This window comes from Abramis brama (genome assembly GCF_963993115.1).
Source record: "Abramis brama genome assembly, chromosome: 18".
Classification (NCBI taxonomy): Eukaryota; Metazoa; Chordata; class Actinopteri; order Cypriniformes; family Leuciscidae; genus Abramis; species Abramis brama.
This window is the reverse complement of record NC_139980.1, coordinates 20081532-20200533: the sequence shown is the minus strand read 5'-3', so window position 1 is coordinate 20200533 and position 119002 is coordinate 20081532. Positions and strand designations below refer to the sequence as shown.

Below are 119002 nucleotides of genomic sequence, written 5' to 3'. Positions count from 1 at the left end.
CATGTCTTCTAATATCCTCAGTTGTTGTGTATACCGAGCTGCACATAGACAGTGGAGCTGCATCAAACAAATTTGTAAATTACTTTCCAACCCATTGTGCGAGTTCACTTTAATACCACGTGCTTTATATACATGTTGCTGCTGATTGGACTGCAATTCTGACACACCCACCAAACAAGAGAAAACGTATCTCAAACCCCGTTGCACACCGGTGCACGCCGTTTCCAGGAAACATGACGTTCAACCCGGAAACCGTAGCAAAACGTTGCGCACCGTTTTGAACATAGATATCATATATAAACACTAGATGTCTCGTGCGCGCTGCTGGCCAATGGAGGTCGACGTCAGCACATTGGCGGCCATCATGCCACAGGCAGCTCGCTCACTTGTTTAATGGTGCATGTACTTTTAAATAACCATAACTTGCTCAATTTTCAACCGATTTTCAAACGGTTTGGTTTATTATAAACGTCAGAGATGTAGCTATGACACTGCATACATACACTGCATACATATGAAAAATTATAACTTACATGTTCAAGCATTCGGAATTATAGCCACGTTAATAACGTTTGTAAGAAACCAAACCGTTTGTAAATCCGTCCAGATTTCAGCGAGATAAGAGGATTTGTGTGCGTGCTGATCATTCACTTTACATTAAGCCTGCCTGTGACAAGATGGCCGAACGGTGATGCCGGAAGTGACTGCGCCATAAGACATCTGGGGCATGTTCAAGTTCAAAACGGTGCGCAACGTTTTGCTACGGTTTCCGGGTTGAACGTCATGTTTCCTGGAAACGGCGTGCACCGGTGTGCAACGGGGTTTGAGATACGTTTTCTCTTGTTTGGTGGGTGTGTCAGAATTGCAGTCCAATCAGCAGCAACATATATATAAAGCACGTGGTATTAAAGTGAACTTGCACAATGGGTTGGAAAGTAATTTACAAATTTGTTTGATGCAGCTCCACTGTCTATGTGCAGCTCGGTATACACAACAACTGAGGATATTAGAAGACATGTTTGTCGAAAGTTTTATTGTAAAAAATATAGGATATCAACATAATGATGTAGTTGTTTATATTTTTAGCTTCATTGCAAGTATAGAAATAAACAATGGTAATTAAGTGTTTTTCCTAAAAATGAGAAAGAAAATACAGGGTATTAAAACAGTATGAACTACAAATAAAGTCAGTGAGGCTAAATAGATGTGTTTTAGTCTGAATTAGGTGTGTGCTTCCATTTCAGTTACAGCAATCCCTTCACTCGATTGGGATGTTCTCTTTTGTTCTGGGCGGCAAGTGCAGTAACTGTAACATCGGGCATATTTTGTAGTATTAAACACATATTTATACCGACTTCATCAGGCTCCGAAAATTCTTCACAAAGAACACAAAGAATGGCCTTCTCAGCTGCCATAGTTGCAACTCTTGCGTCATCAGAACAGTGTGTTCAACGCATCACCGTTTCTGTTTAAAAAACGTTGTGCAACGTTTTGTCGGGGCTGAACGCAGCCCTAGTGTTTATATATGATATCTATGGTTTTGAACTTGAACATGCCCCAGTTTTCCAGCGGCCTTCGGACGGCCGGGCCAATCAACGAACAGAGGGCGGGCTGAGAGCCGTGACGTAGATGCTGATTGTACCGTGGATGCGTAGATTTACTTCACATAATCTGCAAAAATCGTTCACAGCCATGTTTACTCCGGTATTTCGCTCGATAGTTTTGTTTTCGCATCATACATGTGTTTGAAGTGGAAGTTAGATGCGGCTGAGCATGCGCATAACACACGCCATAACCAAACGTCATGTGATTGGCTTACGGGTAACCAATGATTTTAAACTTCCGACAAGCGCCCCCCCGCGAGAAAGAAAACGCTTTTCAATTGTGCCATGCCAGACTCTGTCTACAAAGCAAAGCGAAGTAGCAGAGTTTGGTATTACCAGGCTAGGGTTGTGTGCCATTCAGAGTTGAACTGAGAATTACTGAATTTGAATTGGATTTAAATTGGAGTGGCAAACACAATGTAGAATTTGAATTTGAATTTGACAACATAAATACATATGCAGAAGATGTAAATAATCAACCGTGTCGTCACATCCAGTGTTTGGGGTAACACATTACAAGTAAAGTAAGTTACGTAATCAGATTACTTAGTAAAGTAACTAATAAACTAATGGCAAAAACAATTATGAGTTACTTTTTCAAAAAAGTACCTCAAGTTACTTTGTTTTTCAGTTTATTGACTGACAGCTCTCCTGTCCTCCTGTTGAGAAATCATGAATAATGCAGAGGCGTTGTGCGCTGTGATGGTTATTGTAGTTCTATCGAGACTAAATGTGAGCACACATTTACTCATCTCACACAAAAACAGATTAAGTATTCCTCAAAATGAATAAAAACAATGCAATGCAAACTCAGAGTATTACACAACCCTGCAATAATTAAATATGTTAAATTACACAAATATACTTCATGTATTTAATCTCACTTTATTAACTTTGCTGCTGATCCAGTTTAACAGTACCGATAAGCAGATATAACTTTAGATAAGCATCACATTTGTTTCATTTTTTATTTATTTTTTATTGCTGAATTAAGAGTGTTGAACTTTCTTTTTCTGCATCCCATTCTTCGGCAATCCAGAAGGTTTGTTTTAGCTACTGTACAAGCGTGAATTTGCATTTCCTTTCGCATTTGCACTTACATTTGCCAAAAATATAACTTTTTTTGTTTTTAAAAATAAACAAGCAAGCCCAGCACAGTTGAGAAAGAGTAATGCAAAAGTAACATAATGTTACTGTATTACATAATACAGTACAGTAATACATTAATGTTAATGTATTACTTTCCATAAAAAGTAACGCAAATAGTTACTTTTTTAGGGAGTTACACAAGTGTGGGGGAAAGTTTCTTTTAAAAGTATACAGCCCTTGCTCTCTGGTTGATAGATAGATAGATAGATAGATAGATAGATAGATAGATAGATAGATAGATAGATAGATAGATAGATAGATAGATAGATAGATAGATAGATAGATAGATAGAGGCTTTTTTGCATGTTGTCATGTCTGTCAGTATGTTCTTAGGCAGGGATTAGGGGGTCAAAGAGCAAGGTAACAAAAATCCATAGGATTAAGATTGCAGAGAAATCTCAAGGATCTTGTTCTTCAATACAGATCTTAGAAATCCATTGACTTATCCAATCATTTGCAAATGGGTCACCATAAGATATTATACTGGAGGTCTGCTACAACATTACTTGGGCCTTAAGATGTTGTCTGTCGAAAAAGGTCTGTAAAAGTTCCTGTTATTTCAGGATGAAAAGATAAAATAATGTACATAAATGTCCATTTTTCGAAAGGCTACTTTCAAAATCCACCAGTATTTTACAATTACCAGTATTACCAGTGTGAAAAATGCTGGCATAATGCAACACAATGACAAAGTAACAAATGGTTGATCCACATCAGAAGTGCGGGCTCAGGCACCCTGCCAGCACTGATGTCTGCAGTGCTGTTTGCTCTCTCAGGGCCACAGGGATCTAAAACACACTCTGTGTGTGTGTCTGTGGAGCCCCTTCAGTACTCCTGTGCAGTCTGCCACCCACCGAGACCACAGATGGAAGTGATACAAGCCACACATGCTTTAAACCCGATTATAGCATTCAACCGCCTTTTTTTCAGCTTTCTTTTCAATTAACTGGCTGTTTGAAGACTGAGAACTGTGGTGATTCTTTCTAGCACAGATAGAGGATGTGTTCAACTCATTGGAGTATATCCCCTGTGTAGGATAAATCTGTAGGATAAATTGAACCAAAAATCCAGGTTAAAAACCAGTTCATTAGATCTTTCATTTCATACCAGTACATTATCATTTGATTCTGATATTTGCTGCTGCAGATATGTAAAATTGATTTAAATGACTAATGATTAGGCTTTAGGTCAAAAATCTCATTACACAAATGTTTTCTTGAGCAGTGGTTTTGAAATCTAGTTTCAAACACCTAGCTCATAACTTAGCTAGGTTTTGATCCTATAAAGCCTACTGTCTTATTTGATACACAAATTATGGTCAACATGATCAAAACATTTCTGAAAAAGCTGTTAGCTACGCAATCTACCAGAAGCCTTCTGATGTCGGATTGACAGTTTATCATTTTTAACAGGTACAAAGCCTTTTAGTTTGCTTCATTTTATAATATAGCTTTTGTTAGTATAGCCTATATTTCAAGATGAACATTTACTTGACTGGACTGGACTGGACTGAACCTATGTAGGTTTACTTGAGCCATACATGCGTTATTTTTTAGTCAAGTACATAACACTTTGAGCTTTTTGAGGAAAGTTTATTTGTACATTATCTGTTTTGTCCCTCACAATAAAAACTACAGAGCTCTGATCATAAATATATGCATTTGAATATCATCTTACATAGCCTATTATCGGGATATATGGTGATATTTATTTGCATTTTATTTTAGTGATCTGGCTCATTGATTTACATTGCCAGCCATCAGAATTTCATCTTTTTGGGCTTAAAAATAATTTACAATTGCATATTTTTGCTCAGTTTGGGTCTTTAAATAAAATTGTAGACGTTTTTACCCTCGCCTCAACCTTACATTGTGTATGTGTGTGTACTGCCCTCTATTGTCCACAACCGTTCAGAACAAGTTCCAGAGACCCGGAAATTAAATCATTTGTAGGTTTTTTTTTTTTTTAAGCATTTGTAGGTAAGCAGACGCACATTATACACTGAGCTACTGTACTGAACCATCATGATCTCAGAATGGGTCTCCTTTATGATGTTTTACCTGCTCGCTGCTGTTTTCAGTGCATTTATTGCATATTGTCTGTATGTAAGACATGTTCATCAGAAATATGATCATATACCTGGACCTCCAAGAGATAAGTAAGAAACTTTATGAATGTGTTCTCTATATAAATGTTTGATACAACTATATAACGGTACTGCAGTAAGTCAGTATTTGTCAGTATATGATCAAAGCTGAGATAAATTAACATGAAAACTGATATTCTGACAGTTTTCTGCTGGGGCATATACCATCTTTCAGAAGAGCAATGAAATCGAAAAGTCTTGTGCACGACCATTTTCTTCAATGGTAAGAACAAAACTCTTGTATAAACACAGATTATTAGCAATTTTTATTTTTTTGCCAGAGTAATATCTTGTTGTTTTGACCTTGCAACTACAAAACGTGTCAGTTGTTACGTAATATCACATAGGTAGTGACATCGCATATCTCTCTCTCTCTCTCTCTCTCTCTCTCTCTCTCTCTCTCTCTCTCTCTCTCTCTCTCTCTCTCTCTCTCTGTGTGTGTGTGTGTGTGTGTGATTTGTTTAATATTTGTACTCTAAGTCAAATGATTTAATGTAATTTTATATATTTTTTCAGAAGAAAACTTCTGAACGTTATTGAAATATAGAGAAATATTAAGCCATCTTCTAGCATGTAAGCTTCTGAAAAACTATATGGATATAGTGTTTATTAATCCTCTAGGGGAAATTTGGTAAAAATTTCTTCTCGCCAATGTGACCATGTTCTTGTTTTTAAGGGGAGAGAAATATGGCCCTGTCTACAGGATGTACAGTTTTCATTATGTCATGATCATGGTTTATTGTCCTGAGGCTACAAAGGTAAATATTTAATCTTTTATTTCTTTATTAAAAAAGAAAAGAAAAAATTGTATCAGAATAAGCCACAAAATCTAATAATAAAAAAATCTCTGCCCTGTTATTGTAGACAATCCTGATGTCACCTAAATATCTCAAAGATCCTTTTGTCTACAAACGCCTCTTTAACTTGTTTGGAAAAAGGTTTGTTCCTTGTTTTTTCTGGATATGTCATAGCATTGCTAGGTGAAGTCTAGTGTCAGTATCTCTATATTGATAGCAGTGTGCTACACTAAGGCACATTACTACTATCATCTAGAAGTTTTTATGGTAGAGGCCCCATGAAATCAAAATCTGAGCTATGCTGTATTTAGTCCGATAGCTTTAAAATCATCTACAGTAGTGGCAAAAAGTGATGTCTGGAGGGGATGTTTGTTTTTAATGACAATACAAGTTTGATAAAAACATCTAAATATGAAGGGATTTAAATATGAGGGAAGAACAAAATGCTATATTCAGTTATTCATATATTGTTGTTTTTCTTGTTATTGCATGTGTTCATAATTTCTTTGTATGACAGCTTGGGCAAAATTATGGCTGCACAATTTGGCATGTTTCATTGCACAACTCGACAATATGTTTACAAAATCTTTAACAATTTGTAGTAATTTTTGAACAAAGGGTGAAGAATTTTCCTCAGCCGAACATCACTTTTGGCTAATACTAGATGCTTTCCCTGGTGAAAAAAAAAAACCTAAGTATACTTGCAGCCAGACTAATTCAGTATATTTCAAGTGTGTTAATGATTAATTAACTTGAATGTGCTATTTTGGAACAACTCATTTTGTATTAAGTATATTTTAGTTGTAATTAAATTGTAGTAAAGCATACATTTTTAGTGTACTTTTGTGTGCTAAATTGGAACAACTTCAAGTATTCTTAGTATATTTTAAGTATATGCCTGTGTAGGGACTAATTACATGCTTGATTAGTGATATTAAAGTGTGCTTTATATGTGTTACAATTACAAATTCATTGCAAGTGTCTTAGAAACATACAAGCAATATACCATAAGTGTATTATATTTGAGTAAAAAGTATATGCTCAGTAATACCTTTGGCTTATTTCAAAGGTATTCAGAGAACTCACACTTTAAAGCTGCAGGTTTGCAGTTTTGAGGGGAGGTGGAGTAGACTGTAGACTATTTTTACATTTTGTATTTATTATTATTTGTTATATGTTGAATGTATGTTTTAAAAAATATGTATAGAATAAATTTTGCATCCTCAAAAGTCTAGTGTGACTGCGGCTTAATTCATATTCGCATTTGAATATTTTATGGGATTTGCTTTGCCAGTGGTGACTTTACAGTTGAATAAGTCACATGACTCAATCTTCTCAGGTTCCTGGGGAACGGGCTAATTACGGCTGCGGACCATGACACCTGGTACAGGCAGCGTCGCATCATGGATCCTGCCTTTAGCAGCTTGTGAGTCAAATACAGACAATCTCTGATATACTGAAATCTGTGATACAGATGCACCTCAGCTGATGCAGTCTCATTCGTTAGATACTTACGAGGCTCGATGGGCACTTTTAACGAGATGTCGGAGCGCCTAATGGAAAAGCTGGAGGAAATGGCTGAGACAAAAACTCCTGCCGTCATGCACGACCTGGTCAACTGTGTCACACTCGATGTCATTTGCAAGGTTTCACTTTCCTTTCTGCTAATCCGAGGGAAAGCCTAATACAAGGAAAGTCAAATCAGCTGTTGATCAATGCTTAGTAGTCATGTTTTCATCCACAGGTGGCTTTCGGTGTTGATTTGAATTTCTTGATGCAAACTGACAGCCCCTTCCAGAATGCAGTAGAGCTGTGTTTAAAAGGCATGGTGTTGGATCTCAGGGACCCATTTTTTAGAGTAAGAATCTAACCAAATTGCCTATGTCACCCTAAAGTAGTATGGTTAATGTAATATAATCTGTTTTTATTTTTTAAATGTGGGACCTCAGCTTTTTCCCAAAAATTGGAAGATTATACAGCAAGTTAAAGATGCAGCTGAACTCCTGCGTAAAACAGGACAAAAATGGATACAAAACAGGAAGACAGCAGTAGAAAATGGAGAAGATGTACCCCAAGACATTCTCACACAAATCCTCAGAACGGCAGGTATGTGGGTCTCAAGTGTATTTTCCTTCTTCCATTTGTTGTACAGGTAACTTTTAAATGGGCTGCATATTATAAAAATTGTAATTAATTATTTTAAAATGTGCTTAAATTAACCATTTAATCATACCATACCACGGTTAAACCTAACAAGTGTGAAAATTTGATAAGTAATTTAACATTTGAACAATAAAAAAAAAAAGTTCAAATACAATGCCAAAAAGTGAAAAAATGCAACCAAAAGGAACAGGAACCAGACACATTTAAAAAAGTTAAACTAAATCTGTAAAAATTGGTAAATAATTTACCATTGGAGCAGTTCAAGTTCAAATACAAGTTGGCCAAAGATCACAGAAAGGACACATTTAAAAAAAAAAAAAAAAAAATTAAACTGCATGTACTTTAACTTGACACATTGTATTAAAAACGTAGCTTTCATGGTGCAATATGCAACTTAACGACTAAAGATGTCCATGTCCATCTAAAATGTTTACATAGATCAACACGGGCCAGAGTGGGGGCCATTTTCAGCGCGGGATGTTTTTTTCAACAAAATTTTTTTCAACAAAAATATACAGATAAATAACAATTAGCATACTAAACTTTCAAACATTCTACAATCAAACTAAAAAATAAATAAAATACTGCACATAAAAAAATTCTGCACATACAAATTAAAAAGGTAAATAAATTCAAATGAATATCATACAGCAGTATACACACCTGTTTGTTCTTCGATTTTGCCTTAAGTATATCAGGGAATTAAAGTGGTTAATCAGCATATCATGTAATTAATTTCATTCCAAATTTGAATCAGTTAATAGCCCTAATAATAACATATTCAACACAACACTGGTAGAGTTACTTCAAGGAGAACTCCGGTCAATTTTAACATTGAGCTAATTTTTTTGTAAATTTGGAGTGCTGTCAATACAGAGAACAACGACAAAAATCGGTGTCCTCTTTTTAAAATTTGCACCCTGTTGACTTCAATGGGGCAAGTTTTAAACAAATTTGCAAATTTTAAAAAGAGGATAACATGGTGTAGGCAACACCGATTTTTGTCGTTGTTCTCTGTATTGACAGCACTCCAAATTTACGCAAAAATGAGCTCAATGTTAAAATTGACCGGAGTTCTCCTTTAACTATTTAACACTTTCCATTTTTGCTGCAGAGGAGGAAAATGTTACTAACGCTAAAGATGATGAGCTGATGTTGGACAATTTCGTGACTTTCTTCATTGCTGGTGAGTTACAGCTTTGTTTGATATTTGCTCATAAAAACCCCTGCCAATATTAACAGTGCTTGATTATTTTGCAGGGCAAGAGACAACAGCAAATCAGCTCTCGTTTGCAGTCATGGAATTAGGGAGACATCCTGAGATATATAAACGGTAAACAATAAAATATGGAAATATGGACCTATTCCACATTGAATTGTATTACAATGCTCCAGTTTGAATTTCTTTTCATTCCCAGGGCTAAAGCAGAAGTGGATGAAGTTCTTGGGATAAAGAGAGACATTTCATATGAAGACCTTGGAAAATTCACTTACTTGTCTCAGGTTGGTCTACAGCTGGGATGCCCAATCCTGTTCCCTTTCAAAAGCTACAATCGATGCTGCGCTGCTTAGCGCATTGGGAACGTCTTTAATTGTGACCAGCTGTGAATATTGTGTGTAACACGTCAATAGAATTGACCCGGAGGTAATATAGCCTCGGTCGATGACATCATCAACACACACCTGCAACACAAGGCTATAAATAAATGAGCCACAGGTGCATCGTCAGGTCTTTTGTCTTCAGAGGCCATTTTGTGCATGTGTGCACAAACTCTCTCTCTCTCTTTATATCTGACTACAGATCTTTGTAAGGAATTAGTTTCCAACTGGCAGTGTGCAGAAATTCTCATTTTCTCTGAACGTCTATAAAAGAGTTTATACAAGTAAAAAATTAGTCAACAAAAGAGTAAGCGTTGTGTCCCTCCATGTTCTCATCTGAAGGATTCAAATTTAAGAATCTATTTCAAATATGCTTCCTTACATAACATCACAGTAAAGAATATTGTATTTAGTGTTTAAGGGTAAGATAATGATTCTGCTCAGCAAAGTTGCCTTTCCTGTTTTCTCCTCATTGTCTTTAATGGCTCTTTGAGTCCCAGTATCACTCAGAACTGATGGGATTAGCACACGAATGATTCACTGAGAATCTCACCTTTTGTTCTGCAAATGGCTTTCGGACCCAAATGGCCCTTGGAGCCTTATGCTGATTGAATTAGGATTGGCTAGACCCTCAGTCTAGGGTGTTACCTTAACCTGTATACTCATTTACATGTTTTGTTTGAATTTGTCTCCACCCCCAAAAGTCCCTCCTCCTAAAATGCCTATAAGATACCATGTAAAGTTATGTTAGTCAGATTATGTTGGACGAATCCTCAGCCGCGCTCAATAAAGAATACTTCTGTTTGAACGTGATCCCAACTGTCTCACTGGTCTCTGCTTCGATCAAAGAAAACTTTACAACAGATGGTGCCGTGACCCGGATGGAGAAGAAGGAAACTCAAAGAACTGAATCTTAAAACTTCAAGCTTCCTCCAGATTGAAAACTTCAAGCTCAAAGATCTCAACAAAGCTGACTGAGTTCCAGACGAATGTTTTCTGTACAACCAAAGACTCGGTGAGTTTCACTCCATTCAAAGAACCAATGCAGACCAGTACAAATGTTTTCCTCTGCGCCGTTCAGAGAAGTAGTTAACGAACAGCTGTAGAGTTTGGTTAACTAAAGATAAGCCTCTAAAAAGTTTTCTTTTAGAGATGAAATTGATCCTCTGTTGATGGCAGGGAAGATTAACAGTTACATGTTAATATTGTGTGTATGCTCTTGCTAGAGAAGACGTATCTGTAAGCTAGAGAATTAGCTTTAGAATTAGATTTAGCCTCATGTGCTAATAAGATTGTACCCTCTGTTTGCAAGACAGTAGAGAGAAGTTTTTTTTAGTGTTTGTTTGTGGTAACAGAAATTCACAAAATGTTTAGGAAAAGTACTAGACAGATTACACCTTTTTGGACAGATAGTGAATTCAAGTCTTTGTTATCAGAGCACATGGACTCAATCGTGACTGAGGAAGTCAGATTGAATTTAACAAAGAAATTTGGCATTGATCCAGGCAAAGTTTGGTCAATTGAAGATTGTAAGAAGGTACTAGGAGAAAGTATTCGCAAGAACAGTGTGAAAAGTTTTATCTGTTGTCACAGAGAATTTGGTTTAACCCTAGCTACAGAACAGTCTAAGTGCAACTCCGAGCTAGAGAAACAGATCAAAGAGCTCCGTGCTAGAATATCTTCGTTGACTAAGAAAGTAAACCGCAACAAAGATGCAGAAAAAACTGATGTGGAAGAAGTTAGTCAGCCTGATAACAATTATCCTGACTTAAAAGCTTTCTTTGAAACAAATGTAGCCATCCAATCAGTAACTGATCAGCCTGTAGATTCAGTGCAGGTTTGTGGGGCTAGGAGAAGATCTCAGGGAACTAAAAGTGTTACTCCGAACTCTTCTGTTGTCCAAATACAAACGGTTGCCAAAACATCTTTAGGTCCTAAGGATATAGATAGACTCTCCCAGAGTTTACCCTCAGCACGCACAAATTTTTCTGAATTTAGAAGAGCATTGTTCAGTAAAATGCATCTTTACGACATGTCGTTGCCGGAAGTCACACAGCTGATGTCACAAATTCTAACTGAATCTGAATTCAACAATTTTGAGTCTGCTGTTACTTCCGAACTGCAACATGTCAGTAAAGGCGATTTGAGAGAAGGTGTTTTGAAAATTCTAAAGAATATCTTAGGACCCAAAATCGATTGGTCGAGAGTTACTAGCTGTGTACAAGAGAAAGAAGAAACTGTGAGTGAATATACTGAGAGGTTCTGTCAGACCGCTGCCGCTTACAGCGGAATTGCTGACACTTCAGAGAAGGTGCTAGGTGATAATGGTCCCCTAGTTCGCGCATGGTTTCAGGGTCTTCTGTCAGAACATAAAAAGGCCTTGCCTTACTTAGAACTAACATGGTCCAGTAGAACCCTGCAAAGCAACTTGGACAAGTTAGCTACTTGGGAAAGAGACTCTGATGTCAAGGCAAGAGTAAAAATTGCAGCAGCATCCTTTAAGGTCAATTCAGAGAAACAGAAACGCAAAAGTCCTAGAGAAGCCAGTTGTTCTTACTGTGGCAAGCACAGACATTTTGGAAAAGAATGTAGAAAAAACAAAAATAACTTAAGACAAGTTAACAAGGTTAACCAGCTTCTGCTTAGCCTGCTTGATATTCTGAAGCAGCCCCTCCCCTCCTCGTTAAACTCGTGGGGCAACTTGATACGGTGTTAACCATTTAGGCTGTGAGTGCTTAATTTCCCCAGTAACTCACAACAAAGATGAAAGACTTATTTTTGTTTAATAGAACAAAAGGAAAGTGACTGTCTCAGCTTTTGTTTGGGGGACATTCAGTATACTCACAGCCTTAAATGTTACTGCAGAACACTACAATCAGACACCATCCTCTGTTAATGATGTTTATTAGGACTGATGTTTCACTGGAGAATGGAAATGTGCCAATTTTCTCACACACTGTACAGTGTGTACACAACACAGGGACAGAATAGGACACGGACAGTGAGGAGCCCAGGAAGAACTGGAAGCAACAGGCTTTCGGGGGCCAACCCTGTGGTGAAGATTCCCTTATAGGCCCTTCCCAACCATTAGTCCATCCTTACCTCACTGGTCCATAGGTGTCAAATAAATTAAGAAATAGGGAAAGAATGAAACGACAACAGTAGACTCTGAAAACGATAGAACCATAGTGTTTAAACTGCTACAACCGTAGTGTTTTGAAGAAATACTGCTCTCTGTTTTTCTGTTTTCTGTCTTACAGTGTGCAGATAAAACTTGATGGCTTTTCCGAGATCCATATGCAACGACCGTCTCATCTGCGTATAAAGCCCCAACCTCAAGAAGACAACCAGACCCACTGCTGAACGAACTATCACAAAAGAAAATGAAAAATACACAACGCAGAAAATTCACGGACCCTAAATTGCATGTTTTGTTTCTGTGTCAGCATGCAATTACAGATGAACAACACAGAGCAAGTTATATGTGCCTGTAACTTACACCAGTTACAAGAATGAACTTTATGTGTCTAAATTTGTATTTTTGTGAGAGTTTTTAAGAACTCTCAAAGAGGGGACTGAAGGATTCAAATTTAAGAATCTATTTCAAATATGCTTCCTTACATAACATCACAGTAAAGAATATTGTATTTAGTGTTTAAGGGTAAGATAATGATTCTGCTCAGCAAAGTTGCCTTTCCTGTTTTCTCCTCATTGTCTTTAATGGCTCTTTGAGTCCCAGTATCACTCAGAACTGATGGGATTAGCACACAAATGATTCACTGAGAATCTCAGCTTTTGTTCTGCAAATGGCTTTCGGACCCAAATGGCCCTTGGAGCCTTATGCTGATTGAATTAGGATTGGCTAGACCCTCAGTCTAGGGTGTTACCTTAACCTGTATACTCATTTACATGTTTTGTTTGAATTTGTCTCCACCCCCAAAAGTCCCTCCTCCTAAAATGCCTATAAGATACCATGTAAAGTTATGTTAGATTAGATCATGTTGGAAGTTTCTACAGCCGCGTACAGTGGAGTTCTCAATAAAGAACAACTTCTGTTGAACGCGATCCCGACTGTCTCACTGGTCTCTGCTTCGAACAAAGAAAACTTTACAACACATCCTATGTCAGACTTGGATACACACAATTACTGTTTTGTTTGTTTGGGGGAGGAGCATGCGGCTTTGGTTTTGGAGAATGGCGAGTGCGAGCATTGTGAACTATTTACTGTTAAGATGCTGCATGCTCGCCTAAATTATTTACAAACCGCACCCACATTACCATCGTAGAGCTCCCCCATGGATCTGAATGATGAGCAAGAGACGGATCCTTCCCTATCGCTTGCTGTATCACCAGATCCAGACGTCCCCTCTCGTGATCCCGAAGCGCGCTCCGGTGCTTCTTCGGTTCACGAGGCGGGTGACTATATATCTCTTGGGTCTGTGGACTTCGAGCAGCCTACCTCTGAGCGTTCCTCTCGCGAAAGTAAATCTGTCGAGGAATTGCTCGAGGTGGTTACTCATGCGGTGGCCAGGTTACAGCTTGACTGGCCACGCGAACAAGAGACCCCCAAACATAGTAAGCTAGAGCAGGGGTTCCCAAACTTTTTCATTCTAGGACCCACCTAGACAAGTATAATCAATCTCAAGACCCACTTGCACTGGTGCTACCAACTTTCTCAGTTGGTCGCACCAGCATGATTTGGTCGCACCTTTTTTTTTTTTTTTGCTACATGCCATGGGATTAATCAATGCATGCTGATGGTCTTAATCTGCATAACCTAGTTTTGCACTGATGTAAAAAGACTGACAGTGACAAGACCTCATGTTAGCAAAATATTTTAAACTTTTAACTCTTATAAAAACTTTTAAAAACATGTATGTTCTTTAATGTTTGATTATAATTTTACCGTCTTCACATAGGGATGGGAAATGATAAGATTTTATCAATAATAATAATGCCACTGACGATTCTGATCCACTGAGCTAGAGGATAGGTTTCTGTCCAGTGGCAGGGGGGAGGGACCACAACATCAGTCTCTCCCCTTCTTCGAGGACCTCCATGACGAGCTGTCTAAGTCGCGGGGGTATACGGAGATGCCAAAGGTTGAACCAAAGGTTCTTTAACGATTCTCTTATCGATTCTTGATAGCACTGTGTGGAAAAATGTAGTCATATGCTTTTCAAAAAAAACAAGGGGTTTTATTTATTTTAAAGCTTAAGCTTGAGTAAGCAAACTGTACTTTTTATGTAATTTATGTAATAAATAGAACCTTATTGTAAAGTGTTACTGATTATACACCGATTCAGACGTCTCCTGAGTTCACTGTTGGAAAGATCAGTTGTTTTAACCATTCATTAAAATTAATCGTTCAAAGGAGTCATTAGTTCGCGAATTGGACGTGTGTGCGTTGTGTGATTATCCCAGCAGTTAGGACATGGACATCCAAGATTTGTGTCAACACAGAAAACATTTCATCACTGGATAGTTTTTTTCGTTTAATTAAAGTGTTGTTTTATGTCAGCTGAATGTCTGGGACGCTTTTCAGAGAAGATAAGGCAACAACTTATTTAGCACAATTCACACCCAGCGGTAATTAAGGGGGAAAAAAAATCTCAGAATGCTCTACATGAAACTTTGGTCTTCCGACCTTTTACCACCGCGTCGATTTATTTTGATTAATATGTGCGAGGGAGAGAGAGCAAGACAGCGCTTAGTTTGGAGACGGTGAAGTCTTGTTTACACTTTCGCCTGGCTCCGAAGAGAGAGAGAGAGCGCGCGACCTAGTCTCTCTCTCTGCTCGTTCTTTCAGTTAAACATGCACTGTGACTCTGTCACAAGCGCAGCAGTTCATCTACATTACTCACCGGACAAATAAGATTTTTCTCTGGGCCCAGGACAAGTTCCTGTCACTCAGGGCAGTCTACATTCCAGGACATCACAGCAGATTTACTGTCCAGACAGAAACTACCGATGGGGGAATGGAAACTCTACCCAGAAGTAGTGAAACAGATTTGGACCAGATTTTACGAAGCGGAGGTGGATCTCTTCGCCTCCCATCAGACAGCACAATGTCCCCTCTACTTCTCTCTGAGTCACACAGCCCCACTTGGTCTGGCCCAAGATGTGCCTGAATGTGTTTCCTCCTGTTTCTCTGCTCCCAGGAGTTCTAGCCAGAGTTCGCCAACAAGGGTCTTGCCTCTTACTGATAGCGCCGTGTTGGCCGAACAGATTATGGTTCTCGGAGATAATATCTCGTCTCGACGGCTTGATTCCGGAGAGGAGGGACCTTCTATCTCAGGTGGAGGGCGCGATATTCCATCCCAGGCCCAACCTGTGGAACCTTCATGTTTGGCCCCTGATGGGTACCAATTGAGAGACACTGGGCCTGACGTTATTGAGACCATTCTAAGTGCTAGGGCTTCCTCCACTAGAAAGAGTTATTTTAGCAAATGGGGTGTATTTGAAAGGTGGTGTGTTTTACATAATGCAGATCTGGTCAACTGCCAGATTGCTTCAGTTCTGGACTTCCTGCAGGAAAAATTATCAACAGGCACATGCCCCACCACTCTCAGGGTTTACCTACACAACCGTAAGGGGTCCAGACACCTTCAAGCACGGTGGCGTGGGTATTCTCGTTCCCAATGCACTAAGCAGCGCAGCATCGATTGTAGCTTTTGAAAGGGAACGATCCAGGTTACTTGACTGTAACCCTGTTCCCTGAAAACGTTATCCTGACGATGCACCTGTGGCACATCTATTTATAGCCTTGTGTCGCGGGTGCGTGCCAATGACGTCATCGACCAAAGCTATATTTCCTCCGGGTCAATTCTATTGACGTGTTAAACACAATATTCACAGCTGTTCACGATTAAAGACGTTCCCAATGCGCTAAGCAGCGCAGCATCTCGTTCTGGTTTTTCAGGGAACAGGGTTACAGTCAAGTAACCAGGATCGTTCCTGGAGATCTGTCTTCCTGCAAAGTTCAGCTCTAACCCTGATCCAACACAACGGAACTGGCTAATTGAGATCTTCAGGAGCACTTGTTAATTACAGACAGGTGTGCTGGATCACGGTTGGATAATGAACTCTGCTGGTAGGTACATCTCCAAGAACAGGATTGGACACCCCTGGTCTTCAGAGATGGTATTTTATGCCACAAACACAAATGGTTCTGTATCCATTTCTCTACAATGGTCTTTGTATTGTTGACTCAATGTATTAGGTCTTAAAGGAAACACTGCGACTGTACCCCACTGCTCCAGGAACCAATCGCTGGTTGCATGAGGACATGGTTATAGATGGGCTGAAAGTCCCAGGCGGCTGCTCTATTGCTGTGAGTATTGCCAGATTCCCAGTAATGCTGGTCTGTTCACTCTGTGGCCAGTGTGATACCTGGCTGGGGAAGCTATTTCTAGCTATATAAGTACAGCTCCTGTCTACTTGAATGGAGATAGAAAGAAATCTTCAACATTGTTTGGAAATATAATATTTTAGTTAAAGTCCCCCTGTAGTCAATAATTGTATCCCTTAAAACTCATCTTTGATCACCAAAATTACTAATGTAAATGTTTTTTCCTTGAAAAAAATGTCTTCATGCCTTATAATAGCTTGAATGTAACTCTACACCCTTGACTCATTTAGTATACGCGGTTCTATCATCATCATCATCTTCCGCTTATCCAGGGCCGGGTCGTGGGGGCAGCAGTCTAAGCAGAGATGCCCAGACTTCCCTCTCCCCAGACACTTCCTCCAGCTCTTCCGGGGGGACACCGAGGCATTCCCAGGCCAGCCGGGAGACATAATCCCTCCAGCGTGTCCTAGGTCTTCCCCAGGGTTTCCTGCCGGTGGGACAAGCCCGGAACACCTTCCCGGGAAGGCCTCCAGGAGGCATCTGGAACAGATTCCCAAGCCACCTCAGCTGGCCCCTCTCAATGTGGAGAAGCGGCGGCTCTACTCGGAGCTCCTCCAGAGTGACCGAGCTCCTCACCCTATCTCTAAGGGATTCCCAGCTACCCTGCGGAGAAAGCTCATTTCGGCCGCCTGTATCTGTGATCTTGTCCTTTCGGTCATGACCCACAGCTCATGACCATAGGTGAGAGTAGGAACGTAGATTGACCAGTAAATCGAGAGCTTCGCCTTGCAGCTCAGCTCTTTCTTCACCACGACAGACCGGTACATTGACTGTATTACTGCAGAAGCTGCACCGATCCGTCTGTCAATCTCCCAGTCCATCCTTCCCTCACTCATGAACAAGACCCCGAGATACTTGAACTCCTCCACTTGAGGCAGGAACTCTCCACCAACCTGAAGTGGGCCAGCCACCCTTTTCCGACTGAGAACCATGGCCTCGGATTTGGAGGTGCTGATTCTCATCCCAGCTGCTTCACACTCGGCTTCAAACCATCCCAGTGCATGTTGAAGTTCCTGGTTTGATGAGGCCAACACGACAACATCATCCACAAAAAGCAGAGACGAAATCGCGTGGTACCTCTCCAGTACCCTGGCATAGACTTTCCCAGGTAGGGGTGTAACGATACGCGTATTCGTATTGAACCGTTCGGTACGAGGCTTTCGGTTCGGTTTTCGGTACGCATTTTCAAACCGAACGGTTCGTTGGACCATTTTTCCTGCCGACCAAAATTTCGTTATTTCAAATGTAGGCGCGTTGCGCGTGGCAAGCACGCTCATAATGTGACGCCGGCGTGACCACAACATTGCCCAACATAAAATGGCAAACGTAATGCAAGCGGACGTGTGGTTGAAGGACCGTTTGGACCAGTGCAGCGTGAGCCGATCGTGATCATGCGACACTGTTACTACACAGCGTTAAGAGATCCAGTAAAGAAAGCATTTGAATTCGCCACAGAAGTAATAACATCGCTGCGAGATCTAGTGAGAAACATTCACATTTCTCCGTTATTAACGGATCAAACAGCACTGACGTGGAAACCAGGAAGAAACATTGTGCCATTAACAAGCTATCCAGTGTCCACAGATCAGCAACATTCACCATGGATTTACTGTAGTAACACTAACTGCAACCATGGAAGTTTGGCAGGAATAGTAGGCTATAATACCTTCAAGTAACATTACGTCGGTTTTATTTTGACATTATGAATACAATTGCTGCCCTCAAATGTAAATCTGAAATAAATTAAACCTTTGAAATAACTACTACAATATTACATTTCATTTTTTCCAAGGAGCTGTTTTGTTTTATATGCTCCTAAGGAGAGTCAATTATAGCTCTAGAATTGCTCAAAGTAAAAAAAAATTATCATACTTGTTGGTTTTAATAAAAAAAGAATAATAAAATTTAATCAAGGAAATTTCTCTTTCTTTTTGCTGTATCAAAAACGTACCGAACCGTACCGAACCGAACCATGACACAAGTGTATCGTATCGAACCGAACCGTGAATTTTGTGAACCGTTACACCCCTATTCCCAGGGAGGCTGAGAAGTGTGATCCCCCTGTAGTTGGAACACACCCTCTGGTCCCCCTTCTTAAAAAGAGAGACCACGACCCCGGTCTGCCAGCCCAAAGGTACTGTCCCCGACCGCCACGCGATGTTGCAGAGGCGTGTCAGCCAAGACAGCCCCACAACATCCAGAAACTTGAGGTACTCAGGGCGGATCTCATCCACCCCCGGTGCCTTGCCACCGAGGAGCTTCGTGACTACCTTGGTGACTTCAGCTTGGGTGATGGACGAGTCCACCTCCGAGCCCTCAGCCTCTGCTTCCTCAATGGAAGACGTGTCGGTGGGATTGAGGAGATCCTCAAAGTATTCCTTCCACCATCCGACGACATCCCTAGTTGAGGTCAACAGCTGCCCACCTCCACTGTAAACAGTGTTGGTAGGGCACTGCTTCCCCCTCCTGAGGCGCCGGACGGTTTGCCAGAATCTCTTCGCGGCCAACCGGTAGTCCTTCTCCATGGCCTCACCAAACTCATTCCAGGCCCGATTTTTTGCCTCCACAACCACCCGGGGTGCAGTCTGCTTGGCGTTCTGGTACCCGTCAGCTGCCTCAGTCCCACAAGCCAGCCAGGCCTGATAGGACTCCTTCTTCAGCTTGACGGCATCCCTTACTTCCAGTGTCCACCACCGGGTTCGGGGATTGCCGCCTCGACAGGCACCGGAGACCTTACGGCCACAGCTCCGAGCGGCCTTGTCGACAATGGAGGTGGAGAACATGGTCCACTCGGACTCAGTATCTCCAGACACCCTCGGGATTCGGTCGAAGCTCCGCCAGAGGTGGAAGTTGAAGATCTCTGTGACAGGGGACTCGGCCAAACGTTCCCAACAGACCCTCACAGTACGTTTGGTTCTGCCGAGTCTGTCCAGCTTCCTCCCCCGCCATCGGATCCAACTAACCACCAGGTAGTGATCAGTTGACAGCTCTGCCCCTCTCTTCACCCGAGTGTCCAAGACATACGGCCAGAGGTCGGATGAAACGACCATAAAGTCGATCATCGACCTCCGGCCTAGGGTGTCCTGGTGCCACGTGCACTGATGGACACCCTTATGCTTGAACATGGTGTTTGTTATGGACAAGCTATAATTAGCACAGAAGTCCAAGAACAGAACACCGCTCGGGTTCAGATCGGGGGGCCGTTCCTCCCAATCACACCCCTCCAGGTGTCACTGTCGCTGGCCACGTGGGCGTTGAAGTCCCCCAGTAGAACGACAGAGTCCCCAGTCGGAGCACTTTCCAGCACCCCACTCCAAGAGGGCCAGATACTCTGCACTGCCGTTCGGCCCGTAGGCGCACACGACAGTGAGAGACCTATCCCTGACCCGAAGGGAAGCGACCCTCTCGTTCACCGGGGTGAACTCCAACACATGGCGATTGAGCTGGGGGGCTATAAGCAAACCCACACCAGCCCGCCGCCTCTCACCACGGGCAACTCCAGAGTGGTAAAGAGTCCATCCTCTCTCAAGGAGTGTGCGTGGAGGTGATCCCGACTATCTCTAGTCGGTACCTCTCAACCTCATGCACAATCTCAGGCTCCTTCCCCGCCAGCGAGGTGACGTTCCACGTCCCTAGAGCTAGTTTCCTTGTCCAGGGATCGGGTTGTCGAGGCCCTGCCTTTGACTGCCGCCCGATCCACTTTGCACCGGCCCCTTACGGTCCCTCCTGCAGGTGGTAAGCCCACGGGAGGGCGGCCCCAAGTCGCAAGGGTGGAGGCCCGGCCACCAGGCGCTCGCATACGAGCCCCAACCCCAGGCCTGGCTCCAGGGTGGGGCCCCGGCTGCGCCATGCTGGGCAACCTCACAGTCCTCGTTTTTAATACTATCATAAAGGGTTTATGAACCGCTCTTAGTCTGACCCGTCACCTAGGACCTGACCCTACCCGGGGCATATAGCCCCGGACAACATAGCTCCTAGGATCATTCGGGTACTCAAACCCCACCACCACGGTAAGATGGCAGTTCAAGGAGGGGATTCTGTGAATAGGCGGTTCTTTGAATATGCAAATTAGCCACGCCTCCACTCACTCACACCAGCTCAGAGATCCACTTGTTGACGATCACACGTTGATCTGATTGGTTACAAGGTAGTTTGTGACGTCAGAAACACCAGCGATTTCAAACCGTGCTTTTGAGACTGTCTTTGGTTCACTGCAGTTTTAATGAGAAAATACTCAGCAATGGTGTTGACTTATGAATTTACACATGGTTTGTCTTAAATCATATTAAAAACACCACATAGACATATAAACAACATTAAAAGCTTGATTTTGACCACAGGGGGTCTTAAAAGGGTTAGTTCACCCTCATTTACTCACACGTGTGTTGTTCTAATGCCATATGCCCTTCTTTCTCTTTCGGACCACAAAAGGAGAATTTGTAAAAAAGTCCCGCTCACGTTCATCCATATAATGGCATTGAATAGTGAATATATTTAAATGCAGAAGTACGCGCACGCCAGGAGTGGTTCACAGCCGAAGAGATTGACGTTCTCGTCAGGGCCGACACTTCTCAAAAGACAGAGAAGTGACTTTGTATGGGGATGGGAGAAACCCACCCAAATAAGCTTAGGTTAAACAGGCATATAATAATTTTGGTAAATGTGTAAGCTAGATTTATGCCTATTTTTTCACATCTTCATGGACACCACAATGATTTCCCTCATGTGGAATATTTTTCCTTGTAATTATGTATGGTTTGCAAAAATTGCAACTGCTGCGTCTATGTGTAGATGAGAGAAGCAAAGTGTATGCGCGTTGTGCACACGCTACATTATGGCCAAGCATGCGCCCTTAAAATAGCATATGAACGCGCCACTGAAAACGCACCACTGACTTTAGACTAGGTTTTTCCTGGTCTGTGGCGGAATTGTTTTCTGGAACTACAAAATAGCACCAAGGAACTTTTGCGCCGGAACACGCCTCCTCTTTTCACTGAACCGCCCCCGGGAGCGCAAGTTCATTCCCTAATTTACTGATGTGCATCTGTCGAGGGAAAAGTGCGCTGTGCGTCGGGTGCAAAATAGGAATGATACATGCGTCATTGTACAAAGTCAATTGCGCTGGGTGCAAGATAGGGCCCAAGTTGTGAGAAATCAAGACTAGGAAAAAATGCTAAATGAAATACAATCCATGTACCTTCTTCTCTGAGGTGAATATTTCCGTTATTTATAACATAAGTTAATAAGTTATCACATTCACATGTTCACATTCACATCTGTCAACTGTCCTTCTGACTGTCATCAACTCAGTGTAGAAAGTACACTGATACTTTTATTGAGATTTCTAGGCGTTGTGTGCTTTTTCTGGGCGAGTCAGAGTGAACTGTGGCACTAATAGAGTCTCATGAACATGCAGTCGTGCACAGAGGTCAGGATTTTCTTTAAATAATACATTAAATTTTGGTTGGATTTTTACCAAACCCTATCATAAACCCTTCAGAACACGTGGGATACACGACACGTTGCATGGGATCATTCTGTAATATTTTCGCGTCTTTGCTTGATGCTGGTCGCTTTTCACTTCCATTATGTGGATGATGCAGAGCAGGACTTTTTTTCTTAAATTTCTCCTTTTGTGGTCTGAAAAAGAAAGAACAGCATACTGGATTAGAACAACACCAGGGTGAGTAAATTATGACTTATTTCTATTTTAATAATTCCAATAAATTTGAGCAATGGCATCATCAATTTTACTTGTTTAATTGTATTTGAATACATGACTATTTTGAACCATTTTGACCTTTTTCCATACAGTTCAGTTCTTATGTCTCTCAAAGACTGGAAAAGTTTTTCAAAGATCCGTTGAAGTTTGATCCTGAGAGATTTGATGTGAATGCCCCCAAGTAAGTCATTATGAGGACAAGCTGTAAATGAGTTTTATGAGGATGTTATAAACATTATAGCATGAAATCTGCTGATATCAAATTGTGTTCTTGTCTGAAAGGCCTTATTACTGCTACTACCCATTTGCACTTGGTCCACGAACCTGTCTAGGGCAAGTCTTCTCACAGGTAACAAACATACATTTGCGCAATTTGTTTTTCCAAGTGCCAAATTTGCTGTGATCATAACAACTTGGCGTATTTCTACATTCAGATGGAGGCTAAAGTTGTGCTTGCCAAACTGCTTCAGAGATTTGAGTTCAGTCTGGTTCCAGGACAGTCTTTCAGCATTAAAGACACTGGAACTCTACGGCCCATGAGTGGAGTGATCTGCAACATTAAACCATGCTCATAGGACATGTTTATGGCACTTGTTTTGTGTCAGCTCTTGTGTACTTGTGTCTACTTGGCAAACATGGTCTTGTATTATTCAAACATTAACCTAAGCACAGAAGTTGTAACAGGCTATTCATCTATGATACTTTATCCGCACTTTTAAAATGATTTGGTTTTATATCATCTCGTAATACATTATGTGGAGTATATACAGTGCTGGGTAGCAACTGATTACATGCAATCTGGATTATGTAATCAGATTCCAAAATGAATTAGGCTACTTGTAATTGGATTATTTTACTTTTTAAAATACTCATAATCAGACTAGTTACTTTTCTATTGATTTTATGATTCATGATTACAGATTAGTAACACAATGGCAGTAAATTATTCATAATTTATTGATTCTCGCTAATTATTTTTAAATATAAAAAATGTAATCAAATACAGTACCAGTCAAAAGTTTGGAAACATTACTATTTTTAATGTTTTTGAAAGAAGTCTCTTATGCTCATCAAGCCTGCAGTTAAAAAAAAAAAAAAAAAAAAAAAAATATTGTAATATTATGAAATATTATTACAATTTAAAATAATGGTTCTCTTTTTTAATATATTTTAAAATGTAATTTATTTTTGTGATGCAAAGCTGAATTTTCATCAGCAAGTACTCCAGTCTTTGGTGTCTTATGATCCTTCAGAAATCATTCTAATATGATGATTTGATACTCAGTTATTATCAATGATGGAAACAGTTGTGCTGTTTAATATATTTTTTTGGAATACTTTTTTCAGGATTCATTGATGAGTAAAATGTTAACAGCATTTATTCATAAAAACAGCATTTATTCAAAATAAAAACATTTCTAACAATATAAATCGTTACCATCACCTTTTATCAATTTAACGCATCCTTGTTGAATTAAAGTACTAATTTCTTTTTTTAAAAATAGTTATTGTTCCCAAACTTTTGAACGGTAGTGTATATTGTTACAAAAGATTTCTATTCTAAATAAATACAGTTCTTTTTAACTTTTTATTCATCAAATAATCCTGAAAAAAGAATCTCAGGTTATAAAAAAAATATTAAGCAGCACAACTGTTTCCAACATTGATCATAAATCAGCATATTAGAATGATTTCTGAAGGATCATAAGACACCAAAGACTGGAGTACTTGCAGATGAAAATTCAGCTTTGCATCACAAAAATAAATTACATTTTAAAGTATATTAAAAAAGAGAACCATTATTTTAAATTGTAATAATATTTCATAATATTACTGTTTTTTTTGGGGGTTTTTTTTTTTTTAACTGCAGGCTTGATGAGCATAAGAGACTTCTTTCAAAAACATTAAAAATAGTAATGTTTCCAAACTTTTGATTGGTACTGTATATATTTATATTAGTTTAACAACAGATTTGCATGTTCTCCGTTCTCTGATAAAATTTAATTATGGTCACATGACTTGCAGGTAAACGCGGTATTTCAGTCTTTTTAGTGTTTTATTTTGAATGCTTTAATTTTTCCTTCAGAAACCTAATTTTGGGAAACCCTGATGTAATGTAATGTTTAATGCACTTCATTTTGTTAATAACAAACTTTCTGTTTGTATTTTTATATCAATATGGTACTAAATTATCATATTCAAATCAATGTGATAAATGAGTTGGGTCAAAAGTAATCTAAAAGTTTCAATATATTTTTTAGATGTAATACATTTTTGTCATGTAATTTGTAATCAGTAACAGACTACAATTTGTAAATAATCGACCCAGCACTGATTATATAAATATGAACATTTTATAAACACAATAGGAACTAATGAAACCACTGGTGAAAATGCTTGTTTTGCTAATTTAATACTTTTTTCATTAAAAATTATATTATCAGCAAAATCTTAAAACATTTTTTTTATCAGATTTTAAAAAGGTCTCTTTACATAATATATTTTCCTACCACTTTGCCAAACAGATTAAACACAGTGAATAAAAAAAAAACATAAAAGCTGATTTACGTGGGGTTCTTTTTCTTTTGAAGAACAGTATTTCTTATTTGTATTATGTGACACTTAAATAACACTTGTTCTTGAAGTACGACAATCATGTATTATGAACGTGTCGTAAGAAAAAGCATCGCCTTTCCAGGCCCCAGCGAGGATCGAACTCGCGACCCCTGGTTTACAAGACCAGTGCTCTAACCACTGAGCTATGGAGCCAGCTGTGGTAATCAAGCGGAAAAAACTCTATTTGATCATACAATTGTCAAGGACCTTCTTATTTTTTAGCTAAATGATGTGCCAAAATATAACTTAATAAAACTACCACATTTGCCGATTTACCACCTTTTTATAGAAAAGATACGAATTAAATGAGATTGAGATTAATTATTAAGGTATAGGCTACAAGTATTTTTTATTTATTTATTTAAAAGAGGAAGGATAAAGAGGAAAAAATGTGTGTGACTTACCAACCGACCAAAAATACTTTTTACGGATTGTTCGTCGTGCGTTGGTTTCGTGGCCTGTAACAGCCTGTAAATAGTACCCGGATGGAAATATAATGTGTGGCCACTAGAGGGCGAAATTCACCAACAAAACTCTCCACAATCACTTCTGCAGTAACATATGAACCATTCTCAATTTAGTCATTCATTGAAGTGAATGCTAGATGTGCCAACACTAATAGGCCTAATAATAAATATTTGTTGAAAAGATGGTGTGATAAGGTAGGAAAACATATTTTGTGAGAAAATGAAAGTTTGACCCAAACAGAAATGTGAATAGCCTAGATAAAAATCACAAATGTCCTAAAATAAAGATCTGATAACCAAGTGGATCTGATTTTATGTGATATCAGTTTTGTTTTGTAGTGTGTGATTGTAATGCCATATTTCTATACCTGACAGACACTTTTATCCAAATCACATTTAAGTATACATTTTTATCGGTTTGTCTGTTCAATTTACATTTTAGAGGAAAAGTAAGTCATATCTGACTTTCTTTGAATGATAGCCTACATAGGCTATATCTGGCAGCCACGAGACATCTGCTAACCAAATATAAAATGGTCTTTAAAATGAGTGGTTTGAAAGTAATGACACGGTCGATCGACGTTCCATCATTTATTCTTTCCCTTTAATTATACCTAATAAATAGAATAATCATCCCGCTTGTGTTTCTTTATAAGTGGTTGGGAAATGTAGGCTCTGTCTCTTTAAGAGGGCAGATCCTGCTTTTTGACTCTCATCCCTGAACCTGCTCCGATCCGCTCGGATCATTTCTTCACACACCAGTTCAGAGGAAGAGCAGAACCCGAGAAAGACCCTGAACGTCGACACACACGAGGAGCTAAACTACAAACCCATTCTGATCTGAGCTCTGAAGCTTCCGATCCATCTGAACGTGAATGCAGGCATGTTTTTTTAAAAATGAAGGCTGTGTTTATAGTTATTATTATTTTTCTTAATATTGCTCTTGAAACCTCTAAGATCTTTCGTGCCTAAAGGATTTTTTTCTTGAGAAAAAACGCGTTTTATTTAAAACGATGCCCGTGGATTCATATATCGTGCACATTTTAGGATATTTAAAAACATGCATGATTACAAAGTTAGTGGTGGTGAGTGAGGCGTTAATAAAGGTGATAGTTTGAAAATACATTTCTCTGGAATACAATCAGTTTATGCACAGTCTTGCAATTTTTCAAAGGGATTCCCGTGAACATTATATGAATCCTTTTGGTTTTTAATGCGTTTTTACATTGTGCTTTTCTGGTGGGATTGAAACAGCATTATGTTAGATCTATGTTGAATATTTCACCCTGAGACTGTTCCTCTGTAAGAGTCATGATGGCAAAACACTGTCCTAACGATGACCTGAGTAAGATCTCTGATGATGAACTGATCCGATGGAGCAAAGAGGACTTGATTAAGAGACTGAGAAGGGTTGATGGCGAGAAGATGAGCCTGATGCTGGAACATGGGAACATGATGAAGGACATCAACCGCAGACTGCAGGTGCACCTCCATGAGATCCGTAATCTGAAGGATATCAACCAGAAACTGCAAGATGATAACCAGGAGCTCAGGGAACTCTGCTGCTTTCTCGACGACGATCGGCAGAAAGGTAAGAAGCTGTCCCGGGAATGGCAGAGGTTTGGCAGGTATACGGCGAGCTCCGTGTGGAAGGAGATGAGCACCTATCAGCAGAAACTCAAGGACCTGGAGGTCAACCAGGAGAACATTCTTCGGGAGAATGCAGAACTAAAGGAAATCATTCTCATGTTGGATGAAGAAAGGAATGGAGCGGGATCAAGGAGTTCTATTGACAGCCAGTCCAGTCTGAGCAACCTAAATGGAGGTTCGGGAACCGTCAGAGATGTTGGTGACGGGAGCAGTACCTCCAGCGGTGGAAGTGCTGGAAGCCCAGACCATCATCTTAATCATATACACAAGACTGTAGAAACCAAGGTTGGCACCATAAGACGATCGATGGATGATCTCTCCGTTCCACATCATCACAGGAGCATCCCCAACGGACTCAATGGTGAGTAAACGTCTTTGCCACCATTACTGTTTAAACACCACAATGAAATTTTTGTGAGTTTGAGTTTTATGTCTTTCATTGCATATCTTTTAGCTTTGAGGCCATGCATATATTAGTACTCTCTTAATAAGTACACATTTAATTCTTTAGGTCCTTGCACACTGAGTCCTAAATTTTCTAATTGATTTTTTCGTATTCGCCATCCTAAAAATTTGTCAAGGACAGAAACCTTGCACACTGAGTCCGATGCGTATTAATTAGGCTAATCCGTTGCGAAAACATTCGCAAAACAATAGAAAATGGAGTCTTCAAGCAGTGAGGATGATTTTGTTGTCCTCTCTCTTCTTAAAAAGAGAAAAATAAAGAGGAAATATTAGGTCCATCATCCAATCCTGAGATTGCTTAGAGAGGAAGGAGAGTTCCACTTCCTCATCAAGGAAGGAGCTGCGGGATTATCCCGAGCGATTCAAAGTTTACTTTTACGTTGCGAACATTTCGGACTCAATGTGCAAGAGCCTTTTATCTTACAGAAAAACAAAGCAACAATTCTAATGTCTCATCTTGCACTAGTGTGTCCATTTTTTTTCTTCAATCAAATTCTGTCTAGAACGAGAATGTCCCACTTATTTAATAAAGAGCTGGAGGGCTCATGACATCACTGCGCCACCATATTGGGATTCCCACACTATCTTAATTAGCAACATCTGATTTAAATGTGTGAACATTACCCAACCGGTTTTCTATATGAAGTTTCAGTGGAATGCCCCTCCCCCTAAATTATAAATGCCACATGCCTCTGATTGTCAATTGCAAGCAATAAATCATGGCTCATGACTGCAGCATAAACGAAAGTGTATTAGCTATTCAAAACAATATTTCCTGTCAACTTACTGTTTCAATTTGAAATATGTAAACAGGAGAAAACTGCATTTCATGTGGGTCTTAACAGTATTGCTCATTAATCTGAGGTATGAAGTTTGATTAGGCTTGATTTCAAAGAGCTATTTAACTAATACTAGCATTAGCATTATTGGAATCAATCATTTCCTGACGCTTTAGTTTTAAGTTCTGTAAGTAATATGAAACTAGAGGAGCAAACTTGCAAAATAGCTTGGGTGAACTAATGTGAACGATTATATTAACAGTTAACTGTAAGCTAGTGTTTAGATCTCACACTAGATGAAGATGTAACTAATTACCCCTGTGGTAATTACTTGAATCACCTCAGATCAATAAAACAACAGTATCACATGTGAGTGTGGCCTTGAGTGAACGTCTGGTGTTAATTGCTTTTACAGTAGGTCAGTTGTATGGATTTTGGATTTGCTGATGGTCTTTGTTTTCTCATGTTGTGAAAGGGCTTACAAAAAGAAATCAATGTGATCACCACCCTAAACACCCACATGAGCTGACTGTTTGATAGCTGTAATGAAATGGCGTGTTAAGCCTGGCTTTAGTTGCACTCCCAACAATGCCATGATTTCAGATGACAAGACAGTATTGTGCTTTTGAAGCAACATCTGAAAATGCTTCCTGCTGAGTTGGCTAGCTTTTGACTTTTGAGTCTGCGTTTAACATAAATGCCAATTGACAATGTTTAGAAAGCTTGTAATGTGTGAGCATAGATTGACCAAATATGATGTTGACTTCTGATACATTTAAAACATCAGTGTTTGACAATGTATAATTTTTCGGTCTCACTTCTGCTGTCTTATGCTTATGAAGCCTCTCAAGTCATATTTCACCCCAAATCAAAATGAATAAATTATATTGTGCTTAAAAAAAATTATGCCTATTTTTAGGACCATTGAGTTTTTTTTATTGTGGCAATTAAGCACAAATATCATTACGATATTAATAAAAATCTTATTCTCATTACTAGGGGTGTAACGGTACGCAAAAATCACGGTTCGTACCTCGGTTTTAAAGTCACGGTTCGGTTTATTTTCGGTACAGTAAGGGAAAGAAATGCAAACATTAAACTGCAGGTTGTTTATTACTATAAACTTTTTTTAACAATTTGTTTACACTTTTTTAAACACTTTTTAATAAAATATAATAAAATATATATAAAATAAAAAAAAGAATAAGAAATAAAATACTGCTGCAAAGTTCTCCACTAAATAAAATACTCTCAGTCTCAAACCAATATCACATAATAAATTTAATGAAAAATATAAATAAATAACTATGATTACAGTGCAGAATTACCAATCCCAGCTTGTAGGCCTGCTCATATTTAAAAATTAAGGCTGGGAATCGATTAAAAAAAATGAACTAATTAATTGCACAATTTGCTGTAATTAATTGCAATTCCTCCAAGCTTGTAATCATCAATAATTCAACTTAGAATCACCTAATTAAATGAAACACCGGGGGAAAAAGGAACAGAAAATAGCCATATATTAAAATAATATTAAACATAAATATATCAATGTATTATTATTTTTCAATAATCAATCAACATAATCAATTTAAGATTTTTTTTTTTCCATTTTTTTACTAATTATCAAAATAAAATATAGTCCTACAAAGCTATTATTACCAGAGCATGTGATCAGAGCAGGTCATTTTACCATTGTTGCCAGCATGACTATACCAGCTCAGCAAACAGAAGTCTACTACTGAGAAATTTCACCTTATTTGAGCGGACTTTGCTTTTCCAGTGCGTGATCGGTACATGATTGGAGTGTTTGGGCCGTTAACGACAGAGCAGAACGCGCAGCGCAAACACGGAGTCGAACATTGAACATTGAGCAGAGAGCGCAGCGCGCAGACACACACACACACACACGGAACGGAGAGTGCGGCGGCGCACACGGAGCGGAAAAGCTTTTTTTCGCCCTGCAGTCGATTTCATTGGTTTAGGCAGAGCCTGTCTTATTAGACATTCTCTGGTTTAGGTTACAGTGACGACGGGTAAAACTTTAGAATCAGCTGCAGGGCGGGATTTGCGCTGAACGCGGAGACTTCCGCCACTTAATATGTTCGTGTGGAAACACGAAAATGTACCTATGTTCCGCACACAAAATATTGCATTCGGTCATTCGGTACACACGTGCACCGAACCGAAAGCCCTGTACCGAAACGGTCCGGTACGAATACACGTACCGTTACACCCCTACTCATTACTGAAATGCAAAAACGATAATATTTTATTTAAAGGGGCTATATGTAGAATTCAGAAACCCTAGTTATTAGCGACACCGGTGGCCATTAAGTGAACTGCGTCCACGCTGCTGAGAGCGACGTTGAATATGTAAATATGTGCTGCATGCTTTTCTCTCAATAACCAAATAAACACAACAAAAATGACAGTGATGAAAAAACAGAAGTTAAGAAAGCATCTGATTATTGCGATGTGGATGTTTGCACAAGGTCTATCATTCACCGGCATCATGTCGACAGATGAGGTAATTAAAATTACACAGTTATGATAGTTTGATTATAATTAGAGACTATAGACCTGGCTCTTTGAGTCTATAGTTTGAATCAATCCCTTTTCTTTGCATGACACATTGACGTTACTGTAGAGAATAGCTCTTTCTGCGTTATCCTGAACATTGTATAAGCATTCCTTTCATGTGTCATTGAACAGAAGAGAGGATCTCTGGAGTGTGTGTAAAAGTCACATCCTTTGAATTATCTCAGCAAAAATGATTCGGGTCACAGAAAAATCAGTCTACAGACTTTCATAGACAACTAAGTCAGGGAAGGTCTTTTATTTTAAGTTTCGTTATGAGCTGTTCACACATTTTTGTCATTACAATGTAACTGTGCAAAAGTCTTTCATCAGATTCACCCATTTCCACCCTGATAAACTCTCCATGGCTTGTGCGCAACATGGTGGTCTACTTTGATCTTAAAGAGGCCTGTCGCTATGCCATCTTTTCCAATCGATGAAATCAATTTTATCATGGTTAAGCCCCTGGGGGTCAATGTGTGTGGCCTGGATTCAATGTGTGGCGCAGTGTCATTTAATACGATGTCAGGTAGAGTGCATACAGTATATGTTCGGACGGAGTGTGTATCTTGATTCCACAGGGATCCTCAGACTCGCTAACAGCCGTAGGAAGGTGATAAATGTGTGAAGTGGGACCTGTGGAGGTATTTGCCAGAGATATTGGCTAGTGTAAGGAAAATAGAGAGTGGATGGATTTGAGAGTGTGTGTGTGTGTGTGTGTGTGTGTGTGTGTGTGTGTGTGTGTGTATGAGGTCCCCTGCTCTCTTTCCTCCTTAAGGGGTCTCATCAATCAGTCGAGCCGTTGGCCGTCCCAATGCACAGATGGTGCTGCGGTGATCTTCAGAGACAGGTTCATATTTCATTGCAGTGTTCGATCCCAAGCTGTGTTGCACAACTGCTCACAACTCTATGGTTTCAAGAGTTGAAGCCTTCACACACACAGGAAGGAGTGCTACATTGCTAGCATATTCTAACACTGGTTTCTGTGGGCAACATTTTTGCAATTCAGATTTCGAAAGTAAATCAAGATCCTGTGAATCACTCTCTAACAAGTGTCCTGATGATTGTCATGCATGTAAAGCATGTTAATGGATTTAGTCGTAGCTATTTTGTCTCAATCATACAAAAAAACTGAAATGAGATTCATATGATTTTGTTCACCAGTTTGCCCAAATGTAAAATTAAGAATTACCATGAGATTGTGTTGAAATAGCAAAAGAAGTTTATGTACTTGACAAATCAGACAAATCAAAGTTATATGTCCGTTTCAGGTACCAAACATAAACGGACTGGCAAAAAACAAAACAGTAAAGCAAAGCGGGAAAATCACTTAAAGTAATATTAACCAGACCTTATTTTACTGCATGTATCTATACTGTATAATTCGAAAACCGCTGTTACAAAACCCCACTGGAAAATGATAAATGAGCCTGCTGGGTTGATCAGAAAAATTAACATCATGACTTGAGCTCTATTGAAAACTCTTGGATAATAGTCTCAGTAATGTAAAGACGAAGGGGATTACATTTTATGAAAAATTAGGAACTATGAGATTATACATTTTGGACCTTAAGACCTGGAACATAAATTCAGTGTTGATTTCATATTGATGTTTGTGTTTAAAAGTCATGAACTCCAGCCAAACAAACTGTTTAACCAAAAACAATCTGTTTATTAGCTTGATTATTTCTAATTATTTTTGTCCACTTTTACTTTACCTATAATTGTATAGGCATACTTGGTTATTGTGTTTTTTATTTTTATTATTTGTTATTGTGAATTATCTATTTCAGGTAATTTACAATGCTAAAAAATCAGTTATTAGAAGCAGAGGGGAAAACTTTGGCTATATATGTTGATAAGGGCATGAAGCAAGAAGACAGACATATAAAATGGCAATGTGATGATAAACAGAGGGAGTATTATCAGACCAGTGAGGGGTCCATTTGTTATTACACTTTGGTGAGGTAAATGTTGTGAATTACTGAGTAACTTCTGAATGGATGTGGTAATCTGGATATCATTGATTTATGCAGAGGTTCTCAAAGCTAAGTGCTGCATGTAATTTGAAATGACCCTGCTGCAGAATCTCAACCAATCTCAACAAAAGTGTCAAAAGTATCTTGCTCAGTATCCCTATACTAACATGTAGTAATATTGGTCTCAAATCAGATTTCAGTAAAAAGTAATTTGGTGCATCCCTATTAAAAAGTGCCACATTTTTAAAAGGTGTTTATTTCATCTCATCAATCCCCCATAAAATAATCTCTTGACAGCCCGCACAATCTTTTTCACTTATGTTGCTTTTGCATTAAGATAGCTTATGAGGTCTTTTTCACCTTGTATCAATGTTAAATCACTGAACCCATTTTAAGAATGAGGGCAGTGACCCAATGAGGGTTAAAGTGAACCTGTGAAACTAGCTTAGCCAGGTCTTTACAACTCAATCATTTGCCAAGCCCGCAGATTGCATCTTGGTGTGGTGACCCTGCATAACATTCATGGAATTTCAGTCTGTAAACTTTTATCAAATGGTGACCAGATAATTTTCATCTTTGATTTTTTTTTCTATTATTTTAAAGCAGGGGTATCCAATCCTGTTCATGGGGGGCCACATTCCTGCAGAATTTAGCTTTAACCCTAATTAAACACTCTTGAACCAGCTAATCAAAGTCTTCAGGATCACTAGAAACTTCCAGCCTGGTTTGTTTGAGCTAAACTCTGCAGGAAGGTGGATCTCCAGGAGCAGGATTGGACACTCTAAAGGATTTATAAAAATGTAAATAGTATGTTTCCCTATAACTTGGCAGAGTTCTTTATCCAGGCTTGTTTCTTTTCTTAATTATATTCTAGGAGTTTAAAGGGTGTGCCACTCAGCTGGCCAGCGTCAGAAGTGTTGCTCTTTAAAAACTCGCTTTTCCAGTATACGCAAGACAGATAAATCACAACATGGTATTCTTAAACAAAACTTCTTATCTGTGCTGTCACAGCATGTAGGATAGTTACTGAATCCATGGCAGAATTAAATGGAAAACCAAATACAGCAAGAGTTTATTTTTTTACTTTGTGTGTGGCTCTGCAATAGTGGAAGGTCTTTCTTGGTCGTTTGGTCTAGGAGTGCAGGCATGAGATGGCCCACGCAGGCTCTTTCAGCTGGCTTTATTCAGACAGAAAGGCTGCCTTTCACAAATTCCCACATTCCTTATTAAACAAAACTTTCTCAATAACCTGAATAAAGAGACATAAGTGAGACTCATACAGTGAACCTCACATAAGACGACAAGTATTGAGATGTAGAATTTCCACTTATATAGTGTATAGTTTAAATAACCTTTGATCTTAGAAAATGGTTAAGTAAAATGTCTGTAGATGTTCTGTGTGAAACTCTTGAGCTGGACAGCTGTTGGCACTGTTGCTTTTAAATAGCTTCTCTTTTTTGTATTACTGGCAGCTTTAATTAACCACAGCTATTGTACAGTTATAAACATACAGATAGACATCTTTTGATGTTGCATCACAACTTGCGCTGTATTTGGAGCATTTTGTGTCATTACCATTGTGTTTTTTTTATGGGATACTCCTTAATTTATCAACTGGGGTCATATGGCTTCCTGTCATATTTACTTTGTGTGGTTTTTGAAGCTTCAACTTTGGGCGATCCTTACACTTGCATTATATGGACTCACAGAGATGAATTGTTTTTCTTAACTTTTTTTGTGTGTGAAGAAAGAAAGTCATACATCTGGCATAAAGTGAATAAATGATTAAAGAATTTGTGTAAAAGTAAAAATAAATAAAAAGGGTAACTTTTTCAGAACTCATCTCGGGACCCCTAAGAACATGTCCTAAGCTACTGTCCCTATGTGTCTGAACGTGGGCCAGTTGAACCCCAAGTTGGTCTACTCACACTAGTTGATTAAATGTTTTGCACATTACCAACTCCACAGTCAGTGTTTATAACTAGAGCTTGTTGAGCAATTTCATGGGCTTGTAGCATCCATCTACAGTAGGTCCAGGTGGGAATCCATTGATTGTCTGTTTATTTATTGCTGCCTAATGAAATGCAGCATAATGAGGTTGTTAATGAAGAGACCAGGTGGCACATTGGCAGGGCACTAGCTGCTCCAAAGCACACATTTAGCAATCCAATTCTGTTGACGCAAACGGTGACCTTCATTTCGTGTCAGGCAAAAGTTAACCAAAGTGTCCCCAATGTCATCAGAGGCCAATTTGGATGGAGCCTGTGAGCGTCAGCCATTTCTGCAATCTGCCAGGAGAATAGCGTATTCTCTAAGCAAATTCACAGAGTGTGTCTCTGTCTTTCACCTCTGACATTTTGTCCTTGTGTCCCAGATGTCATTGTGATGACTTTGTCCAATTTGTGGGATGCAACTGCTGGACTTTCTTTATTAATCTGTATTATTTTGTTGATAGATTTTTGCCATCATTCATCCCCATTAAGTGTTCTTTTTGGTATTCATAAAATCGGTCATAGTGTCTTGCTTTCAACTTCATTCATTCCTCCCACGTTGATGATTCCCACGACATATATCACCTAAATATAAAGCAGGGACATGGTGATGGGGGGAAAAAAATAGATGGGAGGAAAATTTATATTTCAATGCTTTTGCATTCTCTCAATACTTTTGTGGGGGAAATAATTAAAGATCCACTGATATATCGGCCAATATTCGGTATCGGCTGGTAAAAGCAATTATTTTCACTATCAGCCATTGGCCGATTTTTTAAAAACAGCCGATGATCAGGGCCGATTATATCTTGTCAATCAAAAGGTAGTGAAAACATGAAAAGCAAGTCAACACCAACCTCAGTTCAAGCTGCAGCGTGGAGCGCGAGGCATCTATTCCACTTTAATACAAGTTACAGCACGAAAAAACATGCATGAACATCAGAAGGTATACATGCATGAACATATGAAGGTATGTAAAAAAAATTTTTTACAACTAACTGAAATGTATCATGTTATGTAATTGCTCAATCAACCGCAGAAACACGCCAATAAAACAGCATGTGAACAATGTCACTTAACATTGCATTTACCGCTGGAAAGTTATCCAGTGTTCACAGTTTGTTAGTAAGCAATAAAAACACTTGAGAGGAGCTTTTTTTTACTGTTAGTTATATATGTATGCTTGCATAAATTTGTCATGAAGACAAGTGTTTATGAAAACTACCTTATGTGCAAGTGAGTATACAAACATATAATATATAACAAAGTATAATAAATGTGAAAATAAATAGCATTTGAATATAATACGGGGATCTGTTATGGATTTTAACCTCCAATATTATAGTATAGGTAGTACCAAATGAGAGGGTTCCCTAAATAGTTTGTAGCATTAGTTGATAGAAACTTTTGTTCCTTAAGAAAATCAAACTATCAGTATCAGTATCGGCAGATATCATTCTGAATAATCAGCTATTGGTATAGGCAGAGAAATTTTGTATTGGTGCATCTCTAGAAATATGAGGTAAATGGAAAAAACTACATTTCAGCGCTTTTACAAGTGAATGCAAGGATTTCCTACCATTTCAAATTTTTCATTTCTCAAATCATCATGTCCCCTTAGGTGCTCCGTACCAAAAATCCCAAAACTGGATCTTCATATTTCTTCTTGCTTTTAGAAGAATTGAGGGTCTGCCTCTCCATGTTCTGAGCTTATGTTTTTTGCCTAAAGAAGTGGGCCATCTGTCCATTGCTTTTGTCTAAAAAAACACAAAGCTGAGGCCTTCCAAAACTGTTGAATGGTCCTCTGGAAGCATGAACGCACTAGACATGTCTGCAGGCAAGAGGGAAACCTGCTGAGCTGGGGAAAAATGCCCATCCTGTAAACCTTTAGTCCTGGGAGGGGGATTTACACCTTTTCTATTACACCATTTGAGCAGGACTGTCTAACCCTGTTGGCGTCTCAGTTCTCATGTGAGAACAGGATTGGAGGGGTGTGTGTCTTCACTGGAACAACTGTGGCCTTATTTTACCCAATCATGGGATGAAGGACTTTTGAATATATTTGAAATTTGCAGCGTTTCTGCAGAATTGTGCAACCACTGAATTATTGAAAATTAATGCCCACCTTGTGGTGGCAAATGTGGTCATGCAGCATTTTTTTAGGTTTTCATCTCAAAAATATTTCCTTACCTCATTGATTAAACAGCCTGCTTAGAAACAGCCCAAGCCACTGTTAGTAGTTTGGAAAATCTCTAAATAGCTTGTCATCAAATTTTCTTGACCACTGTTTTGTCTTTTTTTTTGTGGTTCTTTTGCTCTGGTGTTTGCTGTATTCAGTCTCCAGCAGTCTAAAGGGATAAACTAAAAGCCAAGTAGTTTTAAAAAAGTGTAGGATTCGTGAAATGACAGCATCTCTGAATGATTATGCCTTTAAGTTACCTTACAGTGTTTGCTTCAGCTCTTAGGTGAGCTATTCTCTCTAGAGACTGATATGATCTGTATGCGTTAAAGGTATGTTTTACCCATGCAGCATCATTCCAGGTGCATTCCACAGGAGCTTGGAGACAGACACACCTTTAAAAAAATAGTCAATAAAGAGCAGATAAATGAATCCATCCTGTTTTGTCTTGCAGGGAACATCCATATCAGCTTAGGTGAGGATGTTTATTATCAACTATTAACTCAAAAATTTGATTCTGTCCTGTTTGCAAAAAGGTTCAGTTAAATCCATAGTTAAATCACTGAAAAGAATGATTCTATTCACATGTATTCTGCAGTTCACATGAAGTGAACCGACCAGTTTCTGTCAGCAAATTACCCTCCCAATTGGAAATTATTTTAATTTTAGGTTACACTTTATTTTGATAGTTCACTTTAGACATTCTACTAAAAATAAGTAACTTTGCAACTACATGTGAACTAACTCTCATTAGAGTATTAGTAGATCACAAAATCTACTAATACTAGAGTATTAGAGTATTAGTTGATCAAGGATCACAAAAATGTTTCTTGAGCAGCAAATCATCATATTAGACTGACTTCTGAAGGATCATGTGACACTGAAGAATGGAGTAATGATGATGAAAATACAGCTTTACCATCACAGGAATAAATTACATTTGACTTAACAAAAGTTGAGGAAACTCTTCTTTTTTAAGTTGTCAACTGATCACTTTTTACAGTGTATTTGTATACATATACTGCTGGATCTTTAATGTTGTGGGCCTATTTTTTAGCTGGAGGTCCTGGACTTCTTGTTCAGATACATGCTATCATGTATTCTAGCAAATACCAACAGATAAAAAAATCAAAACCTCACTGCCTCTGCTGGAAATCATAATTGGATTAGTTGGATCTTCCATCAGGACAATTATCCAAAACAAACATCAAAATAAACAAAAAAATTGGAGAAGAAGCAGCGCCAACATTAAAGATCTGGAGAGATTCTGTATTAAGGAATGGTCTCTGATCTCTTGTCAGGTGTTCTCCAAACTCATCAGGCATTATAGGAGAAGACTCAGAGCTGTTATCTTGGCAAAAAGAGGTTGCAAAAAGTATTTAATAAAATGGTGCTATCAATTGTGGAAGATGTGTATTAGAGAAAATAATTTATTTCATAATGAGACCCCCCCCCCCCAGTTTTAATGTTTTACTTCAATGAAAGGTTAGATTTTTGAGAAGTTATTTTTGATAAAAGGTCAAAAGGATTAACAACTCCGATTTATTTTCACAGGCTTCTTTTTTTATATTTACCAAGGGTGGCAATAATTCTGACCACGGCTGTATAGTTACAAAGTTACTTATAGCAGTGGTTGTTAATCCTGGTCCTGGCGCCCTTTGTTCCCTTGCTCCCTATGCCGTTAGCAGTGCCCTTTAAACTTGAAAAATCTGCAATAAAGCTCTAGATGCATTTGTGGAATGAAGTTAAACACTCCTGCATCAGTTAAAGACACACTCTTCATTCAGCTCATAGTTTTAAATCAGCAATCTAACCTCTCCTCCATCACAAACTGTTCTCTATTCAAAATTCAAGCAAGAGTGAAGGGAATGTTTTCTTATGAGTAGAGGGATTCACAAGGGCGTAAAAGATGAAAGTTGCTCTTCACGGGGGTTGGGGTGCTTTTTGTGGCGAGCTCAAGATTAAGTCTCAGAATCCGTAAATTTTGCAGTGCAAGCAAGACTGTTAAGTCTCTTGTTGCTAGGATACCATTTTTTGTGTTTTTGGAGTGTGCACTATCCTCTCCCACGGTATTGTCACTTTGCTATTTTTTAACTTCAAAGGAGGTCAAGGCTTGTTTCAGACCCTCGTTTATGAATAAGCAATGAATAGAACAACAGTTGCCTCTCAAACGAAAGTACATCTCTTGCTAGAAACAAGCCTGAGATGGATATATAGCAACACTGCAACAGATTTGTCTGTTCACAGAAAATGTCCTTACGCCTGGGACTCTGTCCCTGCTGTTCTAAATTCTAGGAATGAGGTGGTTACATAACCCACACTAATTGGGAAAACTTGTGAATTTGGTGGAAGATATCACCACTGGTTGAGCTCAGTTTTTTCTACACCACAGATGTGGTGACGGTCAGGGCTCTGCAAAAACTGCACTGAAGCCGTTTCCATCAGATGAAGTCAGAGCTTGCCTGAGGTCTCCGCATTGCGGTTTCATCTCTGGCTCCACCAGCGCGTCTTATAGCTATCCAGTGGGACCAGTGAACGCTTGGTGGTCCGAGATTAAAAAGGACACCAGCACAGGGGTAGGTACTAAGATGGCAAGATGTGTTGGAATGCAACTTAATATTAACTTTTTGCGGGATCTGCCAGAAAATCTTAAGTCCTGGATATGGTGGAGGGATAAGCCAATGCCTTAAAATTCACACCTCCAATTACTCACAAGGCCCCAGAGGGATGGAGCCTGCAGAAACAGAAGTCATACTACTGCATGCACATGCACTTTTATGTTACAATAGACCCTCATGGAAAGACTGAGAGGGATGCTGACATGGCTGTGGTTCATTGGCATGTTGAAGTAATGTTTTCCCTGGGTCAGTTGCATAATATGTGGGAAGATAATAACAAGGAAACCTGACCATAAAGCATAAACATAGGCACCATTAAAAATGCCCATGCTAAGATTTTTGATTGTTTTGGACTATAGACTTGAATCCAGCATTGTAGACATAAGAGTTTATGACTTCTAGCTCTTTGAGAAGATTGTGATTGTGTAAAATTCAGACACATCCTCTAAATTAAACTGAATTGACATAGGCAAGCATGAGAATTAACATAAGAAAATGGACTTGTAGTTTAGGAAGGCTAGCCTACATATGATTAAAACATAAATGTAATGGGTGATTTCTTGATGTAGCAAGGTTTGTTGATAAGGGAAGGAGGCGGCGAACCTTTCCACACTTTAATAATAAAACAAATACAAAACGAAAGTAAAAGCGGCAGCCCTTCATGGACAGCTGCCGCACAGACATAAACAAAACATAACGTAAAATAGTCCAGACCTGGACGTCTCTCATCCTTCACTGTCGTCATTCCTCCTTTTAAGCTTTGCACCGTTCTCACGGCCCTCGGCCCGCCCTGCTTGCCACACTTGAATGTAGAGTTCATAATTCATAATAATTTCATAATTTCAAAAAGGGTGGTTGTTTACAAGTGTGGTTGTTCATATGTGGTATGTTAAGCATCCATTTTTTGGTAATTCTGAGATTTATCATCATTGGCCAGCAGTAGCGGGCAGTGCATTTCACACCTAGGCCTTCAGTGGTGTCCTACCTGAATTAATCCACCTATTAATACCATCATTATGACGCCATGGCTATAGAAACCATCAATAGTATACTGCAATGCAGTATAACAGGGCTTTGCATCACATACAGGTATCTTATTCAGCGAGAATGAATGTCATTACCAAAAGTAAGAAACCCAATTAACACAATTCAATACAGTCCACCCCGTGTTTTCCGTGCATTTTTGTAGTAGGCTACAAAAGTTCTCCGACCACGGAAAGCCCTGGGAATACGGTTTTGCCGGGGATTTGAAATTAAGGCAAATTGTGTGTTTTTGTGCACATTCTACAGAGAAGAAAACGCAAAAGCATAACTTTTGAAAAGGTTCTTGAAAAAGCTAACCAACTGTTTTGAACAATCAAAAGTATGACAAATTTCTTTCAGTTGAAAGTCTATGGTTCAAAGATAATACAGTGTTTTTCATTAAAAATGATTTAAACCCACATTTATTTATTTTAGAAATGCACTTTTAATAGTATGAATGTTTGAAAGAAATGAAATTTCGATCATAAATTTACAAGAACAATTCAAAATCATATTCAGCACGGAAAAAGCGGGGACAAAAAAAGCATTATACCAAACCTACTGATTATTTTTACCTCCATTCTTCCCTCAAGAAGACTTCAATTACTCTGTTGTACAGGTTATCTGTGCGTTTCAGTTCCAACAATAAGTCCTTTTCTATCACCATGGAAGATAATACTGAAAGTCGAGTCTGTTCAGTTGTATTTCTGGCATACGTTTTAATTTCGCTTTAGGGCTGAGAGTGTCTGCTCGACAGAAGCAGTGGACACAGGGACAGTCCCATGCTCTCACCCAGTTTTTTTTTTTGAAGGAAATCAATGAGATCAGCAGGACTTTTGCCTTCAAAATCAGTCGTGGCATACATTACAGTCAGTTCTGTTTTTACCTGGACAGATAGAATAGTCCATGACTCTGCGTTAAGCTGGAGAAGACCGGTATGCTTGAAACTGCTGGGGGTCGAGGAGGGAGAGGAACATTCATTTGTGGGTTGAAAAAACAGTTATTAAATCTAGAGGAATATATTTTAGTTTATGCAGTTCGCTACAGATGCGGTTTGCTAGCTCTGACTACTAGTAATAGAACGGTCCCGACGGACCATCACTGTTGGCCAGTAACCAGTGCTAAACCTTTGAACTTTTCAACAATTAAATTATTGTAACACGTTCTGGTTTTCAAACCTCAGTGGAACAAGTCCATATATAATGTGATGAACAACACCTGTGTGAACTTGAGGGGAACTGAATTCATACATCCACTATTAATCATTTTGACACCAGTGGGTTGAAAGTTTTTGCAGTGGCTCAGAAGATTGTTCTGGAAAAAAGGTCTGACATCATTTGTTTGACACTTGCTGTGATAATTAGTGATCTAGAAGTGTGACTAGTACACACTTGTTCATTTGTACACCTTCCTGCTTTATGATCTTCTAATGAGTGGCAAGTTCTGCTCTCAGTAGTATTGTTCCTCTACAGAATGTGAATTATTCACTTTTCTTCTTTTACTATACATGGATATGTGGAAGTTTTTTTTCATACTTTCTACCACCACACAGCCAAGTGGTGTTAGAACAGCAGTAACACTTGAATATTCCCCAGTTGCCTTGTTAAATTTTGTGAAACAGTCCACTGCAAGCACCATATATTGAGAATGTTGCACAAAAATAGGCACTTATAACTGTTATATAAACCTACAGTAGACACCAAAATGTTCTGAAGTGCATTTAAAAACAAGAATTTAAAGGACATATTTGGACATGCTCACACATGTTATTCTTGCACCTTCAAGTCAAATTCCTGGGAGTCATTGAGAAGTCAATTTAGTCCTTTATTCAAATTTATTTGTCTTATGTTTCTCTTTTTCCCTGAGATTATAGGCATGTGTTTAGGCTGAGAATGGAAGAAAGTCTCGTTGTCAGTCTAAGCAGGGACTCGAAAGGACTAATGAAACCTTGTCTAAAACTGGATGATGTCAATTAATTATCATAAAATCAATTCTTTTGGATCTATGTTCATGTATATAAAAGGGGAAACCTTTATATAAAGAACACACTACAGAGGACTTTAAATTTGCCAAGTTGTTTTTTGGAAACTGAAGATTTAATGGTTTATGTTTATTCACACTTGAGTGAGGTGGAGATTATCACAATGCTTCACATTATCATCTTCTGTTTTTTGAACAGGACAGAACAAAAATGCTGAAGAAAAAAAATTGCCAAAGAAAAAGTACACCAAAAAATAAGAATTCTGTCATAATTTACTCACGCTCATGTCTTTCAAAATCATATGCTGTATTTATTTTTTTTTATTTTTTTCGTGAAACACAAAAGAAGGATAAAAGTTTCTGAAGCCATAAAATAATTTTGCAAGGAACATTTATTTTCATATTACTTAACTGGTGATGGAAGATGTTAGCTACGGTTACATGGACAATTGAAATCATCTCGATTGATGAATCCAAACAGTGTTTACATAAACACTAAATAATGTGATGGGGTTGATGTGTGCGTTTATATGTGATAAGCTTACTTTACTTCAGTAAGCGGATTTAATATTTTTTATGCGCTCGTCAAATATACAGAGTTTCCAGCTGTTGCTGCAGACTAACCATCATCCAGCCAACGCTGGTTTTCTTTGTTTTGAACAACGGACTTAATATTATCTATTTCGGGGCCTGATTAGGAGACAACGAGCACATGAAGCTTTGTGCCATGCTACTTATATTAAACAGAGAGTAAAAACGCCCCTTCCCGCACCCAAAACAAGGTGTCTGTGGAAGAGAGTCTGAAGGGACGACATTGTCCTGCAGCACTTCACAAACGATGAGTAAAAATGAGAATGACACAACAGTAATTTATTACACTATATTCAACAACAACAACAGCTCATCATTACGCCATCTTTACGTCATTGCACATGCAGAGAACTTTACAGTTTTGATTTTCAATCTGATCAAGTGTTTACATGTACTATCGAATGGATTAGAAAAGGTTTAAACCACCCCTTTCAATCGGATTTGGCCAATTCATTCCGATATATGTGGTTACATGTGACTTTTTTTATTCTGACTGTGCTAGTCCGATTACAGATGGATTATTAGGGTCCATGTTAATGAAGCTATTGACAACAATTGTGCTAATCTACCAAATAAATTAGCTTATCTTCCAGTAAATATCTCATGACCGCTGTCACCCTAAACTCTGAGATCATGGCTCACGGCTCATATGGAGTCTGTGGGACTTTTTGACTGGCTACATCGCATCCACATTTTAAAATACTTCGTTTTTTTTTTTTTTAAGAAACCTCTGCAATGTTAGTGGTCCATGTGGAGGGAAAGTAATCTGTACTTGGCCAGAAACAACACAGATAATTCAAGTTCATGTCTTCCTAGATAAACACATTGGCGTCTTGGGTTACATAAGGGTTCCTCTTGCCAGTGTTGAGATTACACCCTTTACCCGGCTTAGAGGATGCATTGAACTTCTGAGGCTTATGGTGTCAGTGTTAGTTAGAAGTATGTGGCATCCGCTAGAATTGGACCGCAGGCGCTCTTCCAGCCACCCACCAGCAAACAAACAGCTCAGACACTCCAGTCTGCCCTGTGTGTGTGTGTGTGTGTGTGTGTGTGTGTGTGTGTGTGTGTGTGTGTGTGTTTGTCTGCTCTCAAGAGAATCAAAAGTGGAAGGCAAGTCTACACGTGATTTACATGTGAACGTAGTGGATAAGCAGGTAATTAGTTTGAATGTACTTTTTTCATAATTACCATGTTCAACGAAAGACATGTCTTCATGGCCACACCTTATGTGGTGTTAGACCTAATGGTAGTGTCTAGTGACTAATTTGCTATATGTCATTCTGGCCAATTCATCAACAGTTATTTTGCTATTTTGAGATTATCGATCTCATTCTGAAATTCATGGGAATTTGTCCATTAATTACCAAGACTTTGGGGGCCCACCATAATCTAACCTGTGCTGCCACAGTTTCATAATGAACCCGAAAATATATTTTTTTAAAAACTTCTCATAATAATATAAATGTCTCTAAGGTTGTTTTGCACCATTGCTTTGGCAAAGTATCTGTCAAACGAAATTAAAACAAAAGTGTGATATGACTTTGTGCCCTTGCCAAATCACAAAAGACTAATTTAATTAAATAAGTATATACTACTACTACTACTACTACTACTACTACTAATAATAATAATAATAATAATAATAATTAAAGCTGCAAGCAGCATTTATCGGGGTTCAAGCAATTAAAGCCTTTTAGGCATTTAAGCACAAAAGCATGAAAAGTTATTAAGATTTATTTAGCAAGCATGTAACCACGGACATAATAGATGGAAAAGACCATTTACAGCCAATACAGGCAGTTTACCATGGGATATATATGGTTTTAAAGCTTTTTAACAGTTATAGCACCACCTATGGTCCGATCTCCATAAAAATGTTTACTGTGACCTCAAATTGAACCCATACACATGTGTACTGAGTTTGGTGAAGATATCTAATTTACTTCTTGAGTTATAGCCATTTTAGTAAAATAGGCTCATCCCATAACAATTTACCACATTCTAGTATTATTTACTATGATTCTAGCCTGATTTGCCATATTCTAGCATGATTTACCATGATATACTACATCCTAGTATGATTTACCATTGTTTACTGTGATTGTAGCATGGTTTACCATAGTTTATCATGATTTATCATAGTTTACCATGATTTATCATAGTTTACCATGATTTACCCTGTTCTAGCATAGTTTACCATGATTTACCATGTTATAGCATGATTTACCATGATATAGCACATTCTAACATGATTTACCATAGTTTATCATGATTTATCATGGCTTACCATGATTTACCCTGTTCTAGCATAGTTTACCATTATTTACCATGTTCTAGCATGATGTACCATGATATACCATGTTCTAGAATGATGTACCAGGATTCTAGTATGATTTACCTTGATACACAACATTTTAGTATTATTTATTATGATTTACCATGTTTTTAGCGTGATTTACCATGATTTACCACATTGCTAGCAATTATGTGAAGTATCAGTACAAATGAAGTGATAAACTCTGACAAAATATGATTGTGCTACAATAGTAATTGTTATATAAGTTATTTTTTAGTGTCTTATTGTTATATAAGTGATTTTTTGTGTATAATGAATGCAAAAGCATATGTGAGTAGACTTCATTAATAAGTAGAATGGCCAGCAGAGGGCAGTAGAAGACCACTTATTGGCTCACTTTCACTTTAAACTTCATGATTTTCACCATTTTTCTGTACTAAAGCAAACCAGTTTTTCCATTTTAACTCCATAATGCATGTTTACACACACACACACACACACAAAGACAAATGTTGTTGTTTTTTCAATGCTATTGGGATATGTCATTATGAAAATATATTTCAATGGTCTATAAACATTTCACAAAGTCTTTGTAAGCTATTAATCAGATGATTCAGAATTTATTCAGAAACCTAAGACTACACACATTATGTTGTAGATACAGACATTTGAAATATATGATGTGATCAAACTGTCAATACTAATACTTTAACAGATGGATTTTGACTAAATGTAATTGTAAATGTTAAAATAGTGATTTTATAAAGTCTAAATATGAATTATAGAACAATATGACAACATGACTATTTTAAACAGCAGGGGGCAGTAAAATACCACTTATTGGCTTAATATGCCATTATATCCATATCATTTTCACCTTTTTAACTGTTATAGAGGCAAATTTTGTCCGATCTGTCTGAAAATTTTCATGCATGTTCAGAGTGATATTTCACATGTTCTGACTTGTTTTTAAGAAGGTTTGAACATTCATTAAAGAGATATAGGCTTTCAGGGACACTTGGTAAAGAGCACATTTTGAAGTGAACCTATTATAGCTATCCAAATGAAGTAGTTCAACTTTTTCTGACAATTATTGTTCTAGTGAGTCCAGAGAATTGTATTGCACTAGTTTTTAACATTATGATATGAAAATTATATGATCAGAGATGGAAAAGACCATTTATAGCCAATATAGGCAGTTTACCATAGGAAATATATGGTTTTAAAGCCTTTTAACAGTTATAGCGCCAACTATTGTCCGATCTCCATAAAATTTTGCATGCTTGTTAATGATGGTATGTCACATATGCTCACCAATTTTTGTGAAGTTCTGAGTTTTTGTTTAGGATTTATAGGCTTTTGATTGCATTTTGCCACGCCTATTTTATAAATGATCCTCTTATAGCCAACCAAAAGCAAAATTTTAACTTTTTTTTGATAATTATTGATCTAGAGAGTCCAGAGAATTGTCCTAGACTGGTCTGGTTCCGATCGGGCGAAAAACCAGGGACTAGTTCGCAAAAGTAGGTTTTTAACATATTCGTGAATAATTAATAAACTGTTTGATTGACAGCAATGGTTCTAGAGGCAAAGTTGTTCAGCATGAGCAGGTCTATCAAATGATATGCATTTTGTGATGATAAGTGTAACACCACGTGATTACAGAGCCATAAAACTCGTTAGCGCCAACTAGTGGCCGATTTCTTTCAAAATTCTTACAGACCTCTAGGGCCATGAGTCGAACATGCCCACCGAGTTTTGTTCCGATCGGCCTCCATTAACCTTGTCTAATAGGTGCTCAAACTTCATTGGCCGATGGCGGCCATGTTTTTTGAGATACACCAATGTCCTCATAGATATACATGACAGCTTGGACCAAGACACTGCATACCAATTTTCAAGTCAATCGGACTAACGGTCAGGTGGTTACAGCCTGATTTATATTTTTTTAATGTTATAGCGCCACCATGTGGCCAATCGCCGCAATCTTTTTACTATGACCTCAGATTGACCTCTTACACAGGTGTACCGAGTTTGGTGAAGATACCTCATTTACTTCTGGAGTTATAGCCATTTTAGTAAAATAGGCTCCGCCTTCTTTAAACATTTTGGCGCCCCTTAGCGACCGTCAATCGAAATTTCAACTTTTTTTCGATAATTATTGATATTCTGACTCCAGAGAACATTTCTGCACTGGTTTGGTTCCAATCGGACACAAAACCAGGGACTAGTTCGCAAAAGTAGGTTTTGGACATAATTCAAAATGGCGGAAAATTTGCATACCGGAAATGAAATCCTTGAGGCCTTTTTTGTTCGGCTTGACCCAAGGATTCCAATGATATAAGACACTTGAGTCTGTGACAAACGGTTAATGAGATTTAAGCAAAAATATGATTTTTTTTTTTTTTTGTACTGTAGCGCCACCTATGGGCCAATCGGGGTCATATTTTGATAACCTCTCCTCGATTTTTGTACTACCATCTGGCAAAGTTTCAAGTCTCTAGCACTTACGGTTTGGGCTGCACGATGCGTTTTACGGCAGAAGAAAAATAATAATAATAAAAATCAGTACAATTACAATAGGGTTTCAGCACTTCGTGCTTGAACCCCTAATAATTAAAGCTGCAAGCAGCATTTATCGGGGTTCAAGCAGTTAAGGCCTTTAAGCACACAAGCATCAAAAGACATTACGTTTTATTTAGCAAGCATTTAACAACTGCCATTATAGATGAAAAAGTCAATTTACAGCCAATACAGGCAGTTTGCCATAGGAAATATATGGTTTTAAAGCGTTTTTACAGTTATAGCACCTTTTTGCCTGAGTCTTCTTACAGTCTTGCCTGATCTCCACCACTTTTATTAGTAGTACTCAAAGTGTGCCTATATATATGTGTGTCAAATTTGTTGTAAATATGTAATTTTGATAAGGAGTTTAGACAATTATATTCAGTGGCGTAACAAGCCCCTTAAGTAGGATTATCAAGGCAGGCCCCTTGAGCCCATGGTAGCCGCCAGTAGGCTACCATGAATAGGGCAGGATATGATCATACACAGAATATAAGAGATGAGATGACTAACAAAATCAGAGGGTTGTTCCATAAAACAAGATTAGAATACAAGCCAGGCTTATTTTGGTTAGTCAGACTTATTGTCGGTGGATTCTGTTTCATAAAGCAAACTTAAAATAGTTCAAACTCAGTTACCCTGGCAACTTATGCTGGGAAACTAGCCTGGTCCAGGGCAGGCTAACTGTCAGGCTAAGCCTCAGCTGTTACACAGATCCTCTAACACTGACCAACAAGAACACAATGATATTACCACTGACACTCTCTCATACCATTATTGGACTTTATTAACCACTATTAGTCCAAAAATAAATACACAGTATACAGAAAATCAACTTAAATAAGGCTACAATGATAAATTAGACAATATAGACCTCTCTCTCTCTCTCTCTCTCTCTCTCTCTCTCTCTATATATATATATATATATATATATATATATATATATATATATGTATATGTACTGTATTTATAGATATAGATAGATAAATACAATATATATACTACAGGTTTTCTTTTTTTACTGGCTGAATGTTTTGTGCCCAAGATTTAATTAGATTGTTTTAAAGATTTATGAATACATTTCTCTCTGGTTTTGTTTGGCAGCTGTAGTACATGTTTATGATTATTAGAAGAACATTATAACACAATCTAAAAAAAAGCTTTTTAAAGCAGAAGTTAAAATCACAAAATTAAAAATAAATAATTACAAAAGCACAATATAAATTTTAACTGGTAAGATGAATCTGAGCTTAGTAATTGACAGTATATTAGCCTACATTTGATTTACCCCAATAGTCCCTTTACAGTTATTGCTATCATAAAAATACACTTGTAGGTTTAAAATTCTAAATAAGGGACATCTAATGTCCAACTAACAAATATTTTAGCATATATATATATATATATATATATATATATATATATATATATATATATATATACATACATATTATGGGGGGCCAAACAGGAAATAATTCTATGTAAATCCGAATATATAGTTAAAACTCTGAATATATAGTTGTAAATCCTGAATATATAAATGCAACCCTGAATATATAGTTATAACTCTGAATATATAAATGTAAATCCTGAATATATAGTTATAACTCTGAATATATAAATGTAAATCTGAATATATAAATGTAAATCCCGAATATATAGTTATAACTCTGAATATATAAATGTAACTCTGAATATATAAATGTAAATCTGAATATATAAATGTAACTCTGAATATATAGTTATAACTCTGAATATATAAATGTAAATCCTGAATATATAGTTATAACTCTGAATATATAAATGTAAATCCTGAATATATAGTTATACTCTGAATATATAGTTGTAAATCCTGAATATATAGTTATAACTCTGAATATATAAATATAACTCTGAATATATAGTTATAACTCTGAATATATAAATGTAAATCCCGAATATATAGTTAAAACTCTGAATATATAAATGTAATCCTGAATATATAGTTATAACTCTGAATATATAAATGTAAATCCTGAATATATAGTTATAACTCTGAATATATAAATGTAAATCCTGAATATATAGTTATAACTCTGAATATATATAAATGTAAATCCTGAATATATAGTTATAATTCTGAATATATAAATGTAAATCCCGAATAGTTAAAACTCTCAATATATAGTTGTAAATCCTGAATATATAGTTATAACTCTGAATATATAAATGTAACTCTGAATATATAGTTATAACTCTGAATATATAAATGGAAATCCTGAATATATAGTTATAACTCTGAATATATAAATGTAAATCTGAATATATAAATGTAAATCCCGAATATATAGTTATAACTCTGAATATATAAATGTAAATCCTGAATATATAGTTAGAACTCAGCATGTGAGCTCCGCTCAATATTAATAATTTAGAATGAATAATTCAAACGAATGTCCAAAAAAAAAAAAAGTATAATAATTAAATAAATTAAATGGGGGGGGGGGGGGGGGATCTTTTATTCTTGCCGCCCTAGGCGGCTGCCTAGTTCGCTTAGGCACGCCGCGCGCCGGCCCTGCTTGCATGTTTATCACTATTAGCAGTGGTTTATGAAACTTCAAAGGGTTTCCTTTAAAATGACACCAAAATTGTGTATTTAGACCACTATATGTGGGTATGGGAAGCTTTTCAATTTGGGTAGGCCAAATCCAGACGGAAATCCCTCAAAATGGTCTCAGAGTTTAGGTTAAACATACAGCTAATCTACTGCCTAACGGTTTGCCAGTTGATAAAACTTTGGATAATATAATTAATAACAACATAAAATCACATCAGTGTAATGACAATGTTCTTTGCATGAAAACACTTCAATTAGCAGAATTATATTTGTATAGACTGAGATGTAAAGAAACAGTGGTGGCCTATCGTAATGAACTGTCAATAGTGATAAGGTATAGCTAAGAGTGCTCCAGACCAACCATACGAACGAATGACTTACAGAAGGTATTCTTAACTAAGAATGTTTCGGGAAACACTTATTAACGTTAAGGTAAAGCCTGAGTTATAACTTAAGAATGATAGCGTAAAAGAAGGTTTTCGGGAAATGCAGCCCAGCATATTATTTAAACATAAATATGAAACTAAATAAGCTTTTCTCTAACCCTGTACAACGAACGCGCCAGCGCGTTCTGATGGATTTTTCTTTAATGACAGTGGAAGAAACTCCGTCAATTTTTGGCCATACAGATTAGTGTGTAAGACAACTACAAAGGGTCTACTTTTATTTGTGTACATTCACAATAACACCAAAATCTTGTGCTTTTGTAAAATAAAGATCTACCTTTGTTTCAACTGTCTGTATCCGCGAGAATCTTTCTGAAACTAATAAAGTTTAAAGAATGGACTATTATCACACAAACAATGTGCTGAGACCACCTATGCAAAATGGTAAATGCCCCCAACAATGCCTTAAAAATAATCAACAAAGGCTATAGTACAGTAGCCTACGTTACACTGAGATTTCATGTCGGAGCGGGATTTGAGCGCTTGGGCCGTGAGCGATTGATTGGAGCGCATTGGCATAGAGCGGAATATTGAGCGGAGCTCACATGCTGAGTTCTAACTATATATTCAGGATTTACATTTATATATTCAGAGTTATAACTATATATTCAGAGTTACATTTATATATTCAGAGTTATAACTATATATTCAGGATTTACAACTATATATTCAGAGTTTTAACTATTCGGGATTTACATTTATATATTCAGAGTTATAACTATATATTCAGGATTTACATTTATATATTCAGAGTTATAACTATATATTCGGGATTTACATTTATATATTCAGATTTACATTTATATATTCAGAGTTATAACTATATATTCAGGATTTACATTTATATATTCAGAGTTATAACTATATATTCAGGGTTACATTTATATATTCAGGATTTACAACTATATATGCAGTTTTAACTATATATTCGGATTTACATTTATATATTCAGATTTACATTTATATATTCAGAGTTATAACTATATATTCAGGATTTACATTTATATATTCAGAGTTATAACTATATATTCAGGATTTACATTTATATATTCAGAGTTATAACTATATATTCAGAATTACATTTATATATTCAGAGTTTTAACTATATATTCGGGATTTACATTTATATATTCAGAGTTTTAACTATATATTCGGGATTTACATTTATATAATCAGATTTACATTTATATATTCAGAGTTATAACTATATATTCAGGATTTACATTTATATATTCAGAGTTATAACTATATATTCAGGATTTACATTTATATATTCAGAGTTATAACTATATATTCAGGATTTACATTTATATATTCAGAGTTATAACTATACAGGATTTACATTTATATATTCAGAGTTATAACTATATATTCAGGATTTACATTTATATATTCAGAGTTATAACTATATATTCAGAGTTACATTTATATATTCAGAGTTATAACTATATATTCGGGATTTACATTTATATATTCAGATTTACATTTATATATTCAGAGTTATAACAATATATTCAGGATTTACATTTATATATTCAGAGTTATAACAATATATTCAGGGTTACATTTATATATTCAGGATTTACAACTATATATTCAGAGTTTTAACTATATATTCGGATTTACATAGAATTATTTCCTGTTTGGCCCCCCATAATATGTATATATATATATATATATATATTATGTCTTTCAATTCAAACACATTTAACACAATTATACAAATGGACAGTTCCTTTAAAGACATCATATTTTCCCCCAATAAATATTCCTTATTTTTCCTTCTACTTTTTTTCTTTTGTGATAATACCCACCAACACATACATATGATTTAAGGAAAAAAGACAAAAAACAATAAATAAATATTAATAAAAATCTAACATTCACATATTTATATCAAACTCTTATAATGACAAAGTTATTCAAGTAATATTATTTAAATATCAAATATTCAATATTAAATAAGTAAATAAATAAAATAACAAATAACTAGAAATAAAAGGGAGGGTTATATAAAAATGTAGTTAATGTAGGCTAATATATATTCCTTTATTTTATGGAATATTCTTTGATTTTAGAGTTGCACATATCTTTTCAAAATGTATACATTTGCTCTTAATTTCATGTTATCCTCTCCATAATGTACTTTAGAAACTAAATCTACTCATTTAAAACTGGGGATTCTTGCTTTCTCCAAAAAGTATTGCATTAAAAGCTGTAATTCTCAGCATTCTAAATAAGTATACATCATCTTTATTAAGTAGCATAGGTCCTATACCCACAACTATATTTTGTATCTTTATATGTTTAGTTTCTTAAAATAAACTTCCCTGAATTAGGCTACTTCTGTTCACTGAAGTACTTCTGTTCGCTAGAAGTTCACTGCAACTTATCCAACATCCTAAAGATAAATTATTATAATTAGAAGATATTTCTAGTGTTATAAAATATCGCGTATTAATTTTCCAAGCAAAATGTATATTTTAGTCAGAATTATTGCGCTCCTATTTGGCGCGCAGCAGCGCTCGTTCAATATGAAGATTAGCAGCAAAATGGATACATTTGCATGACTTTCTAACATTTACAGATGGAGAATATAACTGTAAAATGTAAGTTTTGCACTGAGGGGGAAAAAAAACAGCATAAAATATACGCTGTTTGATGGTGGATCGATTTGATCCACGATCGACCTCTAGGGCTGCTTCAAAAACGCGTGCACACGCAATTATCTAGACTTGATAAACCTGGATCAAATTAGTGAGATTGCGTGAACTTCAATTACCTTTTATGGAACCACTTTAGCCCCAACTTATTTGTTAGGCTCATTCAAGTCCGGTTTTGGAGTTTAATCCCCGCTTTTCTAAGCGTCTTTTATGGAACAACCCTCAGGAGGAGCCTACGCTCACCAAAAAAAAATCCAAACAAACAAAAAAAAAAACACTGGTGACAGCGCACCATAACACATTGTTAGGCCTAGGTCCAAATACATAAAAAAGATGCTCTCTTACATTATAGCGGGATTTTTCGGGCTTTCCTATGTGCAACTGCAAAGTTGTCGATTAGATCAGGATTGTGCGCACGGGCATTCTCAATTGACCCTTCACAGGGAGTTTGATTGACAGGCGATCTGACTAATCATAATCCGCCATTTTGTCCCACAAAGCAGTCAGGAGAGTTAGTAGATTAACATTGGAGGATTTAAATTTGAAAAACAAAGTGTACTGATGTCTTAGCACTTTAAAACAACATTCCTTTTATGTTCATTCATGTTTATTTTAATGCTATAAATTAACTAGAAGGAAGAGATGATCGGTTCACGAGCAGCTTTAACTGAGCCTCGAGTCTACAGCGATCTGTCAGACACATTAAAGAGTCACAAAACGGTATTTATTGTTTAAATGTCTCGAAAAAATTACTACATTTGAAAGGTGAGACTTTTGCCGCTTTTCCATTACCAGTACCAGCTCAACTCAACTCGACTCGACTCGACTCGACTCGGCTAGGCTCGCTTTTCGCTCAGTTTTCCATTGCAGATAGTACCTCCACAATAGTACCTGGTCATCATAGCGACGCCGCAGGAAACTGCCGTGACTTAATCTTCTACGCGAGATACATCCGCTACAACACACAGGACAGAGGCCTACCATCTGGCCAGGTTTCAAGTCTCTAGGCCTTACGGTTTGGCCTGCACGATGCGTTTTACGAATCCTTACAATTACAATAGGGTTTCAGCATTTCATGCTTGAACCCCTAATAAGAATGAAGGCTTTTTGACAGTTATAGCGCCACCTATGGTCCGACCTCCATGAAACTCTGCATGCTTCCTCACCATGTTCTGACACATATGCTCATCAATTTTTGTGAAGTTCCGAGTTTTCCTTTGGGATTTATAGGCTTTTGAGTGTATTTTGCCACGCCCCTTTTCTAAATGACCCTGTTACAGCCACCCAAATGCCAAAGTTCAACTTTTTTTGATAATTATTGATCTAGAGAGTCCAGAGAATTGTCCTAGACTGGTCTGATTCCGATCGGGCGAAAAACCAGGGACTAGTTCGCAAAAGTAGGTTTTGGACAAAATTCGACATAGCAGAAAATTTTCCCTGCCTAAATCAAAATCGGAGATAGCCATTTTGTCCGCCTCGAGCCAAGGATTCCAACGATATAGGACACTTGATCCTGGGACAAACGGTCTAAGAGTTATGAGCAATTTTGAACTTTTGGTTGCTGTAGCGCCACCTATGGGCCATTCGGGGTCATACTCTGATAGGTTGTCCCCAAATTGAGGCCTACCATCTGGCCGGGTTTCAAGTCTCTAGGCCTTATGGTTTGGCCTGCACGATGCGTTTTACAAATCCTTACAATTACAATAGGGTTTCAGCATTTCATGCTTGAACCCCTAATAAGAATGAAGGCTTTTTGCCAGTTATAGCGCCACCTATGGTCCGATCTCCATGAAACTCTGCATGCTTCCTCGCCATGTTCTGACACATATGCTCATCAATTTTTGTGAAGTTCTGAGTTTTCCTTTGGGATTTATAGGCTTTTGAGTGTATTTTGCCACGCCCCTTTTCTAAGTGACCCTGTTACAGCCACCCAAATGCCAAAGTTCAACTTTTTTTTTGATAGTTATTGGTCTAGAGAGTCCAGAGAATTGTCCTAGACTGGTTTGGTTCCGATCGGGCGAAAAACCAGGGACTAGTTCGCAAAAGTAGGTTTTGGACAAAATTCGACATAGCAGAAAATTTTCCCTGCCTACATCCAAATTGGAGATAGCCATTTTGTCCGCCTCGAGCCAAGGATTCCAACGATATAAGATACTTGATCCTGGGACAAACGGTCTAAGAGTTATGATCAATTTTGAACTTTTGGTTGCTGTAGCGCCACCTATGGGCCATTCGGGGTCATACTCTGATAGGTTGTCCCCAAATTGAGGCCTACCATCTGGCCAGGTTTCAAGTCTCTAGGCCTTACGGTTTGGCCTGCACGATGCGTTTTACAAATCCTTACAATTACAATAGGGTTTCAGCATTTCATGCTTGAACCCCTAATAATGAATAGTATTATATTCTTATTGTTAGGCTTCTTAAAACACCAGTGTGTATGTAATGTAAGTCAATATAGACTGAGACACTATATCACAACTAAAAAGACCCCAGACCCCCCTAGAGAGACCAATGACCACCCACCTAGTCTCACAAAATCCTGAGGGAAATACTGGTATGGTAGTAACAATAATTGTATTGGATTATGTATCTAAGGTAGCTTTTACTAATGTATGAAGACTGTTTGGCTACCGATGTTGTAGTCATACACTTGTTTCATGTAAACTGAATGGAAAGGAATCTCTTTGCCCTTGTTGATCTTGGCATCTGGTTGTAAATAAAATATTTATTGGACATTTGTAGTAGCTGTGATGTGCTCAGCTGCGTCTCTGAAGGCCATCTGATGTTGTGATGCGTCTTCTGTCCCCCAAGGAAATTATTTGATCCTGCTGTGGTCTCGTGTGACCATTTACATGGTTATGTAGCTTGTAGACCTGAGGGATTATGGGATAAGGGTCTTATTTTGTTGTTGTAAGTCAATTTGATTGTGGAAGTTAAAGAAATAATTAAAGTACGTGGATTTTTATCAAACATACCTGATATAACTCGTCAGCTCATCAGTTGAGGATCCAGTGACCTGCATTGGATACGTTTAAAGTGGAGACATCCTAAATCCAAACTGTTTGGGGGCCTTCAGGAACAGAGTTGGGAAGTACTGTTGCTTTTCAATCGGGAGAAAAAAATAACTATCAAATCAAACAAGCCAAACTCTGGTGTCAAACAGTAAAAGGAAACCAGTTTCTGCAAGTTATAAAAAAAGTGCTCACTTCTCTAACAGTTGCCTTTCTTGTCCAGCTGCAGTTTGGTGGGATGGCCTGATCTTTGGTAGTTTCTTCTTGGTTGCACCATGTTATTCATAGTTGACTTCACATTGCTTCAAGAACAGATCTAAGTTTTACCAATCTTTGTGTAATCTTCTCCAGCTTTGGTCCTCCGACCAACAGGCAGTTCCTTCAACGCATGGGAATAAGAACAAGGGGTTATTCAAGCACTGTATAATTTAAAAGGTCTGGGAGCTCAAGCTTATAATTGAAATTAGTGTAAGAGTTTGAATACTTGGCCTCACACGTCTTAAAGGTGAAGTGGTAAGTGGATTATTTCTGCATCATTTGTGGCATTAAATGGAATCGTTAAAATAACGACTTTTCAAACTTCACCCATCTGTCATTGGCATCACAAACAGACGCTGGTCTGGACAATCAAGTTTTTTTTAAAGACACTAAACATTTTAAAATATTCTTCTGTAGAGCTGCTTTGCAGTCATTTCTTAATTGATGAATTTTGCAACAGTTATTTTCCTGTTTATTTCTGTGAAGCTGCTTTAAAACCATCTGTATTGTATAAATCGCTATACAAATAAATGTGACGAATTTATTTGAAAATGGTCAGGAAAAAGTATTTCAGTGTCCAAAATTTTACAAACTTTACCTTAAAACACAAGACATAATAAATATCAAAACACTCCCTAGTTTCCTAACAGAGTAAACAAAGAGTACTCAGCACTTGTCTCCCTGAGGAGGCGACTAGGCTCTGAGCAAATGGCTTCATTTGTAGTTGTGTGCTCAAGTGAGGATCAAGGTCACTGTTGCAGTCAATGATTAAACTAAAGACAACGCTCCCAGCAGCAGGTAAAGATTGAAGCGTACTGTAACATTGTTGCTGGTTATTCAGTCACTTTACTTTGGTTCAAATGGATAGTTCAGCCAAAAATAAAAATCCTGTCGTCATTTACACTCATGTCATTCTGAATCTGCGTGACTTACTACTTCTGTGGAACACAAAATGTTTTTTGTCCATACAATGAGTCAGTGTTTTTTTTTTTCAAGACTTTCATTGTATGACTTTAATGGCAGTCTAGCTGTTCATTACCACTCTCTCCACCGGTGAGACTTTGTCCGCACTACTGTATTGTTTACGTTGTGTCGTGTAGCCCTAGATCTTCCAGTTTCTCTTTTTGAATTTGACGAATACAGAGTACTGCCACCTGCTGGTATGGAGAGTTATTTCCTCTCAAGCAGGAACATGCCAGTTGGCCGTTGGGTGTAGGGTGGTGAGTAGTGTGTAGACCATTGGCTTTGCAGTGTGTTCAAGTGCAACTTTCATTTCCAGACGCAGGCGACTTGAGGCGACACCACAGTCTACTGTCGTCACCTCCAATTCTTTAATGTTGGATTGGTGTTTCTGGCCCTTATGGGACTTTTCCTCCATTTTATGTGAAATTGTAAAATGTGAAAAAAAAGCTCTTAACAAACCACAGAAGTATCGTACATGTTACTGTTTAAACAATTTTTCTGCAAATCCCCAACAGAGCAATACTAATAGTGAAGCATGCCTTAGCAAACACCACTAATACGCCTAATGGATCTCAGTCTAGAACCTCAACATGAACTCACTATCCAAACATGACTTCTCTCTCTCTATCCATTTCTGTCTTTCTCTAACATTCTTTGTTTTCCCGGTAACACTTTACAATAAGGTTCCTTTATTAAACATTAGTTAATGTATTAACTAACATGAACTAACAATGAGCAATACATTTATTACTGTTTTTGTTAATCTTTGTTAATGTTAGTTAATACAAATAAAGCTGTTCATTGTTTGTTCATGTTAGTTCACAGTGCATTAACTAATGTTAACAAAATTTTAATGAAGTATTAGTAAATGTTGAAATTAACATTAACAAAGTTGAACAAATGCTGTATAAGTGCAGTTCATTATTAGTTAATGTTAACTAATGTAGTTAACTAATGAACCTTATTGTAAAGTGTTACCGTTTTCCCTTATCCTCTGTTCTTATTTCCCCTATCCTGCTGTGAGACAAAAATCTTGTGCAGGCTTTTAAACAAGATTGGTTCTCACTTTCTTTTTAACCAAGTTTGAATTCTAAACTCAGACAAACATTTAAGTTTTTTTTTTTTTCAGAGTTAATTTAAGTTTATAGACGGCCAATAGCTTTTTTTCCCTCTCTTTAAGTTTCATTGTCTGCCGTGCTGTAGTTTTCTAACAGAATGAGGTCAGACTGTAAGGAATGAATTATTTTAGGGACTGTTGTTTCTGCTTGGACTGCCACATCTTGCAGCAATTGATCCAGCAACTTCTTGTACACACCCATTTTAAAGCTTTCGCTTTGAGTTTTTTCCTCAAATTTTTTTCCCTTTCTGTTTCTCTTCTTCAAGACTCACTTGAAGAGTCATTCACAAACACACACACACAGTTTTGATTTGTATTTAAAACACATGCAGTATTGGCAGCGTCCACAGTGTGTTGCAACAGATGTTCAAAGGAAACTGAACGACAGCATTCCTGTAGGCTCATCAGTGTGTTTCCAAGAAGTCTGAATTCATCTCAGTTCTCTCGGAACAAACCCTGCTGCATTTGTGGGATTTGGTTGCGACTGCTGTTGAAAGGGAGTGCTTGTGGTGTCATGAAGACAGCTTTACGTTTGCTGTGGCCTATCCTGAAGATTCCCGCGTGAGCCTTGTGCCGCAGTGTTTGGAAGTGGGTCATGGCATTGCTGATGCGATTGGAAGCGACAAAGCGAGAGGGCCAGACTCAGTCCCCCACCCCCACACGCTCATCCACGTCGTGCCGCCACACACAAACATCCATGTCAGTTCACTGAACTAACATGGGCAAATAGCTGATCAGCGTGTTAGATTTATTTGATTATGATATGCAGAGTTGTCTCTCAATACATTTGGAGCTGAATTTTTGGAATCTGTGATATAGTAAACCAAACTACAAGAAATGGTGTACATTATGTGCAGTTTTTTTTTTACCATATAAACTGCAAAAATAAACAATACTGACATACACACCAAACAATACAAACACAAAAATAAAACAACTATTTGGAAGATTTGGAAGCAGCAGAATAGTTCAGTCAACTTTTAGTCAAAATAGTCAGATTGTATATATGAAATATAAAGTATGGAAATACTTGTGCAACTTTGAATTTGTTACATTTACAGATAAGTACACCTTAATTGAATAAAACAAATTTGCAACACGGAAGCTATTTGATGAGAAGCTGTGCGAGACTTCCAATTAATTCGCCTCTATAGGTAAATAACTAGAATAACAGTGCATAAATGATAAAACATTTTGTGCTACAAACCAGTGTGTGATTTTGATTATGATAATTAAAACAATATGATAACAAATGTCAGTTTGCAAAATTAAGCAGCATAACAGACTTTTTGTGTACATAACTGGAAGCAAATGACATGGGAAGCCTTGCACATTCAAGCTACAAATGGCCGTGCTCCTCTTATGTTAAAAATAAGTTGGATATATAACAGTAAAATTTAATTTACGGACTGGCATATGAATTATTAAACACTGCAATTAATCCTAAAATTAATTGTTTATTTAAAATAAGTTTTAAATAAAAAATAATAAAAATATATATATTTTATTAGCTCTTTAAACACAAGCTTCCGCAGAGAAAGTGGGTGCTAGCAAGCAGCAAGTTCAAACTAGACGGTACAGTTATACCATTTATTACACGGTATTTCACCACATAATAATAAGAGATATATAAGAAATATTGATTTGAGATTAAACTGAATCATACCTGTTTGTTATCTTATAATCTGTTATAGTGTACAAGCACAAAACAATCGTCTCAAAATGGCATCAGCTGCGTTTGTATGAAACGAGAGAGTGAGTCCACGATACCCAGATGACATAATTAAATAACTGTACACAAAATATTGATTTGAGTTTTAATATTTTATAGCTCACCAAAGGCAAAACTTCCACAAGGAAAAATCTTTCCTAGCAAGCATAAAGCGCCAACTTCAGTAACCCGGATGATCCAGTGTTATCAGTTTTTACAGGTTGTTATTGGGGGAATAACATACCGCTAGATGGTGTGATTGACCAATCAGAATCAAGTATTCCACCGAGCCGTGTAATAAATTATATATAAAATGCAACCTGCCAAAGTGGCTAGTAGGAGTGACTGCGTTAAACACACCACTGCTGAAATCCACCCGCACTAGTGTTAATGTTAAGCCCTGAATTTAATGTACTTAACCGCACTGCGAGTATAATAGTTTTGAATATGAAATACTGAATAATACATGCACTGGTTGTTATCTTGAATCAGGCCCAGAGGGATTTGTGAAGACTTAACATAGAGTTGTTTAAATGTTCGTTGTCTTTTGAGCTGAATCTTATAGCAAAAGGTCAGTTATGTTGTCCTCAGACCAATAGCTCTGATGAGGCTGAGTATGAAAACTGGATGTTTATAACTGCTTTTGGGTATAGTGGAGTCATATTTTGGTAATACTTTAGTTTAAGGTCCAATTCTCACTATTAACTAGTTGTTTACTTGCATGCATATTACTAGGATATTGTCTGTTTATTAGTAGTTACAAAGCAGATATTAATGCCTTATTCTACATGATCATATTCTACATCCCTTAATCCTACCCAATACCTAAACTACCATTCTAACTATTAATAAGCATTAAATTAGTAGTTTATTGAGGCAAAAGACATAGTTAATAGTTAGTAAATAGTGCGAATTGGACCCTAAAACTAAAGTGTGACCCATATTTCTAATAGCTGGTTCTGGTTGGAATGGTGTTTGGTAGTGGATGGATCTTTTCACTAGGACGCTGGTCCAGAGATTTTGTGGATCGGAGTTGATTCTTAATCGGCTTGGCCCGTGCCCATAGTTCAGTCAGCCAGATGAAGTTAGATTAGAGTGTCACAAGGGAATTGCAGCCATCCAGCACTGCCTCGCTGTCCACCGCTGAGGGCTTTACTCAGACACGCCAGTGGGTTTAGCTTTTAGGCTAATAACTAATGCCACCCATCTTATACACCCTGCCAACACAGTTGGTATATAAAATGACTGAATGAGGAAAAAATGAGGAAATATGAACATTATTGTGTGGCATTCATTTTTGATATTTTCACAAAAACTGAACAGAAGCGCATTCATTAAATGATTAAAATCAGCACATAAACACTTTTTGTCTTTTTTTCCTCAAAAGGGAACTTTTGGCTGTTTAAATTTCCCAGTTTCCTAGCTAACTGTCAGCACATGTATTTCATTCCTTGGATAGCCAAATGAAACAAACTGCACGCCTTAAACAGTTTTTTAAAAAGTTAGTTAAAGTATGTGCTTTATTTCTGCTCACAATAGTAATTGGTGAACTGCAGAAGGTCGGAAAGTACGGTCTTTGCTCAGTTGGTCAATAAGACCAAATGTTAAATTGCAGCATAATATATTTTACAAACAGGAAATATGTTATGGGAGTGTAAAGTCACATTTAGTTAGTGGGTCCCCTCATCTGAGGGGTCGGACAATGCTCCTAGTTGTTCCCATTAATTAGTTCAAATGGTCGTTTTCAATGAATCTATTCAAAACTATAATTTAACGATTTGTTTGCTTCATGACTCAAAAATGTTTCCCGAAGTCACTGTGTTTTTCACTTAAAGTCCCCCTGTAGTCAATAATTTTATCCCTCAAAACTCATCTTTGATCACCAAAATGACATATAAAAAATGCCTTATTCATGCCTTAAAATAGCTTGAATGTAACTCTACACACTTGCCTCATTTAGTATACGCAGTTCTATGAATATGCAAATTAGCCCCGCCTCCACTCACTCACACCAGCTCAGAGATCCACTTGTTGACGATCACGTGTTGATCTGATTGGTTACAAGATAGTTTGTGATGTCAGAAACACCAGCAATTTCAAACCGTGTTTTTGAGACTGTCTTTGGTTCACTTCAGTTTTAAGGAGAAAATACTCTGGTGTTGACTTATGAATTTATTCATGGTTTGTCTTAAAGCATATTAAAAACACCACACAGACATATAAACAACATTAAAAACTTGATTTTCACCACTGGGGGACTTCCGTGCCCCAAAAACACATGTGAGTGGACATTTTGAGTGGACAAGCTCAAAACGTTTTAGACCCTGTTTACACCTGTATTTAGCATTGTCCACTTGTGATCCGATCGACCAAAACGCAAATCTTAATGCTAGGTATAAACAGTGGCTTGACATGTGACACCCTTTATAGGCATTGGGACATTAACAGTTACAGATTTCTTTGCAAAGTTCACTGCTGTACCATCTACAGCAGTTTAGATTAGCAGCTGTAGACTGCGGTAAAATAATTCTCTCATGACAATTCTTGGAGTGTTTGGCATGGTAATGGATATGACAAAGTTGATATGTTTGGTCTTGGTGTAATACAGGGTGGGCCATTTATATGGATACACCGTAATAACATGGGAATGGTTGGTGATATTAAAGTCCTGTTTGTGGCACATTAGTATATGTGAGGGGGCAAACTCCTCAAGATGGGTGGTGTGTACTAATATATACTAATGTGCCACAAACAGGACTTTAATATCACCAACCATTCCCTTGTTATTACGGTGTATCCATATAAATGTCCCACCCTGTAGATCTGCTATGGTGCTGCTGTTATTGCTGCTGCTGCAGAGCAAGTACGGGACTTGCTATTGCCAATACAAACACAACACTCTGCTGTTGTCAAGTAAGACATGCTGCTGCTACTGTACAATAACATACATGATTTACCTTTAGCAGATATATACAGGTGGAGCTGGGGAGGGTGGAGGGTTTCTGAAAGTGCGCTGCAACTGCTACAGCAAATGCTGACCAAGTATTTGAAGGTTAAGCAGGGAGTTCATTGGCTACTGATACAGCAGGAACCAATCAGCTGTGCCCTATAGAGAATGATGTGACTGCAAGCAGATTGAGTTAAGGATCTATCAGCCTGCGCCATCTAGACTTTCATGACAGAACTTTGTATTTATCATTCACTTAATCTAAACCCTGTAACCTGTGATCTTATAATTCAGTATTGCATTGCATTATTCCTTTTCTTGTTTGTTTTTTGTCTTGCATGTTACGAGGTCTGTGATGTGGTGTATAATTTTCCATGCGGTCATAGCCAGAACCATGATGCCAGCCCAGAAATTGAAAGTAGTATTAGTCATGTTACTGGCTCTGTACAGACCACATCAAACCATGCATGACGCTTTTGGTCATTTTAATTCTTTGACACTGTGTACAGAGAAAACATAAATAATCTCAATTGTGTTACCAGAAGGAAGGCTAATTTTAAGCTTAAAGCACTGTGGGATTAAATTAAAAACACATATGCATGAGATATGAAAGCTGCAGTAACTTCTTTGGGTTAAAAATGATCCAAAATAAATTTTTGAGCAGGTACATAACCAGCCAGTGTTTAAAACTATCTGCTTGCCTTAGCTAGATTCAAAACGGTAAGCTTGTTACCGTTAATGTTTTTAATTCCAGTGGTACTGGTGGATTTCCGCGGGAAATTCGAGCATGTCTTTGCGTCATTACGTCACATCTGTACACATAAAGAAGGAGTCTCGGCTGGTAGGCTATATTGCGTGTGAGGATGTTGGAGGTGGAGATTTATAGCCTTTTCTCACAGCACTTGATAAAATTAAACTTATCAATTTGATGGCGGATCCAGAAAGGTTCAAACGACAATCACCAGTAACAACTGGAGATTCACCCGTTGTAAAATGCAAAAACTTCGGACTTCGGAGTGGCTACAGAAAAAAAGAGACTGCAACCGGGCCCATGCGAAAACAAGGATAAAAATCGGAAAGGCATTAAAAGTAGTCACGCAATGCTGAAGTTGTTAACATTAACAATTTGAGAACAAAGTATAATTTGCACCATTTAACATGATATGATAAGCGAACGTCAGATTTAATCAGCACGATTTACTGCAATGCTTTTTTTCCCTTAGTTGGTCAGAACAAAAGTGGATGTTACTTACTTGTTCAGATGACATGTTCAGACAATTCTTATGTTGGTCATACTTCCAAAAAGTAGAATCTGTGATTGTGAATGACAGTATCCACACCGGCGCGGTGACTGACAGCCGCACATTCTCCTCAAAACATTGGATTCATCGGAAATCCATCTGTGTCGAGGAGTTGATAATTCCGCGAATAACTGCACTTGCAGATTTCGAACAGACAAAGAGGAAAAACTATGGACTGCAGCTTTAAGTAGGCTGAATCAATTCAAAACAAACCCCAAAATAGATCACAGGGTGAATTCTCAAGTCTTTAATTAAACTGAAGTTTCACCGCAGTTTGAAAAATATCAAAGGTATGTGATTTTGGGCTTCAGAATGCTTCACCTGATGTGCTAATTAGTGTTTGTGACTTTGATTCAACAAATCTTTTGATCACAGTACCAAAAAAGACTTGTTCATTGATTAATTTAGCGACACTTTCTTTCATTGTTGAATGCGATTGACACTTATGCTGATCTGAAGAAATTAGCAATTGTTGGTCAGCAGGTTGTCTTGTAGAGTGTGTTTGTTCAGGAGGTCCAACCTGAAATGTTCCTTTACAGTAAGTTCACAGCAAAAATTGGTTCTCATAAATGATTCTCAGTTCACAACAGAAAAGCCACTAGTTACACTACTAATACTGTGGGTTTTTTTTTTTTTTTCTTTACATTAGATTACATTCAATTTTAAATGTTCTCCCTTTTCTATTTTGTCTTACAGATGCATCTTCAAACTACATTCGCCAGCTGGAAACCAAGGTCCGGATTCTAGAGGACAATAACAACAAACTTCTGTCACAAGTAAGGACTGTGTTAACAACATGCTTTCTTTCTATAGCACTTTATGAGTAACTAGACCTAGATTTGCCATCGGGTGCCAACCTTAGTGGTGGCAGTTTGGGGTTATGAAAGAGGCAGCCAATCTTTAATTCATGGTGGGTCAAACTGTTAAATTGGCACACAGCATCCCCTCTGGCATGAAGAAGGAGCGGCTTACCGTCACGCTGGGATTGTGTGGGCATCTCTGAGCGTCTGTGGCCTCAATTTAACCTCTCTCGTGGAGAATGAGTGGGTTTTACCAACCGAAAGAGCATTTAAAGTTCACCTATGTATCCTTAGAGTACCACAATCAACCTGCTTATCACCAAAAGTCAGAAATGTATTTCCCCTCTATAGTACAGACATCTACAACAAAACGCTTACTGTGAACCCATCCAGCAGAGGAGCATTACAGCCCACTCTCCTCTGCACTTGAATAGGATTTCAATAGTTCTTTCACCTCAAGCTTGTGTAGGTTGGAATAAAACGTGCATATTTAGAGAAGTGAGGGGCAATTACATTTTCATGGCTTCACAGAGGTACTTTTTAAAAGCTGGTAAAGGGATAGTTCACCCAAAAATCTAAAAGTGAACTGTACTTTGATGACTGTACAGGGCTGTTACTACTGTAACAATTGTTTTGATTATCAATTAATCTGTTTAATATTTCTTCAATTAATCGGATACAAGATTTACTGTATTTAATTGTTGTAAATCCTACCTAATGTACTCCTCTTAAAGGGTTAGTTCACCCAAAAATGAAAATTATGTCAGTAATTACTCACCCTCATGTTGTTCCAACCGCGTAAGACCTTCGTTCATCTTCGGAACACAAATTAAGATATTTTTGATGAAATCTGAGTGCTGGATCACTTCTCCATAGGCTGCTAGGTGACCGAAACTTGCTGGCCCAGAAAAGTTATTAAAGAGATCGTTAATATAGTCCAAGTGACTACAGTGGCTCAATCTTAAGTATATCAAGCGACAAAAATACTTTTTGTGCGCAAAAACAAACAAAAATAACGACTTTATTCCACTATTCATTTCCTTCTCTCTGGGCCTCTAGTTGGTTCACGTAGTGTTTTTGCGCTGCGCGTCTGTGTTACACGTCACCACGTAGGCTCACAATTGGCCGATGCTGGTCATGTGTGTGATGCGTGTTGACGTGCAACACAGACGCGCAGCGCAAAAACACTACGAGGCCCAGAGAGAAGGAAATAAATAGTGGAATAAAGTCGTTATTTTTGTTTGTTTTTGCGCACAAAAAGTATTCTCGTCACTTGATATACTTAAGATTAAGCCACTGTAGTCACTTGGACTATATTAACGATCTCTTTAATAACTTTTCTGGGCCAGCAAGTTTCGGCCATTCAGAACTTCTACTAGCCAAAAAAGAAGAAATGAACCAAGTTAACTACGTCACAGCTTTTTTATATATATATATATATATATATATATATAATTTGGATTTCATATTTCTTGGATAGGATAATCCTCTCATCCAGCCATCTCCTCCCTTCCTCATTCATTCTCATCCTTTTCACGAAAAATGTGTTTTAGGTGGACAGATCAATCAAGTGAGTAAACATAGTAACACGCCACATTGGCTAGTGATTTGACAGCGTTACCTGCCACACTTGATTTTTACCCGGCTTGGCGGTATCATGGAATATATTATGTCGACCAAAAATGTTTTAAAATATAAACATTACATTATAAATCAAAAATCAACTGTTTGTTTACAGATACAATATATACACTAGTTAAGTCAAGTCAAGTCACCTTCATTTATATAGAGCTTTTAACAATATGGATTGTTTCAAAGTAGCTTTACAGTGATAATAGGAAATTAAAGTAACAGAGATTGTTTTGGCTTTACAGCAGCTCTAGAATAAAGTTATTGTCCAGCTAAAGTTAGTTTTGATTGATTCACTTCCATTGCAAAGATCATTAGTTAGTAACTTAGGGGCCGCTAACATGACACCGTTCTAACAGAAAACCCTTAACACGCTCCGGCCCGCTCATCCGCACAACAACAGTGCCTGGTGTCTCGAGAACTCAAACCTTGAAATAGGTTCCAAGGTGCAAGCGTTGAAAAATTTTGAAAAACGTTATCATTTCCGCTACACTACTGGGCAAAGGTTTGAAATAATGTTTTTGTTTTATGTTTTTGAAAGAAGTCTCTTATGCTCAACAAGGCTGCATGTATTTGATTAATAATTCAGTTAAAAAAAACTGTAATATTGTGAAATATTACCATTTCAAATAATTTTCTGTTTTCAAATATTTTAAGTTCATTCATTCCCGTGAAGTTCATTTTCAGCATCATTACTCCAGTCTTCAGTGTCACATGATCCTTCAGAAATCATTCTAATATGCAGATTTGCTGCATCACAGGAATAAATTACATGGTTATTTTAAATTGTAATAATATTTTACAGTATTACTATTTTTACTATCTTTGACCAGATAAATGCAGCCTTGGTGAGAATAATAGACTTCTTTTAAAAATATTTTAAAAAATCTTAATTTTTCCAAACTTTAGAATGGTAGACTGTATACTGAAATTTATTTTTGGTTTGAATATAAGGGATTCTATTATAATGCCATTTCAGTAAGTATATCATTATGGGATTACAATTAAATAATTTACATTTTAAAACTTTTTTTTTGTTCAATGAATGAATATTTTATTTAAAATATATATTTTAGTCAAAATCATTTATGTTCCTTTTCTCTGATGCTGTCCGCCGACATCCACTCAAATAGGCCTATGGCATATGTTGCTAGAGATCAGGTTTGACATTGAAATCAGAACATCAATAGCCGCGTTTCCACCGAAATTACCCGGAACAATTTGTCCCAGGAACTTTTTTCCCAGGAACTTTTTTTGCCCCAGACCGGTTGCTTTCTGCGTTTACACCGCGGTCTAAAGTACCGGGAAGGTAAACTGCGCGCAACTGCTCCTCCCAGTCTGCGACGGACAGTAATCAGTTTTGAGCGCCACATTTATAATAAGTATGGAGGAGATTCAAACTGTGCTGCAGTTATGTATTGGTTTACTAACCAAATACATAACTGTATTTACAGTAATAAATTAACAATAAATTAATTAATAAATTATAATAAATTAATAAATTAATAAATTAATTAATAAATAAATAAATTAATAAATCAATAAATAAATTAACAAGGTAATTAACAAAACAAAATAGACGAGCACTGATACTAAAGCGTGTTCAGAAAACTCGTATGCGTATAAAATTAGACAACGTATGTTATCAGTTATTGTGAGATGCCTGGGACAAAAGCGCAAAAAATTCCTCTTTCGCAAATACACTTAAAAAATGCCTGAACCCCGTCTATCAATCATAAATAGTGACAGTCTTGTAAATAGTTGTTTGTTAAAGCGCTATTTCAATCCTGTTATAGTAAATTTATAACATGGTTTGGAGTGCCTTGCAATGTGTAAACATAATGACTTAATAATAAAAGCTGTGGCAGAAAAGAGACGAGCACTGATAAAGCGTGTTCAGTAAGCTCGTAATGCTAACGTTAGATATAAAATTTGTATGTTATCAGCTATTGCGGACATTGACCGTGAGATGGCTGGGATGAACGCGCAGAAAGTTTCCTCTTCCACAAAATAAAGACTGAAACTCGTCGCCAGTCCACCAGTTTTTTTTTATTAAATTCCATATTTGTAGACAGACAACTCTTACTGCATGAAGCCACGACACGAACCGCAATAGATTTTTTTTAAAAGGGAGGTTAAAAATAAATAAAATGCTGCGTGGAGTCATCCAACCAAAATGCAGCGTGAACACAACCAATCAGCTTGTGCAGCGCACAAGTCCCACCCCTAAAAGTTCCTGAACTTTGAAAAAGTACTACCTCGTGAGCAGGGACTATCGGAGGGGGAAATATTTACCCGGAACTTCATTTAGACCCTGGTTCCTGCGGTGTAAACACATCGAGTACCAGCCCAAAGTTCCTAGTTCCTGGGGAAAGTTCCTGCGGTGGAAACGCGGCTAATGTGGCCAGTGTCACGACTGTTGTATGGCTTCAGAAAGCTTAGAATATGGTGCACAAGCCAATGCCATATCAGTCCTTTCACCTTTAATATGTACAGTAAAAGAGCAGCCAGTCCTTTCTTTAGCATTTCTTTTTTGTGTTCCATGGATGAAAGAAAGTCATATACTGGGAATGACACGGTGGTGTATCTCCTGGTGAATTATTCCTTCAGTCTCCAGTGAGAATAAAAACACTGTGTGGGCACTGGAAATACTGACTACAAAGCAGTTCTCATGAAGCCCTTTGTAGGTAGAATTCATCACAGTATTCATAGAAACAAAGCCGAGAGTGTTGGCATGGCCAAGGGCTTGAAGAGAAAGAGTCCATGGATCTGCAATAATTCTCTCTTTTAATCACATATCCTCATTACGTTTTCATCGCCAGCCCCGCTCTGTCTCGCAGTGGATGTGGGTGTATCAGACGGTGGTACGCTTAAAATGTTGTGCCATTTCGAGTCAAAGCTATTTGAGTCTCTATCTCTGAACATGTGGAACATAGGGCTTTGAATGTCTGAAAGCATTTTATCCCCAGGATGGAAAGCACTTTGTAAGAGTATGATTAAAATGCAAGAGAGTTACTTTCTCCCTCCGGTCAAATGAGAGAAAACGGTTTTCGTCTCATCGGTGCGGTCCTCTGAGAATGAGTGCATTCACTTGAAGCATGATTAATTCAGAGGAGAGCTCAATCCTTCAGAGAACACTGTCCTGAGCGCACATGAACCGAGCTGAACTGGTGATTTCCCAGGATACCTACACTAGGCTTTTCCTAAAAGCCATTTCAGCTGTTGCGATAGATGACACTTTTGGTTTGTGACTTACTTGTGACCCTGAGATTGAAAGGTCTGTTGTCATGGAAAGGCCCTATAAGTCTTTGTTTTGCTGACAAATGTCACATTCACGTCATGGTAGAAACTGGTCACCAGTGTTAGGGAAAGTTATTTTTAAAAAGAATGCATTACAATATTGCGTTACTCCCTAAAGTGTAAGTGATTGCTTTACCTTGTTGCTTTTTATGGGAAGTTATATGTTGCTTTTGCGTTACTTTTTTTCACCTGGACTGTTTTTTGTTTTGTTTTGTTTTGTTTTTTTAATAAATAAATAAAAAAATCTATTTTTGGCAAATGTTAGGGCCCCTTCAATCCAAAAGTGAAATGAATGAAATGCAAATTCACTTCTGTATAGTAGAGGCGCAGCTCAAACAAACCTTTCAGATGTGCTGGAGAAGAAAGTTCAATACTCTTACTTCAGCAATAAAAACAAAAAAATTAAAAAAAACGTGATGTTTATTTAAAGTAATTTTTGCTTATTAGTACGGTTAAATTGGATGATCAAAGGTCAGCTGCAAAGACATTGGTTAATAAAGTGAGATTAAATACATTAAGTATATTTGTGTGATTTAAAGTCCCCCTGTGGTGTAAATCAAGTTTTTAATGTTGTTTAAATGTCTATGTGGTGTTTTAATGTGCTTTAAGACAAACCATGTTCAAATTCATAAGTCAACACCCGGTATATTTTTCTGTTGATATGAGGAATCATGTGAGCAGCAACAGAGGGTTAACACAAAAATGTGAAGTCTGAAGCCTAACTGTTTGAATAGGCAATCTGATGATTATATTGTATTTGTTTAATTGGTTTGTGAAATGTCTCTTGTGTTCTCCAGCCCTGTAGCCGTTATAGCTTATCAAAGCTGTCCATGAAGGTAACTTTACCACACTTTTGCTCAGTGGTGATGGAGCTTTATATCCTCCTAGCTCTCTTCTTGCTTGTTTCTTATCTTTGTATTCACATTCTCTAACTTAAAAAGCTGGTGTGTAAAATGGCATGCTAGTCTAAGTGCTTGTGCTAACATGCTGGGCTGATGGTGCATGAGCTCATATGCTTGTCCCTCTTTCTGATCTTATCATTTATTCAAGCAACACAGGTAGTGCAGCATAAATTTTTCATGTCTGACAAACTGATGGATGTAAAGATGAGTATGAACATATTTAAATTTTTTATAAATGCCCCCTTATCTGTCTTGGCCATCGTCCCAAATCTTTTCTAAGAAGATGCACCATTCTTTTTTTGGTTTTAGCACTGTCTGTCAAGTTTGAATCCAGTTGAGTTGCATTAAATTATATTTGACTGTCCATTAAAATACGGACGTGCTTATGTTCAAAACTCTCTAGTTTTTGGGTAGTCTTGACTGAATGAAGAAACCCTATAATTACAGTCCATCAGATTTTGGACAAAGCAGTTTGCAATATTAAAGCAATTTGTTACACAAAGCAGTGTTTTGATGGGAATTAACTTTTGTCCCTGAATCACTACTGCTAAAATATTAAAGCTAAATTAAAAAAACAAAGTCTAGACAGTAATTGACTAGTCTGTTGCTGAGTGACGGGGTGATCCTACTCATCTCTAGTTTAACGATAATTAAATATGTAAAAAGTCTTGTCAAATAAGAAAGAATGCAAAGTGTGTCTGTCTAGTCAGGAATAACTACTCTTTTGTAGTCAGATGTTTCATTAATTACGTGATGTTGAGACTGATGTTGTCAGAGCAACAATACATTCAGGTGAGGAATTTTGGCCCTTCGAACAGGTTGCATTCTGGCAGTGCAGGTATTTCATAGGGTGAACCTATTTCTATTGACACGGTTGACGCGCAATAACGTCAGTCTACAGGAATTCTGACACTCCCTCAGTGCATTCAGGCTCATTTCAACAATAAACACAAGGTGTTCATATAATGCTTCTCAGAATTTTGGACACCATTGTATATAATTCCATCTTATAAATCAAATTGAACCATACAGTTTGTACAACAAACTTAAATTTTACCAATTCTTACCTTCTTCAGTAGATAACTAAGCACAAACACACCCTGTTTTTATGCCCTCTGTAAGTTGGGCATAGTTTTCCTTCTCTTTCTCAGGAAAAAGACATCTCTCTCAGCAACTTTAGAAGAAGCTGCATTTCAAACTGGATCATTTTGTATAGAACAGTCATAAATGTAGACTGAAGACAGGATGAATATCCTGAACGAGGATAGAAAACGTACTCGGTTACTAACGTAACCTCGGTTCTCTCTAGAAGAGGGAACGAGTACTGCGTAATATCTTACGCTATGGGGAAATCTATTTTCCGCGAGATACTGAAGCCAAAAATTATCCTTAATTTTGAAATAATGTAAAACGTGTTGCGGCAGCATGCAGACATAGGTGAGACAGCTCGCGCGCCTATTGGCTGCTCTGCAGCAACTGCAGCAGCCTATCGAAAGGCCCCATCGTGACGCCAGCTCCAATGGGGGTGCTTCGCGCCCACTGTGTCACGCCCCGCCGAAATGGGCGTGGCCTTGGGCTATAAATATAGCTTCGTCAGGCTGGTTTAGATGGTTTTTCATCGCCGGAGCGAACCAGAGCGTGTTGCAGGCACGGCAAAGATACGCAGTACTCGTTCCCTCTTCTAGAGAGAACCGAGGTTACGTTAGTAACCGAGTACGTTCTCTTACGAGAGGTTCTCTATAAGAGAGCGTCAACACGTCTTGTGACGGCGTTTGTTTGAAGGCGTGCGTGTATTATAACAGGCTCGTTTACTGCAATATTGACATTTCCAGTCGCCTGAACTTCAGAGGGGACTGAGAAATGTGTGAGAAATGGAGGTTAGTCCGGCCTCGGCGGGACTAAAGCACTCTCTTTTCTTCTTTCGCCGGTGCCGCGCGAGGGCGGGGTAGCTTTCTTGTAACGTAAAGAAAAACTAGCCCAGCGACCGTCCGTTTCTGACATCCCTTGCGAATGGCGCAGTTTGCGCGGCACGAGCAAAGGGAGAGAGAGCGGGAAGAGAGAGAGCGTCATCATGTTTTGCTTCGGCGTTTGTTTGCAGGCGTGCGTGTATTATAACAGGCTCGCTTGCTGCAATATTGATATTTCCAGTCGCCTGAACTTAAGAGGGGTCTGATAAATGTGTGAGAAATGGAGGTTAGTCCGGCCTCGGCGGGATTAAAACACTCTCTTTTCTTCTTTCGCCGGTGAGTGACGCGTGAATGGGTGCAAGGGCAGGGTAGCTTTCTTGTAACGTAAAGAAAAACTAGCCCCGGGACCGTCCGCTCCTGACCTCTCTGTGAACGGCGCAGTTTGCGTGGCTCGAACAGAGGGAGAGCAGGTATCATCCCCCACAGACGCGGCTTCTAGGTCGATATCCACGGTGGAAGCGGCGGCAGACGGCGGCCGCTGTCCATCAGGAAGAGACTGTAGCGAAGCGGGTGAAGAAGGCGGGCGAACCGGCGAGCTTTTGCGGGTTGGGGGAGGTTCCGGGACCCGTTGAGCACGGCGCTTTTATGGCGCGGTACCGCGGCGGGCGGAGGTGCAGTCTCAGAGAAGGATGCCAGGCGAGTCCTCAGAGTCGCCATAGGCAATAGCTCGCAGTGAGGGCAGCCGCCGTCAGCGAGCGCGAGAGCTGCGCGATCCTCACCCAGGCAGAAAAGGGGCATCTTGAAAAAGACGCCAGGCTCTTTTAGTGCAATGAGAGTGTGTGTGTCGCGGCGGCGAACACACACACACACACACACACAAAACACAGTAGCAGAGAAAAGGATATAACGCCGGATAGCGCAGCAGGAACGGCGGCTAAAGGCGGCGCGGCCAGCGGCTTCAGATGCAAGGCTCGTCCCGCTGAAAGGCTTTTTCTGACGGCGCGGCTTCTTCTCTCAGGATCCAGCGATGCGTGAGCTCCGCTGAAGAGATGAAAAATCAGCTAAACCAGCCTGACGAAGCAAAATTTATAGCCCAAGGCCACGCCCGTTTCGGCGGGACGTGACGCAGTGGGCGCGAAGCGCCCCCATTGGAGCTGGCGTCACGATGGGGCCTTTCGATAGGCTGCTGCAGGCGCGCGAGCTGTCTCGCCTATGTCTGCATGCTGCCGCAACGCGTTTTACATTATTTCAAAATTAAGGATAATTTTTGGCTTCAGTATCTCGCGGAAAAGAGATTTCCCCATAGCGTAAGATATTACGCAGTACGAGAGAACCTCTCGTAAGAGAACTCTCCAATTATAATTATTTAAATTATTTTCTATATGTAAAATTCAGAAACCCTTGTTTTTAGCGATACCGGTGGCCATTAAGTGAACTGCAGTCAGCAACTTACTGCTCGTTCTCACACTCATGCACACGTAACACACAAGAGACTCAATGTGATTCAAAGCCTCGTTCTTCACTTAGAGTTTAAAAATAAGTTGGAAATACCTTCGCAGCGATATACTGTTAACGAACATCCAGACGTCTTCCACGCTGCTGAGAGCGACGTTTAGATGAATATGTAAATATGTGCTGCATGCTTTCCTCACAATAATAAAATAAATACAACAAAAATTAAAGCGGTAAGAAAGTGGTAGTTAAGAAACCATCTGATCACAGAGATGTGGATGTTTGCACAAGCTTTGCAATCCACCGGCATCATATCGACAGATGAGATGATTCAAATTACACGGTTATGATAGTTTGATTATAATTAGAGACTATACAGATCTTGCTCTGTGAGACTATAGTTTGAATCAATACCTTTTCTTTGCATGACACATTGACATTACAATACAGAATAGCTCTTTCGACATTATCCTGAACATTGTATAAGCATTCGTTTCATGTGTCATTGAACGGAAGAAGAAGAGAGAAGGTTTTGTTTTTTAAGTTTCGTTACACAGCGATTAATACATTAAAATTCTTACATATAGCCTCTTTAAGTGGATCTGTAATGTGAGCATCATAGCAAAGTATTAATACATTACTGTAATAAGTTACTAAACACACGTTATTATAGGCCAGGTAAAAAAAAAAGAAAAAAATACATATATATATATATATATATATATATATATATATATATATATATAATTATTATTAGGGGCCAAGCACCGAAGGTGCGGAGGCACCTATTGTATCTGTTCCATTTCTTATTATTATTCTTCCGCCATGGGAGTCTATGGCAGCCCATAGAACCGATTGCGGGAAAGTTGTTTTGGTTTGACATTCTGATAGAGGACAGTCCCAACATTAACCCTCTGAGGTCGACAAACGCGCCGACGCGTTTTGCCGGATTTTCTCCACATTGTAGCACTATAAACTTAAATTACTCCATCATTTATGGTCATACAGAAAAAAGAAATATAAAAAAAGAATCTGTGATATTTCTCCTTTTGTATGTGTCCACTTACAATCAAATCAAAACATTGTGCTTTTGTAAAATAAAGAAAATAAACAGGGTGTGCTTTCTGCCTCTCCGTCGCGGTGAACTTTTTTTTCTTGAGCACGTCTATAAACTGAAACAAAACTAAGCGAATACTTGTCACACATTTATGAGCCATATACCTTTATAAACATTTAAGTGTGTACTTTTAAATGATCGGATTCAAAACGAAAACAAATATTCTCTGTTTAAGTAATTTGTATAAAACCAACAAGATGTCCAGCTTCTCAAACGCTTGCTCATTACAGTTAATTTGGCCACGCCTACTCGCGCAAAAGATATTCACATGCAAATCTCCACATGGAACGCGAACGCGCTCGTTACCTCAACAACAAAACACTTCACTTCACTTTTCGTCGAGTTTGAAAGACGTGCCTGAGCTTACATTGGATTTAGGCTACCTCAGAAGAAGAAGAACGCGATTTGAAGACAAGAAAGATAAGGTAAGAAATTCTTACATAGCCTATTGTTATTGTTGCATAAATGTCACGTTGCAGCTGAACTGTTGCTAGATATATGGGGAATATTATAATATTTAGACCCGTGTTTACTGTGTTTGTGGATATCTGCTCAAACATAGATATGTTTATGGTAACCATAATGTTTTATATTTGAGAGTGATCGCGTTTGAATGTATCATATTTTGCAAGCGATCGCGTTTGAATGTATCATATTTTGCAAGCGATCGCGTTTGAATGTATCATATTTTGCAAGCGATCGCGTTTGAATGTATCATATGTGTTTACTGTGTTTGTGGATATCTGCTCAAACATAGATATGTTTATGGTAACCATAATGTTTTATATTTGAGAGTGATCGCGTTTGAATGTATCATATTTTGCAAGCGATCGCGTTTGAATGTATCATATTTTGCAAGCGATCGCGTTTGAATGTATCATATTTTGGATGAAAGCAAAACGCACCAAACGGCTTCATGTTTTTATTATTATCTCATTTCATATCATCATAACGGATGGAAACATTTGAAGTAACATGATAATCAATATATTTTTCTCTAGCTTCTTTTGGAAGATTTATAGGCTGCTATAGGTTATTTATTGTTATTATTATTTTATCCGCACTGCGCATATACCTTATGCCTACAAGGCACAACAAACCTGGTGTTCATTATATTATATATCGTTGGAAACGTGTGTGTGTGTGTGTATTCTGTGAATTTTAAAAAGGAATTTTAAAAAGCAATTTTAACCAGAAAAATCTAATATTTATTTCCAAAATCGTGCAGGCCTTTCTCTTGATATCAGTATGTTCACTTTTTTTTTTTTCAGGTCCCAGATGCCACTGAGGACTTCAACATTCACATGAGTCTCAGTACGTGAACATGGTAAAGTGAAAATCTTGGAAATGAAAGGTATGTACAATGTTTTTAGGAATGGCACAAAGGTCTCTGTCTTTGAAGTGCTTTTTTGGCATTTGTTGTGTATCTTTGGATTATGTTGTGTTGTAAATAAATCCAAACAATTTAAAAGCCATTATTTTTTAAATCTCCTCATTTACAGTATTGTGCAAGGTTGCTCAGAATGATAGGGGCCTGATAGCTCCTAATAGGGCCGTTAGGGGAGGTTCTTTGTCTTTCTCAGGTGAGAAAAGCTTACATATTAATGAGCTCTCGCATAAGGCTTTTTCACACAAAACACGTCGTAAAATTTTTAAATCAATATATTGTCTTATCTGAACGAGCAGTCAGGGTGATTTTCACATAGTTTTGCAGCAAATATTCTAGGCTACGTCATACAATTTTCAAAAGTCTTGTGAAGAAATAATCAGTATGGGTTTCATGGCCTTATTTCAGTGAGAATTTTTTTTTGTATTTTCAAAAACCACGCATAAATGTCATTATCTCAAAACTACAAACTTTTACATACATGCTGCTGATATATTATTGTAGCAGAGTTTGTGCTGAATACAGTGTAATTAGACTTTAGCCATGAAAATGTCACAAGTAACAGAAATAACCAGAAATGTCAGAGCATGTCAGAACACCTCCAGGGCCCAGAAAACAGCTCAGACCTCAGAGGGTTAAATACACCAATTTTGGTGTTTCTAAGTCATTCCCTCTAGCGCCACCACCTGTCCAAAGTTTCACTTTTATTTTGCTAATAACTTCTGAACCGTAAGGCCAATCAACAAAATAATTTTTTCCTCTGATTCCTGAGCTCATGCCGATTCGATTGCACCCTATGACTTATAAAAATATGGCCGCCATTTTGAATCATTCGAAAAAGCTACTTTTTCGAACTTGTCCTAGACGGTTTGTCCGATTTGCACGAAAATTGAACCAGATCATCTTCAGGCAGTGCTGACAAAAAGTTATGGAATTCAAATTGATTCGTCAAACTGTTTTCAATAAACGCACGAACAAATTTTACGTAGCGCTTGCGAAAACAGTCGTAGGGCTGTATCTCCGCAACGCTTTATCGGATTCAGACCAAACTTGGTACATGTCATCACAAGCATGACCTGAGGCAACATGCTGCGTTTCGGCGCAGCGCCACCTACTGGTCCGGAGATATGAAAAATGGCTATTTTTGCTTATAACTTCTGAACAGTTTGTCCAAAATTCATAAAATTGGTCTCGTTAGATTCAGGGTAACATGCCGATTCGAATGATATCCAATTTCACCATATTGGCCATTTTGAATTTTGTGCTAAAATGCTGTATTTTAAGAATGCATGAACGAATTGTTACGAAACTTGGTATGGGTCATCATCACGATGTCCTGAAGGAGCGTGAGAAGTTTTGAAACAGCGCCACCTAGTGGTGAATTTTTTTCTTCCAAATGCTTATAACTTTGGGTGTGATCGAATTATTTTCACGAAACTCATCTCATTCGACTCCTGAATCGTTGCCGAGTCCAACGATACCAAACATGCTAGGTTTCGCTTTACAGTTTGTGTAGCGTTGTGATTTAGTGCTTATAAAACATTAGGCGATATCTTTGAAACCGTTTGTCCGATCGAGACGAAACCACCGTCAGAAGTTTGGAATCATAGCTTGTTAACTATATGCCAATGCCCAAATGCGAAAATATTGATAGTAAGGGGTAGTAAAATTCAATCAAAGTCATGTGTCAGTCATTTTTTACGTGTTTTTCCATATAAATGTCTATAACTCTGAAGTGAATTGAGATATTTTCACCAAAATTGACACACATATGTATGGGCTCACTCTGAGGACACATAAAAAAAAAATGTGGGACTGAGCCTCTTGGTGGCGCTATAATAGAACAAAACATGAAATTCCCATTGACTTCAATACAGTTTTGTGAAATAAAATGCTATACTAAACAAATGCATTGGTGTAATATTACGAAACTCAGAATGTGCCTTCAGCACCATCCCCTGAAGGTACTCAAAATATTTCGAAACAGCGCCACCTAGTGGTCAAAAGTTATAACAAAATTTCCAAAAAGGCTAATAACTTTTGAATATATCTGGCTATTGAAATGCCACTGGTCTTAATAGATTCCTTGGGTCAAGCCGAGAACATAGATACCAAGTTTTCCTTATTTGGCCGAACTTCCTGTCCGCCATCTTGATTTTCAGTCAAAACCTACTTTTTCGAACTCCTCCTAGACCGTTTGTCCGATTTTCACCAAAATCGAATCGTATCATCTCCAGACCGTGCCGACTAAAAGTTATGGATTTCGTGTCGATAGACGAAACCGTTTTCGTATAGCGCAGCAGCAAAGTTGAGGCATGATGCTAATAGCACTATTCAGGCTTTATCTCTGCAATGCCTTGACATATTAACACCAAACTTTGTATGTGTCATTGTCACTTCACTCTGACCACATCACATCAGTTTTGTAACTGCGCCACCTATTGGTCGAAAGTGATAATCCATAAAATCATATTTTTAATTATTGTTTCTATGATTTTTCAGGCATTTTGCATAAAATCCTCTTTAACCCTCTGAGGTCTGAGCTGTTTTCTGGGCCCTGGAGGTGTTCTGACATGCTCTGACATTTCTGGTTATATCTGTTACTTGTGACATTTTCATGGCTAAAGTCTAATTACACTGTATTCAGCACAAACTCTGCTACAATAATATATCAACAGCATGTATGTAAAAGTTTGTAGTTTTGAGATAATGACATTTATGCGTGGTTTTTGAAAATACAAAAAAAAATTCTCACTGAAATAAGGCCATGAAACCCATACTGATTATTTCTTCACAAGACTTTTGAAAATTGTATGACGTAGCCTAGAATATTTGCTGCAAAACTATGTGAAAATCACCCTGACTGCTCATTCAGATAAGACAATATATTGATTTAAAAATTTTACGACGTGTTTTGTGTGAAAAAGCCTTATGCGAGAGCTCATTAATATGTAAGCTTTTCTCACCTGAGAAAGACAAAGAACCTCCCCTAACGGCCCTATTAGGAGCTATCAGGCCCTGTCATTCTGGTCAACCTTGCACAATACTGTAAATGAAGAGATTTAAAAAAGAATGGCTTTTAAATTGTTTGGATTTATTTACAACACAACATAATCCAAAGATTCACAACAAATGCCAAAAAAGCACTTCAAAGACAGAGACCTTTGTGCCATTCCTAAAAACACTGTACATACCTTTCATTTCCAATATTTTCACTTTACCATGTTCACGTACTGAGACTCATGTGAATGTTGAAGTCCTCAGTGGCATCTGGGACCTGGAAAAAAAAAAGTGAACATACTGATATCAAGAGAAAGGCCTGCACGATTTTGGAAATAAATATTAGATTTTTCTGGTTAAAATTGCTTTTTAAAATTCCTTTTTAAAATTCACAGAATACACACACACACACACACACACACACACGTTTCCAACGATATATAATATAATGAACACCAGGTTTGTTGTGCCTTGTAGGCATAAGGTATATGCGCAGTGCGGATAAAATAATAATAACAATAAATAACCTATAGCAGCCTATAAATCTTCCAAAAGATTTCAGTAACAACTAAGCTAGAGAAAAATATATTGATTATCATGTTACTTCAAATGTTTCCATCCGTTATGATGATATGAAATGAGATAATAATAAAAACATGAAGCCGTTTGGTGCGTTTTGCTTTCATCCAAAATATGATACATTCAAACGCGATCGCTTGCAAAATATGATACATTCAAACGCGATCACGCTCAAATATAAAACATTATGGTTACCATAAACATATCTATGTTTGAGCAGATATCCACAAACACAGTAAACACGGGTCTAAATATTATAATATTCCCCATATATCTAGCAACAGTTCAACTGCAACGTGACATGTATGCAACAATAACAAACTAGGCTATGTAAGAATTTCTTACCTTATCTTTCTTGTCTTCAGATCGCGTTCTTCTTCTTCTGAGGTAGCCTAAATCCAATGTAAGCTCAGGCACGTCTTTCAAACTCGACGAAAAGTGAAGTGAAGTGTTTTGTTGTTGAGGTAACGAGCGCGTTCGCGTTCCATGTGGAGATTTGCATGTGAATATCTTTTGCGCGAGTAGGCGTGGCCAAATTAACTGTAATGAGCAAGCGTTTGAGAAGCTGGACATCTTGTTGGTTTTATACAAATTACGTAAACAGAGAATATTTGTTTTCGTTTTGAATCCGATTATTTAAAAGTACACACTTAAATGTTTATAAAGGTATATGGCTCATAAATGTGTGACAAGTATTCGCTGAGTTTTGTTTCAGTTTATAGACGTGCTCAAGAAAAAAAAGTTCACCGCGACAGAGAGGCAGAACGCACACCCTGTTTATTTTCTTTAGTTTACAAAAGCACAATGTTTTGCTTTGATTGTAAGTGGACACATACAAAAGGAGAAATATCACAGATTCTTTTTTTATATTTCTTTTTTCTGTATGACCATAAATGATGGAGTAATTTAAGTTTATAGTGCTACAATGTGGAGAAAATCCGGCAAAACGCGCCCGCGCGTTTGTCGACCTCAGAGGGTTAAAGTCTTTAATTGCTCATTGTTGCAGTTGGTCTGACACTTTCAGACATGTTGGCATGTCTTGTCGTCTTATTCTGCCTGGCCCCGGTAATTGCTGCTTGCAGCTATATTTATTATTATTATTATTATTTTATTTTTTATTTTATTATTTTTTTGCCAAGTTTGATCAACATTCTTCATCAAATTCTACACAAACTGCATACAAACAAAATTGTACTTGTACAAAATAGTACATCAGTGCTGCATCAAGGTGTCCTAAATACCATGAATGGTTAGTGGGCGAGACAGTATGTTTAGTTTGCAGGCAAATGTGAAGTTCACATCTTCCTTGCAGCCACTGAAAACACAGTTTCTCTTCTGAAAGAGAGTGACAGAGTTATTTATAGGTCTTCTTACAGTAATCACATGCATTCAGAGGACATGAAAGCAAGACATTGAAAATGTCATAAGGATCACTGGTGATTAGAGATGATGCCAGCTGGAGCCTGTGGGTGTCTCTATTACAGCAGCTTTATATGGACAAGAATACCTACAGGAAGCTGTGTGTGAGTTTGTTCTGATCGAGGGTAGTAATGCGACTTTGAATACAATAGACATTTGAATAGACCTTTTAAGGCTAGTCAGTTCACTCAGCGGCCATCTTGGAAACCCCTTTGGTAACTGTACAGCTTATTTGTTTGAATGGGAAAAGACCAAAATCTCTAAATCTTTTTTTCAAGGATATGTTTCAATAACATTTCCAAACTAGCCCACCAAGCCAAGATCTAGTCAAGAGTAAATAAACAGCTGATTTTTAACAATTCTTTTTTAATTGAAGCAGAGATTCCCACTTTCTCTCAATACTTTTTCTACAAGTGACCTGTCTCCTCTTTCCTCATACAGGCTGTGACTTACAAAACTATATTTCTCCCACTTTTTAACTTTCCACTATTATATTCATTGATAACAGTGAAGTATGTTTTGTTTGATGGAATGTTTAATATGCTCTGTTTCCATCCAGTGTAATCCAGGAGACCTGCGTGTCCTGCGTAAAGGCACAACCCTGTACCGCTCGGAGTCGCAGCTGTCCTCGCTCCCCCAGAGGCACGAGGCTCTGCTGAATGTGAGTGATCCTCTCCAACCCACTGCACAGAAAGCATCTAAGTTAACTGCTGTTACCATATTTTCCAGAATACAAGTCAAGTTTTTTATCAAAATCTCTAAAACTACATCAATGTGCGGCGACTTATATTCCAAAGCAACTTATATAATGCAGTTGACATCAACCAAGCAAAACTGCGCAAAACTCACATTTGGATTAGTGCCAAATGAGAGGTACATGAGTTTATTTGTAGCTCAATTCCCACATGCCTGTAGTTTCTGTTTTGCTTTAAATAAATTAATTTAGGCTTGGCTTTTATAACAAGTGTTGTTCATAATAAATGCCACTAATATTTATGTTTGTTTTAGACTTCTATTTTTCATTCCTGTTTTATTTTCACTTCTTTAAATTTTAAGGATTTGTTGTGGCGTGAGGGGAACTAAAAAATATGTTTATAGTGTTTATGTTTGTAAATGTTTTTTTTACTGGTATTTTACATTCTTTTTGAATGTAATAATAACATGTGACTAATACACCGATGCGACTTATCTGCGTGTGTATTTTCTCTCAACAATGCAGTTTTTAGGTGTGACTTATTTTCTGGAAAATATGGTAATGTGAATAAAAAAAGTGATAAAAAAAATTACATAATTAATCAAGTCAGTCTAAATGTGTGCATACAGTTAAAAGTAGCACAGCTGGAATAGAAGAACATGTCCTGAGTGACTTTATTCGATTCTGAACAAACAATTAAATTGCTGTGGATTGTAGGCGAGGGATGGGATTATGTTCAATGATATGAAGTAAAACTGTCTATAAATGATATGAAATAAAACTGTCAAAAAAAATGTCTTCAAATAACCTACTTTTGGGGGCTTTTCTCAGTAAATATTGAAGTGTTTAATTCAGGTAATAAATCGGCATGTATTTAATTATGCAGTTAATTAGATTTAAATTTGTAATCAATTGGCACTGGCAGCCCAAAAAAATTGATCAAACCAGATATCATAGAACACACAGAGATTATTATAACAAGGAAGTTCAGCTTAATCAGTTTGGCACGATTCTTTGTGAAAAAAGGAGATCCTTAGTACGTCAAAACTTTCATCTGTTGTACTTCGCTTTAGGCTTTTCCTGTATGGAACCGGAAGCCCTTTTCATATCTTTGAAAACTTTTTTTTCTTTAATTGGCGCCTGGAAAATTAGCAGAACTATATGCTGAAAAATCTGATGAATAAAAGGAAATGCTAATGAGCCTTTAGCCAGTGCACAGGAAGTCTCGCCGGTGTGTTTTATGTGGGAGGCTTGCTTGAAAATCTCCATTGTCAGCTGAAATTCTTTATAACGTTAATGTAGAGCTTGAATTGAATTTCTTTAAATTGTTTTGACTCAGCATCTCCACTGAGAAAACAGGTTAAGCTCCCATTTAATTCCATTTGACCTTTCGCGTTTTATAGATTGTTGGTGTCACATCCAATCAATGTGTGGTTTGAACAAAAGCATCTCACAATACCATCGCACCGCATTGTTTTGTGTGTAGTGCTAGATTATCTGATGGTTTATCAGGTATATGATAATTAAAGGCAGCTAATCTCAGCTAATTTAATTTAATTACTTTGAATCACAGAATTAATGATTATATACACATTTTATTTGAAAATAATACCATGAAATAATGAGTTTACTGAAGTATTAGCAAATTTTTTAAAGTGTTGTGAGTTCCTTTAGAGACATATTTGTTTTTTTGTGTGTTTGAGAGACTGTTTGCAATACTACATATTGCAAGTGCATTGTAGTATGTTGATGTTGTGAATATTGTTGATTAATCTCATGCAAAAAGGATGTGGCTGAGTGAGCTAGTTAACCTGTTAGCAAAGCGATATTACACTCTTTTAGCTCATCATACAATTATTTTTAAAGGATTTTTCTTATTATTCTAAAACCATTGTTAGTGCAAGGTAATTTTTCACTTGTCATATTTTCATCAACATTATGGTTTAATTGAACTAGTTAAATTATAAGTATAATGCGTCAACTGATAAAAGTTTCAACTGATTTTCAGTTTAAATTTTGTTGACAAGATTAACCATGGTTTCCATCCAGTTGTGTATTTAAGTAATGCACAACATTGGACTATCGCATAAAGCATTTGCGAACAAAGCAGCGTTTCTATTCCATGCATTCAAGAAAACAAAATCGTCACTTCCTGGGAGATTGGCGCAAAATATCTTTTTATCTCTTATCTCTAATTAGAGTGAGAATGACTATATTCAACCATTTGAAAATAGTTTTCTGGTGTTTCCATGGAAACAATCTCATATTATGAAGCGTTCCTTCCAGAAGAGTTTGATTGATAAGCTCTCTCATGAAACACGTAGCAAAGTGTATTAGATACTTATTAGATCATCATTAACACGGCACACAGCACAACACATAAGCGCTTTTCCCCCATCATTTTCTGTTCAAGAACGTTTTTAAATGGGCTGTTTTGTGGCCATCGTCAGTATGAATGTATGCAGATCATGTCCGGCTCTCTTCGTGCAGTATGAATGATTAAACACAACCAGGGGCTTTTTGTCCTCCACAGCTGTCTGGGCTGTGTGTGCAATGTTGAGCTAAGATGAATGTTTTAGATGGAATGTAGTTTTCATTATGAATGATCCTCATATCTCTGAGTAGAGACGGTTAATTAACAATGATGTATTAGTCAATATATCACCAATGAGAACAGGACCATGGTGCATATATGCATGGTAGATCCAAAAAGATCTACCAGCTTAGCCTCGTATCGAAATAGTCTGAGGTAGTCTGACAAAAAAAGAGTCGGTCTACTGAGCTGTTATCTTCGCTCCTGTGTACTTGAATGGCGAAGCATCAGATTCTACAAAACTCTTGGTTACACTTTACCTCTCTCTAGTTTAGCTGGTAAACCACTTAAACCAAACTTGACCCACTAATGACCAGCTATAAACCAAGTACCGTGTTTCAGTAGTTTAGCTGATTTTTCCAGCAGTCCAGACAGCAACATACAGTACTGTCGGCCCAGATCTGGGCCGTCGTGTACCAGATGTGGGCCAGATCTGGGCCGACACTATGTTGCTGTCTGGGAGGATGCTTTTATATTTTTTATGTTGTGGCCTTATCTTTTACAACAAGGGCGTAGATTTGGTTTGAAAGGTAGTTACAATAAGGCAGGAGTCAACCCTGAAATTATAATTTTATTTATAACAAACCAGCAATTAAAGCAATGAGTCACAGGACTTGAATCATATTCAACAAGTTGGTGTTAAAGAAGTATAAAGAAAAGAAATAATATCGTGCTGGTCTAACTGGTGAACCAATGTAGTCATGCTGTTCTCAAGAATTATAATATAATAATAATATAATTGTTTGTAACAATGTAAGTGTTTACTGTCAATTTTGAGCAACTGTATTCATGCTTGCTGAATAAAAGTATTAATTGCTTTAAAAAAATCATACTGGCCACAATTTGTACACCATGATGCCATAAAAAAATATGATGTACCATGGGAGTACCATGGTCCTTTAACCATAATGTTGTCCAGGAGCAACTGACCACCCCATGCGTTCTCCTCTCCAGGGAACTGGACGACTACAGACCAGTGAATCTTCTCCCTCCACTGGGTTTATCTCATCTGTACAGAAACCTGAAGCTGTGGTTCATGCAATGAAGGTACATACATTACCACACTCACACACATTATCTAATAGCATATATATACATACACTCACCGGCCACTTTATTAGGTACACCTGTTCAACTGCTTGTTAACGCAAACATCTAATCAGCCAATCACATGGTAGCAAATCAATGTATTTAGGCATGTAGATGATCAAGACGATCTGCTGAAGATTAATATGAGCATCAGAATGGGAAAGAAAGGTGATTTAAGTGACTATGAACATGTGTGGTTGTTAGTGCCAGACAGGCTGGTCTGAGTATTTCAGAAACTGCTGATCTACTTGGATTTTCACACACAACCATCTCTAGGGTTTACAGAGAATGGCCTGAAAAAGAGAAAATATCCAGTGGGTGAAAATGCCTTGTTGATGCCAGAGGCCAGATTGGTTCGAGCTGATAGAAAGGCAACAATAACTCAAATAACCACTCGTTACAACCGAGGTCTGCAGATCGAGAGCATCTCTGAACACACATTGAAGCAGAAGAGCTACAGCAACAGAAACACACCGGTGACCCTCCTGTCAGATAAGAACAGAAACTGAGACTATAATTCACGCAGGATCACCAAAATTAGACAATAGAAGATTGAAAACATGTTGCCTGGTCTGATGAGTCTCGATTTATGCTGTGACATTCAGATGATCGGGTCAGAATTTGGCGTAAACAACATGAAATCATGGATCCATCCTGCCTTGTATCAACAGTTCAGGCTGCTGGTGGTGTAATGATGTGGAGGAGATTTTCTTGACACACTTTGTCTCTCTTAGTACCACCAACTGATCATCGTTTAAACGCCACAGTTTACCTGAGTATTGTTGCTGACCATCTCCATCCCTTTATGGCCACAGTGTACCATCTTCTGATAGATACTTCCAGCAGGATAACACGCATGTCACAAAGCTCAAATACTCTCATACTGGTTTCTTGAACATGACAATAAGTTCATATATACTCAAATGGCCTCCACAGTCACCAGATCTCAATCAAATAGAGCTTTCTTTGGGATGTGGAGGAACCGGAGATTTGCACGTGTGATGCTTTCATATCAATATGGAACAAAATCTTTGAGGAATGTTTGCAGCACCTTGTTGAATCTGTGCCACAAAGAATTAAGGCAGTTCTGAAGGCAATATAAACAATCAACACATCAAATATGATAAACAGAACCTCAAAAACATGAGAACCAATGAAGTTTGTCTTCTAAAGAACAAAAGTCTTAATGGTTTGGACCGAGTAAATGTAAGAATTTTTATTTTTAGATAAAATGTCCCTTTTTCTAATTTAATACTTTTTTGAGTTATTAAATGTATTTTCAACATAATATTTTGAGAGAAATGTTAAAATAAAATGTTTGCTTTAGTATTTGTCCCTCTTTTGCAGGAAATTACATCAGCAGTTGTACAGTATGTGACTATATGAGTTGGTTTAAAAAATGCTCTTGACCATGTATTAACAGGTTCTGGAGGTTCATGATAATCTGGACAAGAAGCTTCCAGAAGAAAGTGAGGAAGACCTGAATGAGAACGAGAAAGCCATAGTGCGAGAGATGTGCAACGTGAGTGTTTATCTTGATTTTTGTCTGTAATAGAACCATTCACACGAAGCACGATAACTTTAACGACAATGATAAAGATATAGTTCTAAAAAACGTTTAAAATATAAAAGAATAGCGGAGTCCACACAACTATAATGATAACATCACAGAGAAACGATTTTGTTTTTCCAGCTGATGAATGATGAAATAAACATTGACAGCCAATCAGAATCCATCCTGCTTTAAAGAGCTCGAGCATTTAAAGCGACAGACGATAAAACTGCAGGAGGGTTAGAATAAATAGAACGATATCGTCCGCTGTTGTAGACACTAATATAGTTATCTTTATAGTTATCGTTCTTGGTGTGAATGGGCCTTTAGCTCTCTCAGGCGCTCTGAAACATAAGTAATCCAAATACTTCAATGACTTCATTCATTCAGTTGACTCTTTGTTAAGTCTGCATGATTATAGCATAATTTAAATGTTTAAAGAAAAATGGAAGAGAAAAATGTATTACACCAATTCAGCCCATCAATTTTACTTAAAATCACTCAATTTGTACTTTTTAAGCACATTTTACTTAAAATCCACGGACATGTCCAGTTCATTTCTACTGAATGTTCTGTAAAGCTTCCCTTCACAAGGAAGTGTTACCAAGTGAGTGCAGCTTTTGGAAGGGTCAGTTAATGGACAGGTTGATACTCAGAGCTCTTGATAGCTTGAGCCAATAGTTTGATCTGTTTGTTGGGCCCCACTGTGGAATGTGGGAATGAAGGAATCCAGCTCGGATATCTGGCTCACAATAACACCTCTGTGCTTCTCACCTGGAGACGCCTGGCCTTTAACCCCATTGCCAACACTGTTCATAAGAGTTCTGGATGGATTGATGTTTGGGCTTGTTTTTACTTTCTTTCTGTGGGTGGTAATAGTGTTAAATATGCTAGACTAATAGCAGTGACTTTTGTGAATAAGGCGCAATATATTTATATATATATATATATATATATAAAATATATAATTAGGATGCACACTATATCTGTATCACATGGGTTATCAGCCAATATTACTATTTTTTTATTTAAACGGTCGATGTTAATTTAATTGTGCTTGCTCATTTTCCCTTGATTTTACTTTTCTGTTTTTAGTACGTATCCTCAAAACGGTACGTTTACACGACAACGATGTACTAAAAACAGAAATGTTTTTCTATTGCATTTTGCGTATATAGACGACCATGTTGTCAAAACGATCCCCGTTCACACGGATCCGACGACTAAAAATGCTGTATTATTCATGCCTGGCCAGAAGTTGGCGATGTCACTTTGTAAAGAAACACTACACGCCTATAGACTGAACACGTAATACGCATGCGCATGACGTCACCGTTTTCACAAATTTGCATTTTTGTAGTTTACACGGAGACGATAACAGTATTGTTTACAAAAAAGAGCACTTTAAAACCCCTTTTCAAAAGTTTACATTTTCAGGCCCCCAAAACGCCGTTGTCGTGTAAATGAACGTCCAAAACGCATAAAAAATTATCCAGTTTTAGTTGAAAATGCCCCCTTAGATTATCTTTTCCGTTACCTAATACTCACTTTAAAACACAAATAACACTTTTCACTGTAATCTTTAATTTCAAATCTCAGAATGAAAATCCGTCTTTCACTGTACCATTGTGATGCATAAATTTAGTTTATTTAGACAAAATGTTATTGAATATCCACTGTTTTGGTAAAAACAGTAGTTAGTGCATCCCTAATTATAGGCTACAAATTATATATGAGCCTAATTTACATAGAAAGGACTGAAGAATGATAAGGTGTTTTAAGAGGCAGGTTGTGGGCTGCCATAGAGCAGCTGTTTTGTGACTGGCCTCTTTGTGTTCAGGTGGTGTGGCGAAAGCTGGGCGACGCAGCAGGATCAAAGCCGTCCGTACGACAGCAGCTCTCTGGGAATCAGTTCAAAGGTCCTCTATAGCAGCTCTAGCACACGAGGAACGTTCCTCCTCCTGTTCATCCAACATGAAACTCCAGCAGGGCCAAACTGAGAAACTGCTTACAGGAACAACGGGCAACACGAACACTCCTGTCCACAACCATCTTCCATGTCAAGTCATTTGGAGTCGAACTTGCCATTGACGTTGGATCACTCCACACCAGTTTTCAGATAGTAGCCATGTTTTGTATTCAGTGAATCAGTGAACATTCAAAGCAATAATCCACATTTAAATAACAGTGTTTGACTATTAATTATAATTTCTTTATTTCCGTGATGGATCTTGTTTGACTTTATGGCCTTGGCCCAAATGACACATCCTCTATGAGCCAACAGTCATTGGCAGTTACCCAACAGTCAATGCGGTCAAATGTAGACTCCACAAAGGACGGTGTAATTTGGGACAAGGCCCATGAAGTGTTTATGACTGGCTAGTCATGTTTGGTCAGTTTGCCTCATCTGTATTTTTTTACCGTTTTTTTCTTTTCTTTTCTTATTCTTTTACATAACAGTGATGTCAGAAAACTCCTTATTGTGTCCTTCTAGACAAAGTTGGGTCCATCAAACTTTCAGAGCAAAGTGGGCGACACCAGATAAGACTCACTCACTCCACTGTGTTCTGGTGCAGAAATGACTCTGAAAGACAATGTAAGATATGTACATAAGCTTTAAATCACTTTATTATTATGTTGTCTTTTTACTTTTTCTAGTGGCTGTTTTTAACTCAATAGCGAATGGGGTTTCTTAACAGCGCAACACTTTTTAGACAGTGCAACTGAGACACAATAGCAGCACAATACATGCTAAATATGATTTTTCCCTCTTCCTGTATTTAAAAAAAAGTTGTCGGTCACAACTGAAATTCATTGGTTTTATATGTTTAAGATGTCAAATTTTAAAACGGTATGCTGTGCATTCTTGACAATCACGACTCTCAGGTCTGGGGAAATTACAAGTGTAAATCATATGTAAATCATGTGTCTGAAACAATGTATTTGTCCTTTTTTCCAGCCTTTCTGTTTAAGTAGATGATTACAGTTGGTTGAGAATGACACTCCAGTCCATTTTTATTGATCCATTAACAGTCAAGACTAATATATTGACAGAAATCATTGTCCTAACCTAATGTTTAAAGATCTAAGCTGTCCGGTTCAACCTTAACCTTATTAACCTTAAAATCTAAGACTTCTGAAGGCCTTTTCATGTGATGCAGGTCAAGGCATAACTCATCTCCAGTGTTGGGGGTAGTAACGCATTACAAGTAACGCGAGTTACGTAATCAGATTGTTGGAGCTGCGCCCCTATTGTACAGAAGTGAATTTGCATTTTCTTCAGCCTGAGGCTTATTCATTTCACTTCTGGTATGAAGGGACCTTAACATTGCCAAAAATAGAAACTTTTTTTTTATTTTTTATTTTTATTAAAAAACAAACAAGCAAGCACAACCCAGGTGAGAAAAAGTAACGCAATTACTTTCAATTCATTTTCCTAAAAAGTAACTAATTTACAATTAGTTACTTTTTAGGAAGTAATGCTATATTGTAACTACTTTTTAAAAGTAACTTTCCCCAACACTGCACACCACACATGCCACGCACTGCTTTGACTTCACATGAATGCATGGCACATAAGGGTAAACGGTGAAGGAGGTCTATGTCTTAATAAAGTCAGAATTTAATACTTCACCCCAGGAAAGAAAACTGCACTCATCAAGCATTTTCATCTTCAAGGTATTTAGGCAGTTGTTGCAGGGAGATTCTCTGTCCCTGTCAGTTATTTTGAATGAAAAATTATCCTCATGCAATTCACAAACCATGTTTCCCACCCTTTGCTTGTTGGATTATTCAGTATCATGGCTAATTTGATAATGTTTTCAGTTATTAATGTGTAGTGTAGCACTTTCAGCACTATATAACACATTTTATGTTTAAATTCCACACATTTACCCTCAAAAGTCTGCAGGCAGGGCCTGCTATTCGGCAGAGAACAAGCATCAATCCTAAGTAGTGGTCAAGGTCTGGATATAGCAAGTGATGTTCAGCTAATATAAATGCATGTCGGCAACAGTTTAATGTATGTATGTGAGTCTCTTTTTCCTTATACTTTTCCATATAAACTACTGAGCTAACCAAGTTGTAAAACAGGCATGCTTATAACTGAAATACTAAGGCTGTGTTCAGAATGCAATACTAGCATACTGGTTATTGTGCAATATATGCTGAATACTAATATATATATATATATATATATATATATGTATATGTTAAAAATATGAAATGTTAAAAAAGCTAACAGTATGTTAAACAATACACATACAACCATAAACATTAGTACTGTCATATGGAAAATTCAAATAAATATCCCAGACAGGAATATAGTGTCGGCCCAGATCCGGTCCACATCTGGTACGTGTGGATTTAACGTGTACCAGATGTGGGCCAGATCTGGGCCGACACTATGTTGCTGTCTGGGATATTTCATATTCAAATAAATTGCAGCTAATTCCAGTTCAATCTTCATGCTACCAATGGAAGGTTGAACACACTGCATTGTGGGATACAATTTTGTGAAATGTCTTCTTTGTTGTATACTACATTTTGTTAAATATATATAGCAAAAATTACAAGAGAAATATGTTAGTAAGCTATTCTGAACATAGCCAAAAAATGTCTTAAGAAAGAGTCAAATTGATCAGAGGTGTTTTCTCTTTAGGGAAGAGTGCATTTGATTGGCTGGCATGAGTTTTGACCCACCTGTGTCACAAACATGAGAACTTACTGTTGTTAATGAAAGGAGTTGCAAACAGATCCTATTCAGATTCTCTTGGGAAATGGTCTGAACACAAAGCCATGATATATTTTTTGGGGGGGATGATTTTATTTGGCTCATGTCCCGCCTCTTTTGTGCACGAGGTTTTGTTTGAAACCTATATGCACCTATACCCTGTGTTGTTTTATTGTGTAAAACCTCTTGAGATTTATCCTGTTTTCAGTATTAATAGGTGCAAGCATGGCTGCAGGAGATGTCGGGGTGATATTTTATGGCAGAGATGTAAAGAAAAAAGTTGTACAAAGTGAACCAGGTCGATTTTGTCAATAAAATAAACTATTGCTTTGACTCGTCACGTTTATTTATGTAGACAATACAGACTGTTTCAAAGCAACTTTACAGTAATAAACCATTTTAACAGTGTCAATGTTTACAAAAGATCATCAATTATAAAACAACTTCAGTTCCGCCCAGACAGCAACATAGTGTCGGCCCAGATCCGGCCCACATCTGGGCCGTGTGGAATCATCGATGTGAAAAAACAGTTTTACAATGACTTTATACTCTTTGTAGCAACAAGTGTCTAGAAACTAATCCAATAAATTGAAGATCAACTACTAAACATACTTTATGTAGCATATTTAGTTCAGTGGTTTTCAAATGGTGGGTTGTGACTGAAAATGGGTCACAAGGCTGATCTGATAAGGTTTCCAAAAACAGTGGGGAAAAATACTGCTAAATGCAGCTAAATGTATTTTGTGCATAGTTGTTGCTGTCAAAAGTGAGGTGCAGATTTATGTCACTTGCTAAATTAAGTTTTTATAAATAACACTTACATTAAACAGCGGTTTGTGACATGGTTTGTGCTTACCACATTTCTTTGGTGAATTATTGGCTGCGTATTTTGGTATATATTTTGGTACAGTGGGTTGCCACTTGATGTCCAATGTGAAACTTGGTTCTAGTTCACACGCCAATGCAAGATAATTAAATAAATGTTTGAGAATTGTGCCCCCTAATGGCAATAAGGGTAAATTACTTATTTTCACACTCATTTAATCTCATTGACAACCTCACAAAATTCAAACCAAAACAACATTTGAACGTTGGTAGCTTTTGGTAATCACTGTATTATGACCACAGATTTTTAATTATGTGAATGCTTTCCAAAATGCTTAGTAAACACCTATTATTTTTTATTTGTATATATATTTTTTTTTTTGCTAAATAAAACAAAAATAGATATATATGGGACATTGCATTCCAGAAGGTATAAATCTTGTATTTTTGTTAAAAGTGCTTATTCGTTGGTTCAAAACTGTCATTTGAGCTTCAGTTTTATAAATAATTATTTTAGTTCAGGGCTTGCTTGCTTTTTTAAAGTCCTCCTGTGGTGAAAATCAAGCTTTTAATGTTGATTATATATCTACGTGGTGTTTTTAATATGCTTTAATACAAACCATGTATAAATTCATAAGTCAACACCATTGCTGAGCATTTTCTCCTTAAAACTGCAATGAACCAAAGACAGTCTTAAAAACGCGGTTTGAAATCGCTGGTGTTTCTAACGTCACAAACTACCTTGTAACCAATCAGATCAAAGTGTGATCGTCAAAGAGTGGATCTCTGAGCTGGTGTGAGTGATTGGAGGCGGGGCCCATTTGCATATTCATACAACCTTGTATTTTAAATGAGGCAAGGGTGTAGAGTTACATTCAAACTATTTTAAGGCATGAATAATTTTTTTCCAAGGAAAAAACATTTATGTCATTTTGGTGATCAAAGATGAATTTTAAGGGATAAAATTATTGACTATAGGGGGACTTTAATATTTTTTTTTATGTAGGTACACATTATACCGTTAATATCACAATGCAAATGCACAAGGAGGCATTGAGCAAATTTATTTAAACAAAGGACAAAAGACATGAGAATAGTTTCTGATAAACTATTCAAGTTTTCAATTGAACAAATAGTTAGCCTGACTGAACAAATAACTTTATTAGTCATGAACAGATCAGCAGTTCACGAGCATTCAAATAGAAATAGAAATATATGAATCAAACTTTGACATGAATGTATTTTAACTAATGACCTGTTTAATAAACTATTACATTTGCTTAGTCATAATCAGTTATAATAAAGTGTTCACTTTAGACACTGATCAGCCACAATATTAAAACCACCTGCCTAATATCGTGTAGGTACCCCTCGTGATGCCAAAACGTCTCTAATGTATGGACTCCACAAGACCTCTGAACGTGTCCTGCAGTATCTGGCACCAAAACATTAGCAACAGATCCTTCAAGTCCTGCAGGTTGCGAGTATGGATTGGATTTGGTTCAGTACATCCCACAGATGTTCAGTCGGATTGAGATATGGAGGCCAAGCAACACCTCTTTGTCTTGTTCCTCAAGGCAAGCCAATCCTGAACAATTTTGGTTGCCCCAACCCTACACATTTTTGATATCTCTCTTATCTTGACACGCCCTTCTGAGGTCTTGGAGTATTTACTAAAGGGCTAATGAGTTGAATCAGGTGTTTTATTGGCGAGACGTCTGAAATGTACTTCAGGAACAGGGTTGGGAACCACTGAACTATCCTGCTGAAAGAGGCCACTGCCATCAGGAAACTCCATTGCTGTGAAGAGCTGTACTTTGTCTGCAACAATCTTTAGGTAGGTGGTACGTGTCTAACATCCACATCATGACTGAACTGACTTCAGCTGAACAATGACACTATTTACAGCTGCAGATTTGAGTTCTGTTTGCATCATTGAATAATTTTCCTGTCATCACTGTAAAGCTGCTTTGAAACAATCTGTATTGTATAAAGTGCTATATTCATGACGACATGAATTCCAGCACCCAAGGTTTGGCCACATGCCCATTTTAGGCACTTTCGGCAGTGGACGGGGGTCATCGTGGACACTGGACACTCAGACTGATTGGACCAGATGGGCTAGTCTTCACTCCCAACATGCATCAATGAGCCTTGGGCACCTGGGTTCACCGGCTGTCCTTCCTTGGACCACTTTTGGCAAGTACCAACTACTGAATACTGGGAACACCCTACAAGACTTAAAGTCATCCTATAGTCAATCATTTTATCCCTTAAAACTCATATTTGACTACCAAAATGACATATTTAAAAGTTTTTTTGGTTCCACTTTATTTCGATAGTCCACTTTAGACATTCTACTAACTATAAGTAACTTTGCAACTACATGTCAACTAACTCACATTAGAGTATTAGTAGACTATTGTAGACTGTCAGTAGGCTGGTAGGTTATGGTAAGGTGTTAGGGTTCGGGTCAGTAGAATAAGTTGACTTGTAGTTGCCAATTTACTTAAAGTCTGTTGGGGGAGCATGAACATAAAGTGTTAGCAGATATTGAGCATACAGTCAACTAATACTCTCATGAGAGTTTGTTGACATATAGTTACAAAGTTACTTATAGTTAGTAGAATGTCTAAAGTGGACTAAAGAAATAAAGTGGTGCCATTTTTTTTCCTTGAAAAATAATTCTTCATGCCTTAAAATAGCTTGAATGCAACTCTTCACCCTTGTCTCATTTAGTATACAAGGTTCTATGAATATGCAAATGAGCCCCTCCTCCACTTTGGCAATTGTGGTTTTTATGTGTGCTGAAAAAAAGAGAAAGCAAAAGAGGAGAATATGGATGCGGTCATTGCTAGGTAAAAGAGGCTAACTTGCCATGCCAATTGACCCTTCGCAGGGAGCTTGATTGACAGGTGATCTGGCCAATCATACTTCGCCATCCGCCATTTTGTCCGACAAAGCAGTCAGGAGAGTTAGTAGATTAACATAGGAGGATTTGAACTTGAAAAACGGAGTGTACTGACGCCTTTCTGTGGTTAAAACAACATTCCTTTTTGTGTTTGTTCATGTTTATTTGAGGCTATAAATTAACTAGAAGGAAGAGATGATCGGTTCACGAGCAGCTTTAACTGATGCTCTACAGCGATCTGTCACGGCACATTAAAGAGCAACAAAACGGTATTTATTGTTAAAATTTCTTTTTAAAAATGACCAAATTTGAAAGGTGAGACTTTGTTTAATATGTTTAATATCAAACGTAACCGAAAAGTAACCTGCTCTGTCCTGTCTGTCAGCGTGTTGTCAGTCTCCTCTCTACTCCGCGATGTATTTTTCACTGCATGAGAACATGGTGTGGCATGAGAACGGCGTAGCTTGTCGGACATAGCGACAGTAACTAAGGGGGCGGGTCTTTGCGAACGGTCAATTGTAAATGGAGCTTGAGGTAAGTAATTTCAGAGAATGTCTAATAGGACTCTGGTAATTTTAAGTTTAAGCGGCATGTCGCATTGATCAATACGCCATTTCCTGTTGCATTTTCATTGGCTAGTCAGTAGACGTCGGTCGTATCAGCAAACACACTGTGAGATGATCATGCTAAATTTATGACCCTGTCTGAAAATGATCTCAGGCTATCTTTAGTTGCAAGACCGTGACAACGTCCGTCTTTGAACCTCTCTCACTGTACGACGCAAGACCACCGTTTAGGAGCCACGACCACAGAAATGTGGTCACTTGCTAATATATCCCACCCCTTGACAGGTGCCATTGTAACAATATAATCAATGTAATTCACTTCACCTGTCAGCGGTTTTAATGTTGTGATGTTTCAGTATATACTGACATACAGTATATGCTTTTTCTTCTGTCATTATATGCATGACTGGTTCATTCAGCCAGGAGCTTGTTTGTATCCTTTGAAACTCAAGCAAGGTTTGTAAGCCACTTTCCCAGACTATTCTCATGTTAATCTGTATCATTTTTACAACTTGTGGATATAGGCCTACTTGTTTATTACAGAAACAAATTAGTTTCTCTGGTAATTGATAGCATGACAGTGGTGCAGTCAATAATTTCTTTAACACAAGACAATTCAATAAATGCTTAAGGGGAAAAAAGACTTTTATTATCTGCCTAAAAAAAACAGCAAACACAAGGTGGCTGTGCACAGCAAGTCCTTTGTCAATCAACTATTAACCAAACTAAGGCACATACGGGAAACTATGATACTAACAAAGTCCATCAATCAATGCACTTAACTCAGTCAAAGATGCCAGAAACGCATCTGAATAAAAGGACTGCCAAGGATGATTTTGGGGATATTTTCAAGAAAATAATATGGATTCTGCAACACACCAACTAAAAAGCAAAGCCAGAGGCATGTGAAGACATAACATTGAGAAAATAAAAGATATTACAGAATAAATCATATGTACAACCAAGAATTCATAATTCAGAAAGGTGTTTGGAATGTAAGTGGTGATGTGAATGAATTTAAAGGGATAGTTCCTCCAAACTGAAAGTTCTGGCATTATTTATTCACTCATGTCATTCCAAACCTGTATGACTTTTGTTTCCAATGAACACAGAGAGACTTTGATGAGTCTTTACCTCGTCAGATCTTTTCATACAAAAAACATTTATATTGACCAGCATGAGAATTCTGAGAATTAAAAATAATAATTCATACTACTATATTCCATGTCTTCTGAAATCAAACAAATGCTTAGTGTGAGGAACTTTAAAGCTGAAATCAGCTCTAAAATCAATTTAATTCTGTCTGTGCTATCTGTCTGACTTCAGAAAACTTAGGAAAGACCAAGTCATGGACCACAAGTCCACTTTTATAGTGGGTTTTTTTTGGTCCTTTTTGCAGAAAGACAACCAATTGTCACTGTATGGAAAAATATCCATGAAGATTTGACGAAATTCACACAGATTTAGAACAACATGAGGGTGATTTTGAGGTGAACTATCCCTTTAATTCGAAGAAGTGGAGAGGAAGTCTCACCGAATGGTGAAACCCTGAACCCAAGCGGAAGTCTGTTGTAGTACACATCCTCCCTGACACTCAAGTTCCACCAGTGTTCAACTTGGCAGCTGAAATGTCTGTATCTTCCTGTGAAACCTGCATCAGAATACACATAAACCTGGTACAGACGGTATATACTGTATACAGGCACATGTATCATGGGTGTGAAGAACTGATTTCATCACCTCTCATCTCATCCACGCCCCTCTGTTCATTCCTGCCACGGGCGGCATGGCGTGGGGGGGCAGCGGCACCTGAGGTTGGCCGGGCGGGACGGGCGGAGGAGGGTACCCAGCGGGGGGGAGGCCCATGCCCGGAGGGGGCACACTGTGCCCTGGTGGCATGCGTGGGGGTGGAGGGGGGTAGCTGGGGTTGTAGCCTGGAGGAGGGTAAGATGGGGTGGGCGGGGGCAGATTGGGAGGAGGGTAGGTGGTTGGGGGAGGGCCCGGAGGCGGGGGGTTTTGGTGTGGATAGACGTGCGGGTGGTAAGGGAGCCCGTATGAAGGAGGCATGGGCGCGTAAGAGGGCCCTTCGGTCTTCATCATGGACTGCAGACTCTGAAACCCCTCCCCGGACATGTACGAGCTGGACGTGGACATTCCCATGATGTAGCTGGAGGGCGGAGGGGGGGGAGGGCGGTGGGGTAGAGGGGGCGGGGCCCCGTGGGGCAGGGGAGGAGCCGGCCCTTGTGCTGGGTCCATTTCAGAGGGTGTGGCTGGTTCTGCTTCAGCAGGAGGCGCTGGGATGGCAGAGGGAGCCTTGCGATCTGTGTGTGGGCAGATTGCAGACAAGTTTTTAACATCATTGATACACTATCAAATCAATAGAGTCCTTGATGAAAAATCTAATAGCAAATTTTAATAAAAATTACAATTGTGATTTAAATTGTAATACAAAACAATATTTATATTCAATAATATTTATAATAATTAATATTGTTTGATTTGCAACCTTAAATATACAATACTAATATTAATGGTCTTAATTTCTTTTTTATCTGAAAGTCTTTTTGTCAATTATTTAGCAAAGATTTGTGACAATGATGACACTTGGCAATCTGATTGCTCTTTATTATTATTGCTACTTTCCTCAGACAAAGGCTCTGTTTTAAGGTAGAAAATTTTGAATATCTCTGCAAATATAGGTGGATTTGAAACTTCTTGGGGTCTTCTTAACTATATCAAATTCAGCGACAATGATGTTATTTAAATCTAATCGTTTTCTTTAATCGTTGTCACTCTCCTTAAATTTTGCCAGTGTTTTCATGGTAAAGTTGCATATGTAGTATCTTTTATTATTATTTACCATTTACTATTATTTAATACATATTTTATAACTGATCTGGTCCATTTGTACAATCTCACCTTGTCCATAATGTCACACTGGGCTAAGATCAGTTTTGACCTCCCTTGCATGTTGTTTTGTGTTGTGGTTAACTGCAAACTTGAATGTAACTTTTTGTGTGTGCGTGTAGGTATGTTTGGTCCTGTCCTGTGATTGTACTGTTTATTTGTTTGGAAATCTTAAAATACTACTAAAATCTTCATTTTTTAATGTTAAACCACTGAATTCTTATTTTGACGGAAAACACATGGGAGCCTTTAAAGATTCTCTTTTATTGATATGTGCTTCTAATTACCAGTTTGGGAAGATGGTTGGTGCATGTTGCATTCCCAAACACAAGTTAAAGCAACCCAAACATAGACGGACATAAATCCTGTAGCAGATCTAGGTAAGTGGAGCTGGGGGAGGTGGAGGGTTTTTAGAGGAACTCTGATGACAGTGAACACTGAACCAGACTATTTAAATGTTGAGCAAGCAATCTTATTGGCTGCAGGATCAGCAGAGGCCAATCATCTTGAGCCATGTGGTAATGATGTGATTGCTTGCAGATTGCATGTAAAGGACTGATCATCTTGCGCCCTCTAGAGTTTCATGACTAAACTAGATATTTATTTCTGTCAAAATAATAATAATTACAGACCACAAACTTTTGAACAGTAGTGCGTGTATGTGTGTGTTTGTAAATGCATTACTAAAAGGAGTTTGTCAAGTACTAGGATGCAGAGTAATCGATCATGTAACATCAAGATAATTTCTAATTTCTAATAATGTTATGTAAACGAAATCAGATTACTTCATATTTTGGTTTATGATGAGCAATGAACATGTATCCAAAGATTTATTCTGCTGCCTATTTCAAACTCCAGAAAGCCTCACCTGGGGGTTGGGACACAGGAAGAGGGGGCATTGGACTCTCCAGGCGGGGTATCTTAGACCCAACTTGCTCTGAAACAAAGACAAATTAACACTTAATAATGGTAATTCACCATCTCACAATAGACATTCATTATCATGACACTATAAAATGTCCTCTGCATGCAGAGTGATTTACCTGCTGGGGCTTTAGGTTCATCTTTAGGAGAGACCTACAAAACAAAACAAGTTGTATGTAAACGTTTACATTGCATTACATTGCTGAGACTTTGTTTCATATCAAAAGTAACAAATAACAAAGCACATTTCATTTTCAGCCAAATATTTTTTTTATTTTGACACAGATCTGGCCTGAGTTTCAAAATTGTTAATTGCAGTGCTATACAGTTTCTGTAAAAGCCACAATTTAATGTGATTCCCACTTTTAAAAATGAAATCAGTTTTAGCCGAATTCCTGGTAAAGAACTACACTACCCATAACCCTGAAGGAGAAAGCTCCTTAGACCCACCAATTAAGAGTCAGGAATGAAGTATGAATGGCTGTGTGCCAGGGAAGGGACGGGAAAGAATTTGGGACACAAATTTGTGTTTTCCAAAATATATCAGCTGACTGTAAATGCTTAACTTACATGTTGGCGTTTAATCTTGGCGGGCGGGCTGGCCTGGGGGGAGTTTTTCTTGGAGGCGGGTTGAGCGGGAGGGTTCGGCACACCTGACTGGCCGGGCTGGGCCGCAGGAGGGGGTGGGGGTTTCTCTTTATCCTGCATCTGAGGCTGCTGGGGGATCGGCTGCTTACCCTGCGAGTACAAATCCAGAATCTGGTGGCAGATGTCTGTAAAACACAAGAAAAGAGTATTGAGATGAAGAAAAACAGGAAGTGAGCAGTACATCATGATGACAAACTAACTGCTAGGGTTAATGTTCCTACACTACCAGTCAAAAGTTTTGGATCTGTAAGATTTTTTATGTTTTTAAAAGAAGTCTCTTCTGCTCACCAAGGCTGCATTCATTTGATAAAAAAAAAAAATAGTTAAATATTATGTCAATTTAAAATAACGGTTTTCTATTTTAATATATTTTCAAATGTAATTAATTATTGTGATCAAAGCTGAATTTTCAGCATCATTACTCCAGTCTTCAGTATCACACGATCCTTCAGAAATCATTCTAATACAGTATGATGATTTGATGCTCAAAAAACATTCATTTTTATCAATGTTGAAAACAGTTGTGTACATTTTTTTTAGGATTATTTGATGAATAGAACGTTTAAAAGAACAGCATATATTTGAAATAGAATCTTTTGTAACATTATAAAATGTCTTTACTGTAACCTTTGATAAATTGAATTCATCCTTGATGAATAAAAGTATTGATTTCTTTCCCCCAAAAAAAAATGAAGTAAAAATTCTTACTGACCCCAAACTTTTGAACAGTGGTGTTTAATGTTACAAAAGCTTTCTATTTCAGAGAAATGCTATTCTTTTGAACTCTCTGTTCATCAAAGAATCCTGAAATAAAAATGTAAATAACTGTTTTCAACACTGATAATAATAATAATGAGAAATGTTTCTTGAGCATCAAATCCGCATATTAGAATGATTTCTGAAGGATCATGTGACACTGAAGACTGGAGTAATGATGCTGAAAATTCAGCTTTGCATCACAGGAAAGTACACTTTACTATATATATTCACATAGAAAACAGCTGTTTAAAATGGTAATAATATTTCACAATATTACTTTTGTGTATTTTCAATCAAATAAATGCAGCCTTGGTGAGCATAAGAGACTTCTTTTAAAAACATTAAAAATCTTACTGATCCAAAACTTTTGACTGGTAGTGTAATTGATTATTATGACAGAGGGACATAGAGAGAGTTTGTCAAACCCAGTCTCTCACCCTCCAGCAGCTCCACTGGCACATCTTGTACAAACTGCTCCCACCAGCGGCGGGACGACTGCTTGGACGTCCACTCCTGAATGTCAAACTTACACAGCCGGCCGGCAAGGTACATGACGGCCACTGCTATGATCTCAGGCTCCCACTGAAGGGACAGCATTGTGCAGAGACTGGAACATGCGACACACAAACATGTTATTACTGCGCAAAAGTCAAAGACGATGACATTAAATATTTTGCTTGTAAAACGAAGCCTTTCACATTCTTTTGTTGCTTTTTGGTACAAAATAAACAATGTCCGAAAATAACAAGGTTTCAATGTCATTGATAATAGTTCCCTCACTGTTGTAAACGAAGCAACTGTGATCAAAAGACATGCAAACTAGAAAAGTTGCAATGTCACAAATTGTGCATCCCTTAACAGCTTCTAACTTATGGAAATTTACCATTAGAAGTCTTAGGGGCTGTTTACACGACTGTTATACCGTTTTCAACTAAAAAACGTAAAACTTTATGCGTTTTGGCCGTTAATTTACACGACAACGGCCTTTTGGGTGCCTGAAAACGCAAACTTTTGAAAACGGGTTTCAAAGCGCAAGTTTTTGAAAACGGTCTCTGTGTGAACATCAAAATTTCGAATCTCTGAAGACGATGACGTCATGCACATGCGTATTACATGCTCAGTCTATAGTGTTTCATCGCCATCTAATGGCCTGGCAGCAGAATACAGCGTTTTTAGTCGTTTGCGCTGATCCGTGTGAATGGGGATCGTTTTGACAATGGTGTCGTCTGTATGCGGAAAACTAAAAGGAAAAACTTTGAAAAAGTTTTAAGCATATCATTGTCGTGTAAACGTACCCTAAGATCTCCTCCAAGTTCTCCTTTTTCTTGCATTGAGCAAGAACATAAATGGCAAAAAAAGAAGAAAAAAAATCACAATATCTCTTAATGTTCTTTGGACAGGTGCAGTTTTTACAGAGAGAAAGAGTATTATTATTTTAGTACCAGTGAGATATTATTATAGTTTATTTTATATTTTCAATTAGATACATTTTTGTATTTTCTGTTTTCATTTTAATTTTAGTTAAAGTTTTAGTAATGTTGTTGTTGTTTTAGTAACAAGTTTTTGTTAGATTTTTTAAAAATGTTTTTATTTAATTTTAATGTTGATTTGGCAACTAGCTGAAATAAAATAAGTTTAAACTTTTATTTAATTTCAGGTTAAAAAAAATATTTATGGTTAATCTTAGTTAACTATAATAACCCTGATATGGATATATGGCAATAACTGAATGATAACCGAATCATGGGGACAAAAAAATATATAATTAATGATACAAATAATGAAAATACCGTTTCATTGCTGGTAATAAATAAAGTCAATCCAACCTGTCATTGACAAATGTCCACGCCATCTGCACAAGCTTCTGAACTTTGTTCTTGTCACCTAAAAATTAAACCATCCAATGAACAACGTCACAAAGCAGCACTATATAAAAAAACAACAACTTGAATTGACTTCTTAAATTCAAAATGAAATTTTAAACAAACACCTTTGAGCTGTTTAGCGTAGCGCAGCAGAAACTGGTAGGGGTGTTCAACTTGTAAATCAAACTTGATAGTCTGGAGTAAAATTCTTTCCAAGACCATGACCTCTTCCTGTGGAAACATCCCACGAAAAACAAGTGATGTTTTTATGCAGTGCTGCCATGACAAGACTGAGAGTTTGTGTGTTGAATGGGTTGCAAACCTTCGGATCATCTCCAAACTGTGCGAACTGCACATCGGTGAGCAGACTGCGAGCAGTTTTGATGATGTCTTTACATTTCTTGGGGGTTTCTTCTACTTTACCAGCCAAGAAGAGACAACAAGCCCCGGTCACCTGTAGAGGAAAACGTAAATGAACAAACGTTCATTTTAGAGTGTTCGATTCACTTTAGAGTGTGCTACAGGCTACTGCTAACCTTTAACATTCACTGTTCACTCAGCCCCTATTTTTCAACCGAGATGCTTTTAGCTCCCAAAAATCAATCAATCCCGGGACACATTATTAACAGGCGCGCTGGAAGCTGTTTCATGCGAAAATTGGAAAAAAGTTGGAAAATATGTGACGTCATTATGTTGTGGCTGACGACAAGACATGAAATTTCTCTGTACTGTATATGTGTTGTAGCCATTAAAGAAAACATTTTTAGATTCATATTTATGTTTAAATATTATAGGCCAATGTTATTTTTTAATTTAATAAATGTTGATTATGAAAGTGAGCATGCAGCATGAGAAAGATAATACATCATGAGATGCGCAATATGTCTGGAGACATGGAGTGGGTAATACATGATTTTGAACACTTCATTGAGTTTTGTTTTGTAGAAAGACTATTTTTAAAAGATTTTCGTTTTGTATAAATTGTATCTTAATTTTGATCAATGTTTTATCAACCAATTGCCTGTATTTAATTAATAAGAAGCAAATATATAGCAGACAATGTAATAAGGCACCGGCACGATCACTTGCATTGCACGTGAACTGGAGGGCGCCGAAACTCAGCTTGTGCCTCACAGATTTGAGAAATATAGGCTATCTATTTTAAAAAGCTTGAAATGTCTACTTTTAAGCGAAACTATTCAAAACGAAAAGAAATAGGCTACTCTCTGATTATGTAATCCATGAAATGTGCATTTCTCTCTGGCGTTCATGGCGAGTCCGCATCGTCAACTTCATCTTTGCAGCAACACAGGAAACACCAGTTTATTAATAAACAATTAAATGTCTCCTTGCTATTTTTGACATTCATACTTTTGCCGGTTCTTTGTGGCAAGCTTTATGCCTGCGGTCGTGGGCCTGAGTGTGGCTATATTACGTAAACGCTCATTATCCTGTATATATCTATTTAATTAAATTAATATAAAGGGGCGATTTGTCCACTAATGGCTTAAATGAACAACTACTAGTCGACTAGAAAAAAACTTTAGTCGGAGGCAGCCCTTATTACACACATTTTCGAACCAGCAGGCCATTCTGGGTTGAGCGAGCGACCCTGAGCGGAATGAGCGAGCGGAGCGGAATATTCAGAAATGCGCTCTCCGCTCACGTGCTCTGATCGGAACAAAGCATGACAAATTCAAACTTTATTTCATTTTCTCTGCAGCTTGAGCACTCACTACATTAGGCATAAGTGTGTTAGTTAACACTGTCCATTTTTGAATTTTTTTATTTCACGTTTTTAAGTACAATATTATGTTAGTCCACAGCCCCCTTCCCGCACTACTGACTATTAATGTATTTTCTGGAATCTTTGTGTGAAAGGGGCTTGAGATGGCGAACGGGAACATGGTTTGAGTAACATTAGCAATAGATTATTAGCTGTTTGATAACGTAGTCAAGCAAAAGGCTAATCATATTAATTACTATTATGTATCCGATATTGTAGAGAGCGATACATAAAACGCATTGCCATTCTGATACATTGACTTACGAGCCTTTATAATTCACTCTTCCACTTCTTCTTCGCAATCAGTTTCTGGTTCAAACATATATGGCTGAATTATACCAGTATTTCCACTTGCCATCGTGTAGCGTTTACTACAGTAAAGTTGACTGAGTGGATCTCTGAGCTGATGTGAGTGAGTGGAGGCGGGGCTCATTTGCATATTCATATTTTTTTCATATATTGCATTTTTTTTTTTAAATATGTCATTTTGATTATCAAAGATGAGTTTTAACAGATAAAATAATTGACTGCAGGGGGACTTAAAAGGCCATCAAAATTAAAACTCCAAATAACTCTAAATAACCATAAATTGGACCAAATAGTAATTGTATGGTCTATGGCAGGGATAGGCAACTCCGGTCCTGGAGGGCCACTGTCCTGCAGAGTTTAGCTCCAACCCTAATTAAACACACCTGAACAAGGCAATCAGTGTTTTCAGGATTACTAGATAGATACAGACAGGTGAGTTTTTATCAGGGCTGAAGCTAAACTCTGCAGGACAGTGGCCCTCCAGGACCGGAGTTGCCTATCCCTGGTCTATGGTCTTGTAGATTAAATGTGTTTAATTCAAAAAAACAAGTAAAAATCCACTTAGTTAAAATAAATTAATATCAATTGAAGAATAATACAGCTATATTTACCCACATACATATAGTATAAGATAAGCAATTCATGTAAAATTTGCACAAATCACATGAATTGCCTTTCAATGTCAGAACAGAGAATTTCACGGAAAGGCGATAGTTTGCAGGTTTGCTCTCTACGGAGCCCCTAAAGGGACAAGGTCGATGCTTTTGCATTTTCGCGCAAACGTTTTTCATTCCCTCGAGAAACTTCGCGTTCGCTCTCGCAAAACCTTTTGAGCTCTTTGTAAGCAAACACAAAGTTTCTCAGCCGAACGCAGAAGTTTTTGCGAGGGAATGCAAAGTTTCTTGGGGGAACACAAAACATAATCATTTTTACAAAATAATTTTTCCTCCTTCTCATATTTTGGATGGCTTTGTGCTTTATCAGTACAAAATCAGAACAAATATTCCTAGATTCCTGTAGCACCTGCCAAACATAATATTAATATATATATATATATATATATATATATATATATATATTTTTTTTTTTTTTTGTTGTTGTTGTTGTTTTTTTGTTTTTGTTTTTTTAGTAAAATATACATAAAATAGCAATGACCAGATTTTTTTTAAAAGCATGTTGTACTTACATATCTAGGGAACTGCTTGAAAGAATGAAACATGTAAAAACGATGAAAGTATGTTATTCCAGTCGCCAGAGTGTCATAATGTCTTAAAATGGGTTAAGGATAATATCAGATTCCTCTCAGTATTTAAAACTCAGTCCTACACAGATGTACTTGCACTAAACTGCATTAAAAAGGTAGAAATGGCAGCATTAAGAGGATACAGTCCCAGACGTGTCCCGACGTCGAATATGAACCGGGCCCCCTCTCGTCTGTACCGGGCTTCTGTGGCTGGGTCCAGGCCATCCGACTGGGATGGGGTGTGGGCCAGGTCCTTCTTGTCCCAGTACCAGCATGGCTTTGTGTGGTCCAGATTTGTGGCAAAACTTCCAAAAGTGGTGTTAGAGTTCTCCTTGCCGTCCTTCATTTGGAAGGAATTGAAGGCTGATGCCAAATTGGACAGTCCACCGTTGAACAGCAATAATCTGTACTGCAAAAGACTTAACATATCATTTAGTTAGTTATTTAACCTCAAACATGCTGAAAAGACAAATATATATATTGAGAAAATATTATCAATTTAACTGTACTGACACTATCAAATGAGAACACAAAAACTTGAACTGAGCTGAATTTTCGGAAAAGCTGCTTTTAAAGTTTCATAACTTTGCAACATTGTTATTGAACTGAACTGAATCAACATTAAACTGAATCATGACACTATTGTCTCCAGTAGATCTGCTTGACAGCTGAAAGTTGTTTCATAATTGATGAATTTTTCAGCATTAACGCTGTTATTGTCTTGTGTGCTACTGTGAAGCTGCTTTGAAACAACCTGTATTGTATTAAAGTGCTATATTAAATGCATCTAATGATCTGACTTGACTTTTCACTGGAACTAAAGATTTTGGATTTCAATATCAATCACAAAAGCAGCATGTATTACCATTATTTTTTAGGACATGTTTTCACTGGACGTAGTAGTACAACAAGATGCTTCAGATAATATCATGAAAAAGACCAAGGTACAAACCATGCTAATTATTCAGTACCATGACATGGTATATAAAGAGAAAGTAACAGGTTAAAATCTCAGGAAAAAATGTCCAGGTCACATCTCTGATAATTATTTTCATGTCAATTAAGCATATTTCACAGCCAAATTTTCATTACAGGAAAGCTTCTGGACATTAAACTAACTGTTGCAATTTCCATTATTCAATTTGGATTCTGATTAGATTCTTAAAGATTCATTAGATTAGGATATTATTATTGGATTTTTTTTTTTTTACTTTAATAAAGCAGTCAGTATTGTCAGTAATAATTTAATACAGTAATAATGTAGTACAGCAACAATGTATTAAAGCAGAATTACACTCCAATGACAATAACACATTAATTTTGTTCTTTAAAATCGTAAAAATAGAAAATCTGTTTCTTGTAAATATTTAAAATTCTAAATTATATTAAAATATGCGTCATTTACTCCAATCACACCATACATTTATATTTACTTAGTTCAATTTTGGGGTGAATGACGTGGAAATACTCCAGTTGACAGGGTTTATAAAATACCACCAATCTCATTGTATTAACATTAGACATCATTGCTGTACCATGGTTATTTAAAGGGAATTCACAATAAATAAGATCAGCTTAGAGACTGAGTAACATTTAAAGTTTAAAACACTTTTGTTTCGTGTTGACATCACACACTGAAATTCATTAAATACCAAATATTTTAGATATCGCTGATCACGTATGATATTAAGTTACTAACGTACCTGAATTATACATATAAATGTGATGTTTATGTGAAAATAGCTGTTCAATCTCTTATCCCTCAATTAATTTTGACATAATAGACAGTGGGAGTTCAGCGCTTCTAAAAGCGTGAGCAAGATCAGATCAATTACTCATCCTTCATTTTATAAATCACATATAGCATACAAAATTCATTCATCTTACCGTTGTAATATATGACACGATTGTGATGTCGATGAGGTTGGCAGTTAGGTAAAATTAATCTTTGTCAGTCTCACATTCACGACATGGAAGCGGCCATTTACTTCGGTCTTCTTCTGACACTTCTCAGCGGCACTAGTGTGCGTCATTAACCCACCAGGAGCAGCATTAGCGCCTTCTGCAGGCCTGGAGGAGAATGCGTAAATCTGCCACAGACACAACAAAACAAATTAAATCATCCAGTAGCTCATTACGCTGCTCCAATTCAAAAACTGTAAAAATATAATAGATAATAGAATTATCATTATTAATATAGCAAGAAGGGACAGGGCTTTGGATGGAGAATGTCTATCACTGACATTCCATCTAACCCTGTTCAGTGAGACTATTGGATAACACTTGGAAAGTTTGCCTATTACAACCAGAAAATAAACTGTACCAGGGTTCACCAGCTGAGGAACTCACCTGGGGAGCAGAATAGGTGCTCACATCCCAACCTCAGAGGGGAATGGCACAGAAAAACAGACACCGGCTCCATTTGGAGATTGTAGAATGGGCAACACCTAACACATTCGCACGATTCTACAATCTCCAAATGGAGCCGGTGTCTTCCCGTGTGTTGTTCGGCGCCATTCATTCCTTTTATTTTCTGGTGGGAATAGGCCAGCTTTCCCAGTGTTATCCAATAGTCTCACTGAACGGCTGGAATTTATGTGATAAGAGTCCCTTCTTCCTACATTAGTAACCTAGATGTTATCCTGGTATATTTTTCTGTCGATATGAAAAATCATGTACGTTTAGCAATATGGCAAGTGAATTATGTATATTACGATGTTATGATGAACTATATGCCTTTCTCTACTGACGTTCAAAGTTGGGATAAGCGTTTAAGGATATTGATTTTTAGAAGGCAGACTGAGATGGCAAACAGAAACATCAGTTCTGACTAGATCTCTTCCCAAATTGTCCCTCTCTAACATTTTGGTCTTGTTTTTATTCGTTGACAAAAATGTTAATAGATTTTCAAAGGTGAAGGTTGTTGTGATCTGGCTTCAGCTCTGAGATCAAACCCTTCCCACCTGAGAGATCTAGATCTGTCATTTCAATAACATAGGAGATTCAGGAGTGAAGAGGCTCTCTGATCTAATGGATGATACACTAGAGAGACTATACTACTATCTACTGTAAGTATTTTTTTTTTTTTGATAACACTTCACAATAAGGTTTCATTTGTTAACATTATTAACTACATTAGTTAACATGAACTAAGAACGAACAACAATACTTCTAGTTAATGTTATTTGGTACATTTTTTAAGATCAATATGTTGTAACTGTTAACATTAGCTAATGCACTGTAAACTAACATGAGTTAATGCATTACAAAAATATATTCAAAATTGTTTAAATGATTTAAAAATAAACAAATGAGACCTTACTGTAAAGTGTTACCTATATTTATATTTCATTTTTTATTGTATTTTATTTAAGTTCTTTTAACTGAACATCTTGTATATAAACTTAAAAAGTAATATGTTAGATAATAATTAGAAGCTGGCCCTCTGCTCTTAAATTTAGTAACAGGCATTTTCTGTCTGTACTTAGACAATGTAAGGTAATGAGACTTAAGATAAGTAGCCTAAGAGAATATAAGATAAGTAGGGTCTTGGATACAGCTCCACTTTAGACTTTGTACTTTAAACTGTGTTTAATATTGTAACATGTGAGAAGGGTTGAGGCAGAGAATCCAAATGCAAGCACAAAAGTTTATTAAGAAAAAACATAAACAGATAATCCAAGAACAAGAGGAATCCACAAAGAGCAGGCAGGAGAGCAACGACAGGAACACACATACAGGAGCAACGACTGAACAACTGAAGCACAGAGGTTTAAACAAATTTCGTCAAAGTTCGACAAATTAACATGTTAATCAAAAAAGTGCATTGAATTAATTTTATACCTGAATTGCATTTAATGTATTATTTTAATAGGTTAATAGATCCTTTAAGAGTTAAATGGAACATGATAGTAATGTTTTATAACCTCCACACCACAACTGAGATGCAAATATTATACAAATATTAGAGATTTTACTACTGTAATGTGTCATATGGGCTATTGATATTCTAATGTAAATGCATGCAACAAAATCCCATTTAAGGACAATGTACAGCATGCCTGCTCTCATAACTGTCAGCAGAGGGCAGTACTGTTTGACAGTTTGCATGATTGTACCACGGTCTGCCTTACACTGAGCATAAACTGATAAAGACTGAATATTCTGGAAAAAAAGAGACTGATATTCACGTCAAGTCACCTTCATTGAGACAAGCAAACCTGCAACCAGCATCCCATGCTAGTCCCAGCATGAAAAACATATAATTACTTAAGGTATATCTTAAAATTAATTCAGATATAAAGTCTTTTCTTTTAGAAAAAGAAAAAGAACAAAAAAGAACAAAATTCAAGTCAAGTTACCTTCATTTAGCGCTTTTAACAATATGGACTGTTTCAAAGCAGTTTTACAGTGATAATAAGAAATTACACTAACAGAGATTGTTTTGGCTTTACAGCAGCTCTAGAATAAAGTTATTGTCCAGCTAAAGTTTGTTTTGATTGATTCACTTCTGTTGCAAAGATCATTAGTTATTAACTTAGGGGCCGCTAACACAACACCGTTCTAACAGAAAACTCTTAACGCGCTCCGGACGCTCATTCGCACAACAACAGTGCCTGGCAGCTCGATAACGCAGACCATCAAATAGGTTCCAAGGTGCAAGCCTTGAAGAAGGAAAAAAAAAAAATATATATATATATATATATACAGTGAGGAAAATAAGTATTTGAACACCCTGCTATTTTGCAAGTTCTCCCACTTGGAAATCATGGAGGGGTCTGAAATTGTCATCGTAGGTGCATGTCCACTGTGAGAGACATAATCTAAAAAAAAATCCAGAAATCACAATGTATGATTTTTTAACTATTTATTTGTATGATACAGCTGCAAATAAGTATTTGAACACCTGAGAAAATCAATGTTAATATTTGGTACAGTAGCCTTTGTTTGCAATTACAGAGGTCAAACGTTTCCTGTAGTTTTTCACCAGGTTTGCACACACTGCAGGAGGGATTTTGGCCCACTCCTCCACACAGATCTTCTCTAGATCAGTTAGGTTTCTGGGCTGTCGCTGAGAAACACGGAGTTTGAGCTCCCTCCAAAGATTCTCTATTGGGTTTAGGTCTGGAGACTGGCTAGGCCACGCCAGAACCTTGATATGCTTCTTACAGAGCCACTCCTTGGTTATCCTGGCTGTGTGCTTCGGGTCATTGTCATGTTGGAAGACCCAGCCTCGACCCATCTTCAATGCTCTAACTGAGGGAAGGAGGTTGTTCCTCAAAATCTCGCAATACATGGCCCCGGTCATCCTCTCCTTAATATAGTGCAGTCGCCCTGTCCCATGTGCAGAAAAACACCCCCAAAGCATGATGCTACCACCCCCATGCTTCACAGTAGGGATGGTGTTCTTGGGATGGTACTCATCATTCTTCTTCCTCCAAACACGTTTAGTGGAATTATGACCAAAAAAGTTCTATTTTGGTCTCATCTGACCACATGACTTTCTCCCATGACTCCTCTGGATCATCCAAATGGTCATTGGCAAACTTAAGACGGGCCTTGACATGTGCTGGTTTAAGCAGGGGAACCTTCCATGCCATGCATGATTTCAAACCATGACGTCTTAGTGTATTACCAACAGTAACCTTGGAAACGGTGGTCCCAGCTCTTTCAGGTCATTGACCAGCTCCTCCCGTGTAGTTCTGGGCTGATTTCTCACCTTTCTTAGGATCATTGAGACCCCACGAGGTGAGATCTTGCATGGAGCCCCATGAGGGAGATTGACAGTCATGTTTAGCTTCTTCCATTTTCTAATGATTGCTCCAACAGTGGACCTTTTTTCACCAAGCTGCTTGGCAATTTCCCCGTAGCCCTTTCCAGCCTTGTGGAGGTGTACAATTTTGTCTCTAGTGTCTTTGGACAGCTCTTTGGTCTTGGCCATGTTAGTAGTTGGATTCTTACTGATTGTATGGGGTGGACAGGTGTCTTTATGCAGCTAACGACCTCAAACAGGTGCATCTAATTTAGGATAATAAATGGAGTGGAGGTGGACATTTTAAAGGCAGACTAACAGGTCTTTGAGGGTCAGAATTCTAGCTGATAGACAGGTGTTCAAATACTTATTTGCAGCTGTATCATACAAATAAATAGTTAAAAAATCATATATTTTGATTTCTGTTTTTTTTTTTTAGATTATGTCTCTCACAGTGGACATGCACCTACGATGACAATTTCAGACCCCTCCATGATTTCCAAGTGGGAGAACTTGCAAAATAGCAGGGTGTTCAAATACTTATTTTCCTCACTGTATATATATATATATATACTGTATATATATATATATATATTATTTTTTTATCTCTGCGTAAGCTTTAAAAACGCAAACCTGTGAAAACGCTGACGGCGTGCACATGCTACGTGTTTAGTCTATAGGTATGCGCATTTGAATATATATGTATATGTATATATATATATATATATATATATATATATATATATATATATATATATATATATATATATATATATATGTATATAATATATATGTGCTTTACTAATTGACCTCAACAAACTACTTGTCTGGCCTTAAAAATTTACAATACAGAATTATTTATCGCTTCTGCGTAGCCACGTGCACCGGAAATAATCCCCACAACATTCTATCTGTACAGAGGTAAAGGGAAGGGAGGGAGGCCTTCACAGGGGAGGGACTGGTTGACACTTCAGCATGCGTTGTCGTCGCGTCCAGGCGCAGGTCCTTCATCAGATCTGGTAAACCTCGGATAAACAGAGAGACTAATATTAGCGTAGACACCATTCTTCTTATGATGTAACGAGTACATCAGGATTTATGGGGAGTGTTCCCGGTTCCGGCTGACCTAAACTATGCAGCCTAACATTGAATTATAGAAGTTTATAATGTGTTATGTGTATTCTAGGTCAAAGAGATGTGTTTTTAGTCTTCAGATTTACATCACATTTTGATCAGCAAAAAAACAAATAGTTCAATATGAACATCACAATGCACATCTCCAAGATGTTGTTAGAATATTGCACTACAAGATGTTTTATCAAGCAAATTCGGATTCCCTACAATTACCTGGTACCTTGGTTTGTCTATTAGGCAGAAAACTTGAAGTAATCTATTATTGAATCTATCATAACCGAGTTGTCTTATGTGGAACACAAAAAAAAAGATACAGAATAAGATCTCATGGAGAATGTTTAAACTGTTCTGGACCCCAATGATTTTCATTGACATTTTTCCAAATAAATTATTTTATGTTCCACAGAAGAAAGTCATGCAGGTTTGACAAAAAAATTTCATATTTGAGAAAACTATCCTTTTAAGTCAAGTTATTTTATAAACGAAAAAATATTTTCTCAGTTTGAACCATGAAATATTATTTTCTCTATTCAAATTACTTTTCAAAGTATACACAAAATGTATAAGGCACATCAAATCAGCACATTTGTCATGTTTTATGATTACTGATTGAAGCTACAGCCATCGTTTATAATTTCTCTCTTGTTCTGTTTCATTGTTTGCCTTTATGAAATTAATAACTTCAATTGGCCTACCAATCTGTGATTTAGCTTTTCCAGATCAATTAGGTTTGGTTAGTTATTCACAGAGTGACAATGAACTTATTCTGAGTTAACATGTTAGCTTGTTTTGCTGAGATTGGAATATCATATCTGATTATTGAAATGGCACATCCAACAATATTTTACATGTGATTGTGTTGGTGCTCAGCAAATGCTAAATCAACTGCATGTTTTCACGTTTAAAGACAGCATGAAATGACTATAAGGGAACAGTTTTCTTTCCTGTGTTGATGTATTTCCTATTGAAATAGGAAGTTTGAGTGGGGCTTGTAGGCCTAATTTTGAAAATGCCAATAGCCTATTGCAGAGGTGGGTGATATTAAGGAGAGGGACAGCCTGTTTTCTGCAAATTTAGGGATACTGCATAAAAATGCTGAAAAAAATCTAATTTGAAAAATGTACATTAAAAATGAGTATGCTTACTTTAGATGGTTACATTTTTATTTGCTAAGAATAAACCACACATAAGCTGGCTGTGTCTCAATGAGTTCCCTAGTTCAGTAGTCAGGGCACTGATCAGGGAGTCTGACATTTTTAGGGCTATCTCAATTGCAAAATTCTTCCAGTGCACTGAAACCTTCGCTCCCTAAAAAGTCCCACAATGCACCATGAAAACCAGGGCGCATCAGTGCTCACTATGCTCACGATAGGTGTTTTGTTAAAATACAAATCATGATTTTATTTTATTTCAGTATAAACATAGCTAACATTTATCATTTATTTACGGCTGAAATGTTGCACTATATGTAACAAGCAAAGTACTTGTGATAATGTACTTAAAATAATCTTAAATAATAATGCCGGATAATAATTCTGTTGTTCATAAATACCAGTAGTGATGTTGTACAATGAGGAAATTGTCATGTCGCCGTAAATAGAGTCATCATTGTCCCAATGTGTAGTGGGCCAGGGTCCTCACTGTCCTTACCAGTGCCCGAATTAGTGTACACAATATACTGATTCACAACCCAGGAAGTTAAGGGAGCATATTGAGACTGCGTCCGAAATCGCATACTCTTTTGAGTAGGTACTTATTTTTAATAGAGTAAAAATGTGCACGAGATGTCATTTGTGCCAACTGCCATTATAATTTTAATGTTGAGAAGATATGAATATGAGTAGGGGTGGATATGTAGGCTGTGCATATTGTATATGTACATGGGAATGTTATTGTTTTAATTTCTTTCTTTTTTATGTATATTGTTATGTTGTGTTGGTGTCCTTGTGTGTGGTGTATAGTGAAGCCAAAGACAAATTTCCACTTGTGGACAATAATGGAACTAAACTAAACTAAACTAAACTAAACTAAACTAAACTAAACTAAACTAAACTAAACTAAACTAAACTTCATGACCACTAAAAAAGTGCATTCTATATAGTATGAGTGTTTGTAGTATGAATGTAATTTGGATGTACTACATCCGCCATACTGTCATTATCATTGTCATTATCATTACCAGCATTAGTTGCGTCGCTTCACTGCCGTTCATAAATCCTCTCCCGTGGCCTCATGGGATAGTAATGTGTCCATCATATGCACACTTCAGAATCTCCCCGGAAGTAGTAGATCATCCCGCTGTGAATATGGATATACTTTTGTCACATACTGTTATTCGTCTACTGTAAATTATAGGGAAGAAGGCAATTTCGGATGCAGCCATTTGTAAATTGTTTGTGGTATTCTGAATTTTTGCATAAATTCCCACCATGGATGGAAACATAGCTATTCTCATTGTAGAAAATGTTATTTGACAAAAAATACACATGTAAATGAAAAATCAGTTTTTATGGAAGACAAAGACTGTAAATCTGTAAACAAAAAAAATGTCGCTTTACAGACACAAGCATGTTGAACTGAAAAACCATCAAACTCACATTGTGATTTAGTGGGGTTGCAGAATAGATACCTTTATAGTATAATAGTATAACTTTGGTTCTTGTTATCATTACAGCAGACAATTCTAATTTTAAGTTTATTAATATTTATGTTACTATTACCTGTCAAACATTCCGTTTTAGTACCACAAAAATCTCTTCAGTTTCTCTGTTCATACTTGCTAAAAGGAACAACACTATTCTTTTGTATGAATTTCCACACAGTCAGAGAAGAGACCAAGATTTCAGCTTTGCCTTTCAGTTAATATTAAAATAGACCTTGAATAGTGACTTGAATATGTAAGACTGGCTGCTAGGCAACCATTCATTAGCACAACTAAAGCAAGTTTTTACTTAAGTAATTAATAATGATCAGGTAATTTAGTGATTACGTTATCATTACGCGCTGTCCTCTGAATAAACCGAACAAAAACAGCCAAAACATACCTCTATAATTTTGGTTAAAATGTGCGCTTACATCAAACACTTATGAAAACATAAGTAGCTTTTATACATTTGTGTTCTTCAAACATACACTGTGGGCCTAAATTAGAGAGTCGTTTATGTCATCATATCCGCCAATACAATTACTTACGCTCGCTATAAAGTTGGGTCCTCTTGTAAACAAGAAAATTAAGAAGAGCTTAAAGACTGCTCCAGTGCCGTCAGAGACCCAGTGGAATATAACCGCTGCGGTGTGATTATTAAAATGAGAATCTAATGATTTGCCTCTGCCAAGGTCAGGCGAGGCTTAATTAGGAAAAATGCAATCAGCGACACCGTGCCTTGTTCTAAATGCAGTTTGGGCCTGTGCCAGCTTCAGCTCAAGACACGTTTCGGTAAGAAAGGACGGTTGCCATCTTGTGCTGCTGGTCGAAATGAAGCCACATTACAAAAACATTACATTAAATAGATCAACCGCTTACATTACTTATACAAAATATGTCTTTTTAAACCTGTATCAATGACTCTCTTCCTTGGAACACAATAAAAGTTCTTGGAAGTAACTATTTTGTTTACATCAACAAATTGGATGGCAATCTGAATTTATTTGTACATTGTTTGTGATATTCTGAATTTTTGTATGAAATATGTAATATATTTCTAATATATATATATATATATTCTGTATATATAAATTCTGAATTTAGCGCCCATGACCTTGGCGCTTGCAACAGGTTCGATTCCCAGGGAAAGCAAGAACTGATAAGAATGTAAATGTGTACCTTGAAATGCAATGT

General features: G+C 37.5%; 3 protein-coding genes across 4 annotated transcripts; 2 read left to right on the top strand and 1 right to left on the bottom strand.

Moving 5' to 3' along the window:
• The first annotated feature begins 4655 nt into the window (after positions 1-4655).
• Positions 4656-23678, top strand: cyp46a1.2 (cytochrome P450, family 46, subfamily A, polypeptide 1, tandem duplicate 2). Its single transcript, XM_084090314.1, has 15 exons — positions 4656-4911; positions 5045-5122; positions 5576-5657; positions 5764-5837; positions 7036-7122; positions 7204-7342; positions 7441-7554; positions 7646-7802; positions 8974-9045; positions 9120-9192; positions 9278-9362; positions 16681-16791; positions 22684-22772; positions 22874-22940; positions 23026-23678. Exons 1-15 carry the CDS (start codon positions 4778-4780, stop codon positions 23164-23166), a joined length of 1503 nt encoding a protein of 500 aa, XP_083946440.1. The 5' UTR covers positions 4656-4777; the 3' UTR covers positions 23167-23678.
• Positions 23679-26388: 2710 nt separating this feature from the next.
• Positions 26389-95011, top strand: ccdc85cb (coiled-coil domain containing 85C, b). Of its 2 annotated transcripts, XM_084091930.1 has the most exons (7): positions 26415-27685; positions 66080-66159; positions 71910-71948; positions 83435-83536; positions 87117-87209; positions 88675-88773; positions 90644-95011. In XM_084091930.1, the coding sequence occupies exons 1-7, from the start codon at positions 26986-26988 to the stop codon at positions 90731-90733; spliced, it is 1203 nt and encodes a 400-aa protein (XP_083948056.1). In that variant the 5' UTR covers positions 26415-26985; the 3' UTR covers positions 90734-95011. The 2 variants fall into 2 exon arrangements, with proteins under 2 accessions (XP_083948057.1, XP_083948056.1); XM_084091931.1 differs by lacking the exon at positions 71910-71948 and having other exon boundaries at positions 26389-27685.
• Positions 95012-98464: 3453 nt separating this feature from the next.
• Positions 98465-110290, bottom strand: ccnk (cyclin K). Its single transcript, XM_084091779.1, has 12 exons — positions 110166-110290; positions 108422-108697; positions 108222-108303; positions 105263-105394; positions 105066-105171; positions 104902-104959; positions 103513-103682; positions 102239-102441; positions 101788-101821; positions 101613-101681; positions 99578-100158; positions 98465-99488 (listed from the first exon to the last, which is right to left on the bottom strand). Exons 2-11 carry the CDS (start codon positions 108622-108624, stop codon positions 99581-99583), a joined length of 1635 nt encoding a protein of 544 aa, XP_083947905.1. The 5' UTR covers positions 108625-108697; positions 110166-110290; the 3' UTR covers positions 98465-99488; positions 99578-99580.
• Between the last annotated feature and the right edge of the window lie 8712 nt (positions 110291-119002).

What these genes read in the sequence shown, in the direction of transcription:
- ccnk (XM_084091779.1), bottom strand. Translation starts at nt 108,624, where the DNA reads ATGAAGGACGGCAAGGAGAACTCTAACACCACTTTTGGAAGTTTTGCC. An exon ending in CTACGCTAAACAGCTCAAAG is followed by an intron (nt 104,960 to 105,065) that starts GTGTTTGTTTAA and finishes TTTAATTTTTAG; the next exon opens with GTGACAAGAACAAAGTTCAG. An exon ending in GCCAGTGGAGCTGCTGGAGG is followed by an intron (nt 102,442 to 103,512) that starts GTGAGAGACTGG and finishes TGTGTTTTACAG; the next exon opens with ACATCTGCCACCAGATTCTG.
- ccdc85cb (XM_084091930.1), top strand. Translation starts at nt 26,986, where the DNA reads ATGATGGCAAAACACTGTCCTAACGATGACCTGAGTAAGATCTCTGAT. An exon ending in CATCCCCAACGGACTCAATG is followed by an intron (nt 27,686 to 66,079) that starts GTGAGTAAACGT and finishes TTTGTCTTACAG; the next exon opens with ATGCATCTTCAAACTACATT. An exon ending in ACAACAAACTTCTGTCACAA is followed by an intron (nt 66,160 to 71,909) that starts GTAAGGACTGTG and finishes TGTGTTCTCCAG; the next exon opens with CCCTGTAGCCGTTATAGCTT.
- cyp46a1.2 (XM_084090314.1), top strand. Translation starts at nt 4,778, where the DNA reads ATGATCTCAGAATGGGTCTCCTTTATGATGTTTTACCTGCTCGCTGCT. An exon ending in ATTGTCCTGAGGCTACAAAG is followed by an intron (nt 5,658 to 5,763) that starts GTAAATATTTAA and finishes CTGTTATTGTAG; the next exon opens with ACAATCCTGATGTCACCTAA. An exon ending in CGTGACTTTCTTCATTGCTG is followed by an intron (nt 9,046 to 9,119) that starts GTGAGTTACAGC and finishes ATTATTTTGCAG; the next exon opens with GGCAAGAGACAACAGCAAAT.